The 111,673-nt window shown below is 37.9% G+C and overlaps 2 protein-coding genes across 7 annotated transcripts; both read left to right on the forward strand.

Annotated features, from left to right (window-relative positions):
- Positions 1-12,462: 12,462 nt before the first annotated feature.
- On the forward strand, positions 12,463-94,786 carry CRY1 (cryptochrome circadian regulator 1). The gene is made up of 13 exons (XM_082740570.1): positions 12,463-13,530; positions 64,278-64,386; positions 77,375-77,517; positions 83,741-83,925; positions 84,306-84,394; positions 84,971-85,111; positions 85,193-85,504; positions 86,848-86,999; positions 87,235-87,437; positions 87,537-87,632; positions 92,946-93,017; positions 93,093-93,196; positions 94,147-94,786. The coding sequence occupies exons 1-12, from the start codon at positions 13,373-13,375 to the stop codon at positions 93,194-93,196; spliced, it is 1,764 nt and encodes a 587-aa protein (XP_082596696.1). The 5' UTR covers positions 12,463-13,372; the 3' UTR covers positions 94,147-94,786.
- Positions 94,787-98,253: 3,467 nt separating this feature from the next.
- Positions 98,254-109,493, forward strand: MTERF2 (mitochondrial transcription termination factor 2). Of its 6 annotated transcripts, none has more exons than XM_082740577.1 (4): positions 98,260-98,837; positions 100,587-100,709; positions 101,472-101,559; positions 108,065-109,493. In XM_082740577.1, the coding sequence occupies exons 3-4, from the start codon at positions 101,492-101,494 to the stop codon at positions 109,278-109,280; spliced, it is 1,284 nt and encodes a 427-aa protein (XP_082596703.1). In that variant the 5' UTR covers positions 98,260-98,837; positions 100,587-100,709; positions 101,472-101,491; the 3' UTR covers positions 109,281-109,493. The 6 variants fall into 6 exon arrangements, with proteins under 6 accessions (XP_082596707.1, XP_082596708.1, XP_082596703.1 ...); XM_082740579.1 differs by having other exon boundaries at positions 100,600-100,709; XM_082740578.1 differs by having other exon boundaries at positions 100,610-100,709.
- The last annotated feature ends 2,180 nt before the right edge of the window (positions 109,494-111,673 follow it).

The raw sequence follows: 111,673 nt of genomic DNA on the forward strand, positions 1-111,673 counted from the left end.
TCACACATAGCATTTCTTTTTTTTCTTCTAATTTCATTTTATTTTTTCAGTGTCCCAAGATTCATTGTTTATGCACCACACCCAGTGCTCCAGGCAATACGTGCCCTCCTTAATACCCACCCCTCTCCCCTCCAAAACCCTCAGCTTGTTTCTCAGAGTCCAGTCTCTCATGCTTTATCACAGTTTCCCTTAAGCTTTTAGGTTTGACATACAAATTTTATTACCGTAGGAAAAGCCTAGTATATTTTAATGAGGGAGCTTTGATTAATATAGTCAGGTTGAACAAACTAAAATCCTTCAACCAGTTATGTTTACAAGCTTAGTTTAATTAAATTTCCCTTAAATGTTTTAAACGGCATTAATAAATTAAACATATTCAGTTTTCTTCTTAAGTACATTCTTCACCTACTCAAACACTAAGGAAAACACTCTCAAGTACTTACAAACTAAACTAAATTTATAACTATAAGAAATCTCTTGAGATACTCCAATACTATACTGCTTGCAAACCATAAAATCCTCTTACACGCTTTCATCAATAAACTACAAATCTAAAGTCAATTACTCCATTGTACATTTCAAGTTGGAATCAGAAGGCTAATCTCTGAGATATTCTCATATACCCAATTATTTTAAGCATTATAAATACTGTGAATACCAAATATACACAGACTGTTGTTCCTAAATTTAATACCATAGTGTGGATTTAGTCTCTTGATTTTTACATTTAAATTAAATCTTCCCAAGGCTAAAATACGTACACGTACTAGATGAAGGGAACAGTTAGATCATCTCAAAATGAGTTGATGTTCCTATCCCAAGCAAGTTGCACTGATTTCTTGCCAGAGATTTCTGGCCCAAGGCAGGATCTGAATTCCAGAGTTATTTTTCCAGCACCAAAAATAGATGTACTCGCCTTTTAAAAAAATTAGTCACTTATTCCAACGGGGGACGTTAAGCCCAAAACTTTCCAATGGAAATGGTTGGCATTGCTAAACCCGCCTTCTGGGTTTGAGTTACACAATTATCTAATTTTTGGCCTTTATTTGAATCCCCAACCCATCTCCCCCACTCCCTCCCCGCCATGGTGCTTCAGTGAATTCAACTCATCTTTTCACTATTTGATTGAATTGGGCATTATTTTAACATTTTTATCTGCTATCTGAACAGTCTTTAAGTCTTTACCAATGACATGTGTTTGCTTCAAGGCGGGAAAGCTGCCCAGGATCACCTTGCGGCTGGTTCTGTGTCAAGCAGGAGTGGAGGAGGAGACCCTGCCTGGACAGTGTCCTCTGTGTGTAGTGAGAGAGGGGGAAAGCTGATGGGACATCAAGAAGTGTATCCTTGCGAGGAGAGGCATAATGGTGACAGTGGCTCAAGGCATGGAGCCTCTACTCTTCCAAACCCTGTCCTTGATTTACAGTGACCCCCATCCTTCCTCCCAATTCGGTGGTGGTAGTGGGGGAATTGGTAGGGTCTCATCTCATGCTACATGGAAAGATGTTACTTCTGACTTCCTGTTAGCCCAAGTATCCCTAGTCCTTGCCTAGTACAGGCAGACTTGAGAGCCATTGATAGCCACTGGTAACAATTTTCTGCCAGAAAATTCATTTCTGAAATGTGGCCTTTGCTGTTCTGCTTTATCTTTCTGTCTGGAGCTTCCTTTTTACTGTTCCCTGTCTAGCCCGTGCGGCTGCCCTGGGGCCTTTCACTTCCGGTTTGCTCTCCGTGCCGGACCTTTACTCTGGTGTTTCTTCTGCCCCTCTCCTCCCCTCCCCCTCCCCCATTCCCACCTTTAGCTTCAGATCTTAGTTTCAGTTCCACTTGGCTTAACTCCTTTCTTTATAAGCTCCCATATTCTAATAAACTTCCTCTTGGGTGGGACCCACATCTGGACTGGGATTTCTTTTCAATGTGGTCTTCCCCATGGCTCCACCAGGGGGAAGGCTTTGTGTATGTCCAGTTACACTCCCAACGCCCAGCACCTGTCTGGCACATAATTGTGCCACCAAAACCCTTTATAACGTGGACTTGAACTGAAATTGAAAGGCTAATCTCTACAATTCAAAAAGAAATAATGCGTCTTGAAATTTAAGATTTGAGAATTTTAGATTTAGTGAGGACTTAAAGATTTCTGGAGATGGCAACCATTGACATATCTACAGAAAGTCTGGGTCTCTGCTGGGCAGGGAGCCTGCCTCCTCCTCTCTCTGCCTGCCTCACTGCCTACTTGTGATCTCTCTGTCAAGTAAACAAATAAATTCTTTTGGAAAAAAAAAAAAAAGTGCTTCCTTCTTAGAGCAAGGGCCCTTATCACTGCCTGCCTTTCTTTCAACTATCCTTTATCTAAATTCTCTGGCTAAATTCTCTGGAAACCAGAGGGACAAGAGCAGAAAAGGTGGTTCCCGAAATTCAGAACCAAGCACGTGACAGTGCACATGGATCTAAGAGGAGATACAAGGGCGTCTGTGTGGCTCAGTCAGTTAAGTGGCTACTTTAGCTCAGATCATGATTCCAGGTTCCTGGGATCGAGCCCCGCATCAGGCTCCCGGCACAGAGGAGGAGTGTCTGTGTCTTCCTTGACCCCTCTTCCCTATTTGTGCGCTCTCTCTCTTTCATGCTCTCACACTCTCATATTGTAAGGACCTATTTAGCCAGAGGCATCCACCCATTAAACAAAAACCTTTTTGTTTAACCCCTATTTTTTAAAATTAATTCATTTATTTTCAGCGTAACAGTATTCATTATTTTTGCACCACACCCAGTGCTACATGCAATCCGTGCCCTCTCTAATACCCACCACCTGGCTCCCCCAAACTCCCACCCCTCTCGGCTTCTAACCCCTCAGACCCTTAAACTGTCCCTGCTCCCCTTCTCCCAGGGGAATTACTTAAAAACAAGTCCTGGAAACCAGCCCCAGGTAACAAAGCCTAGATTCAAGGGTGGATCAGGCCAGGAGGAGACATCTGATCAGTGGCAGGATGCATACTGTCTCCCTAGCTACCAAGGAGTATGGGCCCCACCCTTTGGGAGCCTTTTCGGCGCCAATTCTAACCAAGGTGATAGGGTAGGTCAAATGTCTACTATAGGGTAAATTGTAATTCAATTGGTCACTTATGTGTCACCTAACATGACTGTGGAGTTTCCTCTGTGTGTTACAATCTCATTGGCCACCTGTGCATGGCTAGGCCCAACCACATGGCCTTTGCCCTTAAAAGCGAGTCCTTGAAACAGAGAAAGTTCACCCTCTCCTGTAAGAGGTACGGCCCCCAACGTTCGGTCTGATTCTTGATGCTTGGTGTGGAATAAAGCTTTGCTTGACCTTCACTTTATATCAGTCTTGCTCCTTTAATCACGGATCCATTATTGGGGGGGGGCATATCAAAATAAATTAAAATCTTTAAGAAAAATAAGAGGAAAAGCACTTGATGAGTACTGATGCTATTATTATTGTTACCAGTATTATTTTTTCTCATTTCAAAATGTCTCGTTTATCCTTGATAAGTCTCGTTAGCATTACCCTTCCATTTATCAGTAATTACCAGAATTTCATTGGGGCTTACATGTGGTGTTGCAGTTACCACTGTTGTTCAAGAACAAAAATTCAGCCCAGCAAATATGAAGATCTTTCTTAAGCCATTCTGGGATTGGCAGCATCCCTCCTAACGAGCAGAGGGGATGTCTGTGGATTTGTGCAAAATGGAGGGTTTTGATAGGACGGAGGGTGGGACCAGAAAATTATTAGCAAAAGAAAAAAAAAGAATTGTTTCAGGCAAGGTCACCGTTCCTTAGGCAGAAAGCCAGGGCATTTTATAAGTTGACTACCCTCAAGCTTCCCTTGGTGGGGGCAGGGGGTTGACTGATGATCTTGGTGCTGATAAGAAAACGCATGACTCCCCTCTGTAGGTATACATTTCTGGAGGTTGAAACTGCAATTAGGTTAGGAATTAAGCCCCAGGTCTGGTGACTTGGCCTAACAGATGCCATTTTGGGCCAAATGTTTCTGTACAACATGGCAGCTCCGCAGGGGACAGAGGGCCCTGCTTGCTCACTCTTGTATTTCTGGTGCTTAGAACAGGGCCTGGAAGAGGTAGATAGGCATGAGAAAGGAGGGATAAAGCAGATTCTGGTCACCCCCAAGATTAACAGTGACACCTTCAGAGCCTGGGCTAGGGAGTGATCCCAAGTTTTTGTGTTAAAATGCCAAGGGCGATGTCCTCATTTTCCTGGGCAAAAAATTGGACATTTTTGGCTGGATTGGGTTAGATCAATAACAGTGGCCCTGCTTAAGAGGCTTGTTATTTATTATTATTTTTTAAATATTCTATCTATCTATCTGAGAGATGGGGGGGGAAGCATAAAGGGAGAGAAACAGGGAGAAGGAGACGCCCACTGAGCAGAGGCAGAGCCTGACTGAGATCATGACCCCAATGATATCATGACCCAAACTGAAGGCAGACCCTCAACTGATTGAGCTACTCAGGTGCCCTTAAGAGGCTCTTTAAATCGTCCATGGTTGACTGTTGTGAAGGTCTCCAGTTAAGCGGAGTGGAGTCTGATCTACCTTTTAGAACCTTATGAAGAGGTTGGGCAAAAAGTCCATAGCTGGGAATCCAGACTGCAGTAGCCTAGTTAGACCTATGCAGATCCTCCTCTGCTTATCAGCAGTTTGCTGGTATGGGTTTGGATGGGTTCATTATGGCTCGTTTCCGTTCGGGGTGTCTCCCAGAGGCTATGGTAACTCCCAGGTAGGACACCTGCTGCTGTATCCATTGAGCTTTGGATTTGGATACGTCGAGACTTTTTTGCCAAAAAGTTTAGGGTTTGGACAGGTTGTAAGTCTTGTAAATGCTTAGAGAGGGCTTGGCCAGACTGATGGGGTGACCCCTGAATCCCTTTGGGCGTACCGTCCATGTAAGTTGTTGGGTAGGCCCACAACGGGGTTTCCATTCAAATGTAACAGAAACTGGGATTGTTGAGCCAATGGGATGCAGAAGAAAGCATCTTTAATATCCAGGACCATAAACCAGAGACTGTTAGAAGGAATGGCGCCCTGGATGACAGACAGATTTGGCACAGTTCGGCGTAGGGGTATAACAGCCTCATCAATGGCTCATAAGTCTTGGACTAGGCGACAACTATTTCCTTCTTTTAACTGCTAGGATGGGCATTTTGCAGGGTGAGCTTGTGAGGAGAAGAAGTCCATGATTATGGGCTGTTTAGCTTCAGGTTTGGGAGGGTATTGTTTTTGTGAGGGTCGTAATGGGGGTCCTTAGGTTGAACCATAATGGGTGTGGTTGACAGTCCTCTTCCAGGGATTCCCTGATCCCAGATGTTTGGGTTGACTAGGGAATCCCAGCCTTTTCGTATTTGTGTTGGAATGAGTAAAGGTGATGTTAAGAGAACCACAGCAGGTTCCAAACACAGTTTTCAGTATAAGGCCCGAAAATGACTTCAGCCCTCCATTTTTTGTAAGAGGTCTCTGCCTACTATAGGGCGGGGACATTCAGGCACAGTTAGGGATCTATGGGTAAATGCTTGTCCCTCCCACATATAGAACAGGGGATCAGTGCATTGTTGATCGTAAGCCAGGCACTCCCATGATGGTGTAAGTTTTAGAGGAGTGGGTTCCAGAGAAGGAAGTCAAGACAAAATAGGTGCCCCCAGTATCAAGTAGGAACATAGCTGGGCTACCTACCACATCCATTTGCACCCTCAGCTCCAGTCCAGTGACGGACTGGATCCTTGAAGGTGGGGGGCTGGAGGAGGCCTCCTCTTTCTTAAGCAATCATCTGGAAGGCTACTGGTGGCTCTTGCTCCCTGCCTTCCCCAGATCAAGGGACAGAGAGAAGCCCAGTCCCCATGTTGCCTGTATTTGTAACAGGCAGTTGAGGGAGGATTGTGTTTATTAGGGCAGCCTTGTGCCCAATGCCCTGTTGTCATCAGCAGATGGCACCCGAATCTGAAGGGACCGTGTGAGAGACATTAGCCATCTCTGCAGAGATGCAGAGGCCAGAGTCTGGATAGACAACTGAGGGCTCCCAAAATGTGGGCCCCACTGCTTGAGGCCACATATCTTGACAGGGCTCCCAGGAAGTGAGAGGAAAACTCTAAGAATGACTAGGATGGATTTTCTGCTGACTTGGCAGAGCATGACAGGTAAAATTAAGTTGATTTATCATTTTTTAAAAAATATTTAATTTATCTCTTTGAGAGAGAGAGAGAAATAAAGAGCACTAGAGAGGGAAGGGGCAGAGGGAGAGGAAGAAGCAAGTTCCGCCCTGAGCAGGAACCCCAACATGGGGCTTAATCCCAGGACCCAGTATCATGACCTGAGCTGAAGGCAGATGCTTAACTGACTGAGCCACCCAGGACCCCCTTAAGCTAATTTATTTTATTATTATTTTTTTATTTTTTAAAGATTTTATTTATTTATTTGACAGACAGAGATCACAAGTAGGCAGAGGGGCAGGCAGAGAGAGAAGAGGAAGCAGGCTCCCTGCTGAGCAGAGAGCCTGATGTGGGGCTCCATCCCAGGACCCTAGGATCATAAACCGAGCAGAAGGCAGAGGCTTTAACCCACCGAGCCACCCAGGCGCCCCTAAGCTAATTTATAGAAAATGATCTTTGTGAACTGAGAGTCACAACAGCTAAGTAAGAATTAGAAAGAGCTTGCTTGAGGTGGGATTAGGTTTTGAAGACTGGAGGAAATGTGAGCCTGGTGGTCAGGGTGGGCGACTGCTGGAAACTGGATACAGTTGGCTCTGCAGGTCAAGGTCCCATTGAGACCTGGGAAGGGAAAGTGACTTACAAGCTCTTCTGCTACAGGGGTTTCTGATATGCAAATTAGTCTGTCTGTGATTGTCTAATAGGGAAATGATGTCGGAAAAAGGCAAAAGTTGTGTTGATTCATTTGCAGTTTTACCCAATAGCTTAATGTTTTGTTCCACTAAGTAACAACAGCTGAATGTCAAAGTGGGTGCACACCGCTGAACACAGTGAACTGCCGAGCAGCTGAGGGATACAGTGCTGTGTAGAATACCCATAATTCATCCTGTATTACTCTCTTCTTGTGATTTGGCCATGTCCCCTGTCTTAGAGTTGGAATCCTACCTGATTGTTATTTATGGAATTAATAGCCTCAACCTGTTCATATACCCTTTCCATGAAGTTACCTACATTTTTTAAAGGTAAAGCTCTTTATTAATTACTTATTTCTTTATTGGCGATTGAACTTGTCTTTTTAATTGTACTGCTAATTTATTAGGATGGTTATTTTTTGTTAACGATGCCATTATTAAGTTGTATACATTTTAAGGGGTCTGTCTCAACTGAATGCTTTCCACAAACCTTATTGTTTTAACAGTAGCTTTTTAAAAAAATTAATATATGATGTATTATTTGCCCCAGGGGTACAGGTCTGTGAATAATCAGGCTTGCACATTTCACAGCATCCACCATAGCACATACCCTCCTCAATGTCCATAACCCAGCCACACTATCCTGCTACGCCCCTCACCCCCCAGCAACCCTCAGTTTGTTTTGTGAGATTAAGAATCTCTTATGGTTTGTCTCCCTCCTGATCCCATCTTAACAGTAGCTCTTTGCAGTGGTGATTTTTTTTTTTTTTTTTTTTTTTTTGATATATTGTATGGATTTTTGTGGAACTGCTTGTACTTCTTGCGCTAGCCACCAGGTGGCATGACCAGCCCCAAGCGACTTCTTTGCTTTCCAGGAATTCCGAGAGGTTGGGTCAGGGAAAGTAAGAAGCAGGCAGGGCAGTCGCTGGTCTCACACCAGCATGTATACTTTTCTTCCTCTACCTTGTTCTTTCTTCTTCTGCCTTGAGTTAATAATACTGGTCATTTATGAGTATGTTCTCTAGAGAGTTCCTAGGGGTCCTATTTTCTATAGCTAAACTTAGTTTGTCTTAATATCTCAACCTACACCCTGGTTGAAAACTGGGTTAGTTTCTTGGTCATTTTAGAATTTTCCTGTCATCCCAACTCAGTCAACTGTGAAAAGTCATTTCCTTTCCTCAGCTTACCTTCAGGGTAGCATTTAAGTTCCCAGATGTTTAAGGATCATCACATCTTTAGAAGGAAGCCTGTGACCAGGCTGTCATTCCTCGCTTGTCTACACTGCCATCTACTGAATGTGTGATCCTGTGCTGGCCTCAGGTGTTGCTGTCTCTCTAGGATGGCATCCGTTGAGATGCCCAAGTCCCCATTTGGTTGTTGGTTATAACCTTTTTTCCTTCCTTCCTTCCTTTCTTTCCTTTTCTTTCTTTCTTTTTAATTTTATTTGAGATAGAGAGGAAGAAAGAGAGATCACACACAGAGGGAGAGGGAGAAGCCGACTTCCTGCTGAGCAGGGAGCCCAACTCTGGCTCCATCCCAGGACCTGAGCCGAAGGCAGATGCTTAACTGACTGAGCCACCCAGGTGCCCCAGGTTATAACCTTTCATGACATTTTGTGTAATACTGTCCCCTCTCCCCAAACCCCTTAGATGGTTTTCTATTTCAGCTAACCTTTGCAGTCCCCTGAGGAAGAAGGAACATGTAGAAAAATCTAGCTGTTCTCTTAGCCAGTTAGGAGGCTTGGCAGGGCTTTCCAGGCCCTCTCTGACCAGTGGCATCCTTCATAGGCTTTTGTTCTGGGCCCCAGTAAAATGATACGGGAACTCCATGAGGGTCAGCCTCCAGATCTCAAATGGGAAGTTGGCATAAATGTCTTCTACTCTCTGAACACCCTAAGCTCATCTAGGAATCTGGAACTAATCCTAGACAAGGATAGGTGAAATACTATCTTCTTGTTTCAGAAAGATCAGTGCATATCTGTCTAATTTTCCTTATACCCATAGCCCATGTCAGCTTAAAGAATTTTTGTATAGTGTTGGGGAGAGAGGAGGGGAACAACAAATTCTTCCTGATTTACATCTTTATCTAACTAAGCCCTTGAATTTAGAACAAAAACACTGGACTACCTTTGTCCTCAACTTCTGCCCCTCTGAGGCAACAGGGGACTCACATCCAATGATCGGAATGGGAATGATCACAGGACAAAAAAAGATCTGTGGCGTAGAAATGTTGGCTGATATTTCACAATATCATGTTGCCACATTTGTAACTATTTACACTTTCTAAATGCATTTGGGCAACAAAAAGGGGGTAAGACCAACCAAGAAAATTGTTCACGGGTACATCTGTGTGTGGACTCAATTGGTCAACAGATTGTATCAGTCAGTGTCCAATGAGGAGACAAAAACCACACAGTAAATCCAACAAGGAATGTTTCATTAAAAATTTATTAATTATCACTGGGAATTTATAATTAATGATAATGGGGCAGGGAGGGGACCATGATGAATACCCCAGGCCTGAGGGAGAGTACCTAAATAAGGACAAATTTGGAAGAGTGTCAGGAGTCTTTTCCAAGGGTGGGATTCAGACCTCATTGGAGAGGTGTGGTTGTATCTGAATGAGCTGAACATATACTCTACTCCTTCATTATTTGTGTTTTGGGAACATATCCTCAGATCACCTCTGCCAGATGGGGTCATGAGAGACTACAAGTCTTCACTTTAGAGGCTTACACACTTTTGTCAAGTGTGCTCATGAAATTGAAGAGGTATTGATCCAACATTGTTGGCGGTTAAAAAGTCTAACAGGACTCTTGGTAGGTGTTTTTGAATCTGTGTCAGGTTGTGCTCATAGAGGTCTAGCATTTTTACATAGTAGAAAAAGCTTAGAAATCATCTGGTCCAATCTGCTGGTTTTATAGATTAATTAATCAGTCTAAGAAAGCATAAATGACTAGTTTGAGATCACCAACTAATTACTGGCTAGCTGAGGTAATTACCTAGTCTCTTCTTCTTAATCCCATACTCTTTCTACCCCATGATATTGGAGCCAACCAGAACTTCACACATTTCTGACAATGCTCTACCCCTTTAAACATAAATACTCACTCTGAAAAAGAAGGGGAGTGGTGATATCAATGAGGGATAATATACATAAACAAGGAGTTTGGATTCTGAAACAGTCTTGGTTTTTCATCTTGTTTAACTAGTTGTTTGTATTTCTGAGCTTTAGTGTCTTCATCAGGAAAGCAGGCATAAATTAATAAATAATAAGTTGCCTCAGAAGATGATTATGAGGGCTAATAATAACCCAACGTGCGTGGCACATAGTAGGTGCTCAATAAATCACAGTAGTTATAAAATGGTTACTCCTTCCCTGTAATAGCTACATTAAAGTAACCACCTGTGTGTCATAAAAACCCTTAGTCTTTGAGGAATGCACAGTTGACGGTACTGACATTTTTAAAATCAATCAGTACTTTTCTGTACTGAAAAGTTACACACACACCCACACACAGCTGCCTGTTTAAAAAAAAAATCCGTCTTTATTAAATGAACAATTGGCAAACATAAGTCCATTCTACACAAATCGATATTCTCTCTCCATTCTAATTTCATCTGATTGCTTGAAAACAATTATTATGTCTTTAGGCATAATCTACTTACTTTAAAACTGCCTAAAATGAAACACAAAACACTGTATTTTAAAAAATACAATAGACCCTGGAGAACGAGGCAATCCAAGTGAGGGCACAGCTCTGTGTGCACATCCTATGCATAGAGGATGGATCCTTCAGAGTAGTAATCACCCAAGGCTCATCTCCACTGATAAAAATAACAAATATTTAATACTTTATAGTGAACAAAGGGTTTTCGTATATATAACTTTAAATGCTCTTAAAAAATCAAGGAAGGGATGCTATGCCTTTTTTATGACCATAGAAGCAGGGTTAGAGAAGACTATCCAGATATTGGCTGACTAGATGATTGAATTTACAGTATTGTTGTATTAGTTTGCTAGAGCTGCTATAACAAAGTACCACAAAATGAGTGACTTAGAACAACGGGAATTTATTCTCTCATCATTCTGGAGGCTGGAAATCTGAAATCAAAGTGTTGGGAGGGTCATGCCCCCTCTGAAGGTGCTAGGGAAGGATCTGTTCCAGGTCACTCTCCTAGCTTTGAATTGTTCTTGGCTTATGGTAGCATGATACCAATCTTCACATGGCATTCTCTTTGTCTGTGAGTCTGTCTCTGTGTCCAAATTTCTAAATTTTTAAGTACACTAGTCATATTGGATTAGGGCCCACCCTAATGACATCATCTTAACTCGATCATCTGCAAAGACCTTATTTCCAAGTAAGGGCACATTCACAGGTACTGGGGGTTATATGAATTTTAGAAGGACACAACTCAACCCGTAACAATTGCCATAACTTCCCTCCTTTTAACCTTGGTGGCAGAGAGCATTTATTCATTCACTAATTCTTTCAATGAACATTGCAATGCATATGCGTCAGGCTCTAAACTGGGTATTGATGATTCAGAAAACAAGCTGGACAGCCACCCTGTCCTTGAGAGGAAATCAGAGACACATTATTATGATAATAAACACTATTATTGAACACCCACTTCACTCTAGGAATCAAAGTAGGTACTTTTCATTTAATCTTCACCACATTATGTTAATGTTTCAGAGACACACCTGGAGAGAGGGGTGTACGTCCTAAATCTGCTCTGGATGACAGGGGTATTTTCACAAATTAGGTAGCACGTTCATCTGAGTCTAAAAGGATGTATAGAAATATACTAGGTAGCTCAAAGGTTGCTATGGTGAATAGCACATTCCAAAGAAGAACGTTTTATAAAGGAAAAAAAAAAAATAGCACGTTTGAAGGTTAAGAGATGTAAATTCCACCGGGGCTGAGATTTTTGTCTATTTCTCTCCTGTGCCTCGAGCACTTTGAGCAGTGCCTGGCTCATTCGGTAATCGCTTAATCAATAAAAGGGCATCACACACGTCGAAAGGAATGACCTGGCCTGATGCTTCACTGTCGCTCTACCACACTAAGGACGAGAAATCACGGCTGACAGCTTGAAGATACATACATAGAATTAAGGAATTCCAGGTGCCCGGCACCTGCCATGCCATTATCCCTACTCCCCAGAGCGCGTCGGAGGGAGCCACACCACGAGGGCCGGAAGAATGGCGGGGGCGGGGGGGAGCGCGAGCTCCACACACTCCAAAGGCCGGCTCTTTAGCCAAAGCTGCACTTCAGCACAGGGCTGGGCTTGAAGTCTGAGGAGCTTTCTTCTCCCCTTTCAACCCATCCCGCGCTCATTCCCCGCCGAACTCCCTCGCCGACTACTGGATGGCACCCGGCTGCATCCAGGCCTTCCCGGAACGCCACAGGAGGAATCCCAGAGCGCGCTCCAGATCGCCGGCCGCGCGCTCCAGCCCGCCGGCCGCTCCCTCCTTCCCTCAGGAACGCAGCGAGAGCGCACGCGCGCCATCTCAGCCGAGCGCGCGCCCGCGAGCTCCCTGCAGCCCCGTGCTCATCCGGGTCTCAGAAAACCTCAGCCAATAGGGGATGCTCACGGCTTCCAGAGGCGGGGCTAAGGCCTCCCTCACATGGGGCCTGCGGTCACCGGGCGAGCTTGTAGGCGACCAGTCGGCGAAGAAAAAAGGCAGAGGAAGGGAGTTTAGAGTCTTAGCGAGGGTCGACGGCTTTGAGACCAAGCAGCTGCCGCCCCCTAGGAGCGACTGCCTAGCGAGCGGATTCCTCAGTCAGAGACGCTGTAGTAAACACACTTCAGAAACGTGAGGTGCCGGGGGTCACGTGGGGAGCGCGCGCTCCAATGAGGACCCGGGGGCGGGGCCGAGGCAGCTGACGCGGCGGTGGCAGTGGAGTCACCCGGGCAGCCTCGGGACCGGTCACCGGCCGGCAACCGTCCAGCGGCCTCAACCACAGCCTCCGTGCTCACTGCTCTTCCCCGGCCCGAGAGACAGCGTGGCCGACTGTGGCTGGATCCCCTCTCATCCCTCTCGGTGGCTCGCCTCAGGCGGCCCGTTTTCGCCTCCGGGGCTGCCTCGGTGGGGCGAGGTTTCCGTGACGAACCTCCTGGGGCTGCCGGGGCCGGTCGGAGCCGTCGTGGCGGCCCGGGCTCGTGGAACGTACTCACTTCCCGGGCTCCGAGGCCCTCGGAGCGATGCGCCTCGTGCCGGCGGTTGCTGCGGGCGCCGGCTCCTAAAGGGCGTCACACCCGGACTCCGCTGACGGCAGCCTCCATTCATCTCCCAGCCGCGAGTCCCGCGCCCCTTCCTCCTCCGGCCCCCTCCTAGGATTCATTTTTTTCCTTTTTTCCCCCGTCCGCCGCCCTCTCCCCTCTCCTTGGGTGTGGCGGCTCCCCTGGAAGCAGAGGTGTCGGCTATGAGCCGGCCCTTCCTTCCTTGAATTTCTCGGTGGGGGAACTGGGCGAGGACACGCCCGCCGCCGCCGCGCCCCCGGGATGGGGGTGAACGCCGTGCACTGGTTCCGAAAGGGGCTCCGGCTTCACGACAACCCCGCCCTGAAGGAGTGCATTCAGGGCGCCAACACCATCCGCTGCGTCTACATCCTCGACCCCTGGTTCGCCGGCTCCTCCAATGTGGGCATCAACAGGTGGCGGTAAGTCGGGAGTCCCGTGGGAAATGGGGATTTCGGGGCTGCATGAATCAGGACTTGACCTGCAGTCGGCGAATCCGAGAACTCAGACCTGGGACCGCGGTACTCGAGCCATTTTCAGAATTAGAGGTGCCTTGAATAGGAAACGGAATTGATTTAATAGTTCTCTGGCCCGAGAGTCCCGGCAGCCTGGACCACGTCGGCCTTCGTGTGTGAGTTACGTGCCTCTGCGCTAGTGGGAACTCTTCCCCTGCGTTCATGGGGAATTCTTAGCGGTGGAGTGAAACACCCTCCCGGTTCTCAGTGCCCGGTGGATGGGTTGATTTTTCTTGGCCTCTTTGTGGCGTTGGAAAGGATCGCGGCTTTGCGTGTTTACGTTTGTGTGTGTCTAGGTAACTCACAGTGTGCAGAAAACCTTTCATTCAGTACAGGCGCCTCCACATCCACTTTTCTTCCACCTCGGGGTTGCCTAGGAAAAGCAAGTGAAACATCTGTTTTCTCTTTGCTCAGCTCTTCCTCTCAACTCCTCCTTGTGGCTGACTAGAGAAAATACAGTTTTTCTTTCTAGGCAAAGTATAAAGCCTTCTAGGGATCAGAGCACTGAAAAAAATTTTGGAGAAGCTTTATGATCTTTTCCTGAAATCCCAGGCTAGATGATTGTTAGGCCCCCTGGTGGAAATGAAAGCATTTGTTTAACAGATAGCTTATTGATCACTGCTGTATACCAGGCACTGCTTTTAACACCAGAGATAGCGCAGTGAATGAAACAAAAATTCTTAGCCTTTTCCAGCACATGTTCCAGAAAGTCAGATATATAGGAGTTGCTGGTGATAAAAGGTGTAGAGAAATACAAAGCAGCGATAGGGGATAAAGAATACAATACAATGGAGGTGGGATTATCCTTGCAGTTTTTGTTTTGTTTAATTTTTAAAGATTTTTATTTGAGAGAGTGAGAGTGAGCGAGCAGGAGCCTGGGGCAGGAGCAGAGAGAGAAGCAGACTCCCCACTGAGCAGGGAGCCCAACTTGGGGCTCCATACCAGGACCCCAAGATCATGACCTGAGCTGAATGCAGCTCAACAGACTGAGCCACCTAGGTGCCCCTCCTTTCAGTTTTAAATATGGTGATTGGGGAAAACTCAGAGAAGGTAGCAGTTGAACAAACTGATGAAACAGGTAATGGATTGCGGATACCTTAGGGAAAAGGCATTTCAGGCTGGGGTAACAGAGAGGGAAAAGGCAGGGAAGTGGAAATGAGTTTAACCTTTGGAAGAAACAGCAAAAGAAGTAATATAAAAGGAGCAAAATAGTGGTGATAGTAGGTGAGGCCAGAGATACAACAGGGCCAGACTGAAAAGAGATAAATATAAGGCAGTTGTCAAGATCTGGGCTTTTATTCAGAGCAAAGATGGAATGATTGCAGGATTATAAGCAGAGGAGTGGTGTAATCTCTGATTACAGTTCTGGATTGGGAGGAGAAGGTGGACAAGAAAGAGGAGGCTGTTGCATTCTTCCAGGTGAGAGATGGTAGTGGCTTGTACCACAGTGATAGTGGTGGATGTAGTGAGAAATAGTAAATTCTGAGTATATTTTGAAGGAAGAATCCATAATGTTGGGTTCCTGGGTGGCTCAGGTTAAACGACTGCCTTCGGCTCAGGTCATGATCTTGGAGTCCTAGGATCCGGTCCCGCATCATCATCAGGCTTCCTGCTCAGCAGGGAGTCTGCCTCTCCCTCTGACCCTACCCCCTCTTGTGTGGTCTCTCTTGGCAGATTGTATATGTGTATTAGAGAAAGAGAAGGAATTAGGAATTATTTCAGAATTGTTGGTTTGGGGAACTAGGCTAAAGCTGCACATGGCAAAGAAAGTGAAGTCATTTGCAGAAGCCAATGGGAGGGTGATTAGGATTCTCTTTTGGACTCATTGAGTTTGAAATGTTTATTGTACATCCAAGTAGAGATGGCTGTTTGACAGTTGGATATATCAGGAGTTCAGGAGAGAGCTCCCGATAGGAGGTATAAATTGGAGAGTCATCAGTTTGTAGATAATATTTAAAGCCATTTATTCATTCATCCTTTCGTTGAACAAATATTTGTCATGCATCTACTACATGCCAGGCATTGTTTTAGGTTCAGGACATTCAGCAGTAACAAAAATAGCTAAAAAAAAATCCCTATCCTGTTAAATCTTAGTGGAGTCATGAGACTTTGTGAGAACATAAGGAAGTGGGTGTAGATAGAAAACAGAGCAGGTCCAAGGACAGTTAGTATTACTATATTATTTTAGGATATACTAGGATACTCTAATGTGTAGAAATTGTGGAGCTGTGGAAGAATTAGCACAGGAGATTGAGAAGGAGTATCTAGTAATATGAGAAGAAAACCCAGAAGAATATGGCGTCTTAGAGGCCAAGTAAAGAAAGTATTTCCATAGTATTTATCTATGTCAGGTGTTGCTGATAGGTCAAGTGAGATGAGGACTAAAAATTAAGAATCTTATTTAGGATTTTGAGGTCATTTATAGTCTTGACTGGAGTGGTTTTGGTAGTGTCAGAGGCGGAGCCTTTCTGGAATGGCAAAGAGGCTGAGAAGAGAGAATTTGGGGGACAACTTCTACAGATAGCTCTTTTAGGGAGTTTTGATAGAAGGGGATCAGAAAAATGATGAGAGGCCTGGATTGGAATGTGAACTCAAGAGAGGATTTTTTTTTTTTCAAGATTGGCAAGATTACAGAATGTTTGTATGCTGATAGGAATGATACAGCAACTGTATATTGAAAGCACTCAGTTAGCAGAATTGATGTCATTAACATTGATTCTGGGAAAAGATAAATGTAATATATTTTAATGTATTAATAAATATCCTAAAATAATATAGTAATAATAACTTTTTCATAAAACTGTTAAAGAGGATTAGGTTAGGTAACAAATGTAAAACGCTTAAAATATGACTGTTAAGTGTTTTTTTTATTTGCTACCAAATTGAAAACCCTAGGTGAATAATATCTAATTACATGTTTGCGGTCAGTTTCTTCTAGAGTATTTGATACATTTATAAAATCTAGACTATAAGCTTCTGTAGGATAGGGGTTATATGATATCTTTATATACCCAGCAACTCACATTGTCAAATGAGTGAAATAAAGCTTGTAGGCACAGTAGGAGTAATCCCATATTTTCCTTTTTTTAATTCCCATATTTTCCTTTTTAAAATATTATTTTTAACTACTAAGCATTGCCCTCTCTGAAAGATGAATAAAGATGTCAATAATAAATAGAGAGACGTTTTTCTTTTACTAAAGACTAAGTTATAAAAATTATTTAGTCTGTTTTTATAGCACTGAATTCCATGCTTTTTATATAGTTGTAGATCAGTTGCTGTTCATTGTATGAGATGACATCCAGAAGAAGTTATTTTATACTTAAAAAACTTTATTCATTTCCTTATTGATCATAGGATAATGTGCAGTCTCCTTAGTTGGCATTCAGGCTATCTTGTGGATTTCTACCTTCTTACCTTCATGCCATTTCCTTTAGTTAACAGAATTTCCTAGATTTTTGGATTAGATTTAACGAAGTTTATTTTACCTAAGTAAATTAACAAAACTACCTTTTTTTGTTTTTTGTTTTTTGTTTTTTTAAGTAGGCTCCATGTCCAGCATGAAGCCCAGTGCAGGGCTTGAGCTCACAACCCTGAGATCAAGATCTGAGCTGAGTTCAAGAGTCAGACACCCAACCAACTGAGCCACCCAGGCACCCCCCAAAATTACCTTTCAACACTGCCATCATTTCATTTAAAAAGGATGCTTTAACATTTAAAAAAAGAAATTCCGAAGGACATTTTTGGAGAATAAAGGACAGTCCTTTGACATGAATAAATTAAGCTTTATGAAAATTCACTTTGCCTTATCAGTGAAAATATTATCTTGAATTTGTCACATTTGGGATTGAATGATTCAAAATGTTTCAGTTCTGGCTCAGTTGGTAGAGCATGCCACTCTTGATCTCAAGGTTGTGAGTTCAAGCCCCACTTTGGGGGTGGAGCCTACTTAAGAAAGAAATTTCATTTCTATCCCTTACTTATCTATGATTAAAATTATACCACACAAGGGCGCCTGGGTGGCTCAGTGGGTTAAGCCGCTGCCTTCGGCTAAGGTCATGATCCCAGGGTCCTGGGATCAAGTCCCGCATCGGGCTCTCTGCTCAGCGGGGAGCCTGCTTTCTCCTCTCTCTCTGCCTGCCTCTCTGCCTACTTATAATCTCTCTCTGTCAAATAAATAAATAAAATCTTTAAAGAAAAAAAAAATTATACCACACAAAAACTTATATATGAATGTTAATAGGACTATTATTTTAATAATTTACTGTTATTCATAATAGTCAAAGGGTAGAAACAACCCGAATGGCCATCTACTGATGAATGGTTAAAATATGTTATATCCATACAATGGAGTAATATTCAGTCATAAAAATAAATGAAGTACTGATACAACATGGATTAACCTTAAAAACATTATGCTATTTGAAGAAGCCAGTCTCAAAATTTCACAAATGATTTGATTATATTTCTATGAAATGTCTAGAATAGGCAAATATGTAGAGACAGAAAGTAGATTGGTGGCTTCTTAGGGCTGACTGGGTAGTTAGGAGGTGGTAGCTAAGGGGCATAGGGTTTCTTTTGAGGTGATGAAACTGTTCTAGAAGGTGATGGTTGTACAACTCTTTGAATAGACTAAAAAAAAGAATTATACAGTTAAAAATCTACCCACCCCTTTAAGGTCCAGTCCACATGCTTCCTTTTCCATAATAAATTTTTTATCATGTTGTCTGGATTTCATAGTCTTGTGAACTCTTACGTCATTTTTTGGTATTGCTTCCTATATCACCGTTAAATATCATTAAAAAGAAGTAAATATTTCTTTAATTTGTAAATATTGATATAGTCCTTGTATATTCATTTCTCCTTCATTTAACAGATTGCAATTCTTTTTCCTGAAGAGAAGGTACCATTTCATTCAAACACAAATTTATTTTTCGTTCATATTTTTGGCAGGCACTATTTTGTTACTGGAGATACAACAGTGAATAACAGAAGGCCCCTCCCCTTGAGATCCTTCTAGTCTAGGAGGACAAACAGGCAATAAAACAAATAGAATATGTCAGGTGGTGGTAAGTATAATGAAGGGAAATAAAGCAGAGTGTGAGAACAGAGACCTAAAGAAAGAGAGGTGACAAGGCTGTACAGATATTTGGGGAAAGAGCTCTCTGTGTTAACAGTGTAGATATTTGATATTTGATAAATATTCTTAAAATTTTCTTTGTTAAGTCTAGCATTTAGGAATGTGATAGTTACTTCATTTAACTTTGATGCTAATGTGTATCTTAAACTCGTAATTCAGAGAAATAATTTTTAGTGAAGAAATTATTTTTGACATTTAAACTTCAATGTGTTTAAAACACAGTTGACATTATCACATGTAGATTCTCTTAATTTTTAGTAACCAAATCTATAAATGTACCTACATCCTTACCCATTCTTTCCTTCTATAGTCTGATTTCAGTAGAAGAGATATTGCTTTCTTTATTCAAAACCAGTGTTTTCAGCTATACCCCATTTTAAACTCATGTTTTTAACAGCTTTATTGGGGTATAGTTGACAAAAATTGTATATATTCAAGGTGTGCTGCATGATGTTTTCACACACACACACACACACACACACAGTCACTCTCATTTTGATGATTTATTCTCTTACCCTTTCTTTAACCTCTTTTTGGTTTATTCCAGTCAGCACTTAAACATGCATAAGTCCCAGTTCTATAAGAACAAGAAAACCAACAGGGGAAGAAAACCTACCCTTGAGTATGTTCTTCTCCTGTAACTCTGTTTCTCAATTTATTTATATAGCCAGACTTAATGAACAAGATGTCTAATATTGGCTGATTTCATTTTTTTATCTTCTACTTACCCTTCTTCAATCCACTCCTAGTCTGGGTTCCACTGCATCTACTCCACCAAGACAGTATTCATCCAAAGGATACTTTTAAACTTTTCATTCCTTGACTTTTTACCATGGTTGACACTTTTGACCATACTTTCCTCTTCTTCCCCTTGCATTGGTTAGAGGGCCCTCCTCTTGTTTTTGTTTGTTGTTTTTTTTTTTTTTTTCTGCCAAGCTATTAGTGTTCTTCCTTTACTTCCTTGAACTGAGGCTTGAAGTATGAGATGAATCTTAATAAACACAGAATAGCTCTTAAATGCCCCTCAGGTCTCTGATCACCCTTTTTTTCATTTTACATAATTCCTAGGCAGTCTTATCTCTTCAGAAAGTCAGTTAGCATCTGTTTGCTCAGAATTCAAATCAGCATTTTCAGCTCATATCTCTCTCCTGATCCCCAGATATGCATCCATTATATATAGATTGCCTGTCTATTTGAATGTATTATAGGGTCACCTGGGTGGCTCAGTCATTAAGTGACTGCCATTGGCTCAGGTCATGATCCCAGGGTCCTGGGATCCCACATCAGGCTCCCTGTTCAGTGGGGAGCCTGCTTCTGCTCCTACTTCTCCTGCCTATGTTTCCTCTCTCACTGTGTCTCTCTCTGTCAAATAGTTAAATAAAAATCTTTTAAAAATGTGTGTTTTGTATTACCTTAAACTCACCTTGTTCAAAACAGAGATCATTGGGGCACCTAGGTGGCTAAGTTGGTTAAGTATCTGAGTCTTTTGGCTCAGGTCATGATCTCAGGGTTGTGAGTTGAAGCCCTGTGTCAGGCCCCATGCTGGGTGTGGAGGAGATTTTATTCTCTCCCTCCTCCTCTGGCCTACCCCCAACCCCCTCCCTAAAAAAATTAAAAACAACAAAGATCATCTTCTCTATTATCTCTATCTCAAAAACAAAGGACTTTTCCTGTGTGTCCTATCTTCATAAATAATAACACCATTTGACCAGTTGCTCAATTATATATTCATTTAACAAATGCTGAGTTTATACTGTGTGCCAACCACTTTGTTAATTTCTATGGCTAAATGGAATTCAGATAATTTCTCTGCCCTCAGAAGGTTTATAGTATAAAGAGGGATTTATTCAGAAAAAAATAACCACAGAAGTACATTCTTCTGTCTCCACTGTCAGTTTAGCCCATACCACCATCCTTTTGGCTAGATTATTTGAGTAGTTTATGAACCATTGTCCCCCTTGCCCTTCTCTAATTCATTCTGTATACAGCAACCAGAGTGATCCCTTGAAATTGCTTATCTGTTCATGTCCTTTACTCTTTTAAATCCTTCACTGACATTTGTTTTTCTTGGGTTAAAGTTCAAAAGCTGTAGCATAGTTTAAAATCCATGTGTAATCTAGTCCTTTGCTTCTTTTTCTAGTCTTAGAGGATTTCTTCACTGAGGCATATGAACTGAGGCTTGAAGTATGAGATGAATCTTAATAAACACAGAATAGAGGGAAGGAATTCCATAGAGGATGAGGGGCGAAAGTTTTCAGGCTAAGGAAATAACATGAGGGAAGGCACAGTATTCTGATACTGGTATAGATGTTGGTGTAACTGAGTAATATGGCGCGTGAAAAGACAAGAGGTATTGTTTAGTACTCTGGATGGTTTTGCCCGACTCAAACAGGCTTAAGCAGAAAGAGAGTTTATTGGTAAATATAATTGACCAGTCCAAGGGAACGTGGCTCCAGACATGAGTTAGTGCTGGGGCTCAGAAGATGTTAGCAGGATCAAATTTCCCTCTTTGCATCTCCAAACTTCACTCATTCTGGGTTGGCATCTCGGGCTTTCCTCTGGTGGTAAAATATAACAATGGTAGTTAAGGTAGTAAAAAGCATATGCCTCTGTCCCAGAAGTCTCAGCAAAAGTCTGTGGTACTTCAGTGGCTCTGTTTGGACCAATTTATGAACCAGTCATTGTGAGCATCAATGTGAGCTGTTGTTGTGTGCCTCATGGGTGGAATCAACTCATTTGGACTGAAGTAACTGAAATAGAATGAGTAGAAAGTAGGTAGATGTCCTAAGAGAGCAGATGACTATTATGTAAGAACTCAGATCAGAAGATAGGACCAAGTCAGAAAAACTTGGACTCCTGTTTGAGGAAGTATGCTTTGGCAGTTGAGTGAATGATAGAGGAAAGAGATAGTAGAGCAGTATGGAGGCTTTATCAATAGTCCACTGAAAGATAATATAGGCCTTAATTAGGGAAAAGTCTGTGAGGAAGGGGAACATGCAAGAGAGTGATTATAAAGGTGCACCGGACAGTTTAGGTGACTGTCAAAAAGGCAGTTTCAGAGAGGCAGTAGAGTACAAGATTCACATGCTTTGTGCCTCTTTGACAATTAGCTATTAAGTTAGAGAACACAGGAATATACCATATTTAGATGAGGAAAGAATGAGTTTTGTCCAGGTCATTGCTGAATCTGAGGTACTGCTAAGATATCAACATGGGAAATGGAGAAAATAGAAGTTCAAGTTTAGGGATTATAGACATTAGAACTGGATATGGGAATAATTCATATATAATTAATAGGTGAAGCACAACTGGTGATACTGGGTAGCGTAAGATGCATCAAAATCTTGGTGGTTACTATATTTAAGATGAATAGAAACTGGTGAAGAGGACTGAAGAGAGGTAGAAAGAAGAGCCAGGTGAGTATCATGGAAACCAAAAGTGGCAAGAATTTTTCTTCATTGTGCTGAAGATGGCAGATTAGGATGAATTCTGACAGTTATGTGGGAAGAATACTCAGTGACTTGGAAACAGATGGAAGAAATGACTGCATGTCATGAATGCTGAGTGGTAGACCCTCTGGGATATAAAGGTCCCTCCAGCAATTACATAATTCTAATTTAGGGATATGTTCTTTTGTTCTTGATTGACTAGACTGCTTTACAACTCTGTAGCAAAGTGTAGATAAAAGTTGTGGTGCTGGACATTCAGAATGGCTAAAATTAACAACTCAGGAGCAACAAATGCTGGTGAGGATTTGGAGAAAGAAGAACCCTCTTACACTGTTGGTGGAAATGCAGACTGGTACAACTCCTCTGGAAAACAGTATGGAAGTTCCTCAAAGAGTTAAAAATAGGGCTACTGTACAACCCAGCAATTGCACGACTAGGTATTTATCCAAAGGATACAAACATAGTGATTCAAAGCGACACATGCACCCCTATATTCATAGCAGCAATGTCCATAATAACCAAAATATGGAAAGAACCCAGATGTCCATCAATAGATGAGTGGATAAAGAAGATGTGGTGTATATATACAATGGAATATTATGCAGCCATTCAAAAACCAAAATCTTGACATTTGCAATGACGTGGATGGAACACATACACATATACACACAGTGGAATATTACTTAGCCATCAAAAAGAATGAAATCTTGCCATTTGCGATGTGGATGGAACTAGAGGGTATGATGCTAAGCAAAATAAGTCAGAGAAAGAAAAATATGATTCCATTCTTATGTGGAATTTAAGAAACAAAACTGGTGAACATAGGGGAAGGGGAGGAAGAATAAAATCAGATGAAATCAGAGAGAGACACAAACCATAAGAAACTTATAACTATAGGAAACGAAATGTGGGTTGTTAGAGGGGAGTTAGGTGGGGGGGTGGGGTAATTGGCGATGGGCATTAAGGAAGGCGCTTGATGGATTGAATACTGGGTGTTATATGCAAGTGATGAATCACTAAATTCTACCTCTGGGGGAAGGAAATTTACGGTGCTGGGAAAATTGAACAACTACATGAAAAGTAATGAAACTGGACTACTTTTGTACACTATGCACAAAAATAAACTCAAAATGGATTTAAGACCTAACTGTGAGTGAAACTGTAAGATACCTGGCACAGACAGTAATTTCTTTGACATCAGCAATAGGAACATTTTTCTAAATGTGTCTTCAGGCAGGAGAAAAAAAGCAAAATTAAACTATTGGGACTACACCAAAATAAAAGGCTTTTTGTGGGGCACCTGGGTGATTCAGTGGGTTAAACCTCTGCCTTTGACTCAAGTCATGATCTCAGGGTCCTGGGATTGAGTCCTGCATTGGGCTCTCTGCTCAGGGAGCCTACTTCCCCCTCTCCCTCTGCCTGTCTCTCTGCCTACTTGTGATCTCTCTCTCTCTCTCTGCCAAATACATAAATAAAATCTTTTAAAAAGGATAAAAATAAAAAATAAAAACTTTTGCACAGTGATGGAAACTATAAGCAAAACAAAAAGGCAGTTTGTGAAAGAAGATATTTGCAGGTGATATATCTGATAAAGAGTTAATATCCAAAATATATGAAGAATTTGCACACTCGACACTCAGCAAACAATTCAATTAAAAAAAATGGTCAGAGGACCTGAATAGGCAGTTTTCTAAAGAAGACATACAGATGGCCAACAGGTACATGAGAAGATGCTCAACATCACTCATCATCAGGGAAATGCAAATCAAAACCACAATGCGATATCACCTCACACCTGTCAGAAAGTCTAAAATTCAAAACACAAGAAGCAAGTGTTGGTGAAGGTGTGGAGAGAAAGGAACCCTTGTGCACTATTGGTTGGAATGCAAATTGGTGCAGCCACTGTGGAAAACAGTATGGAGATTCTTCAAAAACTATATGATCCAGTAATTCCACTACTGGTTATTTACCCAAAGAAAATGAAAACATTCATTCAGAGAGATGTGTGTACCTCTGTGTTTGTTGCAGGATTATTTGCAGTAGCCAAGACATGAAGCAACCCATGTGTCCATTGATAAGATAAATGGATAAAAGAGATGTGGTACACACACACAGGCACACACGCACAGTGGAATTTTACTCAGCCATAAAAAATAATGAAATCTTGCCATTTGTAACAATATGGATGGACCTAGAAAGTATAATGCTAAGTGAAATAAGTCAGTCAGAGGCAGAAAAATACCATACGATTTTACTCATATGTGGAATTTAAGAAATGAACAAAGGAAAAAGAGTCCAACAAAAAAAGTAGACTTGTGTGCCTGGGTGGCTCAGTTGGTTGAGCAGCTGCTTTTGGCTCAGTTCATGGTCCGAGAGTCTCAGGATTGAGTCCCACATCAGCCTCCCAGCTCCGCGGGGAGTCCGCTTCTTCCTCTGACCTTCTTCCCACGTATGCTCTCTCTCTCTCTGAAATAAATAAATAAAATCTCAAAAAAAAAAAAAACCCACCCCAAAACAGACTCAATTACAGAGAACAAATTGTTGCTTGCCAGAGGGAGGTGGGTGTAGAGGTGGGTGAAATAGACAAAGGGAATTAAGAGTACACTTATGTTCATGAGCACTGAGAAACTTATAGGATTGTTGAATCATTACATTGTACACCTGAAACTGATATAACACTGTATGTTTAATTAGACTTGAAATAAATTTTTTTAAAGTTTAGATTTTTAAAAACTGGTGACAGAACAAATGTTTCCTGTCCATACCAATGTAAATTATTCCTGTTCATGTCATGCAAATGAATTTTGTAGCATGAGCATTGTAAAACTCTGTATGTCCAATTCTTATTTGAACCAATTTTAACATTTTACTGGTTCCTTTATTATAATGAATTAAATAAAATCTCTGCCATATATGCATTTAATATTTTTATGAGAATCATGGTTTTACTGTTTTAGAAATTATACTTTAATTGTTATAAAAGTCTTTGGTAAGCTTTGAATGAGTAGCTTCAATGACATTTTAAGATCAGAAATAAGATTATAATAGGGGGTTACTGATTTTGTGAGTGTCACTGGTGTGGAAGAGGAGGGTAGTGATTGAGGGATTGGTGAAGAGAGTTTTTATGGGAGAGGTGAGACATAAGTTGGTTGCACAGATTCCGAACTGGCTGAAGAAAGTGGATTTTGGGCACATCACCAGACTTACAGTCAAGACAGGATAATAAATAGGAAATATATAGATGAAGTGAGGCCCCAATGTAGAGTTCTTTGAATGACAGACTAAAGTGAGTTTAAAATATCTGGCTCTCTAGATTCTAATCCCTACTCTCCTACTGGGTAGCAGTGGTACTGGTTTTGGGTAGGTCACTTACCCTTCATTTTATTCATTTAGGAAACATTCATTAAGAGCCTGTTTTACGGGGCAACTGGGTGGCTCAGTGGGTTAAAGCCTCTGCCTTCGGCTCAGGTCATGGTCTCAGGGTCCTGGGATCGAGCCCCACATCGGGCTCTCTGCTCGACAGAGAGCCTGCTTCCTCCTCTCTCTGCATGCCTCTCTGCCTACTTGTGATCTCTGTCAAATAAATAAAATCTTAAAAAAAAAAAAAAAAGAGCCTGTTTTACAGGGCACTGGGGATACAAAGATGAAAGTCAAAGTTGAAGCTTTCATACCCTTAAAGGACAAATAATTAGAATATAGAATGTTAAATAGGACCTCTGTAGAAATATCCAAATCTTGGGAGCACAGAGAAGAGACAGCCCTGGGGGAAGGAGAAGGAAGAATTAGGAGTAGAGTGATTAGTGTGTGTATTGGGGGAGAGGAGGTGGGAGGAAGGAGAGTATGAAATACTGGTTTGAGAGAAGAGAAGTTCTGGAGATTCTTGAGTCAGTGTCCTAATGTGAAAAGGGAAGTACCAAAAAAACCTCTAATATCTGATACATTGGCAAATAGTTTTCTAGAAAAAGCATGCATAAAAAAAAAGAACATATACATAAATGTATGTTAATTTGGCAGCTTTTGATGTAAGGCGAAATTCTAGATCTCAGTTCTCCTACTCAATTCTTTTTTTCCTTTTTTCTTTCTTTCTTCTTTCTTTTCTTTTCTTTCTTTCTTTCTGCCATGAAACAACAAAATTTTATTCTTTCATAGTTCTGGAGGCCAGAAGTTCATTCAAGTCCAAGATGTAGGCAGGGTTGGTTCCTTCTGAAGGAGAATTTGTTCCATGCTTCTCTCCTGGTTTCTGGTGATGGCCAGTCTCCTGTTCACTTCTTTATCCATATTTATTCCCTAGGTGATCTCGTTACAAACTTGAATACCTCATGATTTCCTATCATGCATTTCCTGCCCTGACCTCTGTCTTGAGCTCCAGGCCCACATATCCAGTGTTTTTATTGGATTCCAAATAAGTGTCTTCAGCTTGGTTTTGCCTCCATCTTCCCCACCTATCATGGTTTCTCAGTATCACAATAAATGGCAACATTCACCTTAGTAGTCTGCAGAATCATCGAGCCATCTTTTATTTCATTTCTTTTTTCCTCACAACCTCATGTCTAGTCCTTCAGCAGTTATTAGGCTTTTCCTTAAAGATAACTTTCATATCCTTTCAAATCTCACCCTTCCATTATGATCATACTATCCAAGTCACCAATATTTTTTTCAATATTTATTTACAATAGCCTCCTAACTCTCTACTTCCATTTTTTATATCTGCCTTCCTGGTCTGTTCCATGTAGAAGCCAGAGGAATATTTTAAAAAACCTTAATCAGATCAGGTCATTTCTATGCTCAGAATCTTCCCCTGGCTTCCAAGGTGTTTTCATTTTCTGCTTCTTCACCTGGAATATTATCTCAAACCCTATTAGCGGGGCTCATTCCTAAAGTAGCCTTTCTCACCTTGTTATCTTCTATAACCAACTCTTCATTATCAACCCACCTCTCCCCACTCATCACCAGATTATTTGAAATAAATCCCAGATATCACTCAAATAAATAAATAAAATCTTAAAAAAAAAAAAGAGTCTGTTCTTGGTTTACCTCTCTCTCTCTTTTTCCTCTTTGTTCATTTGTTTTGTTTCTTAAATTGCACTTACACCTATAAGTGAAATTGTGTGGTATTTGTCTTTCTCTGACTGATTTATTTCACTTAGCATAATACTATCTGGTTCCATCCATGTAATTACACATGACAAGATTTCATTATTTTTAATGGCTATATTTTTATGGTAATATTTCATTTTATACACATACATATGCCCCCCCCCACATATTCCTTATCCATTCATCAGTCAAGGAATATACATTTGGGTTGTTTCCATAATTTGGCTATTGTAGATAATGCCGCTATAAATGTAAACATCAGGTACCTATATCCCTTTGAATAGTGTTTTTGTATTCTTTGCTTGATTTATTTTTAGTTAACTTTTGTATAAAATGTGTGCTGTGTGTCAAGGCTCATTTTGCTACATACGGATCTCAAGGGATTTCAGCACCATTTATTGAAAAGACTATCCTTTCTCCATTGAATTGCTCTTGCACCTTTGTCAAAAGGCAGTGTGTGTACGTGTACTCATATAGATGTGAATTTATTTGTGGTCTCTCTTTTCTATTCCATTTATTTATGTCTCTTTTCTTTCACCAACACTGTACTGTCTTGAAATCAGGTAGTGTGAGTTCTCCAACTTTGTTGTTTTTTCAGAATTGTTTTATCTGTTCTTGTTTCTTGGTCTTTTCATGTAAGTTTCACAATTAATTTGTCAATATTTACAAAAGATCCTCCTAGGATTTTGATTTAAATTACATCAAATTTATAGCTCAGTTTGAAAGAATTGACAACAATATTGAGTCTTCATGAACATAATGTATCTCACCATCTATTTAGGTCTTTGATTTTTAAAATCTGGTTTATAGTTTCAGCTTGCAGAGCCTAGGAATTGTTTTGAGGCTCTCTGGTGTGTTTTTTTTTTTAAATTAACATATAATGTATTATTTGCTTCAGGGTTACAGGTCTGTGAATCCTCAGTCTTAATACAATTCACAGCACCCACCATAACACATACCTTCCCCAATGTCCATCATCTATCCACCCCCCAGCAACCCTCAGTTTGTTTGAAGCTCTTTTGAGATAGTATGTGTTATGCTTAACTCCAGTCTGAGACCTTTTAAATTTTTCCCTAGAAACTATACTTTAAGCTAAACCATTGCATTTAATCTGCTTCGCTTTACTTGAGGGTATTGATGTGTGTGTGTTTGTATGTGTGTTTTGCCGAAAGAATAGCTCCATTAGATTATACCTTTTGCTTTAGAGCTGAGTTCTGCACTGTGTTAACTTGTGTTAAAGTTCTGCAATAGGGTTCTTTCCATGTTGACTGAGAATTACTCTTTTCTCATGGGGGCATATTCTCAGATTTCTAGTGTGAAGCTTTTATAGCATGGGGCTCTGGAACTATAATTTGAAAATGAAAGTCTTTCATGGTTATTTGAATCTTTAAAAAAGTTAGTCACCTTTATTTCCCCAGGGGCACTTATGTTTCCTCAGGCTTAAAATGATAAGGGTTCCTGTGAATTTTGGCCCTGTTATTGGTAGTTGGTGGAAATGGGACTAGTGAATTATTAGAGTTTCACCCTGGGATTTTTGTGTACCTTTTCAGGATCTTAACCATTTTTTATTTTATTTTCAGTTCTGCTGAGACTTTGTTGATAGAAGTAAACAGCTCTATTGAGTTATAGTTAGGACCACTGAATTTTTCCATTGGTATTTTGTCCCAGTAGTCTAGAAGGGACCAAAATGTCAAGCCCTGATAATTCTTCCCTCTTCTGCAGAATTCCTGAAGTTCTGCAGTAGTTAATAGGAATTTCTTCTAGTCCCAGTAGTTGTGTGTATTTCTTTACAACACTGATGCCAATAAAATGTTATTTCTATGACTGCTAGTGGCTTACTTACTAAGTGATGTGCCTTAATGACATGTTACAGTTTCTTGAATAGGGCCAAAATGATCATTTTTTAAAAAAGATTTTATTTTTTGTCTTTTTGACAGAGAGATCACAAGTAGGCAGAGAGGCAGACAGAGAGAGAGGAAGAAGCAGGCTTCCTGCTGAGCAGAGAGCCCGATGTCGGGCTCAATCCCAGGACCCTGAGATCATGACCTGAGCTGAAGGCAGAGGCTTAACCCACAGAGCCACCCAGGCTATCCCAAAATGATCATTTTCAATGTTGAAGATATATAACAGGATTTCTAAAGATTAAACTATAGTACAGCTGGCTTTGATAGTAAACTTTGAATCTTTTCTAGCACTTGCTGATTTTGCTCATTTGTTTAGAGAAAGAAATTAACAACATAGTAGTAGCCACATTAACAGAAAGTGTGTATGTTTTGTATAGCAATAGAATTTGAAGAAATACCTTCTGAGTCCAAATGCAACTAAAAAATGAATTAGGAATCCATTTGTCATTGTTTCTCAAATTGAAGCATTCAACTGTCAGCTTTTTGTGGGGATTCATTGAATTGTTTTCTGAATGCTTAAAGAAGTTACCCATCACTTAAGTAAGGTAAGGAGACCTTGATAAAGTATTGCAAACAATAGCATCCCTCTTAGTGGTAAGAAACTATTATTATTGCTATTATTAATTGGGAGTCTTTAAACTTTGAATAAATTTTCTCTGAGTTTACCTGAAATTAGTGAGATATATATATATATATATATATATATATATATATATATATATATGCCGAGTTGTCATGAAAGCTATGGATGTGAATAATTTAATAAAAAGTGATAAAAAATTAAAATGTCCTGGTTTGTGTTCAGACAGACCTGGGTTTAACTCCTGACTTCATTTATGTTAACAATCTGTGTAACTTGGGTAGGGTACTTAACTTTTATGAGATTATTTCTTAATATTTTATATGGAGATAAAACTAACCATCTCATGGCATTCTTTGAGGATTAAATTAGGTAAAGTAAAATACTTAGCACTATGTCTAGGGAATTATACTCAGTGAAAAGAAGTATTATTTAAATATGTAGGGACATCTGGGTGGCTCAGTCGGTTAAGCATCTGCCTTTGTGGCTCAGGTCATGGTTCCAGGGTCCTGGGATGGAGCCCCACCCCTGCTCAGCTGGGAGCCTGCTTCTCCCTCTCCCTATACCCTTCCCCATTGCTCATGTGCTCGCTCTCTCTCTCTCAAGTTAATAAAATCTTAAAAAAATAAATATTGTAAATGCATGTAATATTAGTAGTACTTTGTTCTTGTATATCACATGTAATAAAAGATGGAGTTTAGACCTAGTAACTCTGATCCAGATTAAACTTGATCTCATATTGTCTTTGGTCTGCATGATACCAACCTATTTATAACACAGTATTTATTAAAAACATATTTTATTTATAGACCAAGATTGGGTAAACTAATGGATTCCTCTGATATCTCTTGATAAGCTTGTAGTTAATAAAGCCTCCAGGTCTTTTAGTCTGATTTGCTGCAAGGCTCTGTTTACTTGTTGAGGATATTTCTGAACCTAATTATAGGCCCTTACCTCTGTAGATTCATCCTGTTTTCAACCCAGTATTCATCTATTTGGTATACTTCTGAATTCCATCATGTAAATTCATTGTTATTTCTGTCAGACATATATTGTCTACTAATTTGATATATATTTTATGTCAATATCTAAATTAGAGAATCTAATCGGTTGCTTTGGAAGTCATCTAGTCCATTTTTTCAAATTATAATTCATACCTCATTTTTTATTATGAAATTAATTTTGTGGGTTGTAGTCTACACTAGAAGTAATGATAGAGAATAGAAAATATCAGGGGGTGCTATGTTGTAAGGGTGAGTTACTTTATGAAACTCGTTTTAGTTACACTAACACATACAGGATTAGTTGTTCTTAATCATGTTTATTATTGTGGATCACTGTTAAAAAGTTGGAAAGTCACTGATTTAGACTACTTACCAGGTGGAGAAAATGGTCCAGTGAGATTAATCGACTTCTCCTCAGCCACATCTGTGCTGATAATGTCCTAACATAAAGCATGATTATTATATTCAAAATCCTTCCAGCTTCTTTACGTAATTTTAAATAATGATGAAGTTGTCAAGAGATATATGAATACAGACCACTTCATGGTATTTCATATTAGTGTCCTCACTTCAGCTTAACATTAAGTCATTCAAAAGTACTCTATTGAACATAGTTCATACAATTAAGAATCTTATCAGTCAGTTTAGAATTTTTAGTCTTGTCCACAAAAACCATTATTAACTTTGTCGTATATCTATCAGAGTAATAATTCTGTCAGGGAATGAAAAGAGGTTATCTTGATATGAAGTTATCAATGATTGTATTTTTGTTTTTAGAACAGGCTTTGTTTTCTAGGTCTTTCTAAACTTTATGTTTAAGTAACCCTTTCTGTTATTTTCCAGGGGTGAATAATCAAACTTACTAGCTTGTACTTAAGGAATCTTCCCTATACATACATACCTTTGAAAAAAAAAATTAGAGTTGGGGTGTCTGGCTAGCTCAGTTGGTGGAATGTATGACTATTGATCTTGGGATTGTGGGTTTAAGACTCAGGTTGGGTGTAGAGATTACTCAAAAATAAAATATTTAAAACAATTAAGTAAGAAAGTCAATCAGTCAATGAATCAGGTTTATTTTCTCAACTCTGGTCCTCAGACTCTTTTCTCAATTTGAGCTTCTTCATTATGTCTTTGCTGTTATATTACTTTTGCCAGGATTTATCTCTTAGACTTCTGCTTTCTGTTTAGATTTGTACATTCCTATATAGTCTTTTTGGGGTATATGTGTATGTGTGTATTTAGTAGGGGCTAGTGAAATAGGACATTCTGCTTTTTCTCTGTCATCTATTACTATTATTATCCTGAGTATAGACTTCAGCTCATTAGTTTTCTTGTCATGAGTGTGATTTTTAAAAAAGGATTGTGTTGTCATCTTTAGCGTTTTTTTCCCTTAATTTTTGGCTTTAACATTCTTTGTAAACATAACTTTGTAATTCTTTATACTTGCCCTTTTTTGGGGAAGCATCTTTCTTAATATCATTTTCAGTCTTGCCCATTCAGTTCAGATTTTTTGGGTCTTGTCTACAAAAGGATCACTAAGTATTGCCCAGTACTTCCTACAGTATATTATGGTGTTTATATAACTATTTATCATGCTATATTATAAACACTTGGAGAGCACCTAATTCCTTGATTCTAAGTATGTATTTGAGTTGGATGAGGAAATTCATAAATATCAGTGGTTTGCACATTTCTGTAGTTTGAAGGGTTGGAAGTAGAACCCACAGCTTCTGATTACTAAACATGTATTCCTCCTAAAATAGGAATAACTTGGTATCTGTGTGGAAAAAAAATAAATCTGGCTCCCTACTTTGAACCAAACCATAAAAATCAATTGTAGATTGAATATGAAAGGTATATCAATGATGCTTTTATTTTTATTTTTATTAAATTTTATTTATTTATTTGACAGAGATCACAGGTAGGCAGAGAGGCAGGCAGAGAAAGAGGAAGGGAAGCAGGCTCCCTGCTGAGCAGAGAGCCCGATGTGGGATTCCATCCCAGGACCCTTGGATCTTGACCCGAGCCGAAGGCAGAGGCTTTAACCCACTGAGCCACCCAGGAGCCCTCAATGATGCTTTTATTAAAGAATAAAATGTAGGAAAGAATCTTCATGAGATAAGGAGGTGAAGATTTCTTAAGCATTAGGATGCATGCTCTCATATGCACACACAAGTATTACAGTAAGGGAAAATAGATTAATTTCATTAAAATTAAGAGACTTCTGTTCAGGGATGGCTGGGTGGCTCATTCAGTTAAGTGTCTGCCTTTAGCTCAGGTCATGATCTCAGGATTCTGGAATCAAGTCCCATATCAGGCTCCTTGCTGAGTGGGGAGCCTGCTCCTCCCTCTGCCTGCCAGAGGGTGTGCGCTCTCTTAAAATCTTAAAAAAAGGAAACATGTTCATTAAAAATAGCAATAAAAGAGTAAAGGCAAGCCAATGAAAAACCAAAAAGGAAACATGCTCATCAAAAATAGCAATAAAAGAGTAAAGGCTAACCAATGAAAAACCAGTAGGAGGAGATATTTGAAGACATGTAACTGACAAGGGAGTTGTATCAAGAATGTATAAAGAACTAAAGTCAGTAAGAAAAATACAGGTAACTCTAGAAAAATGAGTGGGAATTGGAATAGGCATTTCACAGAAGAGGATATTCAAAAAACATAATTTGGAAAGCCCTAAAGACATGGTAAAAATTGCCCAGCCAAATTGAATATCTGAAAAATATAATTTAAATTAATCATAAGTTAAAAATACTACTGTGTACCTCTGTTGATTGGCTAAAATGAAAAGATCTGGCAGTACAAAGTATTGATGAAATTGTGGAACAACTGAAACTTTCATACACTGCAACTAGGAATTTTAACAGTTAACACTTTGGGAAACTATAGAGCTGTTTGTCAAATATAAACTTTACTAGTAACTCGGCCATTTTATTCCTAAGCATATACTTAATAGAAATTCATGAACATTCGTAGATGAGTGCACATTATATTCATAGCAACACTATTTATAGTAATTCCAAACTAGAAGGAAATGTCCATTAACAGTAAAATAGATAAATTGTGGTATAATATATATTGGAATACCATAAAAAAGGAACTAACAGTAGCTGTACACAATGGCATGGATAAAATCTACAAATATGTTTAATGAAAAAAGTCAAAGGTAAAACAATATATATACCGTATAATTCCATAAACTAAAGTCCAAAACTAGGCAGAACTGATTTATGGAATTAGAAATAAAGAAAGGTGGTTTTCTTTGCAATTTTGGAAGGTGAGAAAGCATTTGTCTAGGGTGTTGTTTGTGCTCTATTTTATGACATAAAAGTGATTAATCAAGGATGTTCACTTTTTTAAAAAAGGATTTTATTTATTTGACAGGGTGAGCGCAAGAGAGAAACAGAGAGCTAGCACAAGCAGGGGGATAGCAGTCAGTTCATGAATTTCTGTTGAGTGTATCCTGTGGGGCTTGATCCCAGAACCCTGGGATCATGACCTACGCCAAAGGCAGACACTTAACCAATGAAGCTACCCAGGAGCCCCAAGGATGTTCACTTTATAATAATTCACTGTGAAGTAACTTATGATTGGTATGCTTTATTGTATACTTAGTATATTTTAATTTTAAAAGTGAAAAGAAGTATTTGGCACATTTCCATTAATAGTTAATACTTTTTCTTTGCTGTGTTTATTTCTATCCACGTTAAATATAGTTTAAAGCGTCAAAAAAACGTTAAAACTCTTTAGAAAAATCAGATAGTAGTCCTTGTTGTTCCTTTTCCAACCATCGTTTTTGTCTTGTTCCCAAAAGCCTACCAGTTGAAAATTTTATTTGAATTATAGTATATTGAATCTATGTACGAATTAGGGGAAATTGACATCTTTATTCCACTGGACCTTCTTAATTCATCTTATATCTTCATTTATTTTGGTTAAAGTTAAAATTTCATCAAAAGTCTTTTTTTTTCCATAAAAATCTTTTGCACTTGTTACATTTATTCCTGGGTACTTCATGTTTTTTTTTTCTTTTCTTTTTTATAAACATATATTTTTATCCCCAGGGGTACAGGTCTGTGAATCACCAGGTTTACACACTTCACAGCACTCACCAAAGCACATACCCTCCCCAATGTCCATAATCCCACCCCCTTCTCCCAAACCCCCTCCCCCACTTCATGTTTTTTAATGCTACTAGATATATGGTATCTTTAAAAAATAATGATTTGTTAGGAGAATATGGATATAATTTTGTATTCATCAATGTATTATTCTAACTTCTCTATAGTCTCTTGAATTTCTATGTATACATCATATCATCTGTGAATAATGGCAGTTTTGTTTCCCCCCTTCCATTCCATATACCTTCTATTTATTAGTTTGGTTTTTGTTTGGCTGATTGGTGTTTGTCTTACTCACTAGCTAGGACCTCTAAGAAGTGTTGAATGGAAGTGGTCATAGTAGGTTTCCTTGTCTTAATCCAACTTTTAAAAGGAAATATTTAAATATTTCTCCATTGAGTATGCTTTTTTGCTTACATTTTTATTAGATAAATTTTTGTCACGGTAAGAAACTTAAGAAAAATGGTTTCTAGCTTTCTAAGAATATTTTCATATATGTGGTTAAATTTTATTGAATGCCATAAATGTAATATACTGCATGACTTTTAAAGTGATTAAAAATGAGATGTATACTTAATTTTTCAAAGTCTAAGGTAAATCGTTACTTTTGCCTTCCTCCTACATAGTACAGGGGGCTTAGAACATTTAAATTTCATTATTCCCTTCCATAATTAAACTTCAGTGTTTTAATTCTATCATTTTTATAAAAGATTTTATTTATTTATTTGACAGAGAGACAGATCACAAGTAGGTAGAGAGGCAGGCAGGGGGAGAGAGGGAAGCAGGCTCCCTGCTGAGCAGAGAGCCCGATGCGGGACTTAATCCCAGGACCCTGGGATCATGACCTGAGCCGAAGGCAGAGGCTTTAGCCCACTGAGCCTCCCAGGGGCCATAATTCTATCATTTAAAAAAAAACAATTCCAGGGGCACCTGGGTGGCTCAGTGGGTTAAAGCCTCTGCTTTCAGCTCAGGTCATGATCTCAGGGTCTTGGGATCAGGCCCCGCATCAGGCTCTCTGCTCAGCAGGGAGCCTGCTTCCTCCTCTCTCTCTGCCTGCCTCTCTGCCTGCTTGTGGTCTCTATCTGTCAAATAAATAAAATTAAAAAAAAAAAAACAATTCCACTAGCTATTATTATAATATTGTTTTGTTAAGTTTCAGTTCATTTATATTTACCCATGTATTCACTACTTTTTCTGTTTTTCTTACATACTAGATAATTGATCATCTGGAATCAATTTACTTTGACCTGAAACATACCATTTTGAATTTCCTTTAGTGAGATCTTTTAGAGACAAACCCTTTCATCTTTTATCAAAATACATCTATATGTTTATCTCAGTACCTGTAAGATGTTTTCATGGATATAAAATTTTAGGTTGCTTTCCTCCCCCAGCTTACTGAATATAGAATACTGTCTTTTAGTTATCATTGTTGTTGAACACTGTTGGCTCCTTTGAAGGTAATCTGTCATCTGCCCCTTTAGATGTTTAGATGTTTTGAGGATTTTTATATTTGAAAAAAATTATTTTTCAGAACTTCCTGAAGCCCAGGATAAGGGTGCCTTTCTCCATAAAGAATTTGTACTTCTTAGTGGCATTAGAGTCACCACCACTTAAGGGACAATTTAAATTTATGGTTTGAAGTTTCTTAGACCACCCTTGATCCTTTTTATTTGGGCTGCAGATCTGCGCTAGGACCAGTCAGTGCTTATAATTTAGAATCTTTTCTTTTTATTTTTCCCCCTCCTTTTTTGCTTGAATGCCAAAGCTTCCTCACCACAAGGCATGTGAGAGAGGGTTTTATTTCTAGTTTATTCATTCCCAAAGAAAGTGTGTAGCATTTTGGCTTAATGTTTTGGGTGTCTTCTTTTAGACTTTGTGTCTTTGGCTGATCCTATGTTTTGACTTTTGTACCCCTTGTTTCATGAGGTAATCAAAACTGCTGTTCAGATTCCTTGGGGTTAGCAAATTCTTTTAGGGTAAAAGCTGATGTGTGTTCTACTTAACTTGGTTTGGTAATTCCTTATTGTCTTGTCTCAGCTCTTAGCTGCTTTAAGGGGTTTTATATATATTAATTAATATTTTTATTTGTTATTAATGGGAACATTGATCTAAATAATCTAGACCATTTCTTGAAATTGAAACCCACATACCTTATTTTTTTGTGATTTAAATGTCAGTGGTACCTGTATTTATTTAGTCTTTTTCATTCTTCATATTACTTGTATGTGTCTTTTCCCTTTTCATTTTGATGAATTTCATCAGAAGTTGATTAATTTTTTCTTAATTGAAGTATAGTGGACACACAATGTTATTTGAGTTTCAGGTATACAACAATGATTTAACAAGTCTTATACATTATTCTATGCTCATCACAAGTGTAGCTACCATGTTGCACCATACAATGCTATTACAATACCACTGACTGTGATCCCTATATGGTCCCTTTTATCCATATGACAGAGATTCATTTTATCATCTTTTCAGAGAACCAACTTTTGTTGTTATTGATTGTCTCTATTGTAGGTTTGTTTTCAATTTCATTACTCTATTTTTTTTATTCTTTTGTCTTTTTCTTCTTTTCATGCTATCTTTCATATTAAGGGGGGAATATATAAATCTGTATTCTGATTTGTTTATAGACACCTATATTCCATTAATGGTAACTCATTGGGGTGTGTGCCTAGACTATTTATTTATAGCCCTTTTCCCCCCAACATAAGCTTTTAGCTGTATAAAAGTACCTTTAATTTCTATTGTAGTTGTAGCCCACAGTTCTCTTTAATGTGGTATATTCATTATCATTCAGCTCAAAATATTTTCTAAATATTATTATAATTTGTTTCTTTTGGTTATTTAGAGATGTTTTTTCTTATTATTTACTTACGACATTTATAACTCTTATATTCTTAACAGAAAATTTTTCTAATTATCTCTTTAGGTTTAATTTTTGGCTCAAATACATCAGTATAAAACAATATGCTCTGTAATATTTAAATTTCTTGAAATTAGTTTAGACTTTTTAATTTATTTTTTAAAAGATTTATTTATTATTTATTTGACAGACAGAGAAATTACAAGTAGGGAGAGAGGCAGGCAGAGAGATGGGGAAACAGGCTCCCTGCTGAGCAGAGAGCTGGACGCAGCCTGGATCTCGGGGCCCTGAGACCACTACCTGAGCCGAAGGCAGAGGCCTAACCCACTGAGACACCCAGTCTCCCTAGACTTTTTTTTTTTTTAAAGATTTTATTTATTTATTTGACAGAGAGGGAGCACAAGTAGGCAGGGAGGCAGGCAGAGAGAGAGAGAGAGAGAGGAGGAAGCAGGCTTCCTGCTGAGCAGAGAGCTTGATGTGGGACTCGATTCCAGGACCCTGAGATCATGACCTGAGCCGAAGGCAGCGGCTTAACCCACTGAGCCACCCAGGCGCCCCACCCTAGACTTTTTTAAATGTTTCCTTATATGATCAGTTTTTTTAAAAAAATGTATATAATTTTCTATCATTGTCAACTACTATTTTTAGATGGAGTTGGTTTTTCATTAAGTCACAGTTGTTAATGTGTTGTCCAAATCTTCTATACTTGTCTTTGATATGCTTGTTATCTCAGATATATTAAAAAAAAAAAAGTGTTGGGGCGCCTGGGTGGCTCAATGGTTAAGCCTCTGCCTTCGGCTCAGGTCGTGGTCTCAGGGTCCTGGGATCGAGCCCCACATCGGGATGTCTGCTCAGTGCTGGGCTTGCTTCCCCTCCACCCCCACCTGCCTCTATGCCTACTTGTGATCTCTCTCTCTCTCTCTCTCAAATAAAAATATATAAAATCTAAAAAAAAAAAAAAGTGTTGAAATGCCCCCAGTTTAACCATGATCTCTCTTTGAAGTTTTGTTACTTTTTACTTTATACATTTTTAAGTTATTATAATAAATATATGTCCTAATAAATTGATGCTCTTAGTTTTTATCATTATGAAATATGATGGATATAGGTGTAAAATATATATTATTAGATAATTGTATTTTGTTGGTAAAGTGGAGTGTGTATCATTATGAAAAGTGTCTTATAGTATTTTCCCTTAAAGTTCGTTATGTTTGTAATTAATACAGCCATAGCAGTTTTCTTTGATATTTTCATGTTGAACTTTTTCTATCCTTTTGTTTTCAGTCTGGAACCTTTGTTTTAGATGTCTGCTAAAAACAACATATATTTGGCTTTTGGGTTAATTGGTCTGACAGTGTTATTTTTTTTTTTTAAAGATTTTATTTATTTATTTGACAGAGAGAGATCACAAGTAGATGGAGAGGCAGGTAGAGAGAGAGAGAGGGAAGCAAGCTCCCTGCTGAGCAGAGAGCCCAATGCGGGACTCGATCCCAGGACCCTGAGATCATGACCTGAGCCGAAGGCAGCGGCTTAACCCACTGAGCCACCCAGGCTCCCCTGACAGTGTTATTTTTTAATTGAAGCTTATTTACATTTGTTGTAATTACCAAGGTATTTGGATTTCTATCCACTGTCATCTTTTCTTTTTTTTTCCTGTCCTGCCTGTTTTCTTTCTTTATCTTCCCTTCTTTAGAATTAATTGCTTTAACTTTTTTCATTTCTTTCTACTAGCTTTAAATGATCACATAATTTTAACTGTTCTTTTAGTATTTATCCTAGAAATTACTGCAGGCACACTGATCAATGTCTCAAGTTAATCAACAACTCTGCCCCTTTTTAGATAATACAAAGCCCTTAAAACACTTACAATTTTAAAGTTCAATTGGTTTCCTGACTCATATACTAATTATCACTCTCTTTTTAGCTTTGAAGTAGGCTCCACGCCTAGCATTGAGCCCAATGTGGGGCATGAACTCCGACCCTGAAATCAGGACCTGAGCTGAGATCAAGAGTCAGACGCTTAACCAGCTGAGCTACCCTGGCATCCCTTCTTTTTTGCTTTTAAAAAATCCAAAATACGTTATTCTTTGCTGTTTTATAAGGCTAGTGTTTTTTGCCTACATATTTACCACTTTCTGTGTTCTTTATTTCTTCTAGCATCTCAAATTTTGCACTTTGAATCTCTTTCTTTTAACATTAATAATACTTTTTTTGAATGCTCTATAGTGAAGGACAGCTAGTGGCAAACTCATTTTGTTTGTCTAAAGATGCTGTCTTTCTGTCCTTATTTACACTGGGTATAGAATTCTAGGTTGACAATTATTTTCTTTGAGCATATTAGAGATGTAAGAGTCAGCTGCCATGCCTGCTAGTACTTTATTGAGGATAATTTTTGTTTGTTTAATTTTAAATCGTTTCTTTCTCTGATATATCTTCAGTTTTTCAATAATGGATCTTGGTGTTTTACATTTATTTCTCTTGATTTGTAAGGCTTCTTGGACCTGTGAGTTAGTATCTTTAATCAGTTGTGAAAATTCTTCAGCTGCTACTTTTCAAATAGTGTTCCTATACATTCTCCTTTTGTATACTGGTTAGATGTTTTCAGTGCATTCTTAATTTCTTACTTCTCCATACTTTACATTTTTTTGCTTCTCTGTTTCATTTTGTAAAATTTCTTTATATCAGCTTTCCATTACATAATTCTTTTTAATTGTATCATTATGTTTTATCTCAGTTATATTTTTAAAAATTTTTTAAAAATTTATTTGACAGAGATCACAAGTAGGCAGAGGGGAAGCAGGCTTCCTGCTGAGGAGAGATCCCAATGCGTGGCTTGATCCCAGGACCCTGAGATCATGACCTGAGCTGAAGGCAGAGGCTTAACCCACTGAGCCGCCCAGGTGCCCCACTCAGTTATATTTTTTATAGAGTTTCTTTTCATTCTTTTTCATATATCTGGAAAAAAATTTTACTCCTATTTTTTATTCCTTAAACTTACTGTTTTATTTTTGGTTCTTGCTTGCTTGCTTTTGTTTATTTTTTTTAGCTTTAAACGTATTGATTAAATCATATTGGCTCTGCTTTCAAAATGTATCCAAGCTCAGATCATGTCTCATGATTATATATTAATTATCTCCACCAAAGCCACTGCATAGAATGTTGCAATAGTTTCCTTTTAGAGTTTCCTTGTTCTTCCTTTTCTTCCCTTTAACCTGTTATAATCATAATCATAAGTAAGATTAATTCTGTAGTGACATCTCAGAGTAAAAGGTGATGTCCATATAATACTTTGTAAGATATTATGTGAACTGGAACTTAATAACTTTCTAACCTAATTTCTTAGCACTCTACCTTTCACTAAGCTGTAGCCATACTAGTCTCTTGAGTATTCTTCTAAAGATTCTGTGCATATTCATCTGAATTATCCATATGCTATTCCCTCTGCACAGAATGTTTTTCTTCCATTGTGGCCTGTTCCCTCACTTTACTTCAGGTCTCTGCATGGATGTTCCATTATCACTGAGGATTTATGTGACAGTCTTATGTGAAATACCAATCTCCATTCCTTTATTCTACATAATCACCTTTTCTTCTTTAATCTTATATTATTCAGTTATTACTTTCTAACTCACTCCTTTATTATTCTGTCTGCATCCCTCCCTCTCTAAAATATAAGCTATACAGTAAATGATAGGAATGTCTTTTTAAAAGAAATGATGTAACTATGCCTGTAAAACCTAGTACAGTTTGTAGTGCATAATAGGTTCTTAAAAAATATTTATTGAAGGAAAAATGATTATATGGCATCATTCAAGGGTGATTGTTCATTGTGGTGAGAGTGGGTACTGTCATTCTGAGAAAGAGTCAAAAATACAAGTATAATGATAATACTGTGGTTTACTGTCTTTAAAAAAATTATTTATTTATTTGAGAGAGAGAGAGAGAGATCATGAGCAGTTGGGGGGGGGGGGTAGAGGGAGAAGTAGACTCCCCACAGAGCAGGAAGCCCTATGTGGGACTTGATCCCAGGACCCTGGGATCATGACCTGAGCTAAAGGCAGACACTCAACCAACTGAGTGACCCAGGCGCCCTGTGGTTTACTTTCTGTGAGTTTCTTGATTTCTTCTTCTTTTCTCCCCACCGCCAATTTCTTTTGGTTACTATTGGGAAAAACCACTGGCAAATTTGAGATAACTGTGTGCAATTTAGGTCATAGATCAGAAAAATCAGTATAACTTGCAGCATTTTTAAATATTTTTCAAAAAATTTCTGTCAGTCTAACTACAGAAAACCACTATATATAGCTTTCTAAGATAGTTTGCCTTTTATAAATGTTTAACAGATTTTATTTAATTCCCTGTAAGTCCCCTAAAGCCCCAAAATAGCTCTTACCTGATTTTGCTGGTCCTTTTGAATTAAAAATGCAGTGCTTTCTAAAAATAGACAAAGATTAGTATGATGCCTAGATTAAGAAATACTTTTATGTGATTTTTTAAAAAATGAGGGTGGGGTAAATTACATATATGTGAACTAGTATAATTCAGTTCCATAAAGTAAATGATACTGCTGTTAAAGATCATCCTATACTGCCATTATAAAGTACAATGCTGTGACAGTAAAAGACCCATATATACCAAACATCTTTGTGAAACCTCATGGTCCTCCTTTAACAGGTTTGACTATCTTACATTTCTTCAATGACATGAAGTTTTAAAATACTTTTAATAACTGTTTATTTTTATACCTTATTTACATTAAATTTGGGAGGCCTTAAGGAATATATATTCATATTATTATTATTATATCTCAAGAAAATGCTCAAATGTTAAAGAATGAGTGATTGAAAGTGCTTCTGGTATGCTTTTCTTTATTTTAATAGTCACTGGTAATGTACTATGTAGTATCAAAATGGTATAGACCATCCTACCAGAGGACCAGAAAAATAGAAGAGGTTAATACAAACTGAAATGTGACTTTTTACCTAAATAAGATGGTGTAGTTTGCACAGTTTATTTTTCTGTTGCTATTTTTATTTAGAATATGATTTTTTTATGACTATGTAATACATGTATGGTCAGGGAACTTTTTTTATTTTCATATGTACAAACAGAGGCAGTTAGAGTTTGTGGTCAATGACAGGTCCAGATCCTCTTTTTGGAATTTAAGCAAGGTTTCCCCCCACCCTCATTCATTGAAAACTCTGCTATATTAGTAACTGTCTTAATTGGATATTTTTAATTCTTCCATTTTTCTTCTTTTCTTTAGAGCACTTACATTGACCTCCCATTAGTGCTCTTCATCCAAGTATCTGTCCTTTCTTCCCCTTACAATCCACCTTTCCTTGGCTTCATTCTTCCTGCCTCCTAACTTTCTAATTGACATCTAGAAATCCATCTGTCCGAAGTTTGGTTAGTTTGTCCTTTCAAAGGCTGGTTGCTTCTTCCATGCCATTCTTTCAGAGACCTGTCTTAAAAAGGCCTATCCTTTCTGCCAGCCTTTCTTTCTTATTCTGTCTGTCTCGTGTGTGTGTGTGTGTGTGTGTACACACCATCTGCTTTCCTACAGTTCTTTTTCCTAACCTCCTTCCCCTTGCCATCTTCTGCCTCACCCCCCTCATACTTTCCCCTATATCCTCCCAGTTTTCCCAGCTTCTCTTACTATTTTTCCTATCCCCCCACCCCTTGTATCTATCTCATCCCCTTGAGTCCATTCCTTTTTTCTTATCTCCTCACTTCCTTGAGGTTTTACTTCTACAGCACCTTTTCTTTTTACTTCTATTCATCTGTCATTTCATCCAAACATCTAGTCTGACAGCTGTTAATAACATTTATACAATGAATCCCAAGTTTATGTCTAACTGTCAAGATATCTTTCCTGAATATCAGGGTTACTTTAATCATTTGATAATTAACAAGTCCACTTGTATAGCTAATAGACATCTCAAACTAAATATATGTAGAACTGAACATCTGAGCATTTCTGCTTCTGGAAATGGCTGATTAGGTTGTCTTAGGCCAACTTGAGTGCTAAAAACCTGTAGGAAACCTGAAAAGAATCTCTTTGAAGTCATTGGAGAGTTACAAAGATGTTAAGAATTGGTAGAACTAAGATCTAGAAGAAAAGAAAAATGAAGACAGTTGAACCTGACATTTGATGCTACTTTTTCCTTAATGCAGAAGTCAGTTTTTAAAATTAAGATTGTGACTAAAACTCCAGTTTCATGGGGCCAGGACAGAGCCTACCAAGGAATAAAGGCCCTGGAAAATTCTCAACATCAGCTTGGGACTCTTGAAGGGCAGTATTCTAAGAGCAGAGCTTGAATACAACAGCCTGTTGAAGCACTGAAATCCAGCATTAAATCATCTCAATCATTGATTGATTAATGGTATTAGAGTTTATTTTAAAAGTTGTACTAGCAAAAGTTAATAGTTAATAATTCTATAAAGGAGACTAATTTTTTTTTTTTTTACTTGAGAGAAAGTGTATATACATGCACACAAGCGAGGGGTGGGAAAGGGCAGAGGAAGAGGCAGGGGAAAAAGCAGACTCCCCACTGAGCACAGCCTGATGCAGGGCTCCATCACAGACCCTGAGATCATGACCTGAGCTGAAAGTCAGACACTTAACAGACTGAGGCATCTACGCACACCTATAGTTTTTTAGATACAGAATGCTTGGCATGCAGTCAAAAATAACCAGGCATACTGAAAGACAAGAAATGACTGAAACCATGAAGAAATGAAAGAAGAAAATAACTAGAAGCGAACCTATAAGAAATCCAGATATTAGAGTTATTAATCATGGACTTTTAAACAATTATGATTAACATTTTCATGCAATTGGATAAAAGAGCTATGAAAATAATCACATAGGAATATTATAAATGAAACAATAAATAGCTTAAATTGATAACTCAATAGATTTAACAGAAGATTAGATGTAGCTGAGGAAAGAATTAGTAAACTGAAAGGTAGTTCAGAAGAAAACCAGATTCTGAAGCAGACACATGAGGACAGAAAATATATAAGAGTGTGAAAGACATATGGGACATGGCAAAGAGGTCTAGCATATTTGTATTGAAATTCCAGAAGGTGGGGCGCCTGGGTGGCTCAGTGGGTTAAGCCTCTGCCTTCAGCTCGGGTCATGATCTCAGGGTCCTGGGATCGAGCCCCGCATCAGGCTCTCTGCTTGGCGGGGGGCCTGCTTCCCTCTCTTTCTCTCCCTGCCTCTCTGCCTACTTGTGATCTCTGTCTGTCAAATAAATAAAATCTTTAAAAACAACAACAAAAAAAGTGAGACTATGTGACTTCTGAGGCCAGGTCATAATTGGTTGAAAGGGTTGACTTTAAAAAAAAAAAAAATGAAATTCCAGAAGGTGAGGAGAGAAGATCATCCAGGAGTAGTAGATCAAATGTGAATAATATTCTAGAAGGGATTTGTCAGGCAAAAGAAAAAGAGTCTAGATTAAAGTACAGAAGAAATGGGCATCTGGGTGTCTCATTCAGTTAAGTGTCTGCCTTGGGCTTAGGTCATGATTCTGGAGTCCTGGGATTGAGCCTCACCTCTGGCTCCCTCAGCTGGGAATCTGCTTCTCTCTTTCCCTCTGCTCCTTGTGATGATAGTTCTCTCTTTCTGCTCACTCTGTCTCAAATAAATAAATAAAATCTTAAAAAAAAAATACAGAAGAGTAATAGAAACTGTTAGTATATGGATACTGAATGAACACCAACTGTTCAAAGCAATAATATCTTCTGTATATGCATCTGTGTTAAATAGAGTTAAATGGAATCAGTGTATTCTAAGATCTTTGTACTGTTAAGAGAATCAATAAAAATACTAATGTATACTAGACTTTAATAAGTTAGAGATGTATATTTTGATTTATAGGTAACCTCTAAAAGAAGTTATAACTAACAGTCTAGAAGTAGAGGAAAAATGGCATAGTAAAAAAATAATTTAAAAGAAGGCAAGAAAGGAGGCATAGAACAAGTAAAACAAATATTGAGAAGGTAAATTTAAAACCTATGTATATCAGTAATTCCATTAATTATAAATGGACCACATTTTCTAATTAACAAAGATTGTTTGTACTTAAAAAACTAGGAGATTTTGAGCTATGAAATTTCTGTTTTTATAGGTCAAAGACAATATAATATTTGCAATTTTATGTGGTTCAACCTAAAATATGATGCTTATAAGAAACACACCTTAAATGAGGAGATTAAGATGGGCTGAAGTTAAAAAAGCATGGAAAAAGATATCCCTGTGCATACACTAGTAGAATCAACGTGGTATGGTTTTACTAATATCAGATAAAGTAAAATTTAAAGCAAAGAGGCATTATTATTCGAGATACAGAGGGACATTTCATGGTTATTAAAATGGTCAGTACTGAAGGAAGATATAAGAGGTCTAAATTTTATATGTGAAACATAGCTCCAAAATGAAAAGCCAAAACTGATAGAACTAAAAAGAGAGGTGCCTAGGTGGCTCAGTCAGTTGAGCTTCTGCCTTTGGCTCAATCCTGGGATCAAGTTCCATGCCGATCTCTCTGCTCAGCAGGGAGTCTGCTTCTCCCTCTGCCCCTCTCCATGCTCCTTCTATCTCACTCACTCACTCACTCATTCTCAAATAAATACAATTTTAAAAAACACCTTAAAACAAAAGAAAACTGGGGCACCTGGTTGGCTTAGTCGTTAAGTGTCTGCTCATCTTTGTTGATTATAGTCTGGTCTAAGTCCTCATTTTCTCTTACTTGGATAACTGCTGTAATTTCTTAATTGATTCTTTTGTTTCCACTCTGCCCAGTTCTTCACACAAGGTCATAATTAACTTGTAAAACTTTTGTATCACTCTTCTGCTCATAACTTTTCAAGTCACTTTCTATTTCCCTAAGCATACAAACCAAAGAAAGCCCTTATAGTGGCTAAGGAGACCCTAAATACTTAGCATACCTGGACTTATTTTTTGCCCTCTTCTTGTCCCTTAATTTGCTACAACTGTAATGGCCATTTCTGTTCCTCAAAATGTTGTTAGATATCTGGGCCTTTGCACTTGCTGTTCCTTTCCCAAAATATCCACATGGCTTACTACCTTACTTCAGAACTCTGCTAAATATCACCTTATGAAGTCTTCTTAAATCAGTCCATAATACAGCAGTCCCCATCTTCCACACTTGGCACTTCCTACTTTGTATTTTTCTCTGTAATATATGCCTAGCACTCAAGTATTATTTGTTAAAGAAGTAAATGTGTAGATGGAACTGTTAAAGTGGTTACTACCATGGTGGAGAGGTGGAAATAATACTGATAGGGGAAAAGAACTTTCCAAACATATTTATTTCAGGATATGTTGTTCTGATTCATCTATTATTGTTTTGATTTGTTTTTTATTTTGAAGTAATTTCAGACTTAGAGTTGCAACACTAATACAGAGAGTTACCATATACCTTCACCATGCATTTCTTAATTTTTTAAAAGATTTTATTTATTTATTTATTTATTTATTTATTTGAGATAGAGAGAGAAAGAGAAACCGTGCACAAGCGGGGGTGAGGGCGGGGGAGTTGCAGAAGGAGAGGGAGAAGCAGGCTCTCCGTTGAGCAGGGAGCCCAGTGTGAGCCTCAATCCCAGGACCCTGGAATCATGATCTGAGTTGAAGGCAGATGCTTAACTGACAGAGCCACCCAGGGGCCCCCAGCATCTCTTAATCTTTTTTTTTTTTTTAATATTTTATTTATTTATTTGAAAGAGATAGAGCTAAAGCATGAGTGGTTTTGGAGTGGGAGAAGCAGGCTCCCAGTGAGCAGGGGGCCCGACATGGGGCTGGATCCCAGGACTCTGGGATTATGACCTGAGGCAAAGGCAGGTGCTTTAACCAACTGAGCCACCCAGGTGCCCCCAGCATCTCTTAATCTTAAATAACCTTACATAACCATGGTACAATTATCAGAATTAAGAAATTGGTATTGGTATTTGTATATTACTGTTAACTAAACTATGGACTATTTGGGGATGCCTGGGTGGCTCAGTTGTTGTATGGTGTATTAATAATAATATATTTGTATGTCTTGTTCTCATTCAGCTTGGAGGCTCTGAGGACTAGAAATCTGGATTTATTTTTTGTGTCCTATGTAGGTGCTCAGATGTTGGTTGTATAAATGAAAGACTATACTTCAGAATATGTGATTCTACATTTTATGTAGAATTATTAGATTGCTAATAATTAACTCTCAAATATCTCTAAAAAGCATAAAAGTTAATGTGAATCTAAATTAGTCTCTTTACCAAATAAGAAATGGTGATCTATTTTGGATTCATTTAGTTTTACTTAATACATTTCTTTAAATAGAGAAAAAGTTCTGTGTGTATTTACATAGCATGCGTCAGGAAAAAGACATTTATTACTTTCAACAGTGAAATCAAGTCTATATGAGATAACGTGTTTGAGGTCCGTGGCTCATAACTCACTTATTAGTAATTAAATCAAACTGATCCCTTTTTTGGTTATTGTCACTGAAAACTTAGGATTTTCAAATTTCGGTTGAATTGTTTCTTCCTACTTCTCCCTTTTTCTGACCCTCTTACCATACTAACCTCTACTCCTTCTCTGTTTGTCCATTTTTGCTTCTCTACCCCATCATTCTTGGCATTTTTGTGTCATGCACTTATACTTTTATTGTGTGTCCTTCTTTTTCCTATATGTCATAGCATCATTACCCCCATTTAATTGCTCTTCCTCCCTCCTTTCCTTTCAGTCATTCTATCCGTCCTTCCTTTTGGGAATATACACATTTATCCCTTGCTTCTATCTATCTAGACTTTATCCCATCCTTTTTCTTTTTCCTTTTCTCTCTAGTCTTCTCTCTGTCCTTCTGTCATTTCATCTGTTCATTCCTAATGAAGGTCCTTTCTTTCATTTTTTTTTTACTTTATCTAATCTTACGACTGTTTGTGTTCTGATGACTTCCAATATTATATCTTCAGCACATACTTGGACTGAAAACTTGGACTCTAGATTTAGTAATCCCACTTCCTTTGCTATTTCAGTTGGTCTTATCATTTTCACCATTAGTACCATTCTTATCTATGCCACCATCATGTCTCCTCTGCAGAAGTATAGTAGCCTCCTAAGTGGTCTCCTATTTCTGCTCTTTGTCTGATGCCTACTTTATACCTACAAGTCCAAGTGATTATTTTAAAAGTTAACTCACATCATGTACCAACCTCTGCTTAAAACCGTTCAAAGGATTTCTATCTTATGCAGAGTAAAAGTCAAAAGAGTCTATGTGATTTGACACTTAGTGCATCCTTAACATCATTTATTGTTTTCTTCTTATTTTCCCTCACCGATTGGCCTCCAAGCATGTTTTTTGTTCCTCAAACAAACACAAGACCTCATGGGTCTGGACCTTAACCCCCTAAGAGTATTCTCTTTTCTCATATATCTGTAGACATCATTTACTCTCTTAAGTGTTTCTCTCTGCACACATGATGTCTTCGTTCTTTCATATAAAAATATATATGAAATACATATATTTGACCATTGGCCAAACCGTAGATAGACCCATGTGACACGTAGTAGGTCATACTTTTAGAAAAAAATATTTTTTCAGCATTATTAGTTTTTTCTTTTTACATATGAATACTGAAATTTTATTAAGTAAAAAGTGAAATACCAATTTTTTCATCTTTACTGAGCTATAACTGTGACATAAGGCTAATCTTTTTCTGAAGGAGAGAAATTTCAAATAGTACTGCTAGGACATAGAAAAGAATTATATGTAGATCTGGGACAGCATGCTTTTGACCTCATGTTGGACAGATTTTATTTAGTTGTATGTAAATCCTTTAAAACCCACAGGTACATTTGATACTTAATTTTGTTCTAACGCGGTAAAGTCACAATGCAGTGGTTTCTAAAATTAGACAAGGAATAATAAGAGTTCTAAATTATAAATAGCTTTGTGTGATATTTGAAGCCAGAGAGGCCTAAGTTACGTAGATTGCATTAGTATAAATTGATTCTAAGAATTAAGTGATTTTTTTACACTTTTAAGCCCTACTATTAATGCAAATAATATTTCTGTGTATTTCTTTTATATTGATAGTATTGATACTCCTATCATCTATAAATAATCATGATTTTGTTTCTTCCCTTCCCCTTCTTTATATCTTTTATCTCTTGCTCTGTTATTTCACTGCTTAGGTCTGCTACCTACAAATTGAATAGAAGTGGTGATAGCTGGCATCTTTGTCTTCTCCCCAACCTAAAAGCAGTGTTTTCAACAATATGATGTTTTCTGTATATTTTTGGATGCCCTCTTTCACGTTAGGGAAGTTACCTTCTAGCCCTAGTTAATTGAGGTTAAATTGAAATTAGTGGCTACTCTTTCTGCATTTGTTCAATTAGTAACATGATTTTTTTTCTTTTATTCTGTGAATGAGGTAAATAGCATTAACTAATTTTTAATATTAAATTAATCATCTTTTAGTATTAAATTAACCACTGAGCACCTGGGTGGCTCAGTGGGTTAAAGCCTCTGACTTTGGCTCGGGTCCTGATCTCGGGTTCCTGGGGTCGAGCTCTGCATCAGGCTCTCTGCTAAGAGGGGAGCCTGCTTCCCCCTCTCTATCTCTTTGCCTGCCTCTCTGCCTGTCAAATAAATAAATAAAAATCTCTAAATAAAAAAAATTAATCACCTTTCTGAAGATTTATGATGTATAACTTTTTTATGTTTTGCTCGATTTGGTTTGCTGATATGATGTTTAGTATCCTTGTGAATGAGTTCGTTTGTAATTTTCCATTTGTACTGTCTTTTTCTAATTTTGGTGTTAAGGTAAATTTAACCTCATAAGATGAGTTGAGGAATGTACCTTTTTTGTATATCCTCTGTATGAGATTAGCATCCTCTATAAAATTAGAGTTTATGTAGCCTTGAAAGTTTGGTCAAATTTATCTGTAAAGCTTATTGGCTCTTGTGTCTTGATTTTAAGATTTTTAACCACTGATTTAGTTTCTTTAATGGCTATAGGACTATTTATGTTTTGGTTTTGCTCTTGAGTTAGTTTTAGTGAGGAATTTATCCATTTCATCTATGTTTTCAAATTTATTGGCATGAAATTGTTGATATTGTCTTATTTTCTGTTTAATCCTGGCAGTATTTTTTATTCTTAATAAAAATGTTTATCTGAGGAGGCATCTGGGTGCTATATAGTCAGTTCAACCACCAACTCTTGGTTTTGGTTCAGGTTGTAATCTCTGGGTTGTGAGGTAGAGCCCCGCATCAGGCTCTGCACTCCTCACAAGTCTGCTTAAGACTCTCTCTCCTTGCGCCCACACTCCGAGATCTCTGTCTCAAATCAATCAGTCAATCAATCAATCTTAAAAATGTGTATGAGATTATATCTCCTTTTTATTATTATTGCTTATTTTGCCTCTTCCCCCTTTTCCCCATAATTATCTTTCAAATAATAAATTTTGGCTTTGTTTTATTAAGTATTTGTATTCTGTTTCTCCTAATTACTGTTCTTTATCATTTCCTTCTTTCTGGGTTTTTGCTTTTGTTTTTGGATTTATTCTGTTTTTCTAACTCAGTTTCCAGTCTTATAATAAAGCATTTAAGCCTGTATATTTTTTTCTAATACCTCTTTTTTGTTTTGCATTCTTCACATTTGAGATATGTTTTCTTCATTATCATTCAGTTGTGGGTATTTTCCAAAATTCATTATGATATTCTTTGTCCCATTAATTGTTTAGAAAAGTGCTTTTTAAATTTTAAGATATAAAAATACCAGTTCTTTCAAATTTGTTAAGTACAGTGTTATGATTTAGTATAGGGTCTATTTTCATAAATGTGCCTTATAAACTTGAATACATATTCTTTGCTTATTGGGTATAGCTGTATTTTGGCTGCTTTATATACTATATCTTTGTTTTTTATTTTGTATAGTTTCAGTTGGATGTGTCTAGATGTAGAGTGTCTGTCTCGGTCTCTTGACTCTCCCTCTTTATATCTCTGCCCATTTCTGCGTGTTCTTTATTTCTATCTTTACTTTTCCTGCCACCTCTTTTCTGCTCTTCATCTCCTACCCCATGTCCCTCTCGTTTTTACCCTGCTTGGGATTCGTGACCTCCTTGAATTGGTACTTTGTAGCAGTTCCAGAAGTTCTTAGTCATCTTAAGGCCCCTCATTCTGTGATTCAGATTAAATTCTTGTTTCCTTGGATATTTTGATTGATTGATTAATTTTTGGTGGAATTTTTTTGTGGAAATTGAAGCATGGGTTTGAATCCAGAGAGGATTTATAATTTCTATTAACAGTTATCCCAGATCACAACCAATCTAGGACCACTTGATTTTTTTATTTTTTATTTTTTATTTTTGAAAGATTTAATTTATTTATTTGACAGAGACACAATGAGAGAAGGAGCATAAGCAGGGGAAGTGGGAGAGGGAGAAACAAGTTCCCGCCAAGCAGGAAGCCCCATACGGGGCTCTATCCCAGGACCCTGGGATCATGACCTAAGCTGAAGGCAGCGGCTTAGCGGCTGAGCCACCCAGGTGCCCCCTGGGACCACGTTGAATGCAATGATTTGCTTGAGGTATTTAGGACCACTTAAATTCCATGAATTGGGTATTGAGATTATGCTTTTGTGGGGCAGGTTGGGCACAGGGTTTTTTTAAAATAAATTTTTGAAAATAACTTCAGATTTGTAGAAAACATTCAAAGATAGTATAGAAAGATCCTCTGTACTCTGTACCCAGTCTCCCCTAATATTAACATCTTACACACTATCTTTTTTTTTTTGCCATTTTTAATTTAAATTCACTTTATTAACATATAATGTATTATTGGTTTCAGAAGTACAGGTCTGTGATTCATTGGTCTTATATAATACTCTGTGTTCATTACATCACATGCCCTTATTAATGTCGGTTACCCAGCTTCCCTATCTCTCCCCCCGCCTTCCCTCTAGCAACCCTGTTGGTTTCTTATGATTAGGAGTCTCTTAATGTTTTGTCTCTCTCTCTGGTTTCGTCTTGTTTTATTTTTTTGTCTCTTCCCCTATGATCCTCTGTTTTGTTTCTTAAATTCCACGTATCAGTGAGGTCATACGATAATTGTCTTTGTCTGATTGGCTTATTTTACTTAGCATAATACCTTCTAGTTCCGTCTGCATCATTGCAAAATGAAAATTTTTGATGGCTGCATAACACACACACACCCCACATCTTCTTTATCCATTCATCTGTTGATGGACATCTAGACTTTTTCCATAGTTTGGCTGTTGTGGACATTGCTGCTATAAACATTTGGGAGCAAGTGCCCCTTTGGATCACCACATTAATATCTTTAGGGTAAATACCTAGTAGTGCAATTGCTGGGTCATAGGGTAGCTCTATTTTCAACTTTTTGAGGAACCTCCATATTGTTTTCCAGAGTGGTTGCACCAGCTTGCATTCCCACTAGCAGTGTTGGGGTTGGGGTTCCCCTTTCTCCACATCCTCACCAATGTCTGTTGTTTTCTGACTTGTTAATTTTAGCCATTCTGACAGATGTGAGGATGTATCTCATTGTGGTTTTGATTTGTATTTCCCTGATACCAAGTGGTATCGAGCACCTTTTCATGTGTCTGTTGGCCATTTGGATATCTTCTTTAGAGAAATGTCTGTTCATGACTTCTGCACATTTCTTGATTGGATTATTTGTTCTTTGGGTGTTGAGTTTGATGAGTACTTTTTTTTTCTTTTTAAGATTTGTATTTGTTTGAGAGAGACAGAGAAAGAGAGAGCACATGAGTGGGGAGGAGAGGGAGAAGCAGACTCCTGCCAAGCAGGGAACCTGATGCTGGACTCTATCCCAGGACCCTGAGATCATGACCTGAGCTGAAGGCAGAGGCTTTAACCCACTGAGCCACACAGGTGCCCCCCTGATAAGTTCTTTTTTTTTTTTTTTCCTAATATTTTATTTATTTATTTGACAGGCAGAGATCACAAGTAGGCAGAGAAGCAGGCGGGGGGCGGGGGGGAAGCAGGCTTCCCGCTGAGCAGAGAGCCCAGTGCAGGGCTTGATCCCAGGACCCTGAGATCATGACCTGAGCTGAAGGCAGAGACTTTAACCCACTGAGCCACACAGGTGCCCCCCCCATAAGTTCTTTATAGATTTTGGATACTATCCCTTTATCTGATATGTCATTTGCGAGTATCTTCTCCCATTCTGTTGGTTATCTTTTGGTTTTGTTGACTATTTCCTTTGCTGTACAGAAGCTTTTTATCTTGATGAAGTCCCAGTAGTTCACTTTTGCCTTTGTTTCTCTTGCTTTTGGAGAGGTGTAGTAAGAAGTTGCTGCTGCCAATGTCAAAGAGGTTGCTGCCAGTATTCTTCTCAAGGATTTTGATGAATCCCTGTCTCACATTTAGGTCTTTCATCCATTTTGAGTCTATTTTTGTGTATTGTGTAAGGAAATGGTCCAGTTTCATTCTTCTGCATGTGACTGTCCAGTTTTCCCAAAACCATTTATTGAGGAAACTGTCGTTTTTCCATTGGATATTCTTTCCTGCTTCATCTTACACCCTATCTTATAAGCATTAACTAACCTCCAGACTTCATTCAGATATCCACTAATTTTTCTTTTCTGTTACAGGATCCCATCCAGATTACCAAATTGCATTTGTCTCCTTAGTCTCCTCTGTCTGTGACAGCTCCTCAAATTTTCCTTGTTTTTAATAGCCTTTTTGATTTTGAGTATGTTTATGTATTTTGTAGACTGGCCCTCAATTTAGATTTGGTGTTTTTCTCATGATTAGACTGGGATATAGGTTTTATGAAAAATCCATAGTGGTAAAGTGTTCTTCTCATCACACCATGTCAGGATGTACGGGTTATCAACACGTTGTGATGTTTGCTCTGATTATGTGGTTAAGGTGGTGTTTGCTGGGTTTCTCCAGTGTAAAGTTACTATTTTATCCCTTTCCATTCAGGAAGGGAGATTTTATTTTCTTTCAATCCAGACTGAGTAAAGATAGGAAAGTTTCCTTGTTGCTCTATGCTGTGACTTGAGATTTAAGCCTTATTTATATATGAACTGTGGGTGGAACTTTCTGAAGCCCAGGCTTCATAGTAAGGGCCTATTATTAGCTTCCTCATTTTGGATGGACCTTGGGCAGCTTTATCTCCTGTCCTCCTCAGCTTGGATTAAACTCAAGGTTTCCAGTGCTCTATAGAAATCTCAAGGCTAAAGCAGACCTTAGTAACCTGCTTACCCTTTTATGATTCCTAACTTTTGGGGAAGTCCAAAGTTTGTTGTAGCTGTTAGTTTGTTGTTAGGTATTTCTGTTAGGGTAGTTTAATTGAGTGTACTGTCAGTGATAGAAGTTGGTAGTTTCCTTGATATTGATTATGAACATATTTTGAAATGTTAATACTGGGTTGAGGGGATAAACATCTTGGTATTAGGAAGTATGATACTTGTAGTCATTTTCCCAACATCCGCCCCCCCCAAACACATACATACAGTTCTTAAGAATTCCTTGATTTAAAGATACTGTTTTCTCTGCTTTGATTGTCCTTTCCTATATTATCAACAACCTGTTGATTCCAAACTCTGCTCAAATGTTTTCTTATACATGCCCTCTCATCCGTCTTATGTCCCCTTTTCCCTGCTCCCACCCACAGAGTTAGTTCTAATGTGCTGCCATAATACACCATTAAGAAATTCACCATGTGGGGCGCCCGGGTGGCTCAGTGGGTTAAGCCGCTGCCTTCGGCTCAGGTCATGATCTAAGGGTCCTGGAATCGAGTCCCGCATCGGGCTCTCTGCTCAGCAGGGAGCCTACTTCCTCCTCTCTCTCTCTCTCTCTCTCTCTGCCTGCCTCTCTGCCTGCTTGTGATCTCTGTCTGTCAAATAAATAAATAAAATCTTTAAAAAAAAAAAAGAAATTCACCATGTGGTACATAGATACCAATATTTGGTTTATGTATTATGGTAGATGTTATTCTGTTTACCGTTCTTTGGTGTCTCTTCCTGCAGGAAGTTTATTTTGTACTTTCAGCTTTCTTGAAGTCTAGCTTGGCCATGTGACCTGCTTTGACCAATTAAATGTGAGAGAAATGCCTTGATCTGCAATCGATGTATAGCATGAGTGAGAAATAACTTTACTTTTTTTAAAGATATATTTATTTGTTTGACACACAGAGAGAGATTGAGTGCACAAGGAGAGGGATCAGCAGGCAGCCCAATGTGGGACTCAATCCCAGACCCCTGGGATCATGACCTGAGCTGAAGGCAGATGCTTAACCAGCTGAGCTACCCAGGTGTCCCATATTACATTTGCTTGTCCATCATCTTGAAGACAAAAAAAAACTCTTTTCTGGCCATCTTTTTTTTTTTTTTTTTTAAGGTTTTTATTTATTTATTTATTTATTCATTTTACAGAGAGAGAGAGAGAGAGAGGGATCACAAGTAGGCAGAGAGACCAACAGGTAGAGGGAGAGGGGGAAGCAGGCTCCCTGCTGAGCAGAAAGCCTGATGCAGGGCTTGATCCCAGGACCCCGGACCATGACCTGAGCCGAAGGCAGAGGCTTAACCCACTGGGCCACCCAGGCGCTCGTGGCCATCTTTTTTATGTCTTTAAAACTGTCAGACTAGTTTCCCTAAAACATTTTAGATTATTATATACCCTGTAGGAAAGTGGCATTATATAGTACAAAGAACATGGGTTTAGGATCAGACATATCCAAATTAAAATTTTTATTGTTTAGCTGAGTTACTTCAGAATATGTCCTTAATGAGTTTTAGATTCATCATTTTTTAAATGAGATAGTTTATTGTAAAGTTACTGGAAATATATGTAAAGTACCTAGTACAGACATTCAGAGAATGTTCATTCTGTTACTATTGGCACAAGTCTTAAAAATCCCTTTCTACTAGTTAAGGAATCAATCCCATTTGCAGTTGTACCCAAATCAATAAGATACCTGGGAATAAAGCTAACCAAAGAGGCAAAAAGCCTGTACTCTGAAAACTGTAAAACACTAATGAAAGAAACTGAAGATGACACAAAGGAATGGAAAGACATTCTATGCTCATGGAATGGAAGAACAAATATTGTTAAAATATCTACACTACCAAAGCAATAATGCAATCCCTATCAAAATACCAACAGCATTTTTCACAGAGCTAGAACAAACAATCTTAAAATTTGTGTGGAAACATAAAAGCCCCTGAATAGCCAAAGCAACCTTGAAAAAGAAAAACAAAGCCAGACACATCACAGTGCTGGAATTCAAGTTATATTACAAAGCTGTACTAATTAAAACAGTCTGGTACTGGGATAAAAATAGATACGTAGATCAGTGGAACAGATAGAAAATTCAGAAATGAGGGGCACCTGGGTGGCTCAGTTGGTTGAGCATCCGCCTTTGGCTCAGGTCACAGTCCCGGAGTCCCGGGATCGAGTCCCGCATCAGGCTCCCAGCTCCATGGGGAGTCTGCTTCTCCCTCTGACCTTCTCACCTCTCATGCTCTCTCTCACTGTCTCTCAAATAAATAAATAAAAATCTTTAAAAAAAAAAAAAGAAAATTCAGAAATGAACATTTAGTCTTTGACAGCAGGAAAGAATATCCAACAGGAAAAAGACCATCTCTTCAACAAATGGTGTTGGGAAAACTGGACAGCAACATGCAAAAGAATGAAACTGCAACACTTTCTTATACAATACACAAAAATAAATTCAAAATGGATTAAAGACCTAAATGTGATACGTGAAACCATAACGGCCCCAGAGGAGCATATGCAGTATCAACCTCTTTAATATTGGCTATAGCAACTTTCTAGATATGTCTCCTGAGGCAAAGGAAATAGAAGCAAAAAATAAACAATTGGGATTTTATCAAAATAAAAAGCTTCTGCAAAGCAAACAGTCAACAAAATAAAAAAATCACCTTGTGGAATGGGAGAAGATAATGGTAAATGACATATCTGATAAAGGGTTGGTATCCAAAATATAGAAGGAACTTATAAAACTCAACACCCAAAACCAAATAATCCAGTTAAAAATGGGTAGAAGACACGAACAGAAATTTTTCCAAAGACAACTTCCAGATGGCCAACAGACACATGAGAAAATGCTCAGTATCACTCATCATCAGGGAACTGCAAATCAAAACTATAAGAAGATACCCTCTCACAACTGTCAGAATGGCTAAGGTCAAAAACACAGGAAACAGCAAGTATTGATGGGGATGTGGAGAAAAGGGGACCCTCTTGCACTCTTAGTGGAAATGCAAACTGGTGCAGCCATTGTGAAAAATAGTACTACCTCAAAATTAAAACTAGAACTACCCTAAAATTCAGCAATTGCACTACTAGGTATTTATCCAGAAAATACAAAAATACTGATTTGAAGGGATACATGCACTTAGATGTTTATAGCGGCATTATCTATATTAGCCAAATTTGGAAGCAGCCCAAGTGCTTATTGACTGATGAATGGATAAAGAAGAAGTGGTATACACACATGTGCATTCATGCATACACACACAATGAAATATTACTCAGCCTTAAAAAGAACAAAATCTTGCCATTTGCAACAGCATGGATGGAGTGAAAGTATTACGCTAATTGAAATAGAGAAAGACAAATACCATATGATTTCACTCATATGTGTAATTGAAGAAACAAAGCAAATAAGCAAAGGGGGGGGAAGAGAGAGGCAAACCCAGAAACTTTTTTTTTTTAAGAAACAATTCTTAACTATAGAGAACAAACTGTTACCAGAAGTGGGGGGGAATGGGGGGATGAGTTAACTAGGTGATACGGATTAAGGAGTGCACTTGTGATAAGCACTGGGTGTTGTATGGAAGTGTTGAGTCACTATATTGTACACCTGAAACTAATGTATGTTAACTAAGTAGAATTTAAATAAAAACTTGAAAGAAATCCCTTTCTCTTGCCTTCATGAATTTGGTATTTATGAATATTTATTTGGTTGTTTGCTAGATAAATATTTTTTGAACTTCTGCTATATGTTATGCATGTCTAGGCACTGGAAAGTGGTAAACGAGATCTAGTCCATCTTTTTTTTTTTTTGGTCAGAGATTGAGAGAGAGAAAAGAGAGCATGTGCATAGGCAGGGGGAATGACAGGCAGAGGGAGAGAGATCTAGTCCCAGTCTTTAAGGAGGTTATAGTCTAAGGGCCAGTAATTCTCCCTCCCTATCTCCAGCTATTAAAATCATACTAATATTGGAAGGCTTCTCCTTTACAATCAGCATCTTTGAAATTTTTGCCTAAATTTTCCCTCATCTCAAAAAGAGAAATCCAGAAATGACTTCTCCCTCTTGATTTTTTAAAGCTATATTAACATTATCCATACAGATCTCTTACCATATATGTTGCATTCTACCTGGCAGGTTCTGTTATAGTCTCATACATCATGTATATTTTTAAATTTCTTTTCTAGATTTTCGGTTCCTTGCGTATTGGACACTCCTGTTACTTGTATCTCTCAAATCAGTGAAATTATGTGAATAATGAATAATATCACTCTTTAGAGGTATTGTAGGAATTTGTGGGTACATTTTTGCTTATCACAATGATTAGAGGGCTCTAGTGGAATTAGTGAAGAGAGACTAAGAATGAAAGACTTGTAGTGCTCAGGATAGTCTCTCAAGATAAATTGTTGTCTTGAGTCCCAGTAACTTTCAAATATTCTATCAGAGGTTTCTTGTAAGTGAAAAACTTCCAATTCTCTGAATCTGGAGCTTAAATCCGTTTTTATATATAAATGCTAGGTATTTCTTATGAAATATATATGTATATTCTTATGAAAGATATATACTGAGATTTCCTATAACATATTTATCACCTTTGTAAAATCAAGGAAAAATTATACTTTGTTTTGTCCAGAATTTTACTAAGTCTTGCTCAACATTACCGAAAGTCATGTTACCAAAGGCAGTACCACTCATGGTGTTTGAGTCACCATTAATACAAATATGTCAGTCTGTTTTTGTAGCTATTGAATTTAAAAAAAATTTTTTTAATTATTTTATTTAATTATTTGATAGGGATCACAAGTAGTTAGGGAAGCAGGCAGAGAGAGAGGAGGAATCGGGGTCCCCGCCGAGCAGAGCGCCCAACGCAGGGCTCGATCCCAGGACTCCGGGATCATGACCCGAGCTGAAGGCAGAGGCCCCAACCCACTGAGCCACCCAAGCGCCCCTGTAGCTATTGAATTTTTAAAACGATTCTGGATGTAGATGTAGGCATCGAATTAATTAACTGTTTTGTCATACTCAGATATTTACATTTGGAAATACATGTTATTTCCTTTTAAAATATAAATGACCTTCCTTTCATTTCTACCATATATTAAAGTAAAGCATTATATTAATGCTTTAAATTTATACACATAAATATGCTACTTTATCTATAAATTTCTTTTTAAATTTTGATTTAAATTTCAGAATTTAGAAGGAGGCACTGCAAAATATTTATTATAAAAAACAACATTGTGGGGCACCTGGATAGCTCAGATAGTTAAGTGTCATGATCCCAGGGACCTGGAATCAAGCCCTGCGTCGGGCTCTCTGTTTCTCTCTTTCCCTCTGTCTCTCCAGGCCTGTGCTCGCTCTCTCTCTCTCTCACTCGCTCTTGCTCACCCTCTATCTCAAATAAATAAAAATCTTTTTTTTTTAAAAAGCAACATTGTGTCATGTTATACATTCACTGATTTATAACCATTAGAGCTTGGCAAAGTAAATTTACTTTAAAAATATACATTTAATTTTTATTGAACATTAAACTATTCTCTTTCTCTCTCTTTTAAGATTTTATGTATTTGAAAGAGAGAGAACATGAGCAGAATGGATGGACAGAGGGAGAGGGAGGGTAGAGCCCAATGACATTGGGCTCCTTTCCAGGACCCCAGGGTCATGACCTGAGCCATCCAAAGGGAGACGCTTAACCAAATGAGCCTCTTTAGAGAAAATGTGTATCACAAAATATTCTGACAATTAGAATAATGATTAAGTTAGATGAAAACACCAAAAATTTGTTATAAACTAGAAAAAAGTATATGTAGACTTTATTCAATTTATAGAGAGACAAAGTGCTATTTATAATTTTAAAATTTTTTAATAAAATGCCATTGACTTGGGCTAATGACTAACATTCTTTACATACTTTCTTTATTATAATTAATATGTCCAGGACTTTAATTTTTAAAATTTGACTCGTTTCATGTAGAGGACAAAAGATTTTTTTTACATGTGTTTTTAATTATTTTAATTTATAGTCTTTAAATTTGTTCTTCAGGATCATTGGTGAATTTTTTTTTAAGAGTTTATTTATTTATTTGACAGAAATCACAAGTAGGCAGAGAGGCAGGCAGAGAGAGAGAGCGGGAAGCAGGCTCCCCGCTGAGCAGAGAGCCCGATGTAGGGCTTGATCCCACCAGGACCCTGGGATCATGACCTGAGCTGAAGGCAGAGGCTTTAACCCGGCTTTGAATGAGCCACCCAGGCACCCCAGCAGTGAATTGTTTTGATTTAGATATTCTAAGTGTATTTTTCATCTTTGAGCATATGATAAGATATATTTTATAAACTAAAGTGCAGAACCAGATGGTTTTATTCTGGTATGATACGTGTTAATTTGCATGCCTTGTTTTCAACAACTGTGGGATTGTGTTGTATCTCATCATTGCCTTTTTTAGACTATTTTATAGACAGAACTAGAAATTCTGGTTATATAAAGCTATTCTAGCACAGGCTGGAAAGTAGGTCATTGTGACGGGGAGTATAGCAAACCACCCACTGGTTGCTATAGTAATGACCTACTTTAAGAAACTATTTCTGTTGATTCATGTTGAAATCATCATTGGAAATGGTATAAGGAAACTCAATGCATGTAATTTTTTTCTAATAACAATAAGTTAGTTATCTCTGGAGGTTTTTTTTTTAAGTCTTTAATATGTTTAAAGTGAAGAAGTATATTTGCTTACTTAGTACTCTTTCTATTTATTTTGAAGTGATGCAATTAGTAATTCAATTAAATAACAGGAAAATTGTGCTTCTACATAGGTAATACAATTATGCAAAGAGATGTGAATTTTACTACTGTGTGGCCTTTAAAAAGTAACCTGTTGCATGTAGTTAATAGTATTATTAACTGAGCCTCCAAATGGGTATAGTAATATGCCATAATAAGAGAAGATCTGAAAATATGTTCTTGTTAAAAATGTACTCTCCAGGGGTGCTTGGGTGGATTATCCTTCCAGGACATTTTAGTTTGGGGTTTTTGTTTTTTTTTTTTCAAAGTTATGTAAAGCTTTATTCTTTTTTTTAATTAATTAATTTGTTTATTTTCAGCATAACAGTATTCATTGTTTTTGCACCACACCCAGTGCTCCATGCAATCCGTGCCCTCTCTAATACCCACCACCTGTTTCCCCCAAGCTCCCACCCCACCGCCCCTTCAAAATCCTCAGATTGTTTTTCAGAGTCCATAGTCTCTCATGGTTCACCTCCCTTTCCAATTTCCCCCAACTGTTTAAATTTAAGAAAACTTAGAGTTGCTAGTTCCTTTAACCTCTTAATTTTTTATCTACTACAGTGTCTAAAAACTCTTGCCAAGCAAATACGTATAACTAGATGTTTCCTAATGAACATTTATCACCATCAATATGATAAATTATTCATAGTTATGGATAATTTTGTAAAATTCAAGTACTTTTGTATTGATACAACAACATCAACAATCCCCCTGCGCCCCCCCCCCAGCCCAAAGTATTTGCATGTTTGTAGCGATAGGTTGGGGTAGGGGTCAGTGTTAGGGTGGTGGCTCGAAACCCAAGCAGAATAGTGATGAGGTGAAATATAAATGTGAAAATAGAAAGGTTTGTTTTCCTATTTTTTTAAAGACAATTGTGCACCTTCGTAAAGGTGATACAATGGGAGATGCCTGGGTGGTTCCTTCCGTTAAGTGTCTTGTCTTTGGTTCAGGTCATGATCCCAGGGTTTTGGGATTGAGTTCTGCATTGGGCTCCTTGCTCACTGCCTGTTTCTCCCTTTGCCTGCTGCTCCGCCCCTACTTGTGCTTTCACTCGCTGTCTCTCTGGCAAATAAAGAAATAGAATCTTTAAAAAAATAAATAAATAAAGGTGATATAATGGGAGTCCTCCTGAGTCCCCACACCCATAGAGATGATGACTCCTAAATGGAAAGAATATCAAACTTGACTAGGTGTACTGATGTCAGTAATAACTCCAACTATAAAAACTAACAAAACTTTCTTGATGAATTTATGGGATCAGAATAAGGAAATGATCTGAACTGAATAGCCTCCTAGAATAATGATGTCTGGTAGAACTTTCTGCAGCAGTAGAGATGTTCACCTATGCTGTCCAGTATGGTAACTAATAGGCACACATGTGACTGTTGAGAGGCCTTGAAATACAGCAAGTATGACTGATAAACTGAATTGTTAATTTTGGCTATATATGCATAGTGGCTACCATATTGGACAGTGCATTTCTGACTCCTCACAAGGAAACACAATCACTATTCTCAGAGAACATATGACTTGTGGAAAAGGCAGACAAATATTTAACCTTAAGATCAGATACATAAAAGAAGCACAGTAAAGAGGAAAAAATCTGTCCAGCTGAAGGGAAGGGAATCTAGATGAAATGTTAGAGAAATTAGCAAGAGGCAGATAGTGAGGTTGGATTTTCTAGGGATGACCTTTCTTTTAGAAATGCTCTTGGAGACTGCTCCATTTCTTCACAATAAAAGATGCACAGTGAGCAGTCTTCTGGTACTGCCTCAGAATTTCCCAACATAACTATCATGGGTAAGCCTTCTTAGTACTTATTTCATTGAAAAAAGTCCACCTGTCTCATGAAATATTTCTTTTTTAATTAACCTGACATTCTCTGCACTCAGAGTTATGCCACATACTTTCATGTGTATTTATTATCAGTTTCCTTGATTAGATAAGAAACTTGAAAATAGGCATGTTTTCTCTCTCATAGATGATTATAGTATCCTTTAGTACTCAAATTCTTAAATTATTCACTTGCTCAGAGTGATTAAATAGGATATTTCCATTTTTTTATTAGAAAAGTGTTCTAGATTTTTCAAGGTTTTTCTGTTTGAACTTGAGTTCATTTCATTTAATTTATATAATTTTGATGCTTACAAATTAAATATTGCTACCATTCATTTACTATTAGTTAATGGAAGTTATTGATTTAATTTAAGAATTTCATTAAAATACTGAGAAACTTGTTTGTTATTAAAAATGGTAAGTATGATTTCTGGAAAGAGTAATTTACAGACCAGTTAGAAATAAGATAACAAGAGGCAATAAAATTATGGGGCTGGCATGTCAATTTTTAGAATGACATGATTTTGTAATACTTTGTATCTTCTAAATATACATGTTTAAAACTTTTAATATTTTTCTCTGTAGATTTTTGCTTCAGTGTCTTGAAGACCTTGATGCCAATCTACGAAAATTAAACTCTCGTTTGTTTGTCATTCGTGGACAGCCAGCAGATGTGTTTCCCAGACTTTTTAAGGTAATCTGAAAAATCTTTGCTTAAAATAATCTTTTTTCAGAGAAGACACATATTTGCTGAGTAAGGTATTTGAGGTAATTTAAAGTATGTGAAATACAAGTATTTTTAAATAAAAATTTCTTTTTTTAATTTAATAAAAGTTCTATATGGTAGAATCAAGACTGCAAAAAAAGTAGTTTGCAATGAAAACTTAAATCTTTCTTCTGCCTTAAATTGCTAGTCCCCCCCCCCAGAAGCAACAATTACTACCTGTTTCTTGTATATGCATTACAAATATTTTTTGCATTAGTAAGAATATATATGTGCATGTATCAATATGTATGTATTTAACACATTATATATATATATATATAATACCTGTAGATCCATCTATATATATAAATTTGCATTTTTGTGTATGTTACCATCCCCCCTTTTAATAATAAAGGTAAGTGCACTATATTCTACACCATCTGTGTCATGCTTTAGTTGCATGGCCATGTATTTTAGAGGTTGTTTCCTACTGCTCCCTCAGTCTTTTAAATGGCTTCGTAGTATTCCATTGTGTAGGTATGCTATGATTTTGTTAACAAGCTTTCTACTGAACATTTGGTCATTTTCCACAGGCCTTTGCTAACACAGATAATGCTGTCAGTGAACATCCCTGTCCAAATACAAATATCTTTGCTCACATGTGCTAGCACATTTGGGGGATAATTCTTAGAAGAAGACTTTTTGGGTCCAAAGGCTATAATGAACAACAAGCTACTAATAATACAAAACTGGAGTTTTGTGGGTTTTTTTTAAAACTTGGTAGAATCTTAAATCTCCTAATCTTATGTCTCCCTTTTTTTTTTCCCAATTGAAAAAATTAGTCCTGGAGAGGTTAAAAGAGTTGACTAAGGTCATATAGCTAGCACATGGAAGTGCTCAGACAGGAAGCTGATTCCTGGTTTTGTCTTTTTTATCCATCTCTTTCTCTTTCCTACTGTTAGAATTCCTAATGTATATCTGCTTTTTTTTTTTGCAGCTATTTGATTCATCAAATTTTTTTTATAGTAATGTTCCTATTTCTAATGCAGAAGAGAATAGTTCCTTTCCTTGAATGAAAATGTTCCCAGTGCTGGGAGTCAAATAACACTACCTAATCTTTTTCACTGGTATTAATGTTCAGGATTTCACTAATGCAACAGTTTTGGCTAGTGAAGATTTACTTTATTAAAGTATGTTTTACTACTATGGCTACTTAGAGTCAGAATTTAACTTTAGGTACATGTAGGAATTCTGAGTAGAAAGCACATTAGAAACAATGGTGTAATAGTTTATCAATAACTAATGAGTGTAAAAGTGTGTGTATCTCTGAATCTATGTGGTATAAGTAAAATGAAGCCTAAGAGAACTTTAGTTGCTTTAAAATAACAAAACTTAAACAACAAGTGTTTTAAGAATATGGAGAAAAAGGAACCCTCTTACACTGTTGGTGGGAATGCAAACTGGTGCAGCCAGCTATGGTAAACTATATGGAAATTCCTCAAAAGTAAAACTAGAACTATCCTATAATCCATTAATTGCACTACTGGGTATTTACACAAAAAATATAAAGCACTAATTCAAAGGCATATATGCACCCCTACATATATAGCAGCATTTTTTACAATAGCCGAAGTATGGAAGAGCCTAAGTGTCCATTGATAGATGAATGGATGGAGAGGTTGTGGTGTCTGTATACAGTGGAATATTATTCAGTCATAAAAAAAGAATGAAATTTTGCCATTTCCAACAACATGGATGGAGCTGGTGAGTATAATGCTAATAAGCAAAGCAAGTGAAAGAGAGACAAATACCAAATGATGTCATTCATATGTGGAATTTAAGAAACAAAATGAATGAGTAAAGGAAAAAAGAGAAAGAGAGGGATCAAAAACAGACTCTTAACTATAGAGAACAAACTTATGGTTACCAGAGGAGGCCTGGGGTAAGGGCATGGGTGAAATAAGTGATGGGGATTAAGGAGTGCCCTTGTGATGAGCAGTGGTGATGTTTAGAATTGTTGAATCACTATATTGTACTCCTGAAACTAATGTAACAGGTATGTTAACTGTAATGGAATTATGACAAAAAAATACAATCACAAAACTTGTAATTACTTGTTTAAAAAAAAAATTGTTTTAAGTCAGCAAATCTTTTATGTTTTTTTGTTTCGAGCTTTCTTTTACCTAAATTAACATTATTGGATTAAACTACCTTCTGCATTTAGGTGCTGTCCCAGTCTTTGTCAGTTAGGCAGAGAAGCAGTGATTTCCACATGGGCCATAAAATACAGATGCATGTAACACATAAAGCATATCAAGTGCTTACCATTTTATTCTGATTTTTCCTTGGGCTACGTACTGTGTAAAATACCACTTATGAAAACTTCCTTTCAGACTCTATACTATGTCTAGAGCCACGGAGGGAATTAATTCCTTTTTTTTATTACATTGGTGTTTTTATTTTTACTTTTTGTCAAAAGGTGCTATATGCATGCGTTTAAAAAAAAGCCTAAAAGGATCTACAATAAAAAGCAGGTCTCCTCCCCACCCCTTCAGCCTCACGCCCCTTTTCCTCTAAGAGAAAAGATTCTTTTGTCGGTAACCCGCTGACTGATTTACATTAATGTCTCTGGTTATCTTATTGTAGTACAGAAAATAGAATTTTTAATACGTGGGTAATTCTGTTTCCCACTTGGGAGGTGAAACTGTTTTAAACCTGATAACAGTGCTTTCGTTGATTGGAGTGGTGAGAGTGGTTCCAGTACTGATAGTCTAGTATATATCTTCTCCTTTCCATAGGACTTCCTTATTCTATTTATATTGAGTAGATTTAGAGATGGGGTCAGAGCATTTTTACTTTTTTGTAAGCACATATTTATATATATGTCTGATAAACTGTTGTTTCTTCTGATGTGTTTTGTTTTATTTTTAAAGATTTTATTTATTTATTTATTAGAGAGAGAGAGAAAGAGTGCACAAGCAGGCAGAGAGGCAGGCAGAGTCAGAGAGAGAAGCAGGCTCTCCACTGAGCAAGGAGCCCGATGCGGGACTCGATCCCATGACCCCGGGATCATGACCTGAGCCGAAGGCAGTGGCTTAACCAACTGAGCCACCCAGGCGCCCTGATGTGTTTTCTGCTTAGAATTTTTCCCAGTTAAATTCTGAGCTTAATATAAGACTTTTTTTTTAAACTTCTTTTTATGTTCTAAACAAATGATAAACTTAGCAGACACTAATGTATGCAAAACTTGGATACAGTATTAATCGTATGAATCTTACATAAATTATTATTATTATGCAGTTAAATCTTGCAGCTTCCACATATGGTAAGCTACCAAGACCATGTACATTCTAGGCCCAGCAGAACCTTTTTATGAAGAGTTTAAACATTAAAACTTTCTCATTATATCCAAGAAACAAGGACTAAAGTCTTTATGGATGGACTCCCTGAAGTGTAACAAAATGTTCTCTAAAGCCACCAATATTTTACATGCATAAAATTTGTATTATGCTTTTTTAGTTATTTTGGATTCTTGCCTTAAAATTTTACAGCACATGTTAGTTTGAATAAGAGAATTTGTTCAACAGATATTGATTGATTGAGTGACTACCATGTACAGGCAGAGTTCAAGGTGGTGGAGTTATACTAGTGAACCAAATAGAAGACATTCCTACCTTGGCAGAGCTTATATGATAGTGGGAAGGAGGCAGATAATAAACAAGTAAATATGCAGTGTCATGCGGTGGTAGGTGCTAAAATGAAGTGTGGGATATTAAATTCCAAGGGGAGGTAAAGGTAATAACTTTATATGGAATCATGGAAGGCTTCACTTCTAAGATGACATATGAGCAAACATGTGAAGGCCTGAGCCATGCAAGTATCTGGGGTGTGATATGTGAATTCACAACATTTTGCACCTTGTTCCATCAAAAGGTTGAGTTTAAATCTGGGTTGGCCATATAACTCATTTTGACCAACTGACAAGAAAGTCATTGAGTCCCAATCCGAAGGTTCAAGCAACTTTGAAGCTTCTGCCTTTGCCCTTTTGGAATGCTTCTTGTGTCATGCAGGGAATGGGGAAATCATGTAGAGATAGAAGACCACTCAGTAGCCTGTACCAAGATCTGAGATGTAGGAGAGAGATTCTCTCAGATCCTCTAGGTCTGGCCAGGCTGTCAACTGATTGCAAACTCTACTCAAATAAAAAAAAATTAATAAACAGTTTGAAATAAAAAAGACTGAAAAGATATACTTTGGAAAGAGTAAGCATAAGGAAGTAGAATTCAAGACAGAATTACCAGAGATTAAGAGTAATCTTACAAGAAAATATAAATATTATAAATGTATATGTGCCAACTAACAGCATAAAAATATGTGAATCTCAAACTGATAAACTGTTATTGATAGAATATACAAAAATTAATAAAGATACAGGTGATATGAATTGCTATCAACCAATTTGGATATACCAATATTTGCAGAACACTACACCCCCAAACTATACATTTTTTTTTATTAATGTATAACGTATTATTAGCCCCAGGGGTACAGGTCTATGAATTGCCAGGTTTACACACTTCACAGCACTCACCGTTGCACATACCCTCCCCAATGTCCATAAACCCCCCACCCTCTCCTTACCACCCCCTCTGCGGGCAGCTCTCAGTTTGTTTTGTGATATTAAGAGTCTCTTATGGTTTGTCTCCCTCCCGATCCCATCTTGTTTCATTTATTCTTTTCCTAACCCCCAAACCCCCATGTTGCATCTCCACTTCCTCATATCAGGGAGATCATATGATATTTGTCTTTCTCTGATGTACTTATTTTGCTAAGCATAATATCCTCTAGTTCCATCCACGTCATCGCAAATGGCAAGATTTCATTTCTTTTGATGGCTGCGTAGTATTCCGTGTGTGTGTGTGTATGTATATGTGTGTGTGTATGTATATGTGTGTGTATGTATATATACATACACACACATATATCTCATTTATCTCACATCTTCTTTATCCATTCATCTGTTGATGAACATCTAGGTTCTTTCCATAGTTTGGCTATTGTGGACATTGCTGCTATAAACATTCGGGTGCATGTGCAACAATAAGCATTCGGATCACTACATTTGTATCTTTAGGATAAATACCCAGTAGTGTAATTTCTGGGTCATAGGGTAGCTCTATTTTCAACTTTTTGAGGAACCTCCATGCTGTTTTCCAGAGTGGCTGCACCAGCTTGCATTCCCACCAAGAGTGTAGGAGGGTTCCCCTTTCTCCGCATCCTTGTCAGAATCTGTCATTTCCTGACTTGTTAATTTTAGCCATTCTGACTTGTGTAAGGTGGTATCTCCTTGTGGTTTTGATTTGTATTTCCCTGATGCCAAGTGATGTAGAGCACTTTTTCATACACATTTTTTTTAACACATATAAAATATTCACCAAGATAGACCGTATGTTCAGCCACATAAGTTATCAATAAATTTCAGAGGCACCTGGAAGGTTCAGTTGGTTAAGCAGCTGCCTTCAGCTCAAGTCATGATCCCAGGGTCCTGGGGTCGAGCCCCACATCAGGCTCCCTGGTTGGTGGAGAGCCTGCTTCTCCCTCTCCCTCTGCCTGCTGCTCTGCTTACTTGGGCTCTCTCTCTCTATCTCTCTGTCAAATAAATAAATAAATCTTTAAAAAAATTTTTTCAAGTTACGGACATCTTACAGAATATTTCCTTTAACTTCAATAAAATTAAAATGAATAGCAAGAGAATTACAAGTATTTATAACTGGTAGTGGAAACTATACAAAAATTTATGGGATTCACAACATACTTCTGTTAAAAAATAGTATTAATATTAGGGTAATTTCTTTAAAATACTAATATTCAACTTGCCATTAAAAAAAATTTATGGGATTCAGCTACAACAGTGCTTAGAGGAAAATTAATAGCTTTCAGTACTTTGTTAGAACTTTTTAAAAAGTAGAACAAGTCAAACCTATAAGTAAGCAGAAGAAAAAAAAATAAACAGGAATAGAAATCAACGAAACAAGGCAGACAAACAATAGAGAATATGAATTGTGATAATCAGTTTATTGTCTCAGCTCTAATCCACACGTCTTAGTCCTGCTTTGTGAGAGTGAAGCTGGATGCTGTTGACATTTCTCCTTTGTCAGCTGGCTTGATACTAGGTTTTGTTGAGAGATGTTCGTGGTGGTTCTCTGCAAAGTCATAGTAGGAAAGAAGGGGCTTTACATATTGGTAGCCTTGTGCTTTTTGCTTTTTTCTTGGCACATTAGCTGGGAATTGTACCCATGCATTGAGGTGTGAATCTCAGTAGAGGATTCTTTTCTTCTAAGTTCTTAATTTCATTGTTTTCTTATTTTCCCTCCGTTTAGTGGTGTTAGCAGCATTCTGCAATTGCTAATTTTGGACACCTTAGATGACAGAAGCCACATATGTAATTCTAAATTTTTTACTGAAAAAAGAAAAAGAAACAGATGAAGTTAATTTTAATAATATATTTTATTTTAAAAAATACATATTTTTATTTAATGCAGTATATAAAAATATTTTCCTTTCAATATAAAATTATTAAAATTTTAAGCTATTTTAACCTCTTTTTAATACGAAGTCTTTGAAATCCAGTGTATATTTTATTCTTACAGCACATCTTTATTCCAACTAGCTACATTTCAAGTGCTCAGAAACCACTTCTGTGGCTAGTGACTACCATACTGGATAGTGTATGTAGCCCAGCATCAGTTTACCTATCCAATCTCTCACCTGAGCCTGTGAGGCCCTGTACTTAAAAGATGAACCCAGTCTGCCTCTCCTGTTCATTCCCGGTTTTGCTTGGTTTTACATTTGGAGGGGAGTTCTTAAGTACAGGACCTTGTCTTCTCCCATCCCCTAGCCTCACAAAACAGTATTTTAAGTACCTGAGATCTAGACACTCCCAAGCTGAGCCCCCCTCTCTCACCTTCGGCTGGCCACTTGAGTACAAGACTGAAGCTTCACTGCAAATTCGACTCTGGAAAAGAATTTTCCTGCAAGTTTCTGGTGGAGGGGGGGCACTACACATTCCCTCCTCAGGAAGGGTCGAGCCTCACCTAGGAAGTGGATTCCAGCTGCTCAATAAGAGACACTTTAGCCTTTGGGATCAAACCAGGAATCTAAATCTAATTGTCAAACTGATGGCCAACCCCCAAGATAATTGGTTTTTCTGAAAAACTAGTTTCTTCACCGGATCTTAGCCAAAAGGCCAAGAAACGATATCTGAAAAACTAGTTTTTTCATCCAAGTCCATCCCTCCATTAACTCAACAATTCTGACTCATGCTGATCCCAAGTTTTTTAATGCTGAATATTAACATTGAGCATTAATCATCTTGTCAAGCAAAGGGCCTTTTCTACAACCTAGTCCATCTCGTTTCTGGTACTACCTGAGCTGGACAGAATTCTAGCTCATGGTTGCTAGAAAAGTTAAGCCTAGGCCTCTGATCACAGGAGCAGATGGCCTCGGTCCTGCTCAGTCTAGGCCTAAATAAAAGAAATCTCATTATTGCAACTCATTTTCTAGTTTCCTTTCTCACATCCTGTACACAGGTAGTATTTTCAATGTGAATCCAAAGCTTGTCTGGGTCTCTGAAAAGATTTTTTTTTTTCCTTTTAGGTCCTTTACATTGTGATAATGCTGTATTTAAAGAGAATATTTAAATGCTAATAATTCTTTACATTAGATTTTACCTGTTCAGATTGCTGATGCGGTTTCTGTTTCCTGACTGAACCCCGATTGATTCAGTCAGCAAAGCCAAAAGCTGGGTCTTCGAAAAGATTTGATAAACTGCTAGCAATATTGATTCACACCTCAATGCATGGGTTCTCCTGCCAGGGTAAAAAGGGAAAAAATCACTTTTATCCAGAATAAAAAGCGGGATATTACTAGAGAGTCTCCAAATTTTTAAAAGCGTAATAAAATATGTTATAAATATCATGCTAATAAATTATTCAACTAAAATGAAAGTTTTCTTAAGTACAAGTTATAGGGGTGCCTGGGTGGCTCAGTGGGTTAAGCTGCTGCCTTCGGCTCAGGTCATGATCTCAGGGTCCTGGGATCAAGTCTCGCTTCGGGCTCTCTGCTCAGCAGGGAGTCTGCTTCCCTATCTCTCTCTCTCTGGCTGCCTCTCCATCTACTTGTGATTTCTCTCTGTCAAATTAATAAATTTAAAAAAATCTTAAAAAAAAAAAGTACAAGTTATAAAATTCTCAAAAGAAAAGAAAAATGTGAATAGCCCTATATCTCTTAAAGAAACTGAATTTATGATTGAAAACCTTCCCATAAATAAAACTCCAGGCCCAAGAAGGCTTTGGTTGTGAATTCTATCACATATTTGAGAGAGAAATCATACCAGTTTTATAACACTTTTCAGAAAACATCGGAAAATGTTGGGAACACTTCCCCAAAACACTTATTTTATGAGGCCAACTTAACTCTAATACCATACTCTACTAGCAAAACTGCTGAAGAAATTTTAAGGAAAAAAGAATAGCCACATGTCCCCCCAGAAGCAACCTCAGATACGCTTAACAATATATTAACAAATTGAAATAAGCAATATTTAGTTTAGCCCAGGAATACCAAGTTGGTTCAACATTATAAAAATCAACTAAGGTGAACCTTCCTGTTAACAGAATATAGGAAAAGCTATTACAGTTATCTCAATAGATGAAGAAAGAGCATTGGTCATAATTCAACATCAATTTATGATTTAAAAAACTTTAACCAAACTAGCAATAGAAAACTGGTAAATGTTAATTTGATAAAAGTTGTTAATTTAAAACATAGCTAATATCATTCTTTTTTTTTTTTTTTAAGATTTTATTTATTTGACAGAGAGAAATCACAAGTAGGCAGAGAGGCAGGCAGAGAGAGAGAGAGGAGGAAGCAGGCTTCCCGCGGAGCAGAAAGCCTGACATGGGGCTCGATCCCAGGACCCCAGGATCATGACTGGAGCCGAAGGCAGAGGCTTTAACCCACTGAGCCACCCAGGCGCCCCACTAATGTCATTCTTAATGGCAAAATAGTGACTGCTTTCCACCTAAAATCAGGAGAAAAGCAAGGATATAAACTTTAATCACTAACTGAAAGTCTTACCAGTGTAATTGGGAAAAAAAAAGAGTACATAATTAGCTTATCAGCTTACCAGAATTCCCATGTTCTCTATCATAGCATTCTGTTTTTTTCTGATGGTTATTTTATATTTACTTTTTATTTCTTTATTTATTAAAAGATTTTATTTATTTGACAGAAAAAGAGAGATAATGAGAGCAGGTACGCAAGCAGTGAGAGTGGGAGAGGGAAAGCAGACTTCCTGCTGAGCAGGGGACCTGACTTGGGGCTCAATCCCAGGACCCTGGGATCATGACACAAGCTGAAGTCAGATGCTTAATGACTGAGCCACCCAGGCACCCCGTGTATTTACTTTTTAAATTTACCTCTGTGTTGCTAGTTTTCTTCAGTAAGCTCTAAGAGAGAGGGACCTAGCATTATATCTGGCCTGTAATAAAGATTATAATATTTGATGTATAAATGAATTTAATTAATGTTTGAGGAACTTTCTTTTCCCTAGCTTCCCCCCCACCCCTTGTAGAGAGATATTCACTAATTTATCCCCAGGGAAGAAGTGAAAGATTTCACGGGGGAATGCAGTAGAAGGAGCTAGGTGAGTGTAGCTCAGATTGTATGAGTATAGCTCAGATTATGCCTTTTCTTCTCACTTGCTGAGAGCACACATCCTGTTCTCTTCTCCTATGCAATAAATCCATACTGCAGGAGATGGGCTGCTTATCTTGGGTAGGTAAATCTGTTTAATTTAGGGGTAAAATATTAGCAGGCTTACCTGCCCATAACCCTGAAATTTTTCTGCAGTTATCTTTACTAGTAATGTGGTCTGTATCTTGATCTTTAGGTGTCTGACTTGTGTTTCCTTCTTTTTCAAAAATGTTATTGACTTAAACTCTATCTTAAACTCTAAAAACTAAAAAATTATTTATAAAAAAATCGGAATTGCAAACTACTATTTAGGAAAAAAAGTTTTAACATATATGGCAGAGAAAGGTTGCTATCATTAAAACATAAGGAGCTCTTACAAGTCCATAAGAGAAGAATTTAGTGTGATAGAAAACCAAGCAAACATAGCCTGCAACTCACAGAAAAAGAAAATACAAATAGCTAGTAATAATAGCTGTCATTCATTGAATTTAACTGTGTTCTATGTCCTTAAGAATTTACAGGCATTATCTTATTTAATCTTTCAGCCCTGTAACATAATGATTTCTTTTTTTTCATTTTACTATAACAAACGCGTAGTGTTTATTATGTGCTAGGTGCTCTCTAAGCACATTACTCACATTCTACTCAGTTTATAGATGAAGAAGCAGACATGAAGAGTTTAGCCATTTATGAAAATAGTTGAGCCAGTCTTTGAACTCAGGAGGTCTTACTTTAGATCCTTTGTTTTTTAACTACTACTCTATACTGCTTCACTATAAAACAAATATAATGCTTTCCTAGTCTTATTTTATTTCTAAATTTCAAAAACAGTACATGATCATACTAACAAATATGAACAGTACAACAGTGTGTAAAATAAAAAATAATTACCACAAATAATTTGAGCTCCTAAATTTAAAGGTAACAGCTATTGACAGTTTGGTATGCATTCTTCAAGATGTTCAAGAAAGGAAATTTTTAAAAATGAGTACTGTTTTTCTGTGTATACCATATGTATGTGTTACTGGTTTTTAAAAAACCTTTAACATACTACTGGTAAGTATATGGGGAGCAAGCACTTTGGTATACTACTGATGAGAGTATGAATTAGTACAATATATCTGGTGGAAAATTTGACAGTGTCTTTTGGAATTTTAAATATGCTTATCTGTTGTTTTTTAAGGAACTGTTTCTAGGAAAAATAGATCAAATGCCCAAAAATGTTTTTGTTTTTTTTTGTTTTTTTTTGTTTTTAATATTTTATTTATTTATTTGACAGAGAGAAATCACAAGTAGGCAGAGAGGCAGGCAGAGAGAGAGAGAGAGAGAGAGAGAGAGGAAAGCAGGCTCTCTGCTCAGCAGAGAGCCCCATGCGGGACTCGATCCCAGGATCCTGGGATCATGACCTGAGCCGAAGGCAGCGGCTTAACCCACTGAGCCACCCAGGCGCCCCCAAAAATGTTTAAGATGTATGCACAAAGATAAGGATATACACTGCAAGGTTTATAGTAGTATTTTTTTTTAACCCACTGTTGGGAACAGCCTTTGTCTAAACTGTACAGGTTTGGAGAATTAGTGTGTTACCATATAGTGAAATAAATAATAGTAGACTTACAGTTTATTTTTTTTCTTGTAAGATACATCAGAATAGATTTTAGATTAAAAAAAGTTACTACCCCCTTAGGAAATCACAGTTCCCTGAAGTCATAGTCTCTACATTGAAAATCACTATAAGGAGATGTATACAGAATTTATCGATATAGCACCTGAAACTCAATAAATATCTGACATTATTACTATCTCTATTTCTCCACAGCTAACATTTTTTGGTAATCTGAAATAAAAACATTATAAAACAGAGTACCTCCACAAAGCAACATATACCATATTAACTATCAGAGGTTTGTGAAAGATCATGTGGGTGGCTCAGTTAAGCATCTGCCTTCAGCTCAGGTCACAATCTCAGGGTCCTGGAATTGAACCCTCCATTGTATCAGGTTCCCTGCTCACTGGGGAGTCTTCTTCTCCCTGTGCTCCTCACCGACTCATGCTCTCTCTTTCTTTCTCTCAAATAAATAAATCTTAAAAACAAAAAAAGTTTGTGAAAGACCAATTCTTAGAATCAGCAGATACAAATTCAGCAGACATAAATATCCTCCAGGTATTCTGGTTCTTTGTGAACTTGGGCAGGTTCCTAAACTTTTTTTTTTTTTTAAGATTTTAGTTATTTATTTGACAGAAATACAGAGAGTGAGCAACAGAGGGAGAGGAAGAAGCAGACTCCCCACTGAGCAGGGAACCTGATGCAGGACTCTATCCCAGGACCCTGGGATCATGACTTGAGCCGAAGGCAAATGCTTAACTGACTGAGCCACCAGGTGCCCAAGTCCCTAAATTTTTTTTTTTTAAGATTTTATTTATTTATTTGACAGAGAAATCACAAGTAAGCAGAGAGGAGGCAGGCAGAAAGAGAGGGGGAAGCAGGCTCCCTGCTGAACCAAGAGCCCGATGCGGGGCTCGATCCCAGGACCCCGAGATCATGACCCGAGCCGAAGGCAAAGGCTTAACCCACTGAGCCACCCAGGCGCCCCCCAAGTCCCTAAATTTTTAAAATAACCTTCTCTGCCAAATGGAGGTATCAGCCAAAGTGCCAAACTGGGGGTTATTTTGAGGACCAAATGAGAACATGTAAGTGTAAATTATTTGAAAAGTAAAGTGCTATGCAAACAAATTTAGGAAGCTGGTTTTAAGCATATGGCTAGTTAGATTGTTTGCTGACTAGTGCAATGCCTAAAATCTACTGAGTATACATTTCTTAGTTACATAATTCTGAATTTATAAATTGTGTAGTTTCAGGGCACCTGCGTGGCTCAGTGGGTTAAAGCCCTTGTCTTCGGCTCAGGTCAGGGTCCCAGGGTCCTGGGATCAAGCCCTGAATCAGGCTCTCTGCTGGGTGGGGACCCTGTTTCCCCCACCCCAACCCCTGCCCCCATGCCTGCCTCTCTGCCTACTTGTGATCTCTCTCTGTCAAGTAAATAAAAATCTTAAAAAATAAATAAATAAATTGTGTAGTTTCTTCCTGCATATTTGAAGTTTGATTTATGTACATTTATTTTATATGTAGGGTTTAAGCTTTTCACTTTTTCCCCAAATGCATTGTTATAGTGGAAAAATAATTATGAAAATTTATGTACATTTTTGTTCCTTTTTTGTATTTTAGGAATGGAACATTACTAAACTTTCAATTGAGTATGATTCTGAGCCTTTTGGAAAGGAACGAGATGCAGCTATTAAGAAACTGGCTACTGAAGCTGGAGTGGAAGTGATTGTACGAATTTCACATACATTATATGACCTGGACAAGTAAGTTTTTTTTCTTTTATTTTTATGGTATAATACACATAATATTTGTTGTCTCAACCATTTTTAAGTGTACAGTTCAGGGGTGTTAAGTACATGGACAAGGGTGCACCTGGATGACTCCGTTGGTTAAGTGTCCAACTCTTGTCTTGATCTCAGGGTTATGAACCCAAACCCTACGTTAGGCTCACCCTGGGCATTTAAAAAAAAGTACATGGACAAGTAAGTTTTAACCTGTGGGATTTCAGTTTTTTTAAATGGAAGTAACAACATATACATAATACAGTTGTAGGAGAATTAAATAAATATGTCAGACCCTTAGCATTTTATTTAACTGCTCTGATTTTTTACTTAGTGACAGATGCCAAAATTACAGATGTGTGAGTGCATAAGACAAAAATACTTTGAGTCTCAGTTTCAAACTGTTAAGAGTATCACTAAATTTACCTTGACTGTCCTAACTCAGCCTGTGGTCTTGCCTTTCTGAGCTCTTAGCAATATTAATTTCATAGTTTATATGACATGAAACCATGAAGTGCTATGATATATTTAGTATGATTGTCTGAAGTTTTTTTATTTCATGTGTGTTAGTCTTGTCTATCTGGATTTTAAGTCCAGTTGCAAATTGTATGTAATACTACTTTGTGTAGCTATAGTCCTCCGAACAACAGCATACTATCTTATTTCTTAAAATGTATTTCTTGAAATATCATCTCTTGGTGATGCTTTGTCCAAAAAAGATTATAGTTTAAATTTAGGAGTTATTATATGCTTTGAGTTTTGAGGGTTCACAAGATTTATTAATGTAGTAACTTTTGCCTTTTAAATTGTTTTGCTTTTAGTTATTTCCTCATTTTATCAAGTTAGTAAAGCTAATTCTGTAAGCTATATGACAAACTAGTTAATTTTATTCTATTTTTCCAAATGTATGAAAAACTGTGGGTTGATTTCAGGCAGTGGTCTTATTTCCTATTAAGTCAAAGTCATATATCTCTTGAAAATAAACTTGCCTTCTAGTTTACCAGTTTTCTTAACTTTAGGAAGCTGATATCAAGAAGGAAGTATATTTGGGGTAGGTTTGGGGGTGGAACTTTACCTTTTCCCCTTCTAACTTCCTGGCTGGTCTAATAATTAAATTGACTTAAGACAGACTAACAGGAGAAAAATAAATTTAATTCATATATCCAAAAAAAATTCATATATCCAGGTTATGAGACTCAAAGAAGTAAGCAAAGCAGGCAACTTTTAAATCTCTTAGACAAAGAAACAATAAGCGAAGAAATGCCAAGACACTTAAGTAAGTTTGAGTTTAGGGTAGCACATGTCTGAAGTTTATATAGCCTTCTCAGGCCTGAATTCCCTGTCTCTAATGATAAGGATACCTTTTATTCTCCAGGTTCTAGGAGAGTGCCCTTCACATAGGGAACTTATTTCTTGCTTTCGGGGGACAGAGCAGGCTCAGAGTGTCCTTCTTATACTGACTGTTTCTTAAGTAACTTTAATTCAAAGTAATCAGTATGCCAAAGTAATAATATTTTCGAGTGGCCTGTCTCAAACCCCATGAGAGACAAAATAGGTAAGAGCAGTTGCATCCGAGTGGGAGATTTAGTGCTATGCATATAATTGGCTTGTTTAGTGGATTGAATTGTGAGTATTTACTATATATAATTCATCATATAAAAATGTAACATACAGAAAACATTTTTCTCAGGTTTTTACTTTGCTTAAGTCATGTAATTAGCAGTGTCACTAATATCACTGCAGTTTCACTATCCATAAGTTTCATTATGCCCCTGTGTATAAACTCAAAGTATTACACTAAAACAAAATTACTAAAAGCAGAGAGAATAGTTCTTGTGGTATCACAGTTACAGAGAGATTATAATTTATATGTAATTATATGTATTATAATGAAAAATGTACTTTAAAAAAAATTTTCATCATGATAAAAGTGTACTCTTTAATCTCCATCACCTATTTACCCCATATCCTGCTTCACCTCCCCTCTGGTAACCATCAGTTTGTTCTCTGTAGTTAAGTGTCTGTTTCTTGATTTGTCTTTCTTTGCCCCCTTGCTTGTTTGTTTTGTTTTTTACATTCCACATATGAAGTCATTTGGTATTTGTCTTTCTCAGACTAATGTATTCCACTTAGCATCATATTCTCTAACTTTATCTATATTTGTTGTTGCAAATGGCAAGATTTCATTCGTTTTTTTTTTTTTTAAGATTTTATTTATTTATTTGACAGAGAGAGATCACAAGTAGGCAGAGAGAGAGAGAGGAGGAAGCAGGCTCCCCGCCGAGCAGAGAGCCTGATGCGGGACTCGATCCCAGGATCCCAAGATCATGACCTGAGCCAAAGGCAGCGGCCCAACCCACTGAACCACCCAGGCGCCCTCATTCTTTTTTTTTTAAATGATTTTATTTAGTTAGTTGACAGGGAGAGAGATCACAAGTAGGCAGAGAGGCCGGTGGGTGGAGGGGGGTGGGGGGAGCGGGAAGCAGGCTCCCTCCTGAGCAGAGAGCCTGATACAGGGCTCCATCCCAGGACCCTGAGATCATGACCTGAGCAGAAGGCAGAGGCTTAACCCACTAAGCCACCCACGCACCCTGATTTCATTCTTTTTTATGGCTGAGTAATATTCCAGTGTGTGTGTGTGTACATATATGTATGTACATATGTGGGTATATACACAACTATATACAAACCACATTGTCTTTATCCGTTCATCTATTAGTGGATATTTGGACTGCTTCCGTAGCTTTACTGTTTTAAATAATGCTGCTATAAACATAGGGATGCATGTGTCCCTTTGAATGAGTGTTTTTCTATTTTGGGAGTAAAAACACAGTAGTGCAATTACTGGATCTTAGGGTAATTCTAACTTTTTGAGGACCCTCCATACCATTTTACACAGTGATTGCACCAATTTGCATTCCCACCAACAGTGCAAGAAGGCTCCCTTTTCTCTACATCCTCACGAACATTTGTTGTTTCTTGTGTTTGTTTTTTTTAAAGATTTTATTTATTTATTGGACAGACAGAGATCACAAGTAGGTGGAGAGGCAGGCAGAGAGAGAGGAGGAAGCAGGCTCCCTGCTGAGTAGAGAGCCTGATACAGGGCTCGATCCCAGGACCCTGGGATCATGACCTGAGCAGAAGGCAGAGGCTTAACCGGCTGAGCCACCCAGGCACCCTGATTTCATTCTTTTTAATGGCTGAGTAATGTTCCAGTGTGTGTGTGTGTGTGTGTATACATATATACATGTACATATGTGTGTGTGTGTATACACACATACATACAAAACACATTGTCTTTATCCATTCATCTATCAATGGATACTTGGACTGCTTCCGTAGTTTGACTGTTGTAAATAATGCTGCTATAAACATAGGGATGCATGTGTCCCTTTGAATGAGTGTTTTTGTATTTTGTATTTTGTATTATTTGCATCCAGTAGTGCAATTACTGGATCTTAGGGTAATTCTAACTTTTTGAAGACCCTCCATACCATTTTACACAGTGATTGCACCAATTTGCATTCCCACCAACAGTGCAAGAAAGTTCCCTTTTCTCTACATCCTCACAAACATTTGTTGTTTTTTGTGTTTTTAATTTTAGTCATTCTGACGATATGCAGTGATATCTCATTATAGTTTGATTTACATTTCCCTGATGATGAGTGATACTGAGCATCTTTTCATGTGTTTCTTGGCCATCTGGATGTTTTCTTTGGAAAAATATTCATGTGTTCTGCCCATTGTTTTCTTTTTTAAAGATTTTATTTATTTATTTGACAGAGATCACAAGTAGGCAGAGGCTGGCAGAGAGAGAGAGAGGGAGGCAGGTGCCCTACTGAGCAGAGAGCCTGATGCGGGGCTTGATCCCAAGACCCTGGGATCATGACCTGAGCCAAAGGCAGAGGCTTTAACCCACTGAGCCACCCAGGCACCCCAATTCTGCCCATTTTTAATTGGATTATTTTTGGGGTGTTTAGTTTTATAAGTTCTTTATAGATTTTGGATACAAACCCTTTATCAAATATGTCATTTGCAAATGTCTTCTCTCATTCAGTAGGTTGACTTTTAGTTTTGTTGATTGTTTCCTTCTTTGCAGAAGCTTTTTATTTTGATGTAGTCCCAGTAGCTTATTTTTGCCTTTATTTCCCTTGCCTGAGGAGACATAGCTAGAAAAATGTTGCTACAGCTGATGTCAGAGAAACTTACTGCCTGTGCTCTCTTCAAGGATTGTTATGGTTTCAGGTCTCACATTTAGGTCTTTAATCTGTTTTAAGTTTATTTTTGCATATGGTGCAAGAAATTGGTCCAGTTTCATTTCTTTTGCATATAGCTGTACAGTTTCTTAACACCATTTGTTGAAGAGACTTTCTCCCATTGTATATTCATTCTTCCTTTGTTGATAATTAACTGACCAAATGTAATTGTGGGTTTATTTCTGGGTTTTCTGTTCTGTTCCACTGACCTATATGTCTCTTTTTATGCTAGTACCATGCTGTTTTAATTACTACCACTTTATAATGTAATTTGAAATTTGGAATTGTGATACCTCCAGTAATGTTTTTTCTTTTTCAAGATTCCATTGGCTCTCCAAGGTCTTTTGTGGTTCCATGTAAACTTTAGAATTGTCTGTTCTAGCTCTGGGAAAATTGCTATTGATTTTTTTTTTAAGATTTTATTTATTTATTTGACAGAGGTCACAAGTAGGCAGAGAGGCAGGCAGAGAGAGAGGAGGAAGCAGGCTCCTTGATGAGCAGAGAGCCTGAAGTGGGGCTTGATCCCAGGATCCTGGGATCATGACCTGGGCCAAAGGCAGCGGCTTTAACCCACTGAGCCCCCCACGCACCCCAATGCTATTGATATTTTGATAGGGGTTGCACTAAATGTGTATATTGCTTTGAGTAGTGTATAAATTTTTTAATATATTTTGTGTTAATTTTTTTAGGTTTATTTATTTATGTAATCTCTACACCCAACGTGGAACTTTCCCTCCCCCAACATCAAGAATTGCACATTCTTTTGACTGAGCCAGCCAGGCAACCCATCAGTATTTGTTCTTTCAGCCATAAGTATGGAGTGTCTTTCCATTTCTTTGTGTTATCTTGAATTTCTTTTGTCAGTGTTTTATAGTTTTTAGAGTACAAGTCTTTCACCTCTTTGGTAAGTTTATTCCTAGGTATTTTATTTTTTTGGTGCAACTGTAAATGAGATTGTTTTCTTAATTTCACTTCCAAATTCATCTATGAGGCCAGTATCAGCCTGGTACCAAGCCAGATAAAGACACCATAAAAAAAGAGAACTATAGGTCAGTATCTCTCGTGAATGTAGATATGAAGATCTTCACAAAATACTAGCAAACTGATTCCAACAGTACATTGAAAAGGAGGAGGGAAATATAAAGTATGTCCATAAGATACATATACTGACATATTTAACAAAGGCATAATGAGCACAACAGAAAGTTGCAAGTGATTATCACTATAGTATATAGCATAGAGTGTATAGTATGTAGAATCCTAATTAATAAGACTTGCTTTATTGCTTCTCATTATAATACTGGTGTGGTTTGTTTTTTACCGATGATTAAGAGATTCTTTAAACTGTGTTATAATGTGTTTTTACCTTTTCACATATATTATTTTTATGTTATTGTCTTCAGGCTAACTTAACCACTTGTTTTTTCACTCATGGTGCTTAATAATACCCTTTGTCTTAAAGGTTTTGTTATTTGCATGCTGTATATTTTTGACACATAGCAGATGTCTAGAAAATGAAGAGAATAACTTTTAGATTCACTAGCTATTTCAATAAGTTTCCTGGTCATATGAGAAGATTATATCCTCCTGGAATTCTTAAGTAATTAACTTTGTGTTTTTTGGTTTTTTTTTTTTTAAGATTTTATTTATTTATTTGACAGACAGAGATCACAAGTAGGCAGAGAGGCAGGCAGAGAGAGAGAGAAGAGGAAGCAGGCTCCCTGCAGAGCAGAAAGCCTGACGTGGGGCTCGATCCCAGAACCCTGGGATCATGACCTGAGCTGAAGGCAGAGGCTTTAACCCACTGAGCCACCCAGGCACCCCTTAACTTTGTGTTTTGATTTTAAGCATTTTCAGAAGTTATCAATCAAAATATATTACTATTTTTTAATATTAGCTGCATTTTACTAAATATTTTTTTTATTTGCATTTTACTAAATTTGTAATAGGATTATAGAACTCAATGGTGGACAGCCACCTCTTACTTATAAAAGATTCCAGACTCTCATCAGCAAAATGGAACCACTAGAGATGCCAGTAGAGACAATTACTTCTGAAGTGATAGAAAAGTGTACAACTCCTCTGTCTGATGACCATGATGAGAAATATGGAGTCCCTTCACTAGAAGAACTAGGTAGGTGTAAATGAAGCTTGAGAATCAATAAACCACTGAGAAAATCTCACTTCTGATTTAATATGAAAAGTATTTTGCATCAAGAGGGAAACAAAGGAGAAAAAAATCTTAATCTCTTATACTAAGAAGTGATAAATCTATATATATTATGTGTTCTATAAATGTTATGTATCTGTTAATAACCTTAAAATGTTTGTCCTAAAGAACAGAGACCATATTATGTCCTTATATGTGAAGACCTATCTAGGGCCATAAGTTCATATTTATGCTACTGTCATAATTTTTCTGTGAAGTAGTTTTACCAATTATTGTGGTTCATAAAAAATTATTTTAGTTCCAGAAGAATATCTTTTTCTTTTTTCTGTTTGTTTTTTTTTTAGGTTTTGATACAGATGGCTTGCCCTCTGCAGTATGGCCAGGCGGAGAAACTGAAGCACTTACACGTTTGGAAAGGCATTTGGAAAGAAAAGTATAATAATAGAGATCATGCTTGTATTTCCAAACTGACAATTAAAAAATAATTTCACTCTTTTTAAAAACAAAAAATAGACTATTGAAAAGAAGAATTGAGAGAAATAGTTAAAATAACATAAACCTAATTGTTTGAAGATTAATAACCATCTCCTCATTTAAATATTTTTTTCTTCCTCCACTGACTGTTTCCTCTTTAGCTACTACCAATGCCACCTCTTCTATTCTTCCTATGTAAGCTGGTATCTGATGACTGTATCTTTGAAGCTAAGATAAAGTTCTTCTATTTCACCTTGAGCTCAGTGTCAGGAAGACAGGTCAAAAGTGCTCTTAGCTTGGGGTTAGGAATTTGAGGTTAATTTATTTCATATGAGTATGTGTTACCCAAGGATGGCTGAAACAAAAGAAAGCTCACTTTTATTCTGTTGTGTTTCTTATTAAAACATGTCTGTGACTGGGGTAATAAAATTTTATTCCCCAAGAACTATGTAACTTTAAAAAAACAGGTCAGTTTTAAACACTCTTTTTAAATGGAAAAGCCAGTTAACTAGCATAATTCTCTTTGTGTTTTCAGGCTTGGGTGGCAAACTTTGAAAGACCTCGAATGAATGCAAATTCCCTGCTCGCTAGCCCTACTGGACTCAGTCCTTATCTCCGATTTGGTTGTTTGTCATGTCGACTGTTTTACTTCAAACTAACAGATCTATACAAAAAGGTATTACCTAAAACTGAAGCTTATTTTTCAAAATACTTCTTTAAAAATTGGTGTTACTACTTCTTTGCTTTTTAACTTTAGGTAAAGAAGAACAGTTCCCCTCCACTGTCCCTTTATGGGCAACTGTTATGGCGTGAATTTTTCTATACAGCAGCAACAAATAACCCACGCTTTGATAAAATGGAAGGAAATCCCATCTGTGTTCAGATTCCTTGGGATAAAAATCCTGAGGCTTTAGCAAAATGGGCGGAAGGCCGGACAGGTTTTCCATGGATTGATGCCATCATGACACAGCTTCGTCAGGAGGGTTGGATTCACCATTTAGCCAGACATGCAGTGGCTTGCTTCCTGACCCGAGGTGACCTGTGGATTAGTTGGGAAGAAGGAATGAAGGTGAGTATTCTTCTAACTAATGTAGCACTGTCTTATTTTGAGTCTATACCTTACTAAAACAATTCCTAGAAGTTGTCTGTTACTTAGATTCATTTATAGTCTAATTTTTTCCAGCAGGTAAAGAATTTAATTCCCTAATACAGGCACACTGTTGGAAAGCAGAAATGGTGTAATCAGGAGAAATGGTGATAACTGGTTTGATTAACCTCAAGTCATTTCAGAGACTGAACCAGCCTAGCCATCAAGGGAACTATAAAATTTAACACTCTGGACTCATTGGATTACATATTTATAGGTGATCATTTCTGTTACAAAAGAGGATTTACCCAAGAATTCTTAGAAATAGTGAATTTACATTATAAAATTTAAAATATCACTTCAATATCATAACTTTTTAATGATTTGTTTTGCAAAGTGAAGCATAGTATTATTTTGAGACATCATCTTGTGGTTATATATAACAGGACTTGTTTTATCTATCTGCCTATATCATAGATGTCCCCTATCCAAGGACCATTTCTTTCTTTTTTTTTTTTTTTTTAAAGATTTTATTTATTTATTTGACAGAGAGAAATCACAAGTAGACGGAGAGGCAGGCAGAGAGAGAGAGAGAGGGAAGCAGGCTCCCCGCTGAGCAGAGAGCCCGATGTGGGACTTGATCCCAGGACCCTGAGATCATGACCCGAGCCAAAGGCAGCGGCTTAACCCACTGAGCCACCCAGGCGCCCCCAAGGACCATTTCTGATCCTTTTTTTTTCTTTTGTGTCTCTGGTATTTCCTAATACAAAGTTTTACGTGAAGTAAATGTCTAGTACAGACTTAATGAATTTATAAAAAGGTGTTTCAAGTCTAATTCCCTTTTGGTCAAGGAATTCCAAATTTAAACTCTATAATGCTAGTGCTTTTTTTTTTATCTTTTGCTTTTTCACTAGTGCATTTTAAGTCATTTTTATTTGGGTGCTCCCTATATGTAGGGGAGTGTACCAAGCTTCTCAGTTTTTGTTAGTGATTTATTTGATAACATCTTTGCTTTCTTGAAAATGTTTACTGCTTTTTTTCTTCCATTTTTTAATTGAATCAGTGACTTGACTGATTATTTTACCCTCCCCCATAATACTGCAAAGACTAGAAAGAAAAATTCACTTATATTACTGATTTTTTTCTTTCCCTGAAATAACTCATTATAGAACAGAATATTAACAAGGAGCCCACGTTGGAATGTTTAGTTTTACAGTTCTGTGCTAGATTTTCTTTGCCTTGACTTTTGATCTACAGAGACCTGGAAAATGCTTGCTTTGAGAATTATATGTGTACAAACTAATTGGTTACTGTTACTTCTGAAGGTATTTGAAGAATTATTGCTTGATGCAGATTGGAGCATAAATGCTGGAAGTTGGATGTGGCTGTCTTGTAGTTCCTTTTTCCAACAGTTTTTTCACTGCTATTGCCCTGTTGGTTTTGGTAGGAGAACAGATCCCAATGGAGACTATATCAGGTAAATCAAGGGTGATTATTATTCAGTTTGGAATAACTAATCCAGGAAGAGCTTTTCATGTTTAAGCAACACTTAAGGTGTTCCCTACTCATGATGGGCAGCAGAGATGAGGAGATGGGTAAATAAATCATTAAATGGTTTTGACTTGATTTTGGTCATTCATAGCTAATAATTAGTTTTTTATAATTTGCTTGTAGTTCATTTTATTTATAATTTTTCTTCCTTCTCCCAAAAGACGTTATTTGCCTGTCCTAAGAGGTTTCCCTGCAAAATACATCTATGATCCCTGGAATGCACCAGAAGGTATCCAAAAGGTAGCCAAATGTTTGATAGGAGTTAATTATCCTAAACCAATGGTAAATCATGCTGAGGCAAGCCGTTTAAATATTGAAAGGATGAAGCAGATCTATCAGCAGCTTTCACGATATAGAGGACTAGGTATGTTAGTAACTTTGGTTTGTTTCTTCGGAGGTGTTTATGTATCTATCCTTGAGTTTGATCTTGGCCATAATTTAATAGGAAATTTTTTCCCTTTAGGTCTTCTTGCATCAGTGCCTTCTAATCCTAATGGGAATGGAGGCCTGTTGGGGTATTCTCCTGGAGAAAATATTCCAGGTTGTAGCAGCAGTGGAAGTAAGTGAAAAGGAAATTTCTATACTTTGCAACATAAAGAGATTAATAATCAAATATATTTTTTATTAAATCTCACTATAATATTTTTCTCCATACATGTACACACACATACACACACACACACACACACACACACACACACACATACACACACACACACATCCCTGTCATTCCATTAGTGACATTTTGGAGATGGAAACCATCATTACATGTAGTAGAATTTAGCTCAAGGTAAAGATCTTACAAACTGAATGAGGAGGACAGTTTTTTTTTAGATCTTGTTTTTTTGACAGAGATCACAGGTAGGCAGAGAGGCAGGCGGTGGGGATGGGGCAGGCTTCTTGCTGAGCAGAAAGTCCGATGTGGGGCTTGATCCCAAGACCCCAGGGTCATGATCCCAGCCGAAGGCAGAAGCTTTAACCCACTGAGCCACCCAGGCACCCCGAGGAGGACAATTTTAAGGGTAGAATGAAACTCAGATATCCCTTCTGAAGGCTCTTTTTTTTTTTTTTTTTTTTTTTACTTTTTTACTTTTATGTATAAGGTAAATAGTTAAGGTTTAGTGATCCTATGAATATGGCCAAAAGGTTTATCATACACATGCATAGGGCCTTTAGCTTTCTGCACATGAGTTTTTCCTTCCAGTCTTATTTGTAGTGGTTTTCCACATGATATATACTTAGTTGCCACATATATTCTTAATGTGTGATATTAATAATGTCAAGGAGCCAGTATTAGAAATTTTAATCATTGTATCAGTTTTTAAGGGTTCTAACCAAAAATAGCATGAGGCTAATTAATTTGATTAATTAATTAATTAAATGCCTCAAGGCATTTGAGGAATACTTTTTTTTTCCCCAAAAAAAGTCACATGTTTAAAATTGATATTAAGAACAAACCCTTTAAAAAATTGAGCCTTTCTGATTCAGAAATACTCTGTATCCTTTTGAGAGCATATACTTTTTTTTCTTAACAATTAGATTAAGGAGAAAGGAGCAAAGCACTCACATTTTGACTATTTACTTTATGCCCAATACAAGGGGATTTTTGCCACATTCTGAAGTATATCCTTTTATGCCCTCTACTTACCCTGTTTGTAGACTTTTATAGTGTCTCACAAGGTATATCAAAGGGCAAGATTATTTATAACTTGTACATAGATGACTTGAAGTACTTCTGTTCTTATAATAAAGCAAACCATAATCTATTTATGATAGTAATACATTTTATTTTTTATTTTTTTCTATTAAAAATACCTGTTCAGCATTATTAGTCAGTAGGGAAATGCAAATCAAAACCACTCAGAGACTTCCCACTTAGGGTAACCAACTGTCAGTGATTACCTGGAATTGAGGGGTTTCCTGAGACATGAGACTTGCAGTGCTAACACTTGAAAAATCCCTATCAAACTGGGATGACTTATTTACCCTGTACCCACTCAAGTGCCTAAAAAATGACAGACAATAACAAGAATTGCGGAGGATGTGAAGAGCCTGGAACCCTCATATGTTGTGAGTGGTGGTCTGTAAAATGGTACAGCCACTTTGGAAACAGGTTGGCAGTTTCTTAAAAGCTTATAAACTTAACATAAAACCCAGAAATTCCATTCCTAAATATCTGTCCAAAAGAAATGAAAACATATCTACACAAAGACAAGGATCATAAGAATGTTTATGATGGCTTTATTTATAATAGTCAAAATGTGGTACATCCATGCAATGGAATACTAATCCGTAAGAAGGAATAAAATGCTGGTGCTTGCTGCAACATGGATAGACCTCAAAAATACTATGTTAAGTTACAGAATCCAGACATAAAAGACCACATATTGTACAATTCCATTTGTATGAATTATTCAGAAAAGGCATGTCTTTAAAATAAAGTAAGTTAATGGTTACCTTAGGTTTAGGGTAGGAATGAGAATGAATGCAAATGGGCATGAAAGTGTTCTAAATCTGGATTGTGCTGATGATGACACAACTCTGTAAATTTACTAAAAATTATTGAACTGTATACTTAAAACAGCTGAATTTTATGTTATGTAATTGTACCTCAAAACTTCTTAAAAAAAAAAAACTATTCACCATATACAGTTTAGGAAATTCAGAAAAATAGAAAAGAAGAAAAATAAAAATCACCCACAATTCCATCTAGCAGAGATAGTCACTATTAAAATTTCAGCATATTTCCTTTGAACATCTTTTCTATGCAGTTTTTTCCCCACAGTACTTTAAGTTAGAATTTTTTAAAGTTTTTTTTTTTTATTTATTTGACAGCATGCATAAGCAGGGGGAGGGGTAGAGGGAGAAGCATCTCCCATTGAGTAGGGAGCCCTTTTGTGGGGCTCCATCCCAGGACTCTGAGATCATGACCCGAGCCAAAGGCAGACACTTAACCAACCTAGGTACCCAGGCACCCCTAGTTAGAATTTTATGAGTGAAAAACCCTTTTGGTGCTGTTGGCAGTATAACATAAGAAGAGTCTGTTCATATAAACTTTTGCCCTTAGAAAAATGTGGGATTTTTTAAAACAAATATGGGGTGTTTTTTTTTTTTTTTAAAGTTTTCATTCTAAGACTCCTGTCTCATATAATCTTGGCATTTGAAATTTAACTACTGTAGTGTCCCTAAAGACATGATGAATATGGGATTTCTGATTTTTCTAAGCAGCTAAGCTAGTCATTAGCCAATTGATTTGGCAAAGCTCTTTTCTCTGCTCATTGTCTCTTGTACTGTTATTCTTGTGAAAATATAATTTACTGCATATTTTAGAAGATTTTTTTCTTTGACAGAGAGCACTGTAGGGGGAGCAGCAGGCAGAGGGAGAGGGAGAAGCAGGCTTGCAGAACAGAGAGTCCAATGCGGGGCTCCATCCCAGGACCCTGAGATCATGACCTGAGCTGAAGGCAGACACTTAACAACTGAGCCACCCAGGCGCCCCAGTTTACTGCACTTTTATGGGGAAGTTACAGGCAGTTGAGATATTCATGAATTTAGGGCACAGGAAGATTTTAGGTGCCTGCTTATCATTTAACTCTCTAAAGGAATAAGATGCTATCTTAAGGAAATTCTGTATGTATTTATTGAGCTTATTAATCCCTCCCCCATCTTCAAAAGTAATCATTCTCCTGATTTCTAATTCTATTTTTTCCCATTTTTGAACTTCATAAAAATATTATAGTTTGTGCTCTTTTCTGTGTCTGGCTGCTTTCACTCAGTATTTTTTTGTTTATGAGATTATTCTCATTTATCTTAGAACAGGAAGAGGAATAAAATTGATGGAGCTGAGAAAATGAGGTGACTAGTCTGTTATTTAGAGCCTACCTCTGTGACTCTTCCAATAAAATTGACTTTTCCTTCCTCAGTGTCCTCACTGTATGCTATAACAACTTCCATCCCAGGACCATTATATTACTTATTTGTACTTAGTGATTTTATGTATCTGTCACCTTCTTCTTGGACTGTGAGCCCCTTGAAGATAAGACCTCATGTTTTTATAATATTTCTATCCCTAGTACCTAGTATAATCTCTAGCATAAAGGAGCACTCAACAATTTAGCACTCAACTAAATACAATAATTGATAATGTATTTTTTGAAGTTTCCCTTTTTTGTTTGTTTTCTTTGTTTTTTTAAAAAAATTTATTTTAGAGAGAGAGTGTGTGCATGAGTAGGGGGAAGGACAGAGGGAGATGAGAATCCCAGGCAGACTCCCTGCTGAGTGGGGAGCCTGATGCAGGACTAGGTCCCAAGATCATGAACCGAACTGAAACCAAGAGTCCAATACTCAACCAGCAGAACCACCTAGGTGCCCCTATTGAAGTTTTCTTGATTGCAAAATATATGTAACATAAAACTTAGCATCTAACCGTTTTAAATGTACAATTCAGTGGAATTAAGTACATTCACATTGTTTGGGTGAAGTTTTAAATAATCTTGTGCAATAATGGAAGACAACAATTATCACTATTAGGGGACACTCTGCTGATGGTGAGACCAGGAGTAACACCATTCAGTGGTGAATGTGCTGTAGTCCAGAATCTGACCTTCAACAAGTCCAAGAACAGAGTGTTTTTAGTATAATTAGAGGTGGCAGACTAGAGGTTTAAAAGTGAGTTAAGCATCCGACTCTTGATTTTGGCTCAGGTCATGATCTCAGGATCATGAGACTGAGCCCTGCATCAGGCGCCAACTGGTTCTGGAGCCTACTTAGGACTCTCTCTCTTCCTCTGCACCATCACCAAATATAAACATACACACACTCACACACAAACACATGTACACACATACACACCATCCATGTGATACAAAATAGCAGGGATGTGTGGGTGGCTCAGGCAGTTAAGCATATGCCTTTGGCTCAGGTCATGATCCCAGGGTCCTAAGATTGAGTCTTGCATAGGGCTCCTTGCTGAGAGCAGCTCCTTGCTGCTCTCCTTACTTATGCTCTCTCCCTCTCTCTCTCTCTCTTTCTCTGACAAATAAATAAAATGTTTAAAATATATATATCAACAGGGAGCACTAGTTTATTATTTATTATTTATTATCTATCACTTTCCAGTGATAGAAGCCCTCATCCCTCATCAGGGCATTCACTTTCCCAATTCTGAGTACCTAAAAAGCTGAATTCTTTATCCAGAGGAACTTGATGAGCATGAAATTACAATAAAAAAATAAGTAGATTGTCTTAGACCATAAGGCGACTTCTGTGTAGGGGCTAGAATGTTCACATTTGTCCATTATCTGGACATACTGACATTATCTGAACATATTGTTTCTCTAGAACCTACTTTCTGTGCCAACCCCTCTCCTATAACATTGTTTCTTTTTGGAAGGATTAATGTAATTGCTTAGGCTAGGTAACTGCCACATTGTGTTTCCTCCTCTTTGTGTGATTTGAATTGTTTAATTCTCATCTGGAAGGCCCTTATTCACTTATCTCCAAGGACATATATTTTGGACAGGCACTGAGGGAAGAATGTGGAATAAAGGGACAAGAGGTAAAGGAGGATGTATATTTCACTGTTGCTCTATATTTTGCTTCCATGGTCAAGTGTCTAATTGTTACTCAGTAAAGAAATGTTTTTTAGAAAATGATTATCAGTGATTTTGCCTTTGAACCAAAAGTCAACATTTATATGACCCTAAGTTTAAATTTTCCTGATTTGGACTTGTGACTTTGTTCTTATGAAGGATTGAGGTTTAGTCCTAGAAAGCATAAATGACCTTAATACAATTACTAAAAACTAGATTTATAGTCTTAATACATAAGATTTGGGGTTTAAGTAATTTTACTGTGTTTTAAATACTAACAGGTTGCTCTCAAGGGAGTGGTACTTTACATTACGCTCATGGAGACAATCAACAAGCTCACCTATTAAAGCAAGGTAAGAATGAAGCATTTGAGCATTCTGTTCTTTTCACCTTCCTATCTTAAACATAATTGTTTTATAAATATGTAGGAAGAAGCCCCATGAGCACTGGTCTCAGTAGTGGGAAACGTCCTAGTGAGGAAGAGGACACGCAGAGTATCGGTTCTAAGGTCCAGCGACAGAGCACTAATTAGGTAAATACTTTGGACCTTTATTTCTTGCTTTAGTGTAGTGTGTAATCAATATAAATAAGACAATTTCTGAAATGGAGCTTATCACATTTTTCAAACTAGAGAAACTGAGCCTTAAATTTTTCAGTGATTATTATAAAATTAGTTAATTCTTAGACAAGAGAAGTGCATCTCTACTGGAAAAATTGCAGCACTTAGTTTTAAGATCATCCTAATTGATGATACTTAAATTTGAAAAAGTAATGATGTTGTGCTCGAGTTTTTTCTCAGAAAAAGACATCTTTTTAATTCCTTACTATATGACCTTGAGTCTAAAACAATTAAAGTGACTTTTTATTTTAGTGGTATTATTAATCCCTTTATGAACTTTTCTCCGAATCTTTTCCTCTTAAATGTTTATAACTTTCTTTTATCTGTTCTGATACTTCTGAAGTCTAAATTCTTCCCAGTTCTGGAATAGTTTGATTTTTTAAATATTGGTCCTTTTTAGAGGTATCAAAAGGCCATGGCTATATTCAGTTGAATTGGATGTGGGATACTATTTTTTGATTTAAGTTTATTTGAAGAGTATCTATAATAGTACATTTACCAGGTTTTAAGGATGTTTAACAGTTATCTTAAACTGTTGGCATTTTTTAAATTACTGCTAACTATATTTATCATGTTAACCATTGATTAACATACAGAATTGTTGAATCAGTATGATGTACACCAGAAACTTAATATAATATTGTCTGTCAGTTATACTTCAGTAATAATATATATATGAACAGCAATAATAAAAAGTAAAATAAAAAATATAAAAATTTTTTTTAAATTGCTTTAGTTTTTAGCACCAGCCCTAATTAAACTGTACATTGCTTGAAAATAAGATCAGTAAACACTCATCAAATTTTTATCATTTAATTACTTGCAATCAAACTTTACCCCATTTTTCCCCCCTTAAATCACAGAAAACATTCAGGAGGAATACTGTTGCAGCTGAAATTGGTGGGGAGTTCACTACTTTTTTCAGTTAAATTATTTTAAAATGTTCTTCATTGATGGAAAACAGTTACATTTTGAAATGCATTGTTTCTAATGACATTTCTGTAGTCTTAAACTTTTTAATGAACTTCATGTAGGACAAATGGTAATTTGTATATAAAGAACTTGGTAATAATTTTGCTTAATGTAAATATAAATAGTCACAATATAGACCCATCAATATATTTTTGATAATTTTTCATGTATGGTAAAGGTTAAAGTGGCAAACTGATATTCTGATATACAAACTGAAGTTTTGAGAGTCAATGTGGGAAAATAGGAGGTTTTTAGACTTTCTTAAAAGACTTTGTTAAAATTTTAGGACAAAATTTTCTTGACATCATTGTTTGATCTAACTTTACATTCTTTGATAATGTTTTAGAAAATGTGCACAATCAAAATTGGTAGTTATAACCTCTGTTAACACAGACAATATATGTTTTAAATCTTCATGTATGCCTGTTTTGACCCAAATCTGTGGAAGTATCATGTGTTAAGTTCTCCTTGTCTCCTTTTGTTCATTTATAGCTAAGTGACCTTGTTATTAAAGTATATGCATATATGGAATCTTGTGTCCTTGGTGGTGGTTGTTTTTTCTTTTCTTTTTAAGTTTTTGTTTTAGGTAAGGGGGAGAGCATTGTTATATGAGATGTGATTACAAATCAGAGACAATCTGTAAACCACATGTAACAATTCTGAATTAAGGATCAGGTTCCACTTATTTTAGTAATGCAGTATTTTTCACAATTATTCCAAATAAGATTACCAACTTCCAAATGCTTTATACTTTTTATAATACCTATCTGCAAGAAAGATGCAAAACCAAAGTGGTTATTTCAGGTAATGGGGCTTATAACTATGCGTTAGTCACTATAATTAATAATGTGGGCTCTGGAGTCAAAGACCTGGCTCTGCCACTCGTTTGAGATCTCGGACAAGTTATTAACCTTATAGGGGTAAGAGTAGTATCTGCTTCATATTTCATATACTACATATGAAATCCTCATAACAGTGCCTGGCATGTGGCAGTAAGTCAATAAATATTAGCTGCAAGGCTGCTGTGCTTTATAGATCCCTGGATCGTGCAGTGCATAGTCTGCCTAACTGTATGCTACAGCTGCGGTTAGCTGTTGTTATTCTCATTACTATTATTATCCCATTCCTGTCTCTTGTAGGCTAGTTTTATCCTTTTGGAATTATAACCAGTGTTATTTTTTTTTCTTTTTCCCAGTCTTTAGTTGTGATAGATGTTCAGGGTGATAATTATATTTAAAAGTAACTTAAGTATAATTTGAGTCTAAAATCCAAAAACAGTAACATATTTTTATATGATACACATTTTTAAAACCAACTTGAATAATGAATTAACACTGAGTGATAAGTTCCATTACTTAGAAAAGAAAAAAAATATGCATTATCTATCTTCTTTTGCCACTGTTAATAAGGAGTGATATCTTGATATCTTTCATGATGCTTGTATTTACCAGTCAGTCTATCCTTTGGAGCTGATTGTACTGTACAGCATTGAGAAACTCATAGATCTGGGACCATCATCATGATGGGGACCATCATCATGATGGGGACCATCATCTGGGGAATAGAAGATTCAGGGGTTTTTTGTGTTGTTTTGTTTTGTTTTGTTTTTTAAAAAGGCTTCATACCCAGTGTGGGGCTTGAACTTATGGGCCTGAAATCAAGACCTGAGCAGAGATCAAGAGTCGAACCCCTAACAGACTGAGCCACCCAGGTACCCCTAAAAGATTCAGTTTTAGGGGCATCTGGGTGGCACAGTGGGTTAAGCCTCTGCCTTCAGCTCAGGTCATGATCTCAGTGTCCTGGGATCAGGCCCTACATTGCATCAGGCTCTCTGCTCAGCAGGGAGCCTACCCCCCCCCCCACCTACTTGTGATGTCTCTCTCTGTCAAATAAATAAAATCTTAAGAAAAAAAAAGATTTAGTTTTACTGTGAATAAATATTTTAGTAAAAGAACATTGTTTCAGCATAGACACTGATATTTTACTCTGACATGTAGGGGGATTTTGGCTTTTAGGGGGCTTTTGGGGAGGCTTTTTCACTTTGGTCTAAATTGTAACTGAAAAGAATCACTGAAAGGGAAAGACCAGTATCACCATATTTCAGTTGAGCAGATGTTTGAATACAGTGTTTTCTCCCAACCAAAGGGTTAGTATTCTGAAAATGCTGCTGGTGGTTGAGGGATTTAAGGTCTTATATTTCAGGAAATATATCTTGAAATCGTATTAACAAAACCTGTTCTGTTCTGACAACTTGGAAAAATTGAGTTGAGGAAAGCAAACTTTTTTGAAAGAACCTTTGTGAAGTTTTTATGTTTTTATATTCACTTGAAATAAATTAGAAAAATTGGGATATAAAAGACTGATAACAGTATGTTTTTAAGGCCTCTTTTAAGTACTAGAAACTTCAGGATCGTCCCACAATTTCAACATGTTTGTAATTTTCTTTTTTTTTTTTTTTAAGATTTTATTTATTTATTTGACAGAGAGAGATCACAAGTAAGCGGAGAGGCAGGCAGAGAGAGAGGAAGGGAAACAGGCTCCCTGCTGAGCAGAGAGCCCGATTCGGGACTCGATCCCAGGACCCTGAGATCATGACCCGAGCTGAAGGCAGCGGCTTAACCCACTGAGCCACCCAGGTGCCCCTGTTTGTAATTTTCTTATAGGTAATATCCATAATACTGGCTTCTTTTCTCCATTTCTCCATCCAAGGGTTTTTTTTCCTGATTGCATGGTCCTAGAAAATCACTAAATATTGGAATGGAAAAAACTAGGTCACATGTATTAATACAGTTGGCATAGCTGAATCGATCAGTTTCAAGTTTTGATTACAATGTACAGGATCATATATTTTACTATTTCTTACACAATGATGTGGAGCCCAGGTTCAAGCTAAGCTGTCAGCACCCTAGTGTACGTGTCTGCTCCCTTCCTCCTAACCACAGCATGCAGTTCTAAAGTGCTTGAGTTTACATTCCTCAACTGCCTTCTCTTCTCATATCCTACTCTAATTCCTTTTTCCTAAATGCAGTGAAACATTTTGGCTAATCCAGGCCCCAGATCCTTGTATTGTAGGAAAAAGTGTTCAATAAAGCCATGAATAATAGGATTTTTATACAAAGATAACTCAGGAGAAGGGTTATTGACTAGCATCCCAGACCTCATATACATTAACTACTCATTTCATTCTAGAATGTCCTGGAGATCCAAGTTGATCTTGAAATAAAGAGCTAGGATTCTTGCTACTACTTCATGTAATTAAAATGCAAATGTCAGGCCATCTCAAAAAGCCTGTTGAGCACAGACTGACTATTAAGGCTAGACTCCAATTAACATTTCCTGGGTTTCTGTAATGTGCCAAATATTGTTCAGAGGGAAAAAAATCTATAAATTTCCACAAGGGGTTCACAAAGAGGGGGCAGTCTGGAAGAATTACAGTGGTGTGTGTTCAAGCCATGTTAGAACTGTGCACAGTGTATGCTATGAAACATATGAAGGGAGAGATCTCCAGTCTGGGAAAATCCTAGCTTTCCCGACTCCCAGCTCTACCCAGGAATATAGGACAACTAGGCAGGGTGGCGGCACCTATCTTTGGAAACATTTAACTCTAGTTGGGATTAATCATGTTATCCGTTGTTAATGTCTTTGTCCTTCACTGTCCTACATGTAAACTCCCGTCAAGAGAGGGAATGTACTTTATTCCCCCTTGTCTTGTCCACCGCTGTCTTCTCATTGCTGTTTCACATGCTTGGAACTTAATAGGCATACCATCAATATTTGTTGATTGATAGATAAATGTAAGAATAAATGGGATAGACATTGAGACTGGCTTTAAGGAGAAAGCAGTTTATGAGGCTGACATCAGAGATAATTAGAATGTAAACCACTGGGCAGTTTATCAGAAAAGGCAAGTATTTAGACGGTTTAAAGACATAACACAGTTGCTGACTACTGGGGGCGGGTGGAAAGGGCAGCAAGAAGGCTAGATATGTTCCCAAAGGTTTATTGTTTTGGAACTACACTTTTTTTCTTTTGTAAATTAGTTCTTTACCCATCGAATTCTTTTGGGAGCTCTGAATGGCTATAGCTTAAAGATACAGCGGCTTCTGAGTTACTTTTACATTTTTTTCTTATGAGCTAGTGACCCCAAGGGACAAAAGGACCGGAACTCCCAAGTTTTCTAAATGCTGGTAAGGAAAGGGTGTGGAAATGCCAGACGCGTAATTGCGGCACCTGGCTCCGTTGCCAGGCAAGCTGATTCCCACGCTGGCCGGCCTCCGTCGCGCAGCCCCGCCTAACGTGAGGGTCGCGCAGCCTGCGTCCCGCACCTTGATTGGCTGCGTTGGGGCTGCGTCTGCGGGCTCACGGGTCTCCTGTGCCCTGATTGGCTGCGGGTAGAAAGGCTGGGGCCTGGGACTACACTGCCGAGGGGACTTCGCGGCCCTGTTGGGACACTAGTCTCGGGACCCTGACCCCTGTTCCCAGGCCAAGGGAAGACGGCGGGCCACGGGAAACCTCGGCGGGGGGAGGGAGGAAGGACGGAACCAGGGACCCGGGACTCACTGCGTCTTGCACGGGTGGACAGGTGAGTCGCACCCCTTTCTCCGCTCCCCCGGGGTGGGCCTCACCAGCAACACAGCGGCCGACCGGCAAGGGTTGGGGCCGCGCACCGAGAAACGGGACTCCCCGCAGTTCTCTCAGCATGCCCGGCCTGGGCGGATGCCCAGGCGTCGTAGGTCAGAGGTTCTGGAAAAGCGAAGGCGCCACAGGATGGATATGTGGTTTTCGATCATTCCCCGAGATTTTCTTCATTTTGGTCCTCATTTTTACTTGTTTATACACATTGCGGTTAATTTGAAACTGTCAGCAGATCGTGCATGTTATAAAGTAGAGCTTATTTGAATGTTGTAGAGTGTAGTGTGTAAAGTATGAATATTGCGCATATTGTTGAAGTGAACTTAAAACTTCAAGAATGCTTAAGAAACAGGAGTTTCTTGTGTTGTGATTTAACAAACATTTGCCAAGTGTATTGCTGTGTAGGACAAGGGTAAGCGCTGTACTCTGCAGCCAAGTTGTTGGGTTTGAAACCAAGGTCTGCTGCCCCTTGTTAGCTGAGCAGACCTTGGGGTGGTTACTTTACCTGCATCAGTGTCTTCAACTTTAAAGTGGGTCATTGTGGTGACTTTTCTGAGTACTCTGTAAGTGGTTTATGATATTAACTCAGTTTAGTCTGAACAGGTACCCAGGATATAGTGTCCCCATTTTCCCGACACTCCTGCTGAGGCTCGGAGAAGCTATGTGACTTTCCCAAGTCCCAACATAACCAGTGACCAGGAATTAAGCCCATGCAGACCACAGTTTTACACACTACCTTAGGTTGCCTCATGAACTGGATTTGTTCATTCAGTTTCAGTTGACAAATACTGATTTTGTTCCTCTGTGGACCAAGTTCTTTGCTGGGTACAGGGGAGAGAGAAGAACAGGACTCAGACTCCGCCCTCCCAGTGCTTGCAATCTAGTACAGGTTGTTTATAGCTGGACTGCAGGGTGCCCGTGAATCCCAGTAAAATCTTTTCCAAAACATTGTGAGTACAGGTCTTTTCTTTTTTGTTCTTTTTGGAAAGAGAGTCTGGGGCTCTCACCAGGTCCTCTAGTGGGTCTGAGACTGAAAGTTATGAAGAAACATTTTAGCAGAAGAGCTGGAATCTGACGTAATGCCTGATAACACAGCATGACCTTAAAAAAGAGAAAAAGAAAAACCATTGGTTGAATGGATGAAGAACTTTACAGGAGTTCAAGTGCTACAGTAGGGTTAAGAGGAAGGTGCTGTGGAAGAACACACGCAAAGGTCCTCCTTGTCCAGCAGTGCCTCCTAGAGTCAGCAGTGCCCCTGAAGTGAATAGTAGGGAAGCAATTCATTGGAACATAGTGGTGACAAGTCTCTGCCCTCCTGGAGGGTGAGACAGAAACAACACATGAACAGATGCAGCTATGACAGGTGGCAAAGAGAAGCAGTCCATGGTGCCATGAGAGCCTGTAATAGGGACAAGTGGCTTCATCTATTCAAGACAGGGAAGTTTCCCAGAGAGAGCAGTACTCAGTCCTAGGAGTTAGACAGGGGCACTCTGGGCATGGGGAACTGCCCTCAGCCTTCAAAGACCCTGTGGTGGGAACAGGCAGAGCACCAGGGACTGAAAAGAACTGGTGTGGCTGGTGGGGTTAGGGGGGTGTGAAGGGGAGGGGCACGGATTTGGGTGGTGACAGAGCCCAGACAGAGGCCTTTTAGACCATGGTGTAAGGAGTTTTTATTTTGTTTTATGTCTTTGTCCTAAAGTGCCATTGAAAAGTTTATTGCAGGGAGGTGACAAGATCACATTTTGAGAAGAAGTTGGAAAGAAGCCCAAGTGATTAACTGAAGCCCTGGATAAGGACAGGATCCCTGAGGAGAAACTGTAAGGTAAGAGGAGGAGAGGGGTCTAGAATCAAGCCTTGAAAATGAGCCTGCAAAGAAGACAGATAAAAGGAAGTGAGAGGGTAGCAAGCGGGGGGGGGGAGAACTGAGAGTGGGAAGTCTTGGAAATCCGGAGAGAGAGTATTTCCTGGAGAAAGTGGTTGACTATGCTGAAAGCTTACAGAGGTCAAAAGAGGAAGGAAGAGAGCCCATTGGCTCTAATCACATGGAAATTGTCTTTATTGGGATCTATATAAGTAGGAGGAGAGGAATTGGAGAGAAGCATCTGCAAGAATTAACTGAGGATGGGGCACCTGGGTGGCTCAGTCGGTTGAGTGTCTGCCTTTGGCTCGGGTCATGGTTTCGGGGTCCTGCAATCAGGCCCCTCATCAGTTCCCTGCCCAGCGGGGAGCCTGCTTCCCCCTCTCCCTCTGCCTGTTGCTCTTCCCACTTGTGCTCTCTCTGTTGAGTAAATAAAATCTTAAAAAAAAAAAAAAAATTCACTGAAGGTAAGAGAAAATAGGGTTTTAGCTAGGGTGGCAGTGAGAAGAGCCATTGAGCTGAAGGATGGGAGCCCCAGAGAGGAGGATAGAGCTGAAGGAGTGAGTATATGAGAAAGAGGGGCTCTGGAGGTTTTCAGGCCAGAGAGGTAGGAATCAGTACAGAAGCAGAGATTACCCTGGATGCTGAAGGATGTAATTGTAGGAAAGGGGAGACAGCAGAAGGTTCACGTTTGGTGTGATGAGTTGCTCTCCTTTCTTTGTACAGAGTAGAGGCGGGAGCATGGAATGAGTGGAGCAGGGGTTAGGGGAAGCTGGAGGTCCAAGCTGAGGAGCTTTGACATCATTGTGCAGAGGTATGCAAGAGTACACTGACCCAGAGATTTTTTTTTAGAATGGTCTGGCAGAGGGAGCCAAGTTTGCAGCAAAGAAATTAGCCTCCTTGGTCATTCAGGGAATTGCAAATATTGGGAGAGTGAGGATAGAGGCTGGATAGAATCAAAAGCTACATTTAATGTGTAGTAAAGGAGGCCTCACAGACCATGGGGAAGGAAAGGATTGTTCAAAGACAGTGCTTAGAGATAGCTAAACTATTGATAATGTGTAGACTTTCAGCTCACAGTAGAAATTTCAAGTGAATTAAAGGAGCTAACTTTTTAAAATAAAAAATATAAAAGGATATATGGATGAATTTTTATCTGATCATATAGTGCATAAAAGCAGTAAGAATCAAGAAAAGGGAAACTACTATGACCCTTGACCACTTAAAATTAACCACTTTATTCTGATACATGCTATACTATGTAATAACCTTGAAGACATTATGCCAAGTGAAAAAAAACCAAACGCAACAGGACAGATACTGTATGACACTTACATGAAGTACCAAGAACAGGCAGATTCCTAGAGACAGAAAGTAGAAGTTACCAACGGCTGAGAGGAGGAGGGAATGGGGAATTATTGTTTAAGGGGATCAGAATTTCTGTTTGGGGCAATGAAAAATTTCTGGAAATAGTAGTAGAGGTTGTATGACATTGTGAATATAGTTAATAACACTGAATTGTATACTTAAAATGGTTAAAATGGTAAAAATTTATAGCTTATCACAGTAAAAAATGTAACCACTTTGGTAATGCTGGAATTTTTATACCATCAACAACTGAAAGTGAATTAGAGAAAAACCAAAAACATATTTTTTTAATATATGAAGAGTTTATGTAAGTCCATTCTTAAAAAACAGAAAATTGCAGTTTAAAAAGGCAGGAGTAGTTAATACACAAAAGAAAATAAGGATGGCCAAAATAAGTCATTAAGCTCAGCCTCATTAGTAGAAGAAAATGAATTTAATATTTTCATTTTTCACATATAAAAATTCAAACAGACGATGGGGCGCCTGGGTGGCTCAGTTGGTTAAGCGGCTGTCTTCAGCTCAGGTCATGATCCCCTGGTCCTGGGATTGAGTTCTGCATCGGGCTTCCTACTCAGCAGAGAGCTTGCTTCTCTCTTTCCCTCTTCCTACTTGTGCTTTCTCTCTGTCTCTCTGTCAAATAAATAAAGTCCTTAAAAAAAAATTAAAACTGATGAATCGGTCATAGTGCCTGTGACAAGATTAACAGATATTTTTTCTGGAACAGTAAATTAACAACCTAGCTTTTCAAATGTTCCCTTATCTTCTTTTCAGTAATTCTCCTAGGGATTCACGAATGAGTGAAATGAAATGAAATGTAGACAGATAGGCAGCAGATAACTAGTATTACAAACAGCCCAAATACTCCATGCTAGGGAAGAAATTACAGAATTATGGTGTATCAGTCCCCACTATCATGTACTCATTTTAAATGTTTATAGAGTGTTTTTGATACTAAGTTTAGATACTTAGAGTGCATATAATAAATCAATTGTATATGTAATTTGTGTTGTTTGTAGAAGAGTCACAACATTAGTGCTCTTCACTTTCACGGTTAACTGTGTTTGCTCATCAGAGACTAAAAAAGAGCAAGACAGCTTTAATTGTGAGGCAACTCCCTGAGCACATAATATTTCACCCTGGTGTGAGCAGGAAATGTGAGACAGGCTGCTTTACCCAATCTGTCATTTTATATAGCGTAACCCACACTAGGCCACATAACTTTATCTGGTGCTTAACCAAACCAGGATTTGTTCCAGTGCTGAGGATCCCCTTGCTGTGCTGGCTTCACTGGAAGACATCATGTCAGTCTTTAGTGTAGTACCTGCTGAAGACATTTTCAAGAAAAATTCTGAGTCCTTACCATTTCAAATTGTAGGCTGAACTTAAGATTTAGTTCTCATATACAAGGTAGCCTTGCTTTATGTATTTAAAAATAATAACAAAAGGGACAAGAATCAGAAAAAAACAGACATGTATGTCAGATAATGAACAATTGTGAAGGACTTTTCCACTTCCCTGTTTTTTTTTCCACTCCAGTAATATTTTTTCTTTTATAAATTTTTTAAAATTAACATATAATGTATTATAAGCCCCAGGGGTATAGGTCTGTGAATCATCCCAGGTCAACTAATCTTTGACAAAGCAGGAAAGAAATGTCCAATGGGAAAAAGACAGTCTCTTCCACAGATGGTGTTGGGAAAATTAGACAGCCATATGTGGAAAACCCACCATAGCACATACTCTCCCCAATGTCCATTTGTATCTTTGGGTTAAATACCCAGTAGTGTGATTGCTGGGTCATAGGGTAGCTCTATTTTCAACTTTTTGAGGAACCTGCATGCTGTTTTCCAGAGTGGCCACACCAGTTTGCATTCCCACCAAGAGTGTAGGAGGGTTCCCCTTTCTCCGCATCTTCGCCAACATCTGTCATTTCCTGACTTGTTAATTTTAGTCATTCTGACTGGTGTGAGGTGGTATCTCATTATGGTTTTGATTTGTATTTCCCTGATGCTGAGTGATGTTGAACACTTTTTCATGTGTCTGTTGGCCATCTGGATGTCTTCTTTGCAGAAATGTCTGTTCATGTCTTCTGCCCATTCCTTGATTGGATTATTTATTTTTTGGGTGTTGAGTTTGATAAGTTCTTTATAGATTTTGGATACTAGCCCTTTATCTGTTATATCGTTTGCAAATGTCTTCTCCCATTCTGTCAGCTGTCTTTTGGTTTCGTGGACCATTTCCTTTGCTGTGCAAACTTTTGATCTTGATGAAGTCCCAATAGTTCATTTTTGCCCTTGCTTCCCTTGCCTTTGGCAATGTTCCTAGGAAGAAGTTGCTGTGACTGAGGTCGAAAGGTTGCTGCTTGTGTTCTCCTCAAGGATTTTGATGGATTTCTCTTTCACGTTGAGGTCTTTCCCATTTTGAGTCTATTTTTGTATGTGATCTAAGGAACTGGTCCAGTTTCATTTTTCTGCATATGGCTGTCTAATTTTCCCAACACCATCTGTGGAAGAGACTGTCTTTTTCCCATTGGACATTTCTTTCCTGCTTTGTCAAAGATTAGTTGACCATAGAGTTGAGGGTTTATTTCTGGGCTCTCTATTCTGTTCCATTGATCTGTGTGTCTGTGCCAGTACCATACTGTCTTGATGATGACAGCTTTGTAATAGAGCTTGGAGTCTGGAATAGTGATGCCACCAACTCTGGCTTGTTTTTTCAACATTTCTCTGGCTATTCAGGGTTTTTTCTGCTTCCATATAAATTTTAGGATTATTTGCTCCATTTCTTTGAAAAAAAATGGATGGGATTTTGATAGGGATTGCATTAAACGTGTAGATTGCTTTAGGTAGCATAGACATTTTCACAATACTTATTCTTCCAATCCATGAGCATGGAACATTTTTCCATTTCTTTGTGTCTTCCTCAGTTTCTTTCATGAGTACTTTATAGTTTTCTGAGTACGGATTCTTTTTCTCTTTGTAAACAAAGAGAAACCTAAACAAAGAGATACCTATTCCTAGGTATCTTGTGGTTTTGGGTGCAATGTAAATGGGATTGACTCCTTAATTTCTCTTTCTTCTCTCTTGCTGTTGGTGTAGAGAAATGCAACTGATTTCTGTGCATTGATTTTATATCCTGACACTTTACTGAATTCCTTTACAAGTTCTAGCAGATTTGGAGTGGAGTCTTCTGGGTTTTCCACATAAAGTATCATATCATCTGCAGAGAGTGATAGATTGACTCCACTCCCTTATTCTTTTCAGAATTTGGCAAATTTGCTTTAGTGAAAATGTATTGCTTTTCTTTTTAATATATATATTTTTAAGATTTTATTTATTTATTTGACAGCGAGAGAGAGATCACAAGTAGACAGAGAGGCAGGCAGAGAGAGAGGGAAGCAGGCTCCCCGCTGAGCAGAGAGCTTGATGTGGGACTCGATCCTAGGACCCTGAGATCATGACCTAAGCCGAAGGCAGCGGCTTAACCCACTGAGCCACCCAGGTGCCCCATGTATTGCTTTTATAAACAGTTATTTGAGACAACCAAAGCATTTTAAATAGTTTTCACAATTTTTACGTACTCTTTATAATGTACTTCTGTCTAAAATATAATTTTAGTCATATTAATCATATTAGTACAAGAATTTTAGCCCCAGGTATTTCCTAGTAATGGCAACTGTTTATTGAGTGCTACTATGTACCAGGTTTATGCAAAGTATTGGACTCAAAGTATCCCTGTAAAATTTATGCACTTTCTTTTCCTTTTAAGGATGGTACGGTTGGTAGTCATCCTTATTGAACATTTACTGTGGTGCTCTTCTGATCACTACTTGTTCACTTAATTAATCTGAGGCTAGGGGCGCCTGGGTGGCTCAGTGGGTTAAAGCCTCTGCCTTCAGCTCAGGTCATGATCTCAGGGTTCTGGGATCAAGCCCTGCATTGGGCTCTCTGCTCAGCAGGAAGCCTGCTTCCCTTCCTCTCTCTGCCTGCTTCTCTGCCTACTTGTGATCTCTGTCAAATAAATAAATAAAATCTTAAGAAAAAAAAATTAATCTGAGGCTAAGAAACTTTCCCACGATAATCCCATAAATTAGAACCAGGACTGAGCATGGACATTTTGGCCACAGAGCCCAGTTCTTCTAGCATGTGGTACAGTTGTGAGGCCCAAGTTTGTGAGGCTCCAGATTAGATCTGTATGTATCCAATTCATTATGTAGTATCTCCTGCTTCCAATTAAAATCCATGGTCCTCTTAGAAATTTTAAAATAGCTTAATATTTATATCTTGGCTATCAGGAATCATCTAAAGGAAAATGGTATTAGGAATTATATGAAAAATACTCTCGTTGAACCACCAGAAGTAAAACAGAAACTATGCTTACAATTATTTGGGACACCATGGGGACTAACAATGAGCTATTATTACAAATGGTAAAACAAACTGAGAACATTGTTACTTGTTATTTTTCCTTTGAGAATAGTGATTTATTTGCATTAGTTAGAACAGGCTTGGAAGTGAAAAGTCCTTGGTATATTGTATATATGAGATATATATATATATCTATATATAGATATATAGATATGGCATTATTAAGTGCAGAGATTGGATTATGGCTTTTTTTCAACTTTCCTTCAAACCTTCAAATAATAAGGGAATGCTGTTGACTAGCTAAACTGTTCATGCTTTTGTGGCAGGGATGCAACACTTAACACTCTCAGCAACTGTAAGTTAGAACAGGGCACCTGGGTGGCTCAGGTCATGATCTCAGAGTCCTGGGATTGTCTCTCTCATCCAGCTCCCTGCTCTCCCTCTGTCCCTTCCCCCCCACTTTGTGTGCGCTGTCTCTCAAATAAATAAATATGACCTTTAAAAGTTAAAACAACAAAGTAGGCATGTTTACATTACCAGAGATAACAGAAAAATAGTGCCAGAGTCCATAAGGCATCACCCACAGTATAGCCATCCCTCGGGACCTAAAGCTGTCACATGGGGAGAGCTGGTTAGACTGTTGTAAAAGTATGGTCCCCATTCCACTTAATTTGATTGCCCATTGCTCTACTGGGCCAGTCACGCAGCATTCCTCGCTTTGTCTGGCTAAGACTTGGTTTAATTTTGGATTCATAAAAAGGATTTTTATATAATTCTCTTAAAACAAGTTCATACTTATTAACTCCTTTTAAATAAAACAGATTGACTTTGGATAATAATTACTCAGCAGAAATATTTACTCTAAAATATAGTATTAGAGATGACTCCTTTCCCCAATAAGTATTTGCTTCAGCTAAACATAAACTTGAAAATTTAAAATGTTAAAAAAAAAAAAAAAAAAGAAGAAGAAGGAAAACCTTGCGTGTGTGTGTTTGTAGAAGTAAAACATTTCTGGGGCACCTTGGTGGCTCAGTGGGTTAAGCCACTGCCTTCGGCTCAGGTCATGATCTCGGAGTCCTGGGATCGAACCCCGCATCGGGCTCTCTGCTCAGCAGGGAGCCTGCTTCCTTCTCTCTCTCTGCCCGCTTGGGATCTCCCTCTGTCAAATAAATAAAGAAAATCTTTAAAAAAAAAAGAAGTAACACATTTCTCTCAAAGAAAAACATAACAGTTGTAGGAGAGGAAATTCGTGTCGGAGTAACATTTGAGGTCTTTGAATCTTTGAACTCTTAAAATGTAAAATGGAAATTACTTCACAAGGTTGTGGCAAAGCTCACATAGACAGTGTGTTTATAATGTATGAGACGTCTAAGTTGTGAAGAGGTATATTAGTTACTTTATAAATTATTTAAGAGGAATATTTAATATTCCACAAAAAGTTTGAGACTAACTTGGCAAAATTCAGTTTTCCTGTCTAATTTAAATCCACATAATTTCTGTGCCTACTGCTTAGAACCCACATTTGTGTTTGCATTCTTAAAGTTAACACCCCTTATGTTAAAACCTATGTTTTCACTGTTACAGGTACAATGAGTACATTCTGAGTCCCAGGACGGTGGGAATTAGCCAACGGACTGCAGACATGCTGTGGAAGCTGCTGCTAAGATCCCAGCCCTGCAGGCTGTGTTCATTCAGAAAGATGCCATTGGCTTCAAAATCCAGACCCCCTTTAGCATGCTTCGTCTATACAACTGATCATCAATCAAACCAAGAAAATAAAAGAACAGTGGAAAAGCTCTACAAATTTTCAGTGGACGTCAGGAAAATTCGCAGATTAAAAGGATGGGTACTTTTTGAGAAGGAAACCTATGTTGAAGAAATTGCAGGCGTTTTACAACAACTAGGTGCCGATGAAGCTGCTATAGCCAGCATTTTGGAACGCTGCCCAGAAGCAATAGTCTGCAATCCAGCCAATTTGAACACCCAGAGAGAACTCTGGCAGTTGGTTTGCAAAAACGAGCAAGAGTTAGTCAAGTTAATAGAACAGTTTCCAGAATCTTTCTTTACCGTTAAAGACCAGGAAACCCAGAGGCTGAACATTCAGTTCTTTCAAGAGTTGGGACTCAAAAATGTGGTCATTAGCAGATTTTTGACAACTGCATCTAATGTTTTTCATAATCCTATTGAGAAAAATAAGCAAATGATAAGTATTCTCCAGGAGAGTTACCTAAATTTAGGTGGCTCTGAGGCCAACATGAAAGTTTGGTTACTCAAATTGTTAAGTCAGAATCCATTTATTTTGCTAAATTCTTCTGCAGCTATCAAGGAAACATTAGAATTTCTCCAGGAGCAAGGTTTTGCAAACTCTGAAATTCTCCAGCTTCTATCCAAACTCAAAGGATTTCTTTTTCAACTTTGCCCAGGAAGTATTCAGAACAGCATGTCCTTCTCTAAAAATACTTTTAAATGCACAGATCATGACCTGAAGCAATTAGTTTTGAAATGTCCTGCCATTTTATATTATTCCGTTCCAGTTTTGGAAGAGAGAATTCAGGGATTACTAGAAGAAGGCATTTCCATAGCTCAAATAAAAGAGACACCAATGGTACTTGAATTAACTCCACAGATAGTACAGTACAGGATAAGGAAACTGAATTCTCTAGGCTATAGGATAAAGGATGGACATCTAGGAAATCTAAATGGAACAAAAAAAGAGTTTGAGGCTAACTTTGGCAAAATTCAGGCCAAGAAGGGAAGGCCATTATTTAACCCTGTGGCACCATTAAATGTTGAAGAGTAACTTGCCGACTACTGTTGCTTTCCAGCATTGCAGAATGAAGCTAAGTAGCGAAGACTTAAGTGATTCAGGCAGTTTATAGGCACTAGTAATTTGAAGAAACTATTTAGCTTGAGTCTTAAGTTACCTTTAAGTATATAATCTCTGACATATTTTCTATATTTTAAACTATAAGCTGCATTTATTTTAAATAAAGTTGGTAATTTCTACCTTGAACTATTTCAGAAAACTCCTGTACTAGTAAACGGCCCAACAGAGTGATAACTTTATAAGTGAATCATTTCTAAGAAATTGCCAAGTATACTCCCTTAATTCAAAGTATGGGTATGTTTTTATTTATATAGCACATTTCATCTGGGACACAGACCCAGTGTTCTTCCTCTCCACCAGCTCTGAAACATCATTCTACTGTGGTCTGAAACCTGTAGCTTCAAATTAGGTGAAATTAGCAAACTTCTAATACATTTTTTTTAGATAAAAGCTGATTTCATCTCTTGGTTGGGATAAATGCGTGTCTTTGAGAATGAAGTATTTCTTATTCGAAAAGAATAGAGCTTACTTGTGTGTTTAGTTTAAAATTGACCATCTCCTCTCATAGAACTTTTATGTACATCAATACTTTCCCCATTTTATAGATGAGGAAACAAGCTTAGAGAGGCCTGCCAAGTGATAGAGTCCAGATTTACTGTGATCTGACTTCTGTTCAAACCTGTGACTAGAAAAAGGATTGCTTAGGAGTTGGCATTACGAAAAGCCATACGCACAGTAGGTTGGGTGTCAACTGGGATTCAGTTCAGGTTCTGATCTCATGGCTCCAGGCTCAGCAGGAAGTCTGTTTGGATATATTCTTCTTCTGTCCTCTCCCCCTCTTGTGCTCTCTTTCTCAAATGTCTTTTTTAAAAGAAAAGAAAAACCATACCCTTACCTGACATGACAAAGGAGTACCAACAACAAACTTAGGAATTTTTTGTAAAACTCCTTAAATATGAAGTGATCTAATTTATATACATTTGAATTAAGCAGCTTTTTTAGAAAACTGAAAATCCAGGTCTGGCTCTGAAAGGGAAAATGTGTGATGGTTGGTACCGGTTTTAATAGCATTCCAAATTTCTGTTTCTAAGTCTTATTCCAAGATAAACATTATCCAGATAAAGACTGGCTCACCTCCAGCTGCGGATTTTGAATTTTGTAACAAATAACACCACCAAACAGTTGACTCTAACACTCCCACCATCTGTGTCCTGTGTGTGCATGGCCTTTTTTTAAGTAATGAAGACCCAATTAAAAATACACACCATGTCTTTATTCACTTAGCAAATGCAAGTAACCCTCAGTGTTCAAATCTGTTTGGTTCCCTGGGGTAGTGAACAATAGTCTCATGTAGCACCTACTAAGTGCTGGGCATGTTGTGCTTTAGAACGCTTAGAGCCACCATTTACTGTTCTACAAATGAGGAGATGCAGGCACAGACAGGGTGTCACTTACCCAAAGTTAAACAGGAATGTTTGTTCAAGAAAAAGAATGGCAGCAACAGTTGGGGCAGGAGGAGTGTTCCCGTCCATCTAAGGAATGGGATTGCATTCTAAGTGTGATGGGAAACCTTCAGAAAGAGTTTAGTTTGCTTGTCGTCCTGACCTAATTATCAGTGGTATGCTTATCTTCCACTCTCAGAAGTGTCCTAGTTTGGAACATTTATATGGTTACCTTAGTTTTCTTTTATTTTACATTGAGATGCCTACTAGCTGAGCAGAGATGTCAAACGGGCAAATGGCAAAGTCTGGAACCATGAGGTCAGAACTAGAGATACTCTGGGATCATCTACGTATCTATGATGGTATTTAAAGCTAAGACTCTAAATGAGATTGCCCAGAAATAAATTATAGATTTTGTAGTAGTGACTGGCCACAGCCGGAAGGAATTGACCAAAAGAGGTCCCGAGGAAAGAGGGAGTGGCCAATAATATTGAATGCCATAGAGTGGTCAACTAAGATACAGATAAGTGACCAATGGATTTGGCCAAAAAGAAATCACTGGTTGGCCCTATCAGGAGTGACTGGTGCAATGAGAAAGGTAAGAAGGCACCGGGGGGGGGGGGGGGGGTCGTGAGGACAGAAGATGACTAAGGCAGAGACTATAAAAATTTTTCAAAAATGTGGCAAAGGGAGCAGGAAAATGAAGGTTGTAAGATTAGGCATACTTTTTCTTTAAAGAAAGTAAGGCGCCTGTTTGGCTCAGTAGGTTAAGCCTCTGCCTTGGGGTCATGATCTCAGAGTCCTGGGATCAAGCCTTGCAACCGGCTCTCTGCTCAGTGGGGAGCCTGCTTCTACCTCTCTCTCTGCCTACCTCTCTGCCTACTTGTGATTTCTCTCTGTCAAATAAATAAATAAAACCTTAAA

The sequence above is a fragment of the Mustela nivalis genome (genome assembly GCF_964662115.1).
Source record: "Mustela nivalis genome assembly, chromosome: 7".
Taxonomy (NCBI): Eukaryota; Metazoa; Chordata; class Mammalia; order Carnivora; family Mustelidae; genus Mustela; species Mustela nivalis.

Coding starts and splice junctions, on each gene's coding strand:
- CRY1 (XM_082740570.1), top strand. CDS start 13,373: ATGGGGGTGAACGCCGTGCACTGGTTCCGAAAGGGGCTCCGGCTTCAC. Junction 85,505..86,847: donor GTTGGGAAGAAGGAATGAAG/GTGAGTATTCTT, acceptor TTACTTCTGAAG/GTATTTGAAGAATTATTGCT. Junction 87,000..87,234: donor CCCAATGGAGACTATATCAG/GTAAATCAAGGG, acceptor TTCTCCCAAAAG/ACGTTATTTGCCTGTCCTAA.
- MTERF2 (XM_082740577.1), top strand. CDS start 101,492: ATGAGTGGAGCAGGGGTTAGGGGAAGCTGGAGGTCCAAGCTGAGGAGC. Junction 101,560..108,064: donor TTTGACATCATTGTGCAGAG/GTATGCAAGAGT, acceptor TCACTGTTACAG/GTACAATGAGTACATTCTGA.